The following is a 144,179-nucleotide window of genomic DNA, read 5'->3' as shown; positions in this document are numbered from 1 at the left end:
ACAACTACAACTCTATTACTACTACACTACTACTACACTACTACTACAACTACAACTCTACTACTACAACTACAACTCTACTACTACACCTCCTCTCCTACAACTCTACTACTACTACACTACTACTACAACTCTACTACTACTACTACAACTACAACTCTACTACTACTACTACTACTACAACTACAACTCCTCTACAATTACAATTCTACTACTACAACAACTCCTCTACTACTACAACTTTACTACACTTACAACTCTACTACAACTCTACTACTACTACAACTCGTCTACTACAACTACAACTCCTCTACTACAACTTTACTACTACAACACTACTACTAAAACTTTACTACAACTCTACTACTGCTACAACAACTCTACTACTACTTTACTACTACAACTCTACTGAGCAGCAACACACAGGTCAATTTACACACACACCCAATTTAAGTTGGACTAAACAGTCTCTCTCTCTCTCTCTTTCACACACACACACTTCCACCCCTTCCCCCTTCTCAGCTGCTCCCTAAAAAGGTGTTGACCTTGAATGACCCGTGTTGTCCTGGAAACCACTGTCAAGGAGACTGACTGAGCCGATGCGCGTGATATATTAATAATAGAAGTGTGTATAATGATCATGGCACTGTTCATGCATTATAAATCAAAACTTTAATCACATCCGCACTCACACACACGCACACACACACACACACACACACACACACACACACACACACACACACACACACACACACACAAGTAGTGCACGTGTATGATGGAATATAGATGGAATGTTACGCTGTCTCTTTCTTTGGACCGCACCTGTTTCAGTGCAGAGGCCATAAAAGCAAATTGTTTTATGTGTGTGTGTGTGTGTGTGTGTGTATAGAGATGGAGAGACACATGTATCCAGGTGCACAGGAAGAATCATGACATAAATCAAATCAAATCAAATCATGACTTGCAAGCAGGTTTGGTAAATTGTGTGAAATGAGGCATGGTCCCGTCATACCGTAGACATGACAGACTGATGATTCGATGTGTTAGAGTGGGAGAGGGGTGGCGAGCAAGTTTGTTGTTTGTAAACAAAAAGAGATGTGCATGCAACTTGGATGCGAAAAGACCCGAGCAGTCTAGCAATCTGATACTACATGGTTATAATCTGACTGAAGAAACGATCAAGAATTTTACTTAGGATAATATATACATATTGTCTAAGTCTCACTTGTACCACCAAAACAGCTCTGACCCGTCGAGGCATGGACCTCTGAAGGTGTGATGTTAGCAGCAGGACGTTAGCAGCAGATCCTTTAAGTCCTGTAAGTTGAGGTGGAGCCCACATGGATCGAACTTGTTTGTCCAGTACATCCCACAGATGCTCGATCGGATTGAGATCTGGGGAATCTGGAGGCCGAGTCAACACCTTGAACACTTAGTCATGTTCCTCAAACCGTTCCTGAACAGCTTTCGCATTGTGTCAAGGCGAAAGCCTGAAAGAAACCACTGCCATTAGGGAATACCGTCGCCATGAAGGGGTGTACTCAACAGCTAAGTGATGCACACGCACATGAATGTGATTCATCAGACCAGGCCAGCATCTTCCATTGCTCCTTGGTCCAGTTCGGATGCTTACGTGCCCATTGTAGGTGCTTTCGGTGCATTGGCTTCGAGAACTGACTGTTCACTTGCTGCCTAATATGTCCCACGCCTTGACAGGTGCCATTGTAACGAGATAATCGATGTTGTTCACTTCACCTGTCAGTGGTTTTAATGAAGTCATTTAAGCTTCTTGATGTTTACAACTTTCTTGTTTGTGAGAACATTAAAGATGTAATGTTTTACGATTATAACGTCAAGGATGTCGTGGCTCTGAATCCAGATACCACAAACCTAATTGTTAGCTAAACATTTCCATTATAGGTAACTCTTCAGGAAGAAGATGGCCTAGACATCTAGAATTAGATAGCTAGTTTCTTAAAGGAGATTTCAGATGAGTTACATAGGTTTGTCAAAGCAATATAAATCAGGCATGTTAGCTAACTAGCAAGTGGTCCGTGGTGTAATTGTAGGGGGTCGTGAGAAAGTTTTAAAATTTTAAATTATATATATATATATACATTTTAAATATTATTTATTTATTTATTTATTTATTGCTAAATGTACAAAATATATTCAAATATATCATACGCCCATCAGATGTAAGAACAATTTAAGATTGTTTTACAATGAACCAATTTGGTTATTCGCGTGCATTCACAAATATCACGTTAGCTGACGATCGTTCCTCGATGGATTTTTTATTTATTTACAAATGAAATGATAATTTGCAAAACCCTATGAGTGGCAGACAAAGTTCAAGTCACACCAACAATAAAATAAAAAATTACAAAATAAAAACTTCTTTTTTTTTAATCTTCAAAAAATCGATTCAATTTTAAATGTGCAATGTTAATATTATTCCTGTTAAATATTAATCAAATAAAGTAACATACATAGACATGTTAAATATATAGCCTATAATTGTTGTGGAGTGAGGGGGGTCCTTGTGGATTGTTTGAAATATGCTAGGGGTCCAGAGCTCACAAAAGGTTGAGAACCACTGGACTAGAGGGTTGGTGCAAGTTTTAGGTTATACGTTAAGGATATGTTAAAACTGTCACTTTGTGCAACTGTTCAATTTTATTCAGTAAACTCGAATGAGGTGGCCACAGAACATCAATGCTGCAGGCCTGTTGGATTTGTCACGAAAACAAGTCTGTCTGAGATACTCAAGAACACCACACAGGTTAAGGCGAGGGTGTGATGATTCACTCTATGTACACAGCACCTCTGTTCTCCAATTAGGAGACCACTTAGCATCATATTTGGCTTTAACCAACATAAACTAAAACATTTTGTGTCACAGTAACCAAAAGTACTGAGAGAGCTGCATCCACAAGTAAATTTGATGGACAGGTAGTCACATGACTGTAGTGAACAACATTAATATTACACAACAAGTCTCACATTCTGTCTAATGTACTGGATACTACTGAGAGGAATATTATGTAGTACACCATATACCATATATACTGGGCCAGAACACACTATACAGAATACACTACATGTATGCAACAATGCTTTCCTTAGAGCATTTTCTGGCATTGGCTCAAGCAGCCACTGCCCACCCCGCTGAAACTGGGACAGAGGAAAGAACATGATCCCCGGCAGCTCGTCTAGCAGTGGCCAAACCCGAAATGCCTGGCTGAGAGATTGGAGTTGACTATAATAATGCACTTCTAACAGCCTCACTTCCTCTCTTATATCGCCACATCTTTCACCTCCCTCTTTTACACCCTACTATTACAGCTATTACATCTTATAAGACTTGATGTAGCACTAGACAGCTATTAATCACAGTCTAGTGCAATTACTTTCAATACGCTGGGCTTTCTGCATCCTGCACATACTGTAAATTAAGCTCGGGACATGACGTACTCTTGAATTTCCAGATCACGAGAATTGCCTACCTTTTATCCAAGCTGTACGATATTAAAAACGGACTACATGGCTCTATGAGGCATTTTATTGCTTGAATTATTTCCTCGCACCGATGGAAATGCCTGATCGTGTAGAAAGACGGAATCACGTCGTTGATCAGATAGGGGTATTAATACAGTCCTGTGGTGAACAGCCCCAAACTGGTAAATCACTTCTCCGAAAAAGTGCCTGTCACATAACCAAGAACTTCCACCATGTTTGGAAATACTATAATTTTTTAAAATAAATAAAGAAACTCCAACAATTTCTTCCCTAGCGACGGACTGTTGGAAAGACATGCCAACGTACAAACCTCGTAGAGCGAAACCCGGCTCCGGGAGTGAATTATTTCTTTCGAAATGATGACTAATGATGATATAATGGAAATTATATGATGATATAATTTAAACCAGACTATCTCCGAAACATTTTTGGAGTGTATTTTATTCTGCATCTTCTTTCATATTGGTGTCCATAACACTTCATTCTGAAAGACCAGCTTTGATTTCCACGTTAATGCTTACTAATCACGCAATACGTGCACTATTGTTTTTTTTTTTCCAATAATATAATGATAACTGGACCAAATATGCTGCCAGACCGCTGGCCATGGCTGAGACATCATCTGAATTTAAAGTCTCTCACAATGTTCTGATGATCGAACAAAGCCTCAGGCGGTTACGCCACTCTGTAGACCATTACCTTCTTTCATATTCTGAGCAACTGCCAAGTCAAATTCCTTGCAAGTGAGGCTTGTTGGCCAATAAAACTGATCGTTGTATTAAATCCATGCACCCACCATCCCACCCATCAATCATCTTTCTTCTTCTCGTTGGGACTTCTCTGCATACTGTCTGATGTTTAAGATCAGTTTACCTTAACAGTAAATAGAGAAGGATCCGCATGCACTTGATTCCTAGACTATGACGACTAACACACACACATACACAAACACTAGGGCTGGTATGGGTCTAAAAATATAACAGTTTCACAGTGTCACAGTATTAACCGATCATTTAAAAAAAATACACACCACAATGGTGGTGGTGAAAATCTTTGCACTTCCTTGTATATACACAACCAAAACCTTTTTTAGAAAGATATCGTTGAGAACAACGTTTCCATTAAATCTCTTACATTGTCAGGATTTATCACGCTGCTGTGAGAAAGCGATAGAGGCTGAGGGGAAAGGCTAGGGCCTGGGCCCAATGATTAAAGCTTAACTAGCGCAGCATTGTGCAGTGTTGTTTAGACAAAAATAGACAGTTGTTTCGTAGTTTGGACCAACAATGCCATGTTCTTCTGTGCGTTTGATAGCTGATCTTTATGATAAAATGTTGTGGTTACAACCACAAAGTTAACGCTGAGGTAATCATACAATCCTACAGGTCATCATACACCTTGAATAAACCATAACACCTGCATACACTGGTGCTTGAAAGAATTTTCAGTATATCTACATAAACACAACCTACAATTGGATCATTATTCTCAATAAATAAGTGACCAAGTATAATATTTTTGTCTCATCTGTTTAACCGGGTTCTCTTTTAGGACTTCAAGAAAAATCTGATGATGTTTTAGGTCATATTACTGCAGAAAAACAGAACGTTCTGAAGGGTTCACAAACTTTCAAGCACCACCGTACATCATCTTTCACTGTATAAGAAGGGGCTGGTAAGAATGACTCAGGATGACGTTTTATCGTCGCAACTGTCGTAATTTTATTATAGATATCATCCTACGTGATCAAAAAGTACTTCCTCCTCCGTGGAAGCAGCAATTCTACTAGCAGTTCGAACATTCAAGGCACTCTTATCTGGCGAACAGAATTAACAGATTGCCTTCTGTGAGACAGACACATCCGATATCGCCCAAATATAATGCGCTTTAGAAGTCAGCGGTCTTTACGCTGCCTTCTGACTATCCGAGGAGCGCAAATATTGTCCAAAAACGCTTCCTCCTGATGCACCCTCCTCTCCTCCGTCTCTCACTGTGTATAGCTGATTATCTGTGCACGCCTTTTCCTAATGCATGACTCTAATTACTAGGGGTTAAAAGTAATATCAAGAATATACATTATTATAATGTTATTTTCATTACACTGTCTATATTCTTATTTTATTACCTTTTAACCCCCAGGGAGGTAGCGACTGTACTATACCCGACACTCCAAATGAAGGGATACGCAAAAATCCCATTATGTTACGTCTGTGTATGATCATTCGGGCCGATACTTTTGTTGTCATTCCCAGTCTTGGGTCTCGCGTACGTTTCTGTGTTTTAGTTATCCCACCTCATTCAGTGTCACCTAATTAACCAGCTCCTCTAGTGTATTCGAGGAAATGAGGTCCTCTAGGAAAACTGCTTCATATTAACCATGGAAATGAAGATTATCTTCCTCTATTAGCTATTATTGCCCCATTAGGCTATGCTTGTGTCCATCATTTTGTATCACTACTTCATTTGTTTCTTGTTGGAGAATGCACAAAGAGCGGACAAGATTTTTATTATTTGAAGAATAATTGTTATTATTTGTTTCCGCAACAATTTTTTTTTAAAGAAATTTTTTAGGGCTATATATACTACTCAAGAAGCACTACTCAAGAGTTTTTCTCGTGATTTCAACGTGATATTGTATTGCATTGGTAATACATTATGCAGTCTTTATAGAAGTTTAAAGATAAGAATTATTGTTATTAATAACATCAATTATTTTACTTTATTTGCCACAACTCGAAATAACGGCAATAAAACTATAACTGCGTCTTCCACCCAAGGGCTGGCCACAAATTCTCTCAAACGATACTTTCGAATGTCCATGATGATACCACTTTTATTAAACGATTTGATGATGTTGTTGCTTTTTAAAATAATTACAAACTGACTCAAGATTAAGATTATCTATAAGCTAGCTATAATTTATAGTTTCTCCCTACCACTAGTACGGATCAACAATTTTGATGACATCATTCTGCACTTCAGCTTCTCATCAGATTTTCTGTCCAATCAAGTGCTCTCTAGAATCTTAAGTGTCCCGCCCCCAACATCATAAAAAAAATCACCTTGCCGAAGTCGCCGTTGTTGAGCGAGAGAAATCATATCCGCGAGCGTGGGTCGTAAATGTGGCTCTGGCTGTTCGAACGCGTGCGCTGTATTCCGTTTTCCAACTGCAAGTTGGTTAAGAAGGAAGTGGAGTTCATTCACTTTGAAGAAGGAGGTATCCGTGCCCGCTCATGGCTTTGTGACAGGAATTTTTCCAAGTACGGCACCACACTTTTCGTTCCGTTGACTTCCATTCATACGCATGCGAATGCTAGACACCGGAAACGCAAACTCACGCGAAGAAGATTCGCGTTTCTCTGAGTTCCAAAGATGAAGTGTGGTGAACTATAACCTGAGAATTCATTCGTGTGAAGACCAATACAAGATCGACACGTCACGGCGTGACCCCTTCAGAAAATCCAAAATGGAGGACGCACCGATTATAGCGGTGTCGCACCATCCTGTTTTATACAACGCAGCTCAAAAAACATATATAATCAGCATCAAAAGAGAAGCTGCCTGGAATGCGGTGTCTCTGCATACAGCAACACATAATATATTTTAACCTTGAAACAAACATTTGTAAAATTCTTTTTAAAAAAAACCCAATGCCTTGACATGTGGTGTCAGATCCAACTGCTGCCCACATTCACAGTGGTCTCTGAAGAAATTTTGCATTGTGAAAGTCTAGTGTGACCGCCCCGTAGCCTGGGCTGTAAGCTAAATTCTATTGGCTATTTAAAAAGGGGGAGGAGCCACTCGATATATCCCGCCCTGACATCCTGTTTCAGTGGAAATTACATCAATACATCAAATAACGGTGAGCGTCTCAACACGGGGACTATAAAATTGTACAATGTTGAATTTTTTACTGTAAACATTTTTTCTCCTATGAATTAAAAATGTATTTTTTTTTATAAATAAATTTTATATATATATATATATATATATATATATATATATATATATATATATATATATATATATATTGCTGGGAACTTTTTTTTAGCAAACCTATATATTGTGATACATAATGTGTATTGTAGCAATGTGTTTGAAAACTGTGACATGGTATTTTTGTCATATCTCCCACTTCTAGTCTACAGTATTTGGAAAACTGAATACTGTGTCAGGATTCTTCTGAGTTTGCAGTAACCGAGTGGATTTCACAGTGTTGCAGCATGGCTTTAATTCTGCCCAGGCGAGGAAATAACAGTTTTACAGCTTGCCCTCCTCTAAAGCCCTTTTCCAGTGCACCCTTATTTCTGCTGCTGCTTTTGGCTCTCACAGTCAAGCTCAAGTTCTCTCAACTGCTCCCCGGCCTCTTTTCCAGAAAGCTCTCTACCACTGTTGTGGTCTTTACTGACTACATGTAATAATTTCACTTGAGAAAACAAAAACAAACAAAAAAAAGTGTTTCGATAATATCTGTGCTCCTAAAAATGTGAAATCCTGCAGCTTGTTCCTCTAGGGGGATTTTTTTTGGACTCCTCACATGTGTAGGAATGCTTACACCTGGCAATAAAATAGATCCCTACAGCCAAACCTAATCGTGGGGATTTTTGTGTTATGGGGTCATTTGAGGATGCAATTAACTCGGTAGTGTAATAGCTCTGCAGTGTACAGTGTACAGACTGCACATCGCTGAGGGGAAAATAAATGTAATGACATGAAGTTTATTTTGTGCCAAAAGTATTAAGAGGTAGCCAGCTATAGCTTCAGATTGTCGTGTCATGTTATATGACGTGCCACGGTTCATGAAGTGGGCACGGCTACGTGTCAGGAGAGGTCTCCCTCAAGATTTCAGTGGAATTCGTCCACGTTGTGAAAGAACTATAAACGTTTGCCAACAACCAAATGTTAGAAAAAGACAGGAAAAAAAATAAATCGGCTCCGGATAAATGGGAAAATAAATGGGAAAGAAAGTGTTACGCAAATGTTTTTGTGGATAATTACAAAAACAGGCCATTTTAGAAAAAGAAAAAAAAACCGTTAACGTTCACATTAAACATTAGAACGGGGGAAAAATGTGATCTCAGTAACTTTGACCGTGGCGTGTTTTGACAATGCTAGACGGGCCAGTTTGAGTATTTCAGAAGCTGCTGATCTCCTCGGATTACACGCACTAGTCTTTACCTTTCACACAGTATGGTGCGAAAACAAGCAAACTAAAAAAAAAAATTTAAAAAACCATCCAGTGAGTGAGAGTTCTGTGTGTGGAAATGGTATGCTGATGAAAGAGATCAGAGGCGAACGGCCAGACTTTACAACTGTGGTGAGCAGAAAAGCATCTCAGAACGCACAACAATGTCGAACCTTGAGCCAGATGAGCTACGACACTGTGCTGAGCAGAAAAGGTTATACGCACAAAACAGTGAACCTAGACCACTTCCTGTTCCAGTCGTCTCAGCCAAGAACGGGAATCTGAGGCGACAGTGGGCACACGCTCTCTGGATAGTTTAATATATACATATGCGGTTATAGTTCTGACCTAATTTTAGCTAAATTCAGCTGTGTTCATGTTAAAAATTAGCACACCTTTTTCTAATCGCTAACAGAGTTGAAGACCAGGAGCTGGGATAGTAATTTATCAGTAAATAATTATAAACTAAAATTCAGATTTGGACACATATGTTCATGAAGTCAAAATGAAGTCAATCGCTTCATATAAAAAATCTGGCCTCAAGTCGAAAAGTGGGAATTACAGTCTTTTCCCCATTGTAACATGAATGCAGTATAATAACCACATGGTCATCCCAGTGTCAAACGCCGCTTTGGGCACTTTCTGCCAATTTCAAAACACACGTTCATGATCGTCATCTTTTGCACATTTGGAATATATTTGGAATTCAAAGAAGACTGAAATTCCAGCACCACTGAATGCTGAAAACGAAGCAGAGGACAGAAAGTGAAATGCGGCCAAGCGCTTTTTGGTTTGAGGGCTCCGACTGTTTCTGATTTCTTCCGAAAATTCTGAATAACGTGGCTTTCCAGGCAATATGTTCTCAAATCTCAAAAAGGTTTAGATCGCTCGTTGGTAGGGTATAACGGTACACGAAATTCTCATTTGATGTGATATCTATATCTATACTATACAGTGGTGTCTCAATATGATACGGTCAAAATCAAAAGAAGCAACCCCTGAATAGATTATGCGTCTTGAGTTTCCATTTTCAATTGTTTAAAACATTTCACATTATACAGCTGAAACTCGATAATGACGGTGGTTGTGTGATCCAGACGCTTCGCAGCATACATACTGAAACAAATTGAACATGGGTAATTAGATGAAACATTAGCTCTCTGGTCAAGCTTTCAACTGGTGTGCAGGGTTGCCAGGTCTAAGCGATATTTCCACCCACAAAAAGACTTGACACAATCCCAAAAAGAAGATACATATCTCTTCATTTTGTTGCGCCTGAAACGGACTTCACGTTTCCAACTGCAACATTCAGTACGTTTACATGGACAACGATAATCCGATATTAAACCGATTAAGACGATACTCTGATTAAGAAACTAGCATGTAAACAGCGATTATTGAGGACCTTAATCCGACTAAAGTCACACTCGAAGTAAACACAAATGGAATTAAGACGTGTGGAGTATTCCTGTTTTAGTCGCGTTATCGACGTGCGTTACAGACATGTACACACCTTAATCACACAATTAATGTCGTGTGGGAGTTTCCACTGCATTTTGCGACAGGACACGTGCACACGGCAGCGCTCAACCGTTTAACGACAAACAAGAGAGCACGGCTGCGTCCCAAACCGCGTACTTACCTGCTATATAGTAAGTGAAATACACGTATCTCGGCTTTTATACAGTAGGTAAGTACACGGTTTGGGATGCAGTCCACTGCTTCAAGCAGTCGTTTATTTGCGCGTATAGCACGACTAATAATTAACTGCACTTGAGGTTTTCGTAAAATTAAAAATGAAACACCAAAAACTGTATACGGTACCATAACGAAGACGAACGGTATGTCGATACGTGAAATTCTGGAGGGACGTCAGACGGCGTTGCGTGGGGACATAATTATGTGTGCCGTTAATCAGTCTACATCCTATAAAATGTAAAACGGGAACATGAAAGAAATATTCTAAAAGCGACTCGTGTAAACACCTTAATCACAACATTGCCTTATTCAAAATAAGGTAAATAATTAGATTATTGTTGTCCATGTAAACGTAGTCAGTGATTCAAACCTAACTCAATTCGGTGTGAAATATATCTCTACTTGGCAACCCTGATGTGAATTTTTAGTGCCAAAATAGAGTTTGTGATGGTGCAAAATGGTAGAAAATATTGCCGTTAAACACACACACACACACACACACACACACACACACACACACACACACACACCATCCTGGGGGAGCATTCCCAGTGGAACTAGGACTCTATATCCGGTCAGTGTGTGTGTGTGTGTGGGGACAGGCCTGATTTGTAGGCAGAGTTGACCGCTAATAAAGAGCAATCCTGTCTTCACAGGCTGCTATGATTAGATTTACTAGAAAAAAGCAGACAAATAGGAACCCTGAACCCCCACGGAAAGGGAGTGGAGGAAGAGAAAGAGACGAGGGAGAGAGAACGAGGGCGACGGATCGCTAGAAGGGACTGCTATCACTGTCAAACACACTGTCAAACACACACACACACACACACACACACACACACAGACAAGACCATTTTAGGATTAACGATCCATTTTAGGATTAGGAGATTACACACATACAATGCAAATATGCAACAAAGTGCACACAAATACCGAAATGCAAATATTCCCAAACACACACAGGCTCATAGATTCAAACCCCAGCAGGAACTGAACACGGCAGGAAAATGAAGCAGGGAAAGTAGGTCAGCCTCATGAAGAAACAGTCATTCAGCCTGAGATGAAGAAACAGCCAGCAAAGTGAAAGAACCTCAACCGCTCAAATGAGCCAGGGCCATGCTGACCTCTCTCTCTCTCTCTCTCTCTCTCTCTCTCTCTCTCACATGCAAACCTCTGGCAAGATCATGCTGTGATGTTGCCAGATATAGCTTAAAGGAAACTAAAAGCCATTTAAATGCCCATCATCTGCGGATCTGCAGTATAGCCAAAGGCAAAAGGAAGAGAGAGTAGTGGGGAGAGAAAGAAAGCGCGAGAGAGAGAAAGAGAGAGTGCGTGTGTTGTGGAGATAGATAGGGAACGATAGAGAGAGACAATGTAGTGAAAAGAGAGAGAAAACAAGTAGTACTAGAGAAAGAGAGAGCGAGAGAGAGAGAACAAGTACTGGAAGTGGTGAAGAGGGAGAGAGTGAAGACAAGTAGTACAAGTAGTGAAGAGAGAGGGAGAGAAAGGGAGAGCGAGAGTGTGTGTAATGGAGAGAGAACAAGTAGTGAAAAAAAGAGAGCAAGAAAAGAAAGACAGTAATAGATTTAGTAATAGAGTGTAACAGAATGTTTGCTTGCTCAATTCTCATATGTATAAAGGTGTGTGTGTGTGTGTGTGTGTGTGTAATATGTAGAATAATTATTTTATGTTCTTTTTCTCCCATCAACATCCCATCTTCACAATTATTGTTTTCTTCTGACTGAGTGCAAAGAGAGAATCCAAATGATGCAGACAAAAAAAGTAAGTGGTGTAGACAGATAGATAGATAGATAGATAGATAGATAGATAGATAGATAGACAGATAGATAGATAGATAGATAGACAGATAGATAGATAATGTGAGAGAGACAAAATGATGGGGAGCACAGAATAAAAAGAGAGAATAAAATAAAGAGGAAAAGTATTCCGAGTGCTGAAGTGATGGAAGGAGACGGAAAGACAGAGTAAGAGACGGAGATGGAGGACATGCCAAAAGGATCAGCTCTGCAGTCCAAATCCGGCAGTAAAATTACAGTGAGGTCAATATTTATGACTCATGCTCACCACGACCCAACAAAACATACGATTTCTGGATTTGTCAATGACACGCTTCTGCCGTGCTGGGTTTTTTTCTGTTTCCCAGTCACACAGTTAAAACTCCATCAGCAGGAACGAAGCTTTATTTCAGACTAATGTGATTATGGGGCGATCTAACAGATTTAGTGCAGTGGGCAGCAGTGTGTGTTACACACATCATAACACTGAGCGCTAGATTACACCGGGGTTGTTTTTACACCGTGTGGTAAAGTGTGAACTCCGTGTTCGAGCTCGGGAATGGTCTCTTGAAAAACGGTGGTCTGGGGATTGCTTCCATATCACGTGTGGCAGCTATCGGCTCTCAGCGCTGCATGCCGAGTAACGTGATTGGTTCAGCTTGTCACGTTAGTTCCTGCGTGAAATTTGGTGGTGCGAGAGAAAGGGCTCTTCTGATCAGCAGAAAGGATGGAAAACCTTATGGATATCAATCCATTTTCCATACTTATCGTACACAGGGTCACAGAGAGCCTGGAGACTAGGGAACTTGGGGTACAAGATGGGGTGCCAACCTATCGCAGGGCAAAATCGCGCACACATTCACACGCAATGGACAATTTGGAAATGCCAATCAGCCTTTGGACTGGAGGAGTACCTGGAGGAGACCCTTGGAGCACAGGGAGAACATGCAAACTCCACGCACACAGGGCGGAAGTGGGATTCGAACCATGCCTAAAAACTTTCTCCTTATATGACAATCCAAAAAGCACTGTTCCTCACTGCTTGAGCCGAAGTCTGGCAATCGATCCACGGTTCAGAAGGAATTCTTCTACATGAAAGCAAACCTATGACGAGAATCAGTCCTATGTGTGAACTCGAGTGTACGGACAACGCGTGAAAACTCCCTGAAGCTCAGATGAAGGACTCGATATGTTTCATTTCAAGACGAGAAGGTTAAAGTCTTCTCTGTTCAATATGGCGCCCAATCATGGCCTGGTCCTCCATCTGTCCATGCCATGTGTGTGTTGGGATGATAATCATGATGTTAATGACCACATAGTCCAGGCAGCTGCTGTGTGAGAGTCCTGAGGGAGGACGGCAGCCCCCCAAACACATACACACCATGAGCAGGATGCAGCCAGCTGGTATAAACCCCTTTCCTGTTAAGCCAAAACATTTTAGATCTGTTTCGACACTGATTTCCGTAATGTTCTATTCATACGATAAAAATAAAGATCTTTCTGACAGCCCAACCATCTCCTCCTCAGATACAGAGAAAGAAGCCGAACCCCCTTGTACTTTGTAGATATCAGCTCTATGTTAACCTCATTTGTATATTCCAGCAGTTTGGCTACTCTTGCACGTGGAAACTGTTTGACTTTAGACACCAGGGGTCTCATTTATCAGTGTGCGTAGAACAAGTTCTAATGCTGTGTGAATGAGTTTTAAATACTGAAAACATTAGCAGAGGATGTACTTTTTACTTACAGCCCTGATTTCTTCTGTTTTTGTGTAAATCTCACACTAAATAGCTTTAGATCTGCAAACGAAATAAAACAAACATAAAACAAAGGCAACCCGAGTAAACACACAATATAGTTTTTATTTTTTTTATTGAAGGAAAAAAAAAAGTGATCCAAAACCTATCACCCATGTGAAAAACTAAGTGCGCCCTAAAAACCAGCAAATCTGGTTGTGCCAGCATTAACTGCAACCAAACGCTTCCAATAACAGCCACAAGAGCATTAGTGAGGTCAGCAATAAGGTCTGGAGTGCAGTTGGCACTCCATCTCAAAGATGTTCTCAGTGGGGTTGAGGTCAGGGCTCTGTGCAGGCCACTTGAGCTCTTACACTCCAACCTTGGCAAACCATATCTTCATTGGCCTCACTTTGAGGACAGGGACATTGTCATGCTGGAACATCTTCGTACCCCTTACATCCAACACTGAAATCCAGTGTGTGTTTTCAGCTTTGTGGTAACAGGTTTGGGAAGGCCCACATATGAGTGTGACGGACAGATGTCCATAAACTTTTGTCCATCAATGAGGAAATCAGATTGGTTGCTCAGTTCCGTCACTCGCAAAAATAGTCTTAACTTAATTTAAGCAGAACTCAACAGCAGCAGTATCGACGGTGATGCCTCGACCACCGACAAGCCTAGTCTAGCCCTTCTTGTCACTAATTTGTGCTACAGAAATACCCTTAAAATATACTTCAATCACGAAGGAAGGTATTGGAGGAAAACTATTTCAGACATTTGACCTGGCTGTGACCTTGACAAGGTTTGGATTGATCCCGAAATCTAATCCGTTCTGCTGGTTACAATGACAATTTCATAGAAATTCATTCAACAGCTCGGTCTCCAGATATCGCGCTAACAAGAATGGACCGACGCACGGACGAGCGGAAAAATAATCGCTAAAAGATCCATCCTGAAACAACATTACATGATGTTTTCGCCCATTCACCCACCACTACCGTGCATCGTTATTTCCTCTGCGTTGCCCCTTTGAATTTGTATGGTATATTTCTGTTATCACTCTTATATTATAATATAATAGGTGTTAATTGTGATTATATTTCTGCACTGAATTAAATTAGCTGCGAATTTCTCACTACAGCGTCTTCAGTGATAATGCTGCAGCATAAAACGAGTACATCCCCCTTCTTCGCTCAAGTTGCCTTCAATGCCTTATCTTTCTCATTGAGTTATACACTGCACACATCTCATTCACATACATATTTCAGCAAGTGCAGGTTTTTATTTTTTATTATCTCCGTCCCACTCTTTAATTCATCCCACTTTTCTTATGCCGTATTCACCACCTTTTAGTTTTGCACAACAATGGCTAAAATGATGATTACCAGAGTTATTCTGGCTATTTAGGACCAAATCAACATTTGTTTGTTTTTTTTAAGAACGCTTATTACTTGTTACACTTATTAAGCTACTTATCAGTTTAAATCAGCAGAAAAAGCTCTTTCTATCAGGTGAGTCAGGGAGGAGCGTAATCACAAAACAAAAAGACTCAAAAGGGATTCATAATTTTGCTGCTCTCAGTGGAAAATATTCGGATGGACGCTTGGTGCTGGAAAATAGCTTTGGGTTGAGTAACACCTAAACAATAAACAGAAAGTGACGCTGTGATGTCGGTATGCTCGGACGGAGCGAAAGAAAAAGAAAAGAAAAGAAAAGAAAACACAATGCCTACCTTGTCTTTCTACCTAACCAAAAACAGGAGAATGTGTAATCATACAAAAAGAAAGACTCTCGCAACTACCGTTTCCAGGAGTAACAGTCATTGCAGTTATCAGGTATCTACAACGTATAAAACCTCTAAAACCCGGGGGTCTCATTTATCGACCGTCCCATTTTACCCCACCCCACTTACTGTCAATCATGTTGGCATAAATGACAGGGAAATTGCTGACAAGATGCAGAGGGGTGACAGATGAAATGTAAATTAAAGTCGTTTAAAAGGCACTAAAGATTGATGAAGATGACGCCTTGCTTGAAGATTTGCAATAAATGGAAAGGTGATTGACAGGAAGTGAGTATTTAAATACAGTTGAATGTTTAAACACATTGGTAAAGTTGGAGTTGGTTTAAAATACGCAATTGTTTTGGTTTTGCTGTTTCACTCTGCAGTCAGTGTACAGCTGAGGAATGGCAGTGTTCAACTAATATTTGCGTAACGAGGATCACATTGCGAAAATCTGCAGTAAAATACCCTTCTGTTATTTTACAGGACTGTACAAAATGAGAGCAATTAGAGCACTGTATCGGTTTACAGTACAACACCTGAAAACTAGGGGTGTGACGACGCATCGTGACGCGATGCGAAAACATCCAGGAAATCAGCATTCTATTAGTTATGCATCTAATTTTACAACTGCGCTGTCTGAACAGCAGCGGTCCCAAGCTACGCAACCCATCGTGTTGAAATGTATAGAAAGGACGCTGGTCACGTGATCGCATTCTTTCTTGGAGAGCCCGCGCCGTTATTGGAAATCTGCTCTCGTGACCTGACCGTTAGCCTGATAACGACCGACACGCATTATAGGTTGTAAGGGTACGCAACCACATTATAACCACTAAAAAGAACTCTTCGGTAGCATTCAAATGACACCGGCCCCACACCGCTGCAATCTACAGTGCCCAAGAAAGAGGCCGTGGAAGCATTTTAGGGTTAGGGTTTGGAGCTTTGGAGCTCTGTTAAAAAAAAACGACGACATTAAATGACGTCTCATTCGCTGCTACAGAGCTCATCACGTTTCAATCAAGCATTTCTCCCAGGTCCGAGAGACTGCGTCGTTGTTTATCCGATCGAACTTTTTGTACAACTGATACATTTATTTTTTTTATTTTTAAGATATAGTGAACCTGTAGTACACTTTGTTTACAATACTAAACCTATTTCGGAAAAAAATAAGGTCTTTTCAGTCATCATTTTTCTTCATTCAGATTTTTAAGCACAAATAATTTGAGATTTTAAAATACTTTGAGAATCGGCTCGAATCAAATCGTGACTGAAGTGTATCGTGACGAACCAACCGGCCTGTGTATATTCGCGTTAGAAGAAAAACATGGCTCAGTTTGCACTGTTAACTTGTTTAATTGAACATAGGCTGAGATTTGCATGATTTCCCTTTGCCATTTGTCCAACTGAACTCTGTTCCATCTTAAATTCAGTTTATAGTTTGCTCCTGAAAAGACAAATCTGGCTCCAGAGTAAACTTTCCGTGTGAGTGTAAATCCTCTCTCTAAACTCTCTATCCGCTGAGCACTTTTATATTTTACATGTATTCATCTGGCCAACACTTTTATCCAAACTGACTTACAACTGAGGCAGATTCTAACCCATGCATGTGGCTTCATGTAGCTGAAGTAGTTGGGTTAAGGGCTTGAGGGCCTGACATTCCCAGCTCTGAGGTTCTGTAAACTTGTTCAGGAATAGCTCAGGATAAAAATGAAACGTACACGATCCTCGTCTTACCCCAAATGTACTCAATCAACCAAGATATGCCTGCCTCTTTATTTGACTTGTTCGGCAGACGGGACTTGTACGAATAAACAGATTATATTAAGAAAAACATGTTTAACAAAGTAATACCCATCATTACTGATTTTTTTGAAGGGAAACAAACATTTAACATCTATGGAAGGAGACGGAGTTGGAAGTGCTTTCAAAAAGTCAAAGATATTCCTTATATAGATTAAACTTTTAGCTTCCAAGAACAATTCCCCCTTTATATTTTGGGAGGCAGGTCCAGAGGGACGATAACCACATAGCCTCCTGATTTATTGCACAGAATGATACTAGACTGCTCTAAGATAAAAAAGTGATGCTGGTTGTCCAAACTGTCTGTCGGTGTAATGGTAAAGTTTATATACCAGTCCCTGCAGGAGTTCGCGTATTTGCAATCGCAAAATCAAGCAAACTCCGCAATATTCGGAGAAGCTTGCAATTTTTCAAAATCACCGCATGTGATGTCATCACAACACGCATTCAGTCAAAGGTAAAAGGTCTCATATACCAACAAACATCGCTGCGAAAGACCGTGCAGCACACTTTCGAAAATTACATCACAAAGTTTCTTTTGTAAATCAAGCATTTTTGGCCACAAAGAAAAAAACAAATCCCCCCCCCCACGAAATCCTGCACGGACTGATATGCTGTAGATGGTAAAGTTCAAGTTTATATTACAGTGTGTCTGTGTGACACTGCTAAAAAAAACTAGACGCGAGAAAGTCTATCATTATCAGATAGCTATGTTACCCTCAGTGCTCCACCAAAACCAGACTACTTTTGGTTGAGGGAATTTTTTTTAGCTGTACCATTCCTTTACACCACTGATCAGCCATTTTCCAAACAAACTGTTAGTCGATTTAGCGAGCAGTGAAACAGCTCGGCAAAGCCACGCCAGGTGGAGTCCTGCTGAATAAATATGAGAAGTATGTTTGAGCATGTTACTGGAAAGTGAGATGCTGATGTGGAAACATAATTTGTTTCGGAAAAAAAAAAAAGTTCAACGACTGCATATATGAACTTGATCTACATCAGGACAGTGGAATGTAGAAACATGAAACATGTGTTCATTTAAAACATCTTGCCTTCATTTAAAAAAAAAAAAAATCAATCTTTCCAATATTGCTTCACATGAGTACCAGAAACGCAATTCACCAGGGATGGAATAATATAAAGTTTTATTACAATGATTTTCTAACATGTTATCATTTCATTGTTTAAAATAAACCACTCCTGCACGTTATCTGTTGTTGTTCGGCAACATTTAATAGGACCACAAAAATGTTTGGAAATGGCGACAGTAACAACATTGTGCATGCTGACAAGTACAAAATATTAGTCTGATTATTACAGAATCATTTAACAAAAAACGGCCATCAGAATTTTTTTAAATTCTCGAATCTGATTGGTCAGAAGGTTCATTAACAGCAGCACCGACAGGTTTATATTAAAGTGCACCTGTTATGGTTTTTCAAATATTACCTTTCATAGAGCTTTGAGAGTGTGTTATAGAGCTGTTTGTGAATGTAAAAAGTCTGCAAAGTTAAAAAAAAAATCAAAGAGCACGACAAACAGAGTTATTGACTCCGAAAAGAAGGAACCGATTCTGAACAGCTGAAAGGAGTCGTTAGTAATTCCAGACTTACTTCCTGTACCAACCTACATAGGTTTGGAACAAAAAACCCCGCCTCTGGTCTTCATCGGCTGCTCGCTGACAGCGGTAGACCAATCACAACAGACTGGGACATCTGACCAATCAGAGGAGAGTATGCTCTCTGAAAGGAGGAGTTTTAGAATGAATCTTTTAGAACGGATCATTGAACGAGTCGTTTTTGACACTGAGGAAAAAATGGTAATGCTGCAGTTTAAATTACGAGCATGTTAAAGTCTTTTTTGACCTTGGATGCATGTAGATCTCTTGTATGAGACCTTTAAAACAAAATTAAGCACGTTTCAAAACCACAATAGGTGCGCTTTAATAGTTATATTAATGTATTAATATAAAGTGCAGTAAATTTTCATGGTACAGTCAGTGCTGTTTATTTTGCAATAAAGTTTAGCAATATTTTACTCTGAGTGTTTTCATTTAGTATCAATTTTAAAAACTATTGGTTGATTAATCGGTTTTTGGCAGGTACTGCCCAACTTGGTTATCGGTATCAGTAAAATCCTATCGATCATGGCTGACCTTGCTGACCATGTTACTGACTAAACAGTAATCTTTGTTTGTCACTGGGGTGGTATCGTTATCTTTCGTAAATGGAAACATGGCTATATTGTGCCTTAAATATGATTTAAGGTACATAATTGGACAAGGAATTTTATTGTTCAGTACAGTTTTTCCCAAGAGTGTGTAAAATACGTTTAATAAGTTCAACATAATACAATACATGCCCTAAGGCAATATTCATTGCCTGCCGCTGATTATAAGCTCTACAGTAGCCATCAGAAAGAAAAGCAATTTCCTCCAGAGAAAAATAATAAAATTACCCTACTACAGCTACTTTATTTCCTTAACCATGTAACATTCAAGACCTGTCAGTAGGTCCCTGAGGTACCAACAAGAACTAAAAAGCTAATAAGAATATCGTAGCAGGGTGAGGAAAAAATAAATTTGACCTCAAATACCCTACTGTATGTCTGTGGATGGGATGGCTTGATGCTAATGGAATAAATGATTAAAGCAGTCTTGATGATGTGATTTTGTAGAGAATGTAACGTTAGCTGTGGTGCTTCTCGGAACAGTTTCTAGCGTTTGGACAGATTGGTGCGCAGACCCCCCCACCCCCCCCCCCCCCAAAAAAAAAAACAAAACCAAACAAAACAAAACAAAAACAAACAAAACATCCAGCGAGCAGCACCTTGTTGATTAAAGAGATCAGAGGAGATTACATATATACATATATACACACACACACACACACATATATACATACATATATATATATATATATATATATATATATATATATATATATATATATATATATATATATATATATATATATATACACACACACATATATATATGTGTGTGCGTGTGTGTACAACAATTATTGGCACCCCTATGAATTCGTTAAAAACCCCTATGAAATCAGCTGGAGAATTGCAAAAGTTAGTTGCATCGTGGGGTCAGAAAGTCTCCAAAACTACAATCTGAAGTCACCTATATCACCACAAGTTGTTTGGAAGGGTTTCAAGAAAAAAGCCTCTACTCTCATCCAAAACCACACTCAAGCATCTTCAGTTTGCCAGACACTACTGGAACTTCAAATGGGATCGGGGTCTATGGTCAGATGAAACCAAAATAGAGCTTTTTGGCAATAAACACCAGACGTGGTTTTGGTGCACACAGAGAGGTAGCCATATGGAAAAGTACCTCATGCCCACGGTTAAATATGGTGGTGGATCTTTAATGTTTTGAATGAATACAAATTTGGAATTTTAACATATTTGTTGTTTTGTTAGATACAGTATTGGAATTAATTAAACATTATGAGTGAAATTTTTGGGTCACAGACGATAGGGATCACATGGCTATGTAGGTAAATGCTGTACGAAACAAGTGAAATAGGAATTAAGAATAAACTAAGAACGAAATATCCGGCCTCAGCCTTATAGATGACAGTAGTAATAAAAAAACGTTGAATCCGATTTTTATAAAGTAAAACATTTCCCATCCTTAGGTGCACATTCGCAGTATCTTTCTCGGTTGATCTTTTCCTGCTGTAGCCTCGTTTCTCAGCAGGGATTAATACAGCTACGTTATTTAATCAAATCTTACTTGAACAGCATCCAAAATGAATTACAAATCGAGTCAGATCTCTGAAAGTAGCCTAATCTGACTAAGGGTCAAGACTGACAAATAGATGCGATCGGATCAAGTTGCACAATCAAACCTATCACATGATCAGATGATCCATCCATCCAGATGTATAACATTAAAACCAAGCTGAGGATCATTTCTCACTGGATTAATTTAAACAATTTCCCATCCTGTCGTACACAGCATGTGCCAAGCCCGGCTCATTCCTCACTCTTTCACCAACAGGGCTCTTTTTCTTCTCTGCTTTCCCGCAAAGACTCTGTGTGTGTCTGCATGACCTGAGTCACCCTTTCAGACCTCCTCAGAGCCTCAGGAAGAAAAAAAAAAAAAAAAAACCCAAAAGAAAAGAAAAAGGAGAAGAAGAAAAAAACACTTCAGACATTCAAATGTAAACCCCACTCCCATCCTCATACCAATATCCATATATAGCTAAAAATGTCCTCCATTTCCAACACGCATGTGTTTAGTGTTTGAAAGGTTTTCAGATTTATGATTCATCTAAACCTATAGAATGTAAACAATTAAAATCTCCCATTTAATCCGAAGAGCTTCCCAAACAATAAACCAGGCTGTGTGAATGGGAATAGTGTGGGAAAGGATTTAGGAAGGAATTTTGAATCCAAGCTTATTTAGATCATATGAATATTATATACTGTTACAGTGTGTACAGTCACATACAACTGTCTGAATTCGGAATAATAAGAAGGAAAAGCTTACCCGAAATCATCGTCCATTGACTTGAAGAAAAATTTATAGTTGGGTTTATTGAGGACTTGTTTAAAGTGGGCCAGAGTGACTTCTTCGGCCGGGACTGGTACTTTGACCAGGTACGGAGTCTCCTGGTCGTCCAGGTGGTAGATAATTTTCGTCTCCCCCATTGCGGCCCGCTGGGGTGGAGAAGGCCGGGAGCATCGGGACTCGCGTACCTCCCGTAGCCGCTCCTGGGCGCCGGGACGCCGGTGAAGGCTGGTGCGGTGAACCGCTGCGCTCTTATCGGTGGGATACCGCTTCTTTTTTTTAAGAGGATAATGCGGTTGAACGCTTCAATTTCCCCCGGAATATACTGCAGTCTTTACGGTACAATAAGGTGCTTTAATATTCCTCTCTTCTCGATATTGTCATCCGTTTTGTTGATAAATCCGCTTACTTTATATAACAATAAACCGCAAAGAAACTATAGACTATTCCTCTATTCCGAATACACTCTACAGCACACTTGTACTGCAATTCTTGTCCTATCTAATAGATATTAGACCATATATGTTTAATAATACTACGAACGAAACGAACATGCTAAATCATCTCTTAATTTATTAGTCTTTTGCACTGGTATTGTCCAGAGACGTAGCAGTATCGGACTGGTCCAGATTGGACTGTGCATGAATATCACTGCTTTCCCCTCTCTCCCTCTGGAACAGCTGTAGGGTTGCCAGATTGTACAGGTTCAACATTAAGGAAAAACCCCACAGGTAGAAATTATTTTTCAGATTTGTTTTTTTGATAAATTGCGTATGTAACATGACTTCTTTTACATTGTAGTTTAAAAAAATCTAAATTCAACAGAAATATGTTTATTTCACGTTTTTGTGCTACTGCTTTATCTGAAACTTAACACCACCGATTAATACTTTAGGCTCCGCCCACTTCATTTTGTTTGTCATTATGATACGTCAATTTACTTTTCTATTTTTAATCTCATAAACCCCACTAACTAGAGTGGAAATATTAAACAACGTTGTACTTTTTCAAAGATATTTTTAAATATTCTTGAAAAAAGTCAGCATATGCCTAATTAGAAGGATATAACTGATATACATTTTACACAAGAAAAAAAATACACAAAAATGTTTCTATTATAACTTTTCTTGATTGAACAAAAAATTCATTCTCTTGTAAATGTTTTCACAGTGAAATAAATATTAAAAGGCTAGATTGATTGATTAAATATGCAAATATATGCATACTTTATTAGATGAAGCCTCATTTCCATAAGTAAATGGATTTTTTTTTTTTTAGCAATTAACCGGCAGTTTGATTTATTTATTTATTTACTTGGTGTCTTGCCTGAGAAACAATTTTAAACATCAAATTAAATGACAGCATAACTGTGTTATTCATTAGTGCTAAAATCATGAAAGTGATTTTGAAGAATACAGTAGACTTATAAATGCTTTTTTTTAAAAATCTAAACAAAACAAATTCTATCCAAATCTTATCTACTGGCCTGCTTTTTCCAGACTAATGGATTTAAACATTGTGACCAATCTGGCAACCCTGACCAGCTGTGCATGGAAGTGACATTGCGCCTCCTGTAGGTTTTTCTGTGCGTTTCTTTCACATGGGCATTTAAATAAAAAAAATATTTAAAAGACTAACCTCAATAAACCTCCATTACACAGTATTTCACAGCTCTAGAAAAAGCACAGTGCTTTCTACCCAAAATGCGTCGCACTTTATTTTCAATAAGGCACGTGCTAAGACTACATCTTTAACTTTTCACTTATAATTTTTATTTTTCTATACCAACAAGAAAAGGACCGTGTACAAAATATAGCATCCACTGTATATGTCAACCGATTTATTGCACCTATTGATCAGAAGTAATGAAGCACATTGTGTTAATGTTTTTAGAATGTTAGTGTGAACATTGCAGTGTAACATTAGCGACTACCTTTGTGTTATACTCTGGATTTTGGCTTGTCCACGTCTTTGAACTGCACAACAATAAATTCTCTATTCAAATGATAGTTTAATAATTGGTTTTTCAAATGATAGTTTAATAATTGGCTCCCCGCCATCCAGCGGGGAGTACCCTGGACGGCGTGCCAACCCATTTCAGGGTACAATTACACACACTACAGATAATTTGGAAATACAATGCATGTCTTTAACACACGAGGAGAGCACACAAGGTCTGTGCACACAGGGCGGAGGCAGGATTCCAACCCCCAACCCAAGAGATGCAAGGCAAACCATGTGCTAACCACTAAGCCACCGTGCCCCTCCCCCCTATTAGTTCTTGTCCTTTTTAAATTAATAATAAATATTATTGCCGGTAAATTGCTATGGTACGAGAGGAATAAAACACTTCAGGATGTGCTTTTCGGTAACAGCATTACACCACCCCGTCACTGATTATTTTTCTAGAACAGCACACCCTCATCATGTTTTATTTGTCACTTAATACTAGAAAATTATGAGATTTATGGCAATTGAATACGCTCTTATAACAAACACACCTGATGCTCATTTTCATGACATTTTTCTTTTATTTTCTGTAAAACAGAAACCAAACCAGTATTCACTTGGCTTATTAAGGCCACTGATGTTTGATGTTGATCCACACACACACACCAAGTCAGCTCGCGCCAATCCAATTTCCTTTGCTAAATCTAACTCCACCCACCTCTTTTGCATTTACAGTGTTGCATTTATTCTGTATTTCCCTCCTCTTCTAATATTAAAGGCATTCAAGCTCTCTAACAAAAAAAAAAAAATACAAAATGGGGTCAAGGAAGAAAAAAAAAAAAAAAAAAAAGTGTTGACATGAAAATCTGCTGGACATTAAAAACCTAAAAGGGGCAAACCAATAACCAGATCTCATTTAAAAGTTTTAATGAACACACTTTTCCTATTCCTAACACCAAAAAAAATATTAGAAGAAGAATGATAACGTGTATTAAAAGTGTGCATGATATACAGGAAACCTGCAGGAGATTCGTCTCCAACACTGACATCACAATGTACCATATATGGCTTCAATAATATGGGCAGCCATGTTTGAGCGTTGAAACGTTCGTTCAAAGGCACCGACGTGTCTCCGTCACTTCAGCATTGACGCACCTGAGAGTCGAATCGAGGTAAGATGAAGGGTTCCAGGTTTGGATACTCAAACAAACCGTTCAAGAAAGACGAGAGAGAGTTTTTATGCAATATGTATCGAAGTCGTCGTCCTCCTGAGGAAGCCAGACTCGTACGGGCCTCCTCTGGATCGTGACGGAACGGACGTACTTTCACGTGACTCTTCAGTTTAAAAGGGATGGTTTGGCCAAAAATGAATTCGACACCATTTCATCTTATCAGCTCGTGTTGCTTTTTTTTTTTTCCCTTAGTTTTTGCACTGAAATTTTTAAATGACTCGCTTCATCACAAATCAGATTTTCTTAGTAAAACCTTTTGTACACACTTTGCTAAAATACCAGAATAATTCATAGCAGCCTTTATTTAAATAAATAAATATGCAATACATATCGGAGCTACAAGATCATCCAGATCCCTTCTCGCAGACAATTCACAATCGGGTCAGAGCCTTTAAATGGTAAATGGCGTACTTATATAGCGCTTTTATCCAAAGCGCTTTACACTGTCTCATTCACCCATTCACTCACTCACACACACACACACCAATGGTAGCAGAGCTGCCATGCAAGGCGCTAACTTGCCATCGGGAGCAACTTGGGGTTCAGTGTCTTGCCCAAGGACACTTCGGTATGTAGAGTCACGTGGGCCGAGAATCGAACCACCAACCCTACGATTAGTACACAACCCGCTCTACCACCTGAGCCACAGCCGCCCTTTTACTAGAGTTGATGTTTGTGCGGAGTGACACCGAATTATGTGCAGAGGAAGAAAGTATTTCTGGCTTTACAGTGGTCTAGTAAGGTCTATTAAATCCACCCTGAACGACTTGCATATTAATCTTTATAATTAGCATGTGATGTTCAGTTGCAGCCAAGATTTATTTAAGAATGAAATTCTGAGTTGACTCTTTTTTTCTTTGATTGGCATGCTGGAATTACCCACAAAATTCATTCCTATTTGATGCAGCAGTGCTCTCATTTCCTCATCTGTGCACTCTAATCAAACAGATCAGGTTCGAACTCTTCAACGTTCATGCTAAAACCACCAACAACGCCATCGTGTTTGTCATCTCGTAGATGGCTGACTAGCTGAGCTGTGGTAACTCACTGCATTCTGGAACTCTGGAGTCCAACTTTTGCACCAATGTCTCCACTGATTCACTCATTTCTCATTAATATGAAGCTGAACGTTACCTGACTGTTATTCCTTTGTACCTTTGTAAGCAGCCAACCACTAACTTCTCATACAGCACCAACCAACAAATTAACACAAAAATCACTAATATTTCAGTACAAATATATGTAACGTGTGTTCCAGGGTTGAGAATTCCGTTAACCACTTGCTGCGCTGTGACGCTGGTGTGTGATTTAGGAATGTAGCTTGTATAATGCTGAACTGGAGGCTAGAAGAAGAACAAGAAGAACAAGAACTTCCTTGGCTGATCTTCTACATCTGCATTAAAAAGAAAATTGTGTACTTTTCATTTTTGGCCAAAGTACATCTTTAATCAATGAGCAGCTTTCACGTGTCGTTAGCTTGGCTTTTAATTCCAGTCACTGATACGAAGTCCATTACTGGTCAAATTCGTCTTATCTGAGGTCAGTGGCATACGTGAGTTTTCAAGGGTGCGAAACACTTTCGAACATAGGCAGAGTGCAAAACACACACTCATTAACATGTTTTGAAAGATGCCAATCTGTACCTGACACATCCATATGCACCCTTATGCACAGTCTTACACACACACACACAAATATTATATATATATAAACCATTTTTAAACACAGTAAATGATGTGTGTCCCCCACTTCACTCCACAGAACCTGAGCAGCTTGAATGTGAATATTGAAGGTGCATGTAAAAAAAATCCCAGTCTTGGAGATTCCACACACACACACACACACACACACACACACACACACACACACACACACACACACACACACACACACACACACACACACACACACACACACACACACACACACACACACACACACACACACACAGCAGAGAGGCCGGCCTCCTGAGATGGGCTTCTCCATTCAGTTCTCAGTTCACTTACTCAGTGTCCCCTGCAGCTCTCTAAAGTGTCACGCGGACACGTTGACATCGAGCAGTGGCATTGTCCCATTAGTGGGTGGGTCTGGGGGTGGCGATGGAGTGGACTGAGCTGGGCCGACCAGGGCCGGGGTGTTAGAGGTGCTTGCCGCACCAGTTTGGAATAGAATCTGCTGCAACGCCTTGCGTAGGTTGGGGTGTAAGCGGTCCTGCGTTTGGTAAAACACCTCGACAGCGAAACACTTCAGAACTCCTCCACACAGGTCCTCATACAGAGGCACGGTGTACATGCGCGAGGTCTGCGGAGATGCACAGAAACGGAAAGAAGGAAGGAGGTTATGGTATAAAAGATGCGAGCATTGCTGACGTGAGACATAGAGACTGTTCTAATTACATAGGAGGAGTGTATCGTTATAGATTTGGTTTAAATGACAAATTGCAGGAAACCCTAAAACCACTGCTGGTCAATGTACAGCAACGTGACAGGAAACCCAATACAAAGCAGCTGCAGCTTACTAGCATGTCATGTCTGTCTAACTGAAGGCACATGAAACTAAAGGAATGCAGAGGAATCAGGAGGTCAAAACTGAACAAACAAACATGTTGAGCAGGAAAAGAGGAAGCGGAACAGTGGGAAGCGGTGGAGATAATGAAGGATAAATGAAAGATGACACCTCTAAGCTTAAAAGTAATGTAACATTTGTAATGTAACAGCTTTATTGTTTGACGGAGCTATGTAGTCCTGATCAAGCAAGCTGAGAGAATATAACAACTTTTTTTTATATATACACCGATCAACCATAACATTAACACCACCTGCCTAATATCGTGTAGGTTCCCCCTGTGTCGCCAAACCAGCTCTGACCTGTTGAGGCATGGACTCCACAAGACCTCTGAAGGTGTGCTGTGGTATCTAGCACCAGGATGTTAGCATCAGATCTTTTAAGCCCTTTAAGTTTCGCAACTTACAGAACTTAAAGGATCTGATGAGAACATCCTGGTGGGGCCTCCACGGATTGGACTTGTTTGTCCAGCACATCCCACAGATGCTCGAACAGATTGAGATCTGGGGAATTTGGAGGTCAAGTCAACACCTCTTTGTCCTGTTCCTCAAACCGTTCCTGAACCGTTTTTGCAGGGTGGAAGGGCACATCAAAGAGCCTTGGGCGTCCATGACCTTGTCGTCGGTTCACCGGTTGTCCTTCCTTGGACCTTCGGTATGTACTAACCACTGGGAACACCCCATACGTCCTGCCGTTTTGGAGATGCTCCGACGCAGTCGTCAAGCCATCACAATTTGGCTCTAGTCAAAGTCGCTCAGATCCTTACGCTTGCCCATTTTTCCTGCTTCCAACATATCAACTTTGAGAACTGACTGTTCACTGTTCCTCAAACCGTTCCTGAACCGTTTTTGCAGGGTGGAAGGGCACATCAAAGAGCCTTGGGCGTCCATGACCTTGTCGTCGGTTCACCGGTTGTCCTTCCTTGGACCTTCGGTATGTACTAACCACTGGGAACACCCCACACGTCCTGCCGTTTTGGAGATGCTCCGACGCAGTCGTCAAGCCATCACAATTTGGCTCTTGTCAAAGTCGCTCAGATCCTTACGCTTGCCCATTTTTCCTGCTTCCAACATATCAACTTTGAGAACTGACTGTTCACTTGCTGCCTAATATATCCCACTCCTTGAAAAGTGCCATTGTAATGAGATATTCAATGTTATTCACTTCACCAGTCAGTGGTTTTAATGTTATGGCTCAATGTATTGTTTTACACATAGCCAGGAGGCGTACAGTATGGATTAAGGTAATTATGTTTGATTTGTAAAAAAAAAAAAAATCCTTGGTCTAGAACAGACTAGAAATGAATTGAATTAAATAAAATTTTCTGTAACGGCAACTCCTGTGACCTCCTCGGCTGGAAGAACTAAACCCAACAGCTGGAAAACAGCTGCCAAACCGGAGAAACGGTGAGGACCGAGTAATGGATCAACAAGCGTCAGAAAAAAAAAAAATGGATACAGTCACAACCGTGCAAGTTCAACATCTACTCGAGAGCTATGTGACATCACCAAGAACCAGCATATGATTATCTTTTTTTGTTTTTTTTAGCCAGCCGTGTTTACCCAGAAGCGCTAATAATGTAGCCTTGTATCCAAGCTATGGAAGATGGCTGCAAAATCTCCATCACTGAGATAACACAGAGCTGGAATCTACATCAGTGCTATTTATTCCAAGACATCCAAGACAGAACCAGAGAGAGAAGGCTTTGTGTGATATATACTCACATGTTTGTGCAGGAAACTGCGAATACGATGCAGGTCAGGATAGAAGCTGTTTCTCACTACGACCTGCAGCCAGCGTATCTGCACCTCGGCATTCATGCCGTCCAGCATAACCGAATAGCAGCTCGATAGGAGACTCATCACTTCTGCAGAGCCAGAAGAAGAGAGAGTGGGTATATATTAAAACCCTGACCACAGCAACTCGGTGTTCTCCAAAAAAACCAAAAACCTAACAAACAGTACATGTCCACATGTGACAAGGAAGTGTTCACCTTGTGGCAGAGGTGAGCGGTCCAGTAATCGGTCCAGGAAGAGAACGGTCTGGAAGGTGCTCCATGTGGAGAGGTCAAAGTTAGCAATTGCTCCGCGATCAGGTGACTCCATGCCCCAGAGTTCACAAAGGTGCTGGACCGGCCCAGTCAACATACCGCCAGCGGAAAGATCCGGCTCGCACAGAGGAGGGCCGCACTCTTTCAGCCAGCGCTCAAACTCCAGTCCTGAGACAAAGAAAAGAGAAAAAATGACCATTTCATTCACTTTTCATCTCTTGCACTTTTCATCTCTTGCACTGCACATCCATGCTGGATGTTATAAATGGTAATATCCAATCGGATGATTCTGAGAACTCCACTGCAGAGAGAGTCATACTTAAGTAAGTATGAAAAACAATATAATATTCATTAGTCAGTTAACTAGGAATGTTGGCAAACTCCACGTAAAAAGCGAGCGATTAGGAGTAAATAAAGATTACGTACATGGCGTACTGAAAGTGATCATTTACGAAGAAGCTGAAGTTTATTTACATTTAAAATATGCACAGATGGGAACAGCTACAGGGAAAAAGCTGAAAAACATTTTCAGATGTGTGTGTGTGTGTGTGTGTGTGTGTGTGTGTGAGCCTTACCCTCTCGCTGCGCTACACAGCTCTCCTTCAACTCAGGAAAGAAGCCCAAGAAGAAATCTAGCAAGTCCTGAGCAACCACACTGCTGAACCTGAACTGCTCGATGTAGGCCTACACGAAGGAGAGAATTACTGACGTGTGTTGATGTGTGCGAGTGTGTGTGTGCGTGTATGCGTGCGAGAGTGCGCGTGTTTTCCACAGCTGTCAAAATTTTTGAGCCATTTCAGTGTTAAAACAAAATCAAGGTCCTGTCATGGCCATCCCAGTCCCCTGACTTGAAACCCAGAGAAAACCTGTGGGGTGAACTGAAGAGGAGAGTCCACCAGCGTGGACCTCGAAATTTGAAGGATCTGCAGAGATTCTGTATGGAGGAATGATCTCAGATCCCTTGCCATGTATTCTCCAAGCTCATCAGGAATTACAGGAGAATACTCAGAGCTGCACAAAGTATTACCTAAAAGGGTGCCAATAATTGTTGCACACCTATATTTAACAAAGAATTTTTTGTTTGTTTGTTTGATATGCATGAGAGCAAAGTATTTCTGTGAATATTTCAACAAAAGAACCAAAGGTTTAACAATAAAGTCAATTTTTTACAGCCTTCTTTGCTCATATTTACCAAGGCTTTTTAAACCTCGTTTAAATATGTTGATGACTGGCAACCACTGGCGAGCACCTTTCTGTCATTCCTATACACTTTTCTAGAATTAGTGCTCTTTAAACATTGTTTACATTGCTGAGGAGATGCCGGTGCTGTTGAAACTGGATTAAACATTGCTTCTATCCAGATGTGGCGTTCTCATGACACATACCTTGAGGAAAGTGTCAAATCTTTTGATGTCACCACACAGCTGCGAGAGGTACGAGACAAAACAAAAGCCTTTCTCATAGGTGAACAGGTTCATCAGACTGCTGGGGTTAACCCCTGAGGTAAAGAGGAAAGGAAAGAGAGAGAGAGAGAACACATTGAATTATTTACAGTGAAATAAGTGGCGATATTTGCTTTTAAGCAAAACAGTGAGAAATTAAAACAAACGAGTGATGTCATGTCTCAGGTGAGTTACCTGGTTCAAACTTGGCTTGTAGCTTGCTCACTGGATTGTTGTCTCCAAGAAGACGCATTTGTCTGTGCAGCGCGTCCAAACGGAAGACGGTCTCCAGACAGGTCAGGGCTTCGCCTGCAAGAATTAAAATCCCACATTACTGAAAAAAAGGACACACCCTTTTTACGGTGTGGAAAATGTAGCTGCTATACTGAAACAGCTGTAAAAACTACATGCTCTCAATTTTCATTGGTTGTTCTTTTGGTTGTACGCAACGTAGGATGTGAGTAACACTTTAACGTTCTGGATACATTGAATAGTCCCGTGCATACATATACACACAATGTATGCAACCTACAGTCCTTTTGACAAATGGTCCTCAGTCGGAGAGCATTATAGAGTGATTTTTTTTCAATATATTGCGGTGTATGTGGATATACAGTCCCCTCAGAAAGTACCGGAACAGCAAGGCCATTTCTATTGTTTTCGCTAGACATTTGGGATTGAGCTCAAAAGATGAATATGAGACTTTTATTTCCTCATATTTACATGTAGATGTGTTAATAATCTGCTCATGAACCCAAACATAGAAGCTCATCTGTGAAACATGGTGGAGGTAGTGTCATGGATTGGGCTTGCATGGCTACTTTCGGAACAGGCTCACTAATCTTTACTGATGATGTAACTCATGATGGTAGCTGCAGAATTAAATCAGAAGTTTACGGAAACAATCCGTCTTCCAATTTACAGAGAAATGTATCCAATTTAATTGGGAGGAACTTCATCATGCAGGAAGGCAATGACCCGAAACACACTGCCGACGCAACAAAGGACTTCATCGGGTGGAAAAAGTGGAAGGATTTAGACTGGGCGAGTCAGTCATCAGACCTCAACGCAGACCGAAGGGAGAAAAAAATCTTCGGGGCAAAACGTGATTTATTTGAAAAACACATTTTACTTAATATTGCTTTCTTAACTATAAATTTGTAACGCAAGTAATAATTCTATAGACGTGAGTAACTGTAATCAAATGGCAAATTTAAAATGTAATGCGTTTCATTACTGCCTCATCTGAAAAAAGTTATTTGATTACAGTAACGCGTTACTTTGTAACCCAACTCTGGTTATAATTTACGAGTGATTGGCATTTATCAACATACAGTTGATACACACAGAATTTTTTGTGTTGTCTGTCCTATGAAAACATGTCCATGCAACTTTACTAAAAGGTTGTTCAATGAGGCCCGTTACCAGACTTTGTAGTGGTGTTCTGTTTCTGTACACTGGAGAGATCTGTGCTGCGTGTTTGTATGTGTGTGTACCATAAACCTCTGTAGTGATGCGTCTCTGTGCGTACGTGGCTAGTCCCTCACTCAGCCACATCTCCTCCCAGGTGGCGTTGGTGACGGCGTTTCCGAACCAGCCGTGAGCGATCTCATGAATGACGTCAATCAGCAGGAACTCCTGACTCTCCAGAATGGAGGAGATGATGAAGGTGAGACACGGGTTCTCCATCGCCACGATAGGGAATGACGGGGGGAGGAATACAATGTCGTACCTGTGGAGGGAAGACATTCAGGGACAGGTCCTTCAAGGCTGCTGAAATAAGTTGTAATACAAACATTTATGGTACGTACCTAACATAATCCTAAATCCTAACACTAAAACCTAGTCAAAATGATTTCATTAAGGGCTACAACAACTGAATCAACAAAAACAATACAAAATTGTGTTCATCATAAAAATAGCTAGGTAACAAATCTGATTATTGATTATTTATAACCATTCATTTAATGAAAAGTGAGAAACAAGCGAAGCTCCATGTCCTTATTTGGTCTTTCTGCTTTATTGCTCATTTGGCCCAAAACTTGGTCATTCGTAGGGCAACTTGATGACTGAACATGGTCTCAAATGAATGACTAGTCTACAAGATGAACGTTATTTCACTTCAAATTCCAACTCATTTAGTAGCAAAACCATTTGAATCGAGTAGCTTGTTTAAAACTATTCTTTTGACTCAGGAGTATTGAAACCACTACATGGTGCCATACACTATTCTTAGCATACACTAGATTTACTTCCTGTGTCAAGTCATCATGTCTCCATCCTGCTTTCAGTTCACATCGAAGTCGATCCTAAAGAGTCGATTCACCGATTCCAGGCATTGAGAACTAGTCAATCCCAAAAACTTTGGCGTCGACTGAAAATGATTCGCCTCGCACAGCAAGCAGAATCGATTTCAGCCATCGTAGCTTTTCGCTTAGAGAGAAAGCCAGTGGATAATGTCATTATTAATAACTTTGGCTTGTTGGAATTGAACAAATCAGGGCTTGAAATGCAGACACTATTGTAATGGAAAAGTGTGCAGGACCAGTTTCAAAATAAAAATAAATAAACAACAACAAAAAAAAAAGTCATCTTGTGTTTGTTTGTCTCATTTTATTTAATCTCATTAATATAATGTTGTAAAGCACAAAATAAATGATGAAATAAATACGTTTGGTATTTAATATATTTTAAAGATAATCCAACAAAGATCCAAAACGGAAAAAAAACAACAAACATTTTGATTAATATATTATGATATTAATTTAAAAAATAATGAATAATTGATGATTGCTCAACCTGAATAGTTTTTTTTCTAACTACATTACACAAACAAGGCTGTGTCACTCTCTACTGACATGTAAATGATGTCTTTTTGTAGTCTGTGGTCACCCCTTGCTCTATGCAGCAGAAGCAGATGGAGGCTGCTGTGGTTTGACATTTTCGACGCAACGAGAAAGAACACCACTTCACCGCAGATACAAATGATCAGCATACGGTGTATAGTGAATATTTTGGATCTTGAATTCAGCACTTATGCTAGTGCAGTCCAATAACACCCTGCACATTAGTATAATGCCAAGATCCAGGTTCTTGACAGGGACATATTTTTAGTGTGCAGTTTGAGACAGATAAAATGATATTTGATAAGTCCACCATTTGCCTTAATGATTCAGTATCTTTGTGGTGTCGCAAATAACCCTGTGCTATATTTAGATAGATTTTGACGCCATATGAGGATTCCTTTTACATGCGATTTGTGTCAGCTTCGAACCTAGTAAAATGTAACAATTTCAAATAAGACGATCTTGGCAGTGGCCTCGGACTTTTGCAGTTAACAGTACAAAATTTCGAAGGGTCCTGGCACACCAGTGGACAAAATGCTGCAGTGCATTGTGTCGTAGCTAATAATATCCTCTTGTTCCTAACCAACGTATGAAAGGATTAATACGCATACACACACACACACACACACACACACACAACAGTTGAGTTTAAATGGACAGACACTCACCTGCCCCACACATAAGGGCCAAAGAGCTGCTCGGCCACGTCGAGGCAGCGCTCCACGCTGCCTCCCAGCTTACTAACAGCAGAGGTCAGGAGACAGGGCTCAGCCCACACACGGCTCCTACGCACACACACATACACACTCGCATGATTTCAAATGTTTGTATTCATATTTAAAATTGATACGATGTACTCGAAGACACTGTAATGATTATAGTGATTGAAAAAAGGTGACATTTTTATCATTTAGACCAAATACAATATATACAAAATGTTTTAATAAATATTTCAGGCTCATAAAAAATTTATCTGAAAATAATCAAAATAAATGAAAGTATCGAAAATGAATCCATTGAATGACTTTATATATACACACTACAGAGAACATAACAAAATGTTCTAGTCTAGTGCAAAAGTTTGTATACCCTTGGAGCGGGGGTGGGGGATTTATTTTATATCAAAAGACATTTATAGACCATGTGATATGTTGCTTCATTATATCAAGGGGGGGGGGGGGGGGGTCCAAAGTGAATGTTAGAATATCATTACTGAACCAAAAAAAAATTCATCTCTGTTAAAAAAAAAAAATGGCTTTCGCTTTCTGAGTGTGATTTTTATTTTTTTTTAATTCTCCAGTAAGTTGTATGTAAGGATTAAAAACACAGCAGGGCATGCTGTTATAGGAAAATGATCCATGACCTCAATATAAATGCACCTGTTCCTGGAAGGCTGCAGCGTTTGTCACACAACACCATCATGAAGACCAAGGAGCTATTAAATCAAGGCTGTGACAAACTTATATAAAACAATAGCCCAAACTTTGAATATCCCATGGAGCACCTTTAAATTTATTGTCAAGAGATTAAAAGAATAGGGTCCATCTGCGACTGCCTAGATAAGGCCATCCGTCCACCAAAATGCAGTAACCGGGTGAGGAGGGCATTCGATAAAGAAACAGCCAAAAGGTCAAGGATAGCTCATAAGGAGCTGGAGAGATCCACAGCACAGATGTTCACAGGAGAACCTTAGTCTGTACAATTCACAAAGCTGGGCTTTATGGAAAAGTGACGAGCCATATGAAATCCCAATAAGAGTTCCCAAAAGACATTTTGGAGATTCAGCAAATGTGTGTGGGAAAAGGTTCTCTCTTCTGATAAGATGAACTGTTTGACCCTGGCACGAAACTTTACACTTGACAGAAACCCAACAGTGCTCAGGACACTGAGAACACTATCCCCACAGTAAAGCATGGTGGTGGTAGCATCATGCTGGGCATTGTCCTTGGCCCTTTGGTTGCCATGGATGGGTTTTTTGTTGATAATTTTAAAATATACTTTGAAACACCCCTCAACGCACACACAACATATTTACATTACATTTACATTGTATAATATACAATCCAAATTAAGTCTATTTCAGTTCCACCAAAATGTAGAAAGGTTCAAGCAGGATTGAATACTTATGCAAACCCCGTACTCATCTAAATCTCCTAATTTAAGTTTAATAACAGCGTGATATTAGCTCGTCTACCAATAAATGTACATACCCATTTTTGTACTTTAACCTCTCAATTACTTTTATTTATTTACATGAACACAATATGATGTTTGCCTAGATATGATCATGTGAAAACAACAGTACCAGGCCAACACTGGGTGAACTATTAAAATTAGATTCGAACACTCATCACTGATCCTCACAACTGGACCGTTTGCAATTTTGTTGACAACTTCTGGATCCGTTTGTTCTCACCCTGTATCTCTGAGCTGTATGCCGTGGCACGAAAGGCATCCGGCTGATAAACAATGCTGTAAGATGTTGTAAAAGCCTGTTGTAAAAGCTCTAATTGCTAGTGTCGTTTTGTATAGAGCCATAAAGAAGAGCTTTGAAGACAACATTTTTTAATAATGGTGTTAATGCAAAGCATGAACAGCATAGTCTCATTGGCAGTGTTGAAAAACCCTGTATATGGGTCAACATATAGGTGTGTCATATAGTCTGTTTATACTAGACTATAGGTATAATGAAGTCCAAATTCAATACCATATTGTCATACTTAAAGCGTTTTACACAATACATGATGTGTACCATGATCTTTAATTCCAGTGATTTTAATGTTCATATCACCCACCTGGACATCTAATATGTTCGGAGCCACAAAGCAAGTAAAATTCTATACAGAGCAGCCTGTGAGCAATATTATAATGAAATGAATTTTGTTTGTTTTAGTTCATGTTAAATCTCTTCACACGCACCTGGGCCCGATGTCAGCGTGCTGTAGATCTCCAGCCACCAGGGCTACCAAGTAGGCAGGAACAGGGTACTCCATAGAGAACTGGAACAGCCGGTCCTGCTTAGAGTATACACTCCTGGAGGCACTCATTAGCACCGTCACTCCATCGGGAACCTGCCAGGCGATACACCACACACACAGAAGAGCTGAGAGGAAAAGATTGAGAAACTGAAAGTGAGAAAAGCTAGGTGGGTGAGAACCGGCGTTGGATCGAACAGCTCTGGAAAAGGTTGTAAAGGACGAGAGGTCAAAAAGAACACATGCTGCATTAAGGACGTGAAACTCATGGTGTGGTTTCATGGCCAAATAAGAGCTGGAATATTAATGCGGGTGTGGTAGAAGAGGAATAAAATAACTTCCTGTTATCGCTTAGGTTATAGCAGCTATAAACAGTCATTCATTTTTCGTCACAATCATTGTGCAAAAAATGCTTGATTTTGCGGTGAGATTTTTCGAAATTTGCAGTTTAAGTTGCATTTGAAGTTTTTTGTGCTTTTTTGGAGGAAAACTACTTGTACTGGCGAAATTCCAATTGCATGAAATTGTTTTACACTATCTTTCGCAGTGATGTTTGTTGGTAAATGAGACCTTTTAGCTGTACTCATGTTCGACGCACGTGAATCGAAGAGGGCTTTGACCGAATGAGCGTTGTGATGACGTCACGTGACATGTCTTGGCCCAGATCTGCGGTCATTTTGAAAAATTGCAAACTCCTCCGAATATTGTGGAGTTTGCTTTATTTTGCGTTCGTTTCTGCGATCGTGAAATCCTGGAGGGACTGTCTGCTGCTCTCTTTCTATTTATTGATAGAGTTGAGATTGGCAGACAAACTGTATATCTATACAGACAGTTAACCTGATAAATGTGATAATGGGTGTAGATATATGGTAGATGGAATAATGTAATAACCTGACAGCTCGGAGTATGTTGATCAGACTGACTGGGATATTAAATGTGAACCACACTCACCCTGATGGTAGCAGAGTAGGTGCTTTTGACAGCTGGAGTGTCAAAGCAGGGGAAAAAGGAACGATTGCACACAGAGTGACCCTGAGTGAAGACCAACGGCTGCGTCTGACCACACGTAAGCTGTGTGTCCAACCACCAGATCTGAGAGAGATCAGGAAAACATCACCACAGAAGAAAAAAATCAGACATTTCAAAACAGATTTTCAGAATTTTTCACTTTAATTGAATTGTAATTAAAGCTAAAACGTGCTTGGTGTGTTTTATTTCTCTTCAACGCTATGACTTAAAGGAAGCTACCAGTTTAGCACTTTGCTCAGTAATACTATTTGTACATAAACAGCTTCATAAAACAGCCGACATTCGATTTAGAAATTGTATTGGAACAACGTTATTTTATGGTTTGATTATAGTGTTACTACACTGGTCGCTATAACCTTCCTGTAGCTCCTGCGTAAAACTAAAGACCTTCAGACACCAAACATGCCTTGGCTGTTCGACTACGTTTGGGTTCGGCGGGAAATTGTGCCAAAGTTTCACTTTTGCCACATTCATGTGTGCTAGAAGAAAGAGAAAGTGAACCCACAGCTTTAGGATTGGTGATCCTTGTGCTTTTACGCTTTATTATATTTTCCTAGCTTGGCCAAATCTCATCCAGCCTAGCTCCGAGACTGACCCTGAGGCAAACCTAACTCAGCTCCCTAGGAGTGCACTCATGTCGTCAAAATGCCAGATTCTGACAAAATCACTCAAAGGAACATGACGATCCGTGCAACTCATCGATATCAAAAGCCTTGTGTTAAATCTAACCCCCATTATCTATACATATGAGAACCAAAAACGAAGTGGAATATTAGATAACAGTGAGAGTCACTCTTCTGGTTAAGAGCTATATTTAGTGCAGGGATGAAATTCTGCCTTCACTGATATGCCCTGTAAACAATAGTCATGTGCCACACAGTTACTGCAAGCCTTTATGCCACTTTGTCAAGCAAACAGCTGCTTCTGCTTTGACCAGTGGTGTCTAACTATACAGGTAGTTCGGTCCAGCACAACTGAATCCTTTTAACATTCACACCATGTTCCATTCGAATCATTATGTAAGGGCTGCTTCATATGGATCACTGTGAGAGAGGACATTTCTAATCATCAACAAGGCCGCTCTAACTTCATGCGCCATGTACAAATGCAGTCTCCTTGGGCCCAGTGCCCAAATCTTTAGTTCTCTTGACAGTCCTCTCCAAACAGACGCCCTGGATAATCAGATCCACCATCATCCCAATATAATATCCACAAGCATAATTACTGTATAATAACATCTAGAATATCCACAAGCATAATTACTGTATGAAACTAAAACAGGAATTATGATTAACCTAATGAAATTAATTATGGACCGTTTGACCTTTTTCCATGGTTAAGTTGATTTGCATCGCATGGAATTGCTGACATACAGAGCTACAGGCATGGCATACCATTTCCCTTACATCAGTGTATCCAGATAATCCACTTGATTATCCAGATCAACATAGGGTTGGAACTGCAATGCTACGGAGAGGTGGAGCTCCAGGAACAGGAACAATCTAATTAAGCAATATCACACGTGCAATAGTGTTGTTGGACTGAATATAACACGGCTGTAGGTAATCACAGCCACGCTGATGTCCAACACAACAGCACGACTGTGAGTGTGATATTTATTTCTGTACAACAGCTCTTCAAACAAGAAATGAATATCGTGTAAATGACATTTCAGACACAATATGGCTAAATATTTGGGGTTTTTTTTTTTCTCTTTCAAGGAAAACAGTTCCCAAAGAAGTCATGTGCGATGAAACACACATAATGACTGACAACCCAGTAACTACTTACTTACTAGTAAGTGTAGTAATGGTTTCAATGTAACAAACTACTGCTAGAAATGGACATTTATTTCATGAACACAGACAAGTGGATTGATACAAACAGCGAAATGTACTAACTAAATATCAGCACTCCTAGAACATCACTTGTCCAATCAGATTAGCGGACCGTAGTATAATATGTAATAACACAGTGATTCTCAGGTCCAGTCTTGTGGACCCCAGTACCCTGAACACCTAGTCCAACTTATAGGTATCCAATTATTGATTGTAGCCTATGTCTTGCTTTGTAAAATGTGTCCTATACCCTGTCCTTCGGTGGAAAATGACCAGCACTATGACTGCCCAGACTATTCTCAGCATAGCAGTAGCAAGGACATGGTAGTAACGTGTCAGACGCAGCAACGTTAAGTTGTTAAGGATTTTACACACCTCAATGACACTGCTAGGCTGGCATAGGTGTGTGCACTAACATGATGCTTGAAAACCCCAGCAACACTACTGCACCTGATAGCATCTCAAAGCAACACCAGACACTACCATGTCAGTGTCAGTGCTGTGTTCAGAATGGTCCACCACCCAAATAATATCTGCTCAGCTGTGGTCGTATCGTCTTCTTGTCCCTTTCCATTGATGGAAGAAGTAAATCGCAGGCTGACAAACAGCAGAGTATATCTATCCATCTATTTTCCATACCGCTTATCCTAAACAGGTTCACATGGGAGCCTGGAGCCTATCCAGAGAGCTCGGGGCACGAGGCGTGGGACACCCTGGACGGGGTGCCAACCCATCGCAGGGCACAATCACACACAAAATGCCAATCAGCCTACAGTGCATGTCTTTGGACTGTCGGAGGAAGCCGGAGTAACTGAAGGAAACCCCCTGAAGCACAGGGAGAACATGCAAACTCGGCGTACACAAGGCAGAGGTGGCATTCGAAGCCCCAACCCAGGAAGATATACCTTTATTGATCCCCCTCACATCCCTGACCCTGGAGTACCCTCCGTCCTTCACATTTGAGTGTTTTTCTTACCACCTGATTCAAATCATCAGCTAATGAACAGTTAAATTGGGTGTGTTAGAGAAGGGAAAACACGTGTGTGTCAAATGTGCAGGACAGGGGATTCTCCTCCAGGACCTGGGTTGGGAACCTGATGAACTAGCCTACCAAGATAGGTGACAGCTGTACTCCAGGACACTAAATAAAAACTCCCGTGGAGATATTCAGAGCTGTTAGGACACTTGAAATGTGCTCTAAATGAGCCGGAACGTGTTGGATCATTACCGCAGGTCCGTCTGTGGTGGTGTAGCGGAGGGTGACCCGGAAGGGACGGTGTGGCCGGATCGCAGAGGCGGGGAGCGTGATGCGGAGCGAGGACCCGTAGTCGGTGAACGGCTCGAGTTTGTAAGAGAGCGAGAAGATGATATCGGGAGATCCGGACGTGCCTGGGACCTTGCAGTCCACAGAGTGGATGAGTAAAGACGGGTGCACGTCCAGAACCAGCGCCTGTACACCGGGCTGCAGCGTCGCGAGCTCCAGCACCTGCCAGCCGGTGATCCTCTTCAGGCCGAAGTTCACCCGCAGGTCCAGGTGGAAGTGTCGCAGCGAGAAGCTGTGGAAGTTTGACGCCGAGGCGACGTCAACCAGCCGGCATCGACCGAGTGACCGAGCACCTTCCCGAGCTTTACCGGGGACCGGCAGCGCCTTCCGGCAACAGCAGCACAGCGCCGCGTTCAGCTCGGCCATGGCAACGCTCAGCACCGGAGGGATATTAAAGAAAAAAAAAAAAAAAAAACAGTACAAGAAAAAAAAAGTTCGCACAAACAAAACAAGGCGACGCTGCAAACACGCGACGCAACTTCCTCTACAGCTGTGACATGGCTGGTTTTTATTTTTAACAAACAAAGGCTGGAAAGTTTTAAACTGGATTCAGAATTACTCCAGCAAAGAGAAGAGCAAGGACCATTCTGCCCAACAAAAACATCTAGGTAAAATCCATCAGGGCTGCGGATAGCAGACAGTTCATCAATCCATCCGCCATTAAAAAGATCAGTATTAGAGCTTTCAGTAAACCGGCTGGGTGTGAAACTAATGAAAAAGACAGCACGGGAAAGCTGAAATGAACGAATCTATGTTGAGTGACTCCCTTTACAAAACAGGAAGTGAAAACAAGTAGGAGGAGGAAATCGCACGGAGACCAGAAAGTTTTGGAAGAGCCAGAGGGCGCTCAGGAGTCGGTGAGTCGGTTCCGAGAGTCGGTTCCGAGTGTCGAATCTGATTCTGAGAGTCGTGTTGGTTCGTTTCACAGTTGCTCAATAACAAAGTCAACGTTTTGAGCGTCACGTATTCACTACTTTATATAATAAGTATATTTTTATCGAGCTGAGTCTCTGTATGGGAAAAAATTGGGGCAGTGGTGGCTCAATGCTTAAGGCTCTGGGTTACCCATCAGACGGTTTCGGGTTCAAGCCCCAGCATTGCCAAACTACTGCTGTTGGGCCCTTGAGCAAGGCCCTTAACCCTCTCTGCTCCAGGGGTATCATGTTGTATCATGACTTACCCTGTGCTCTGACCCCAGCTTCCTAACAGGCTGGCATATGCAAAGAAAAGAATCTCACTGTGCTGTAATGTATAGTACATGTGACAAAATAAAGGCTGCTGCTTCTACATAAATGCTTATATCACAATGCCGTTGAATTCTCAAATCTGTTCTGCTGCTTTAAAAAGTGTCATAAAATGTACAGCAGCAACAAGTTTGATGCGCTGCAGAGATGTTCAGCAAACACAAATGTGTTATATTTTTAGATAGTTAGTTTCCCTGTTGCTCCGGCAACTGTCCCTGCCTGTTTATAGTACAGCCCTTATTTATCAAATTTGCATCCATCAGGTGTGTGTTGACAAATTCCCCCGACAATTTCCTTTATAACAATGTTCCTCAGTTTTATCTTTGGCGCATCTGTATGATCAAACGTGATTGTGTGGTTGGAGTGCATGTAAAAATGACTGTAACACTTCAAAAGACTGGGGGAAAAAATACAGTCAAAATACTTAAAATCAACATTAACATAACTAATAATTACAGCACGTACAGTGTAATATAAGTCATTTTAAAAAAGACATCACATCTTACAAAAATATATCATGTCAACGTCCATCCATCTATTTTCTGTACTGATTAATGTGCACAGAGCCGGGGGGTGGGGGGCTTATCCCAGGGAACTTGGGGCACAAGGCAGGGGATACCCTGGTCGGCACAATCGCACAGACTTTCACACACTATGGACAATTTGGAAATGCCAATCAATCTACAGAGTATGTCTTTGGGCTGGGGAGGAAAGCTGAGTACCCAAGGAAAACCCTGAAGCACAGGGGGAACATGCAGACTCCACACACAGGGCAGAAGCAGGATTCAAACCCCCAACCCTAGAGGTATGAGGCAAACGTGCTAACCACTAAGCCATAGTGCCCCCCGCCCGTAATGCCAACATATGATTTGTAAAGGTGAATCAGCAGTCCAGACATAACCCTTTATTAACTCATTTGTCCTGTACAGTGCCTTGCATAATCACCCCTTGAACCTTTCCACATTTTGTCGTGTTACATCCTGGAACTGAAACGAAATGAATTGAGATTTTGACTTTTTGAAATCTAATATTTGAAAATACAAAATATTTTGCTTGGGACACGAAAAATGAATTAAACAAACAAGCAAAAAAAAAAACTACACGTGTTGGTTGCAAAAGTATTTTGGAAGCTTATATTTTGTCCTTCTTTGTTTTGAACAACTTGAGTGTAGTTTTGGCAGTGCGCCTAGAGTCGCCGTCTTGTCGGAAAGTGAACCTCCGCCCCAGTCTTAAGTCTCCTACATTCTGGAACAGGTTTTTCTTTTCTCTAGCGTTGCTCTACATTTGGCTAAATTCATCACTGGCGTTCTTGCTAATCTGTTTCCCAGTCCATGCTGATGAAAACCATCCCCACTGATATGTCAATCTGTGCTAAACTCCCAGAGTACAGCACGGCCTACGAACATGGCCACTGAGGACCACAATTCACAGCCATTATGGACACTCTCTCTGTATATGACGTCGGAGAATGATTCAGTTGTTTACCTGATTTTTGACCTTAAAAAAAAAAAACACACACACCATAGAATACTTCTATAAATGTCTATGTACAGCTACATGATAGCATTCATTTCAATAACAGCAAAGGATTGCAAACGACAAACCCATTGGATCGTTCTGTCTGTTGAAACGGTTAGTTTGTTTGTACCTACTATACGGTGTTTGAGGATAGAACATCTTTATTTGAAGTAACTGCAAACACAATGTCTTTTTCGTCCTCTACTTTTACTTCTTTCTCCAGATTATGGATGCCTTCTCAGTGCTTTCCTTCTACTGGCTCACTATCACGACACCTGCATAAATCAGTGTGTGTTTCATGTAAATTGGATGTACCGTGCCTCCAGAAAGTATTCACCCCCTAGTGATTATTTCTCATTATTTCTCAATTTGCAACATCAAATTATTGTTTTTTTCCCCCCCTGCTCCCTTTGAAATGACTCTGTACAGAAATAAAATGAAATAAAAGTATCTAGATGTCCTCAGAATAATAATTCTCAGATATGCTTTGCACATTTGACAAATTTTCTCCAGCTCTTCCAAATCCGATTAGATTTTTGTTTTGTTTTTTTTTTAATTCCCAGGACATCTAAATCATTTTTGTTTATTACTGTAGGGAGTCGTTCCAAAAGCAGTGGGGAAAAAAAAAATCCCATTCTATTTTACTTCAATGTTTTTGTAATACAGCAGGAAGAGAAATAATCACTAGGGGGTGAAAACTTTCTAGAGGCACTGCACAGGTATATGAACATAAATTGAGACGTGTCCCAATTCAGTTCTGTGACTTTACACATTACATTTAAAACAGTGCTTCCTCTGATCATTAACAGTTTTAACATGTCTTAAAACAGCAAACTTACTGGGAAAAGTTTGTTATTGTAATGAATAACGAGCAAGATTTTAATTAATAATACAGTATATTCTGTATGACGAGTTAAGGAACTATCTTTTACACTTCATTTGTTATATTCAGTAGTTTATTATTACAATAATAACCTATCATGTAGATTCAAGTGACCGACATCGTTAAAATATTAATAATATTTGATCACTGATTCAATAATATACAGTATGTGGTGATCTGGACTTGACAGCTTTCCCCGTAAGTTTGGAATCATCTATAAGTCAATTTATTAGTCTGTTTATCTTAAAATCGTATAGCTATATATCCACAGCAAAAACTGCTTTATAATCTATTCATTATTCCCAACTACTGTGCTGGCATGATGCCATTTCTCTTAAGACCAATCCTCCATCCTCTTTCAAAAAAAAAAAAAAAAAAAAAAAAAAAAACCCAAATAAATCCACACACAGACGCAGCAGGCGTACACCTAAAATAATTTTATTGACAAGGCAGAGAGTTCATTCTCCTTGTTCAACATCTCAGGCCCTTTACAAGGCAATTAAGAAATCATACCAAGGCTGTGGAAAGTAAAGAATGTAACTGATGACTGGACGTTGTGCGGGTCCTACCGAGGAGGCAGGTATACAAAAAACAAAACAAAACAAAACAAAAAATCAGATTCACCTTCACCAAGGCCAAAGATGATGTTCCCCTGATCCAATTTTCTTATACAGAGTTTTGCTCTGCTAGACCACTCTGCTCTGCGCAAAAACAAGCCATTTAAATATGCACAGGTCGTGCTTAATAAGCATGAAACAGGAAACATTACAGTACCAACAGTGCTGAGTTGGTGAGCTCTTCTGACTGTGTGAATGTGCAAGGACAAGCAAAAAAAAAAAACCCAAAAAACAAAAACACAAAAATAGATACATCAGCAGAATAAAATGAAACGTTGACGCGACACAAAATGGTGGAAACATGTACAAGGCCTCTTAGCACAAATGCGACTGTCCTTGTTGTGTGGAGCAAGTATTCTGAGAAGCAGCACTGTTTCTATAAAAGTCTGTCTAGCTCAGTGCCATCAAAACGTCCTGTCAACAAAATCACCAGCATCAGGAGTTCAAAGGTACGAGACATCACACAGTCACACAAGTTGACAAAATAATCAAGTTATTAGACTCAATGTTATGGTACAGTGATTTGTGCATGTGACATACGTGAGCAGAGCTAACGCACAAAAGCTCTGGATGCGCACACACCCTTTCCCCAGTGTAAATAATATCATCTTATAATAGATATAGATAAACACTCTATGAAACACACCAGTTTGCATGGATGGAACTACATGAAAACCGATGTCTGCTTGTATAATGCAAAATATTGTTACAGTATCAGTATTTGGTGACCTGACCATTGCAGCTAACATAAAGTACATCTGAACAGGCATGTTCATGATTCTGTCTCCATAGAGACGCAAGAGTCCCGCGCTCCAGACACGGCAAAGCCCCAGACGCCTGCAGTAGCAGGTGACGCTTAAGCACCAGTGACTGATTTTATTCAGTCAAGGATGTTTGTATATCCTCTAACCTAATGAGTGCATGCTTGTTTTCTTTTCTTTTTTTATTTTTTTATCCTCTAACGGAAATCTTGTTCTCCACCGCAGCCAGCATGGCGCAAAATCGAGAGTTCTCATTGGCCAGAAGTCTGGACGGCTCGTCGAATTCCACCACCTGGGTTGAAAAAGTAAAAAAAAAAAAAAAAAAAAAAAAAAAAGTTAAAATTCAACTCAGAAATTGGGTTTATTGGGATTTCTGCAAAAATGCTTCCTACAAGGTGAAAGTGAATGAAGGTTACCTGGCCCTGGTTGAGCACCATGACGCGGTCGCAGTTAAGCACAGTGTGCAGTCTATGTGCGATGGTTAATGTTGTGCAGTCTTGGAATGAGTTACGAATGGTTTCCTGGATTAGAGAATCTGTCTCTGTGTCCATAGCAGCAGTGGCCTCATCCAAGATCAGGATCTATACAGAAGTGGAAGAGGGAAAGAAAAAATAAATCACACTGTGGCTCTGAGCAGTGAGCAGAACCTACACAGGCTGTGTTTCAATGTTGTTGTTTTTAAATGCCATTTCATCATTTCTCCTCAGAGAATCCTCATCATTAAGCAAAGGTGAAACCTCATAGACTCAGTTGAAGATAATTAGATTTGTTAAATGCTTTTGGAAGAAGAAAAAAAAAAACAAACAAAAAAAACCCACCAATCAGTAGACTTTATGAGCACAAATTTCTGATGCATTTATTTTTCAATATTTAAGATTAGGTTTCTTTAATTGTTAAGATTTGTTTTATTTTGTACATACAGCCGACATACTGGCGTTATTCTGAAGACTAGTGAATGAGTTAGCTAGGCTAGATGACAATCAAGCAAATTAGTCTGAATATTAAGTAAGCGACACACATGATGTACAAGAAAACACGATTCATCAGACCAGGCCACCTTCTTCCATTGCTCTCTATCACAGCCAGCCTTAACTTTTTTCAGCAATCTGTGCTAATGTAGGTCTTCTGTGGGATCGGACCAGATAGGCTAGCCTTGTCGCCGATTCACGGGTTGTCCTTGCTTGGACCACTTTTGATAGGTACTAACCACTGCATACAGGGAACACCCCACAAGACCTGCAGTTTTGGAGATGCTCTGACCCAGTCGCCTAGCCATCTCAATCTGTCCCTTGTCAAAGTCACTCAGATCCTTGCTCTTACCCATTTTTCCTGCTTCCGACACATCAACCTCAAGAACTGACTGTTCACTGACTATCCCACTTGATGGATGCCCTTGTAACAAGATAATCAATGGTATTCACTTCACCTGTCAGTGGTTTTAATGGTATGGCTGATCGGTGTAAACGTTGCTTTGTGCACAGGGGTATCGTCCAGAAGATACGACCATTAACTTATAAAGCACTAAACGGTCTCGCGCCACGGTATCCAAGCGACCTTTTGGTTTTCTATGATCCGCCACGCCTACTTAGATCAAAAGATGCAGGGTATTTGACGGTACCTCGAATAGCGAAGGCTACAGCAGGGGGAAGAGCTTTCTCTTATAAAGCTCCACAGTTATGGAACAGTCTTCCAATTAGTGTTCGGGACTCAGACACAGTCTCAGTGTTTTAGTCTAGGCTTAAAACGTATTTGTTTACTCAAGCCTACCCTGACTAGACTTTCTGTTACGCTAAGCACAGTCTTAATAATCTTTTCTATCCCTTTCTCCTTCTGTCGAGCCACACACAATTTTATGGAGATACTAGAGATCCTGATCCTTTCTGCTCTCCGGACCTGCCTGATCCGTTTCGAAAGCCCTACCTCTGGACGGAGCTCTCATCTACTCCAATTCCAGATTGCTGGGACTACGGCTGCTTCTAAAGCCAAACAGACTTCATATAAAACCATAATGAACTTTTTCACACCATATGTTGTTACTCAGATGAGGACGGGTTCCCTTCTGAGTCTGGTTCCTCTCAAGGTTTCTTCCTCTTAACATCATAGGGAGCTTTTCCTTGCCACCAGCTTGCTCAATTAGGATAAATTCGCACTTTTAAAATCTGTATACTGTGTTTATGTTTTTGTAAAGCTGCTTTGAGACAATGTCTATTGTAAAAAACGTTTTACAAATAAAACTGAATTGAATCGAATCGTCATGCTGGAACAAGTTTGGGCCCTTTTGTTCCAGTGAAGCGAAACTGTAATGCTACCGCATACAAAGACATCATATACAGTTGTGTGCTTCTAACTTCATGGCAACAGTTTGAGGAAGGGCCACGTATATGGCTGTGATGGTCAGGTCATACTTTAGGCCACATAGCCACGTAGCTTAGGGGTTTCTGGCAGAAGAACAAAAAAATGTAATAAGGAAAATGTACCATGTCATGTTATAGTGATGTAATACATTAGTCAAAGTCCCATGACTAAGAAGCGTGATCTCAATCGAGCTATTCTCAAGAATCAAGAATCATGCAGCCCTACTATATAGTTCTTGCTGTTATGGTAAGTGCATTCCAAATGAAAAAGACCCTCCTTCTTCTAACCCCTGCTCCTTGAGCTCGAGTGGAGAGTGTGATGCAAACGTGCACCTTATGAGCGGGGAAGTAAATCTGAGCAATACTGAAATGCAGGAATGGTCCTGAGTCAATTTACGGTGGCCACAAAGATGGAGGTCAAGGTTGCCAGACCCTTATTTAAGCAGGAGGACATTTGGAAAAGCTTACCTTGCACTGTCTCAGCAGTGTTCTAGCCACACACAGCAGCTGCCTCTCGCCCACTGAAAAGTTCTCCCCGTTCTCCACGACCTCAGACTCCAGCTTCAAGGGCAACTGAGACACCTGTGCACAGAGAGGCAGGACAGCAGTAATGTAGGTGTAATCTAGGAGAGGTGAAAAGGCCGAGAGAAACTAAATGACTGATTGTGGGCGGTCTGCTTTCAGCCTGGTGACTTACACACTCCTTCATGTGCGTCCTCTCCAAAGCGTCCCAGATCTGCGCCTCTGAATACTGGTTGAATGGATCGAGGTTTGATCTGTTCGGAGGAAATTTTGAAATATTTAAGTGAGAAATAACATGCTTGGGGGCATACTGTTATAAGAAAATAATTAACCATGGGGTCGTGTGGTGTATGACCGGCCAAACGTGAAATATTTCCATATAACAGCGCATCCCAATGTGCCACCCTTATGCCATAGCAATTTGCCAGCGATTACGATTACTAGATTGACAGGTCATACTATTTATAGTTACTTTTAAGGTTGCGTAACATCCACAAGACAAGTAAGTTCCTGTTATCACTTGCGTTATAGTAGCTTTTCTTGCACCAGCCCTTTTCTTATGGCTTGTCATATTAACGAGAAATACAAGAAGGTACATTCCGCAGTCTTTGAAAGTCCTCGGCCATTAAAAGGTACGGGCTGTTAAACTGCTGAAAGCGGAGACTCCTTCCATGAATGTTAAATATGTTAAGTAAATGGCTCCTTTACCAACATAAAGCTTCTTCATATCGATAATTTGGTCTGAATTTATTTTTATTGGCTAAATAACACATTTTTCAAATCTGTTTATCAAGCTCTGATTATGTGGCAGGTCCATCATACAGTACAAGTCCCTGTGAATGACAGGTTACTACAGAAACAATATTAGAAGGAGCGCATTAATATGAACAAAAAGATAAAAATTTACACCTTCTGACCGATCAGATTCCAGAATTCAACAGCGCTGTGGTATAATTAGAAAATGAAGGATTTGAAATTGTTCAAAGACTTGAAATAGATCCCTGGCAGAAGAGAAAAGTGAGCACAGACCTGACAGTCCCACCGAAAAGCACGGGTTCCTGCGGAATGATGGAGAGCTTGCTGCGTAAATCAGCAAGGCCGATGTCGCAGATATTAATACCATCGATCTTAATGCTTCCACCGCACGGCTCCACCAGCCGGAAGAGAACCACGCCTAAGGAGGACTTCCCTGAGACAGAGAAAGAATAAGAGCTCACGTGAGTGTGGGGTTTGTGTTTGTCAAGATTTTGCCGTGATTACATAGTAAACTTTGTACTCCATTAAGAGGTTTGAAGCCGTTGTTGAAATTTCTTTTGCTCGGGTCAAAATGACTTCAACTTTTATATGTACGAGTATGATATCAAAACGGATCAAATCATGACAATACAATTTGAAATAAGACTGGAGAGGATTTAAAGGCTAAGCACTTACATGTAAATCTCAGTATGTCGTGGATCTGTGGTCTGATAACGAGCACTAACCTGAACCTGTTCGGCCCACGATGCCAACCTTCTCCTTAGGCCGGATTGTGCAGGACAGTTTCTTCAATACTACAGGAAGGTCCTCTCTGTATTTCATTTCAACGTTGTCGAACACGATCTCTCCCTCCTGTGGCCAGTCTGAAGGAGGGGCTTTGTTCTTCACTCGCGCAGGAGCCTCCAGTGACAAAGACTGGAGAAGCAAGGGACGAGAAATGATTATCGGGTTTGAACAAGACTTGTGGATTTGTAGTTTTAAGATGGTATGTACAGTATGTAAACGGAATGATGAAGTTGTAATGGAATGAGATGATTCACCAGGAATTTCTATCATTAAAATTATTAGTAAAAAAAAAAAAACAACAACATGGTATTGACCCTTCATTGTAGGCCTATTTAATCGTTGGTTCATTTAGGTAAAAAAAAAAAAAAAAAAAGGTCAACACTATTGGCCTATTTGAAAACTAAAACGTAGCTGAAACGTGATGTCGGCTGAAATTAGACAAGTATATGTAGTTACCTGATGTCATATAGAACTCTAGACACGATAACAAGTGCATTAATATAAACCTGTGATTCGATTTACTGATTTGAGAACAGCTCTCTGGTATGATTCGTATTAATGATCTTGACAGATGTGACCGTGAACGTGTCGCGTCGTTGTCTGTTTCAAGTGTGAAAACGGAGTTGAGACGAGAGCACCGGCCGGACATTACTAATGCGAGATGGGGTAAGGGGGCGGGGTTTCCATGGGGTCAGTTAATATCAGAGTTTAACACACCCCATCAAAACTGTTTGAAAGACCAGATTCATCGGTCAATTTTTATTGGATGGAAAAAAAAAAAGGACTGCTCTTTTGGCATATGTTTGAGTGATAACGCGCACCGGTGTACCACAACGTTAAAATGCAGAGTTCCTACACAAAATGCATGAAGGTTAGCAGGTCTGAAGAGAACATGGAGTCATGGCAGGGAACAAATACTGATTACAGATTAGTGAACATGGAAATACTGTACTAGTCATGAATGAGGAGTGTGTTATAACTAAGCAAAACTCTGTTTAATACCTTAATGTAGTGGTGGATTCTCTCTACTGAGGTGAAGCGAGCTTCTGTCTCGGAGGCAAGGCGGACGGTGAACTGGAACAGACCGGTCAGCTAAGGGAGACAGACACAATAATTATGCATGTGCTGCTCTTTGGGACTAATGATGGGTTAATTTTTTTATTTTTAGATTGCCTGAACCAAATGAAACCCATGGCAGTCTACTGTACTATAAAAGTGCTATAATACTACAGAATAAAGAAACAAAATAAGCACTCTAACCAAACCCATCCGATCTAGAACACGTTTATCCAAATCCATAAACGTCTATAGACTTAATCACATTCCTTGCTTTTCGCACTCACCTGAACAGCGTAAGATATTGCCAGGCCTGCGTATGCAGGGGGGATCTGCCCATGCATGAGGACAATCATCAGTGCTGTGATGCTGATAAGTGCGACACTGATCACATCCAGACGCACAGCGAGCCAGCGCATTGCACAGCTGAACAGGTAAAACGGAGCTTGGTTCTGATCCAGCAGCTCCCGATACCTGAGGAAAAGCAACGGAGAAGAAATGGAATCAATCAGTGTGGATAAGGTTCTGCACTAGTGATCAGATATTTAATCATTCATATTCAGTAATCGGACAATGGGTTCAGAACCTATCCTTAGAACACTTGACTTGTAGCACGAATACAACATGGACTGGGCACCAGTCCACGACAGGGAGCCACACACACACACACACATTCACACCTAGGGACAATTTAGAGTAGTCGATCCACCTAACTAGCATGTTTTTGGACAGGGGAGGAAACTGGAGAACCTTAGAGGAAATAATGAAACGCCACACAGCTCAGACTCAAACTGAGGACCTTTGAGCTGTGAGGTGGCTGTTACCCCTGATCAAACAGGCATTATTTTAAATCCCAAGCAACTGTTGATCCTTTTGTCAGCCCCTTAACCTTCACCTGATCATCTACAGTAGAGAGACAAAAGCTTGTGTACATTTGACCATCACACTCATACAGTATATGGTTCTTCCCCAAACTGATGCCACAATGTTGGAGGTGCACAATTGTATAGGATGTTCTTGTATGCGGTAGAATTACAATTTCGCTTCACTGGAATGAACATCCCTGTGCACAAAGCGATTTCTATCTCCGTCAGATTGGCTGGCCAATTCCTCTGCACAGCCCTCTTCTGGTCACCCCACAGATTTTTGATTGGATCCAGGTCTGGACTCTGGCTGGGCCATTCCAAAACCTTGAACTTGTTTTGGTAAAGCCATTAGCAGAAGCCTTACGGTTTTGTGCCTGGCATTTGGAGCTATTCATTATTCCCTCCACACCGATTAAAGCCCCAGTTCCAGCTGAAGAAAAACAGCCCAAGAGTATGATACTGCCGCCTCCTCCATGCCTCACCGTGTTGATGGTGTTATGGTTCAACTTTGGTCTCATCAGACCATAACACAATATTCCACATGGTCGTGGGAGATTGGATTGATTTATCATGGGCATCATGTATGCAGAAGAGGGCAGATAGCGAGTTCTTCTGAGTGTGTTTTGCTGCCCTGTGCTGCCTTGAGCAACATTTCACAAGAACACATCATGTGTCTCAAGGAAAGCATGTGTTTGCTCTACCCTTCCAGTGTTCTAAAAATACTATAACTGGCAGGATTGTAAATGAGGTATCGCTCTAAATATTGCTCCCAGTATTTAGATGTTTTCTTTTTAGACACTAGGTATTAACATCAAATCAAATCAACCTTGATTATTCTTGAGTCTTATAAAGAATATGTTGAAGAGAACAACTCTATGTCATATGAACCAGTAAACCTCAAGCCTATTAACTGTATATAAGAACAGAGTGATAATATCTCAGAGGTTTCAGACTGAGCCTTACCTGCTGAGGAACTCATCTCCCTTGCCGTAGGCCTGCACTGTGCTCAGGCCCTGGATGCTGGAGACGATGTGGGAGAGGAAAGGCGACTGCGTGACGTTGTCTAGCCGTTTGAGCTCACGTATGAAGACCCGAGAGACAGCGTGCAACAAAATGAAGAGGAGCACCAGTGGGCCCACAGCTACCAGGAACCATGGGAAGATACTGCTGATCACACCCAGGCAGAACACCACCAGGATCACGTTCTGGATGAACATCTCTGTCTGGAACGGCAGACGTGTGTCCACTGAGATGAGAAAAAGACAGAAAGCATTAAATGACAAGAGTGCAAGAGTTTGCTAAAGATTTTCAGTCCATAAACCTAGTTCAGCTGAAGCATTTGCATTAAAAAAATTCCATTGCAACAAACAAGTTGTGGATGGAACCTTTGTTTTTATCTCCATTCTGGGGACAACCCATCCATTTTCCAAATCACTTTTCCTACACAGGGTAGCGGGGGACACGGGAGCCTATCCCAGGGAACTCAGGGCACACGGCAGGGGACACCCTGGATGGGGTGCCAACCCATCGGAGGGCGCAATCAAACCCACATTCACACACTATAGACAATCTGGAAATGACAGATCGGCCTACAATGCATGTCTTTGGACTGGGGGTCGGAAACCGGAGTACACAGGGAGAACAGACAAACTCTGCTCACACAGGGCGGACGCGGGATTCAAACCCCCAACTGTGGGGACTACCACCCAGTTCATAATTTTTCTGTTACTCTAGTCACATTACCCCTTAACCAAGTCTGTTTTGCATGACATTTATTCATTGCCAGACTCTTATATAAAACATGACTTCCAATCCAAACACAGAGCTGACTAGTAGACTTTAGGGTCTGGCTCAAGGACCCAACATTGGCTTTCCAGCAGGCCTGGGAATAAAATTTACTCTGAACAAATTGACGAAAGAAGAAAAAGGGCAGTTCTCTTGCATTTGTAACTGAATCAGGCCGTACCTTCATCCATGTCTTTGGAGAATCGGTTGAGGATCCGTGCCGTGGGTGTGGTGTCAAAGAACTTCATAGGGCTGCGAAGAATCTTCTGGAAGAGATCATCATGAAGCCGAGAGGAGGCACGCAGCGTTACCTGGCAAAAATATTGAATACAGGTCATCAGAGAAGGCAGGACAAAGACACGCTATGCAAAACATTCTATATATACGTATATATATATATATTTTCTACGTTTAACCTAACACAAGCTCACCTTGACAAAGATGATTCCTCTGAGGAGTTTAAGTAAGAGCATAATGCCCATGGACATGGTGTATATAGCAGCATAGTACCGCATCAGAGGGTTGTCCCGCATGCTGTCACTCACCATCGAGCTGTTCCCCACAATCACAGTGGTGTTCTGCACATGTAAAAGGAGTAGCAAGACAAGACTGAGTCACATGTAGGCTCTGCACTGTGCCTAATTATGCCCACTGGTAATTACATTATGTAATATTGATGTCATGCTTTAACACGCACACGGCCAGATCGCATGTCCTGTAAAAACCAATGACGTTATCACTTATCCAGTGGAAGAGAACTCCCTCAGTCTGAAACCCTGACAATGTTTCTTCTGCATGTCCTCTTGTATAGCCAATGAAGTATTTACATGCCCAGCTCCCATTCTACCTGCTTTTGTATCTGGGCAGCATTACTTCAAGGCAAGGCAAGGCACTTTTATTTGTAAAGCACATTTAAAAACATCACTGCTGACCAAAGTGCTGTACAATCTAACAAAATTAGACAATAAAATACACAAACTGACAAGAAAAACACACAAATGAATAAGATTACATTGATCCAAACCGTCACATGGTGATGCAAACACACTGCTCACAATAGCTGTACCAACAAGTAGGCAAAGATCTACACTGTTTTAACTAAATATATAAAGTTACAGTGCATAGTAGTTTTTGGGAAAAAATAGGGGGGGGGGGGGGGGGGGGTCATACAATTATATACCAATCAACCAATCATGTGGCAGCAGCACATTGCATAAATTCATGCAGATACAAGAGCTTCAGTTAATGTTCACATCAAACATCAGAATGGGGAAAAATGTGATCTCATTGACTTTGACCGTGTCATGGTTGTTGGTGCCAACAGACCGATTTGAATATTTCAGAAATTGCTGATCTCCTGGGATTTTCACACATAACAGTTTCCAGAGTTTACACAAAACAGTGCTAAAAACCAAAAATACAATTAGTGAGTGGCAGTTCTGAGGGTGAAAATGCATTGTTGATGAGGCAGGTCAGAGGAGAATGGCCAGACTGGGTCGAATGGACAGGAAGGCTAACTTAAATAACCACTCTTTATAACCGTTGTGAGCAGAAAAGTATCTCAAAACACGCAACACATCAACTACAGAAGACCACGTCATCAGGTTCCACTCCTGTCAGCCAAGAACAGCAATCAGAAGCTACAGTGGGCAAAGACTCACTGAAACTGGACAGAGAATTGTCACCTTGACATATGAATCCAGATGTTTGCTGTAACATGCAGACGACAGGGCCAGAATTTTTTCATCAGCGCCATTAATCCTCGGACCTAACCTGCTTTGTGTCAATAGTTTAGGCTGCTTCTGGTGGTGTAATGGTGTGGGGAATGTACCAGGATCTCAAAGGAATGTTTACAACACCTTGTGGAATCCATGCCGCAAAGAATTGGGTCTGTTCTGACAGCAAAGTGGGGTCCTATCCAGGATCAATCTGGTGTTCCTAAGAAAGTGGCTGGTGACTCTGAGTCACCCCTGACATTTTGTAATAGCGAAACTGACTCAGATTTGTATGCTGTATATAGGGTGTTGGGTTGGAACTGGCTGGAAATTTGTGCACACACAAACACACACACCAACTCAGATTGATCAAACATCATGACACCCTGACTGCAGACATGAAAGAAGGTTAGGTACACAGTGACTGGCAAGAGCCACAGCCAATCGGGAGAAAGCGTGAGAGTGAAAAGTGAAAGAAAACGTTTCATACTACACTATAAGAGGAAAACTGGTTCAGGAATTATGGAGTATTAGCTTTTAGGAAAATGACATCAAAATTCACAATCATTCAGGGACTAGACACAAACAGCTCCCTCCCACAATGCCACCAGGTGATGTTCTCTTACCCCACTGCCCTGCTTGATCCAGTAGCTGAGCCACCAGTTACTGAAAGCAGTGCTGCCCATGTTGAGGATGAAGAGGGCCAGGATAAAAAGGAAGACAGGCACGCCACCTAGAGCCTGAATATACACTCTGTACACGGCACAGGGGACTGAACCTTTACCATGCTCTTCGGCTTGCATCAGCGGACCTGCAGGAAGAAGAAGATTGTGAGATATTTGTCTACGACACGTCTCCATGTTAAACAAACCGTGTTACGTGTGAATTAGGGGTGTAAGGTAATGCCACTATCTGTATCTCCATCAATGTAGTGCTCAAAATTATTAGTGGCTTAGTGGTTAGAACGTTCGCCTCGCACGTCCATGGTTGAGGGTTCGATTCCCGCCTCCACCCTGTGTGCGCGGAGCACACCTGTTCTCCAGGTGCACGTTTCCGTGCCCGGGTACTCCGCGTTCCTCCCCAAGTCCAAAGCTGACTGGCGTTTCCAAATTAGTGAGTGAACGGGTGTGTGAATATGTGTATGCTATTGTGCCCTGCGATGGTTTGGCACAAAGTCCAGGGTGTCACCCGCCTTGTGCCACGAGGATGGGCTCCAGGCTCCCTGCGACCCTGTGTAAGATATGCAGTCCAGATGGATGGATGGATTGATTGATGATGCCCACAATGCCCTCCAAAATACTGGAAAACCAGTAGAAAAGCCAGCACAATCATTGATATTAATTCTGGCTCTGACAAGTCTTTCTCACCTTTCTGGCTAGTGTTAAAAAAAAACATCATCACGATTGTGTTTCTCCTATTCTTGTCTGTATTTGTACATGTTCAGAACACAGTATCTGTACAGTACAAATAATGTAATCATATGTAGTTACATCCAAAGTGAATGCACCTAGCATGCTTGGAAAGTTGACGAAATGTACTGTATTCAGAAAATTAAATATAATCAAGAGTCTATTTTTTTTCCTCCCAAGAATGCTGCGAGCTACAATCTCAAACAGCTTGGCCAGTAAGTCACAGGAAATGATCAGTGATGTACTCCGTGTTATCTCCCAGGATTATAATGTTAATAGTTAAAACCACAACAACCAAAAATCTGAGATACAGATGTATTTCCCCAAATTTAGAAAGTGTTCTTGGTGATCTAAATTCAAAAGCATCCTGGCAGCAAAATGGCTTCAGGCTTCAGGAAATATGGAGCTGAAATATTCCTGGTACGGATACTGTTTGTGTGCCGTGTTTTAGTGACTCACACCTTCAGAGCTGCACCTACCATTGTCCTTGCTGGGAGGTTTCTCCTTCTTCACAGATCCTGCTTTGGCATTTTCACCTCGTTTCTTCAGAGAACTTCCAGCATTCTTGTTTGGCAACTATGAAAAAAAATCATAAGATTATCATATATTGTGCGTTTTTACAGGCATTCCAGTCATCCGTTTCTAAATAGTTCTCAGAGATGACATGAACTCGCTTTGTAATGTCAAAAACCAAGTTTGAATTATCAGAGGATCACACCATACCTGCCATAACTACCTAAATGACACGGGTAATGGTAGTTATTAACAACAAAGTTTCGGATTGTTATGGTAAGTTAGACAGGTTTGGCTACTGTTAAACCTGCTGAAATGTCAGAGGACATGGGAGGTGTTTCTGATCGTCATATTCATGCACTGTCAAGGGTCTTGGAATTTTTTTTTTTAATGAGGTTAAATTTGAAGAGATTTTCTTGGGTAAATTTTGTACTAAATTGTTTTTAAATAAAACGTATTAATCTAGGTAGATTACCTTTAATATCTTAAATATTCAGTGGTTTATTTACTTGTTGTTCTTTTAATGCCATGTCAGCGTCAATGGTTATTTTCATGGCAAGATCAAGGTAGGTAAAACAGGACGTTCCAGAAATTCTTACAGTATTACAACAATGACACCTTACAACGTTTCAACCGTGTCAAAGGTTCAGTGGTATAGATTAAGCGTAACGTCAGAGCAAGCACCGAACCTACAGTACATACGGTATGTTAGTACACATGCTGCCAATGTTCTGTGTAGTTAGCCATTAAATTCAATGACAGACAGACGTATCCAACAGAAAATTCACTGAAATGGAAACAGAGTAAATAACCTTGCTTTACTGTATGACGCACACAATATAAATACCATGAGGGGAAGATATGTTCCCCGCTGCTGTCTTTTCCATGTTCTTCCATCTGGGTTATGATCATTCTTGCAATCACAGATTTGCCTCTCAGGCATGTCAACAAGGTCGGCAGGTCTTACCTCAATAAAATGAGTGTCTCCCAGCTGCAGGTTGTTAAACATGGCTGCGTAATCTCCATTCAGATTCATCAGGTCTTCATGGCTACCCTGTTCTGTGATGCTCCCCTCTCGCATAAAGATCACTTCATCGCAGTCCGCCAAGTACTTTTGCAAAAGAACATAACCGTGTATGATTAAAACACAACATCTTTATTAAATTGTGTCAAACTGAGAAAAAAAAAAAAAGTTAGTTCGTTTACACAAACTAGTGCAGTATACCTCAATGGAAATTTGTTTTGACTACGTAGATCATGACAGCCTGGATCAAACCAAGCAACAAGCCTAGGAGCCGACAGTCTCCTGTTCAAGTCAAAAGTCTGAATAAAGTCCTTACCTGCAGCTGGTGAGTGATAAAGATGATGGTCTTGCCGCGCAGCTGCTTCTTAATTACGTTGTTAAAGATGTGGTTGCTCACATGGGCATCTAGAGCACTGAGGGGGTCGTCCAGAATGTAGATGTCCCTGTCACTGTAAAGCGCCCGAGCCAGACTGATCCTCTGCCGCTGACCACCGCTTAAATTCGCCCCTCGTTCACCAATCTAGTGATAGAGAAAAAGAAAAGCTTTGCTCTTCATAACATACTCATCAGTCATAAAAAAAATACTATTATACCACAGAGCTGTTGAATTCTTGGATCTGATTGGTCAGAAGGAGTTGATTAATTTATTATTATTTTTTTAAATAACAGAAGCTCTTTAATACATTTAAAATTGAAAGTTTAGATGATTCGTTTATTTGTCTTAACGGCTTACCTCGGTCAGGTCAGAGTTAGGAAGTAAGGTCAAGTCCAGTCTCAGAGAGCAGGCACTTAGAACTGCCTGGTACCTAAGGCAACCAAAAACAGAGGACTTATTATGGGATGGAGAGGTGCTGACCTAGAAAATGACATCTCTGCTACAGCTTACAGATCGAGTCTCGAGTCTTAATTACTCTCCACAGTTAACATATAGATGATGGTGCAGCAATTAAGCAACTTATAACACGAAACTACAAGAATACAGATGTCATGGTTTCTAGAAGCAGTCTGTCCAGCATCACGGCAGTCCAGTCGGATTTCTAATATTTTTTCAGCTACGTTAAAAGTATTTTAAAAAAAAAAGTAAAAGTATTTTTTAAAAAAAAGTATAGTATTTTAAAAAAAAAAAGTAAAAGTATTTAAAAAAATTTTCAGAGAAGCCTTTCTTCTTTGGTACTAAAACTCACCTTTCTTCCTCATAATCCTTCCCGAACAGGATATTGTCACGCAGTGTCGCATTAAATATCCAGGCTTGCTGGGCCACATATGCAAAGTTTCCGTCAACCGCCACCGTTCCCTCTAGAAGAGTCATCTAATCGATAGACAGAACAGTGTCTTACCCGTGTCCTGGGACTGTCTTATTGTTATCTTAATATCAAGCCTGTACGAAATCATCGGTTATGACTGGGTAAAAAGAGACAATAGCGGTTACCTGGCCAAGGATGGCAGAGATGAGCGAAGTCTTTCCACTGCCAACACTTCCACAGATACCCACGAGCTTTCCCTGCAGATGACACGATGAAAATAAAGACACGTTTAGGACAGACACACACACACACACACACACACACACACACACACACACACACACACACATACACCAGAGAGGAGCTCCAGGATGCCTTGCCTTAAACCATAAATGACGCTACACTTTAACTGTCCCTCTGAGGGACGCATAAAGGTTCTATTATGTCAAACCGTAGAACATAGTGTTTCACTATCTGAACGAGTTCCAAACTGAATCCTTTTAGGAAGCCAAGAACCTTTAATTATCCCATAAAAAGACCTTCAAAGAACTCTTTTTTCGAAGAGTCTACAACTACTGTGTTAAGAGTAAGGACTGAGTGAGGACTTCTTCAGTGTTGTATTGAATGTATGCATGTATGTATAAGATTTGCAACAATTAAGAAATGAATCAATATCCTGCTTCATAAAGTGCATCTACTAGGAATTTGGTCTTAGTAAGATATCATTTGAACCTTCTGTATGGAGAGGTCGATACAATGCAAGGTCCGTTGCAGCCGCTGGCTAACGGTGGGTACAGGCAGAGTGTGGTCTTCTGCTCCCAAGGGTATATCTGTCAACAGCTGTCCATGGTGTTCCTCGTCCACCATCCCACAATGGCCGGAGTCCTCTTTCCGGTATCGTTTCTTGCGTGCCACTCTCTGACTAAGTCCAACGTAGGGAGTGCCGCGTGGTGTAGGCTGGGCGCTGTGCCCGCCCGTCTCCCAGGCCAAACTCGCCCCGCACAGTTCCACAGATATGTGCGCGCTCTGTGGTTGCTCACGGATTGTCCTAACCTCAGCCATCAAAAGAACACTCTGGAACATCACACAGATGTAGACATTTGCAAATCGTTTCATAAATACATGTAAATCTATATGTGTATGTGTACATGTATGGGTATTTCTACTCATCAAATCCAAAACCAAACTGAAACTGAGCCAGAAAGTAAAGATAAAAGAGCAAGTGATAAGAAGTGATAGAAATGACGGCTAGGCGAAGAGAAAAGAGGAAGGACAATGCTCACCTTGAACCGCTCCATCGCAACAGATGCTTCAGAAAGAGACTTGACTGAGAAGGGGGTGACTTTCAGAGCAAAGGTCATGGCATTGAAGATGGTCACAACAGTAAATGCCTGGAGGAGGACAGATGTTCAGCATTCCTGCAGATAAAATGCTCAGGACAAGTGCAGTGTCTTTGTATTTACGATAGTGGGTTAATAGAACCTACCTGAGCAGCAGTGAGATCATAACCTAGCAGCATATGGGTGGAGAAAGTTGCCACACTAGCAATGACCACGACGATGGGAGCCACGCCAACAGTTATACTCTGGAAATACCCTGTTCGCTCCAGGATTTGGCGTTCTTCAGCTCTTATTCCTGCAAGATTACATTCAGCGTGTTATGCAACTGCAATTCCAACAACAGATAGAAAGGCACTACAACCCCCCCCCAAAAAAAAAAACAACGACCCTTACTTCGCAGAACTTGGGAAAAAGCCTTCACCCAGGCGTACATCTTTATGAACTTGATGTAGTTCAGGATCTCGTTCATTTTTTGAACACGCCGGTCAGTCACAGCGACTCCCTTCCTCCTAAAGTAGGCAGTGAGTCTGGAACTGAACATCTATAAAAATGGGATGAACAGAATCATTATAATAAAAAAACTCCTCATGAAACGGTGTTCAGGAAACGACTGTATGCAGAGCTACTCACCATCATAGGGTAGAAGAGGATGAATACCGCAGAGCCTAGTAGAGATGTGGGTCCAAGCACTGAGAGGTTGTAGGCCATCCCTAACACGGCCACCAGGGGGCCTCCCGCCAGCAAGCTGCCCATGGCTGCCGCCTCAAACATGCGTTGGCCGTCGCTCGAGCACATGTTGATCAGCTGGAAACATTAGTGCATGCATATGTATATTGTAGAACATTTTACTATTCCTGCCATGTTGGCTTCTGCACAGATGTCTGGATTTTCAAATGGGTGGCAACCTGACTGACCATCTACAACTACAGACGGGTGACCAAATAAAGGAGAAAACAAATCTAAACTGTTTTGGTAATGTGTCAGGCCATCACAAGCAACCGGAACAACATCAATACGCCTTGGCAGTTGATTCTACAAGGCTCTGGAACTGGATCCCATTCCTCCAAATCATATTCCTTCAGTTGGTGTTTTTGATGGTGGTGGTGGTGTAGTAGAGTGTGGTCTAACATGTCACTCCAATGTCTCCCACAAGTGCTCAACTGGATTAAGATTTAGTGATTTAAAGGCTTAAAGTGACTTAAAGGCCATAGCATATGATTTACATACAAACAATCCATCCAGTGGAAGAGACCACCACTTCTATCAGGATAGAAATCCTCTCTCAAACCATGCCAAAAAAAGGCCCATTACATAACAGAACCGCTAGTTTTCCTTTAATTTGTCACCCGTCTGCAATTGAGATTCTTCTTTGTGTAACAGATGCTGCAGTGATGCTGGGAATTTCACTGGTCATGTGATCACCTGTTGAAATGATCAGCTGGGGGTGTAGGTGTACATAATAAACTAGCAATTTTGTGCAATATATATATACACACACACACACACACACACACACACCTGCTTCCCAGATGATATGATCGCCTGCAAATGAAGGACGCTCTTCACGACTCACCTCTCCGACAGACTTCTCACGCAGGCTGCGGAGGTGCAGGATCTTGTGGAAGGCCATGGTGAGGATGGCGCCGCGCAGGCGCGTGCCCGTGCGGTAGTTGAGTGCCCAGGTGAGGGCAAGTGACCAGGAGCGCAGAAGCTCGGTGCCCAGCATACCGAGCACCAGCAGCAGGCCGTAGGGCAGATCGGGCTCACTCTTCTGAGTGTACTCCAACAACCGCCTTACCACAAAGGCCTATAGAGAAAGGGAGGACGAGCAAGGGGGCGACAGGACACAGCACGCGTGATTGAGGGCACACACGCACATGCCTCCTTTCATCAACAGTCCTACCGTCATCCTAACTTCGCATTCCTTATTCTTTCTATTTATCGTATCCAAAGTGCACTAGATATCTTATCGAAGTGCACTAGATGCATGGTTGAAAAAAAAAAAAAAAAAATGAACTGAATGGTGTTCTAAATCGTTTAAAGAAGTCAGTGAAGGTATAGCAACTTCTACTGAGAAGAAATGGCAGCCATTTTGAGATTGTGTTCTAATCGTTTACCTTAGATGGCCCTTTTCTCTACCCTTTGAAAAGAACAAGAGAGACAATGAAACAGCACCAATAGCGCTAGGTGTTTGGACAAACAAAAGACAGTGCACTGCTAACAACATGTTATTACAGACATCCCTTTTTTTTGGCGGATTCAAAGGCATTTTACCTACAGTCACATCAGGCTGGGATACAGGACGGAGACGCACTTTTGTTTTAATACCTGAAAATCAATATCAGTTAAATCAAAAATTAGGAGCAAAAAAAGCATATAGGTATAGGAGACAAGAACAAGAACAGCCACTTCAGCATTGCACAAACACCACATACACATCACTCAATTTCACACACTTTGGCATTCAGGAGAGCTCATCATACATACTGAGAACATTCGCCACCATTCGCTTATGGTTCATCACAACAGCAAGATTTTATTTAAAAAAAAAAAAAATTAAAAAAAAATAAAATAAAAAAAAAAAAAAGAAGTGAAGTTTCAAAGTGAATATGACATCCATGATGCACATTCGTGGAACAATAAAAACATGTACCAGGAAAACAAAATATACAAGATGCAGAGAAAATAAACTTAAAAACGCAAAAGATTTAACGAAACAAAACGAGTTTAGGTCAAAGGTCTTCCAATCTCTCATCGGAGCAAGAGTCATTTGTAATTTGACATGATTTGTCACAATACTTGTCTTCTTGTCTACTTGTATTCAGCTCAGTGGAACAGCTTTAAAAAAAAAAAAAAAAAAAAAGGAATTCCCCACAAACGTTTTTTTTTTTTTTTAAAAAAGAAAGAAAAAAAAGACCACTGAGGTCATTGAAGGAGTCCATAGATGATGTGTTCAAAGAATTCATCAACATACAAAGAAAAATGAAATGAGGATCAAAATGCACCGGGGCATCTCTCCAGTATAAGAGCTTATCAGTCCAATTAAGACTTTCGACAGGAGAACACAAGTCCAGTTTCTTTCCTGTTTCATCAGGATTTTCAGTTGATTTAAGCTTTGCTTAATCAACAGTCCATTCGTGCATAGCTAAATGACGGACATGGTGTCCACTTCAATTACAAATGACACATTAGACAGCTTATAGCGTAATTCATTTCCAAACCAGTGACATTTCTGCTGGATCAAAATCAAGAAACAATTTTTGGATGTGAGAGCAAAACAAAGATATGAGAGTATGGAGAGAGAGAGAGAGACTGATTATCAGAAAGGGAAGACAGAGAGAGAGAGAGGGGGACAGATGGGGAAGGGGGGGAAAAAAGGAGCATAAACTCTTGATCCAGCCCTGCATAAGGAAACGTGCCCTTACCTCGCGGGCGTCATCACGTGTTCTGTCTGCCAGTGTTCACTCCGCTGGTAAAACCGACACCCTGTGGAATCTAAAGAATAGCCTCTGTCACATGTCTCTCACATGGGGCCACAGCCACCTCTTTCCCCCGAGCAAACCCCCAACCCAACCCACATCCTCCCTCCATTAGCCATCTTCCCAAAAATGTTGCCTAACTCAAAAAGAAAAAAGGGAAGAAAGGCATCCTTTAGCTAGATATTCTGCTTTACAGCGAGTTAGGACTCTATGTCGAGGACATCTTCCTGAATAACTCTATCTAGAATGATCAGACGTAATGGAGACTAGTTGCTGCAGAGTATATAATATAGGTAAATCTGGGATTTTGGGTCAAATCTGCAGTCCTCCAGAGGGTGAGGGAGGCAGAGACTTGCCGTGTCACCATGGAGGGACAGTGACAGAAGCTCTCCTTGTAAAGCCAGTTAGCCTATCCTCCTGACGCCCCTGGCGTACACTAGTGCTTTTGCATCAACGCCATACAATCCGAATTTGTGACACAAAGCAGTAGTGGATAATGATGTAGCTTTCTTAAAATTCAAAAAAGGATGTCTATGCTCTCTGGTTAGTCTGACTTCAAGGAAGAATTCAGTTGTTTCACTTCTGGGCACTTCATAACACTTACCCGGTAGTTTGGAGATATCTTAAGTTACTTTCGCAGTCCAATCTCATATTATTCTTATTATTATTCTATTTTTGTAAAGTCACAATTTCAGTGTGGAATCCAACAATCAATATGTGTTGTACAAAGAGCAAAAAGGATCGTCCACATTATGAACGTGGGCTGAAATTTAATTTTATGCCCTGTAGACACTATCAAAAATCAAAAAAGAACATTCCCCTTACCCAAATGTAGTAATCTTTATTTCTGCAATGGGGCCAAGCGGGTTACGCATTTACGGAAGATATAAAATTGCACCAATGTAGGAATATTTATGGAAATATTTATGGAAATATGGAAGAACCTAACCCTGGACATCAATCGTGTTTTAGGTGACTGACTGCATTGTGGTAAGGGGAAAACTCTACGTTATTTGTTTGGCCGGAAAATTCCTTGCTCTTAAGAAACGTGCTCTTAATGACACTAAAATCAACATAGTTCTGAATAGGTCTTAGGTCATCTCAGCAAATGAGCAGTTCTGAGATATACGAATGGTTGACCTAAACATTAGACTGTTTACTCACCAATGCCCCAGCAAGTGCTGTGAAGAACCCAGAAGTAAAATAAAATGGAATTTGCCCTTGAAGTGAGTAAGCCCTCCTTAACAACATGAAACATATCTAGAGGGAAAGAAAAGTGGAAACCTTTCCAGGAATGCAATATAAATTCATAATATAGATAAATAGATATATATAGATATATATAGATATATATACTGTATATACGAACCAACAAGTACATGAAACTCTTTTGGCCATGGGGAACAATGTAAATGTGATTTCGTTTATAAAATCCTATAAAGAAAGAAACCTGTGATGGAACTAAGAAACTTCAGAATCAGACATGTAGAAAACATTTACTGGCCATCTTGGAAAGGAAAAAAAAAACAAAACAAAAAAAAAAACCCCGGATAGAAATAAAGTAAATAAGCAAAACAAAATAAAAAGCCGCAAAGATTTTTTTTTAGCTAGTTAATTTGTAAACTAATCCCAAACGTATATCATATAACAATCCCACATGATGATTTTGATACGTCACTTTTAAAGCACTAAATAAATAGCACTACATGTAAATGACCCATTATCGTAATTGTATTTTGGCAACCACATTTAAACACAATAATGGTAACAGCTCTGGTAAATCTTATGACACATTCCTATTCATCCTATTCACCTTCCATGCCCCATATAAACACTCACCTTCGTGTTTGACCTGAAGGGGCAGGCTTCGGTCAACCCCAGAGCTAATGATATATAGAAAGAGAGAGTGATAGACAGCAAAAAGATAGAGTGGAAGGAGAGAAAAGGAGAGGCAGGAGCTGAGATGGTGTTACTTACTGGGCCACTGAAGCCCGCGAGCTGAGTGACCATGAGGCACAGGATGGACAGCAGCAATCTGGTACGACAGAACAGCCAGACAACGCGGTGGAGAGAGGCCTGGTCCCCTCGCTCGTTCAGCTCCTTCTCCCAAAGTCCTGCCAGCCTGCGAACACACAAAGACACACAGTCGGCATAAACAACCAACCTTCTTCCATCTATTTCCCATATTCAATCAAATGCAAATGATCCAAGACTTGGTTGTGGCCATTCTTAAACCAACTGTGGTCACCATAAAACCTTCAATCATTTTCAAGATTCTCAAATTTCCAAGGGTATCTGGTATAAATCAATCCGTACAGGATTTTGGAACTGTTTTTTTGTGATTGTCGCGGCCAAAATTATTTAAAGATTTGAGATCCAACTTTTTTTTTTTTTTTTTTTTTGCAGAAAACTACTCGAATTGGCGAAACTGCAATTGCGCAAAATTGTTTTGAGTTTTGCGGTGATGTTTGTTGGTAAAGGAGACCTTATAGCTGTACTATTTCGATTTAAAAGGGTCACTGTGTAAACGTAAGCAAACCTGTGATATCGTCCATGTTAACGGCTTTGTACGAAAAGGTCAGCTTTTCCTCGTGCCCATCATCTTCTATTGAAACGTGTTCGGACGACGCTCCGACCGATTTGATCTAAAATGGATCTAAGCTTTGCACAAACTTGTGGAGACCGTGCCAGCTCGAGTGCACACGGTCATTAAAGCAAAAAACCGGGACGTACAGAATACTAAGAAACTCATGTACATATCCATGTAGATATTTCAAAAGATTCTACTTTTCACTCAAACTGTCAGTAGTATATTTTGTAAACGGTAACGGTTGAGTTCAATTAGTAAAGAATGAAAAATTGAAGAATTTTCAGTAGTGCTCTCAGACGTTTGGACCCCCACTGTATATCATGCGCAAGTGTGAGATCTTGGCCATGAAGACTTCTTTTAAGAAAAAGAGACACATTAAAGGAAAACCAGCACCACTCCATCACCGCAACCACTGTACGGCAGCCAAATAGCTAAACCCTAGACAACCTCTATGGGCACAGTATATCAGGAGATTCAATGTTATAGTTACTTGTAGGCCTGGCTCCAAGAATGCCAAGGCTGACACTCTCTCCTTCATTCACAAGGTCAATCCTTGCACACAGTAAGATGAGATAATTCTGCTTCCATCATGCAGAGTTGCCCCAGTCAGACGGGAAATTATGGAGGAAATTATGGAGGTAATCCAAAGTCCTGCCCAAAGTCCATGATATGTTCCTCACACCATGAGAAATCAGGTTATTGGGTTTACTCCTCACCCAGTTCTTCAAAAAACCGCCCTTGCCTGTTCCTCATTGACCGTGATCACACATTAGTTTCAACTTTCCAACCGACATCACTAACTCTAATAGATTCACCACCATTGTGGTATTTTATCAATAGATTTTTCCAAAGCCTGTCAACTTATCCCAGTACCCAAGCTTCCCACAGCTATAGACACAGCAGAACTGATATTCCACAATGGTATCCCAGAGGATATAGTATAGACAGGGGAACCCAGTTAAACAGAGATGTATGCAGAGCTGTCTGCACACAATAATATCAACATGAGCCTCACAGCCTCAAGACTAAGAGTTAGATAACTGTATATGGAGTGAAGATCCACAGGGTTTTATACTGACCGTTTGCTGTTGGTCTCACAGCTCTCCCACTGCGATATAGCCCAAATGTCCTCCAGTAGAAGCTGGCCTTTCTTGTGGGCCGTTTTGGCCAGTGGCGTGAGCCAGCTGATGGTCATGAAGGAGAAGAGGCCGGCGTTGTCCACCGGGTGCTCATGTCTGAGACAGGCAAAGACAAATAAGCAAAAAAAATGACTTTCATTCCCTTAGAAAAGCTTCCTTAAGACATCTCATTTTTAAGACATTTAATGCCCATGAAGCAAGTGACTTGAATTATAACAGCTATAAACTCTTGTTACCTCTCTAATAAGACAAATAAGTTAACCAAAAAAAGCACAAAGCCCTCCATCCTGAAGACTTTCCGGAAGACTGTATGGGAAAATTTAAAGAAAGCCCCGACACTGGAGACTCCTTAAATGAATGCTAAATAAACGTCTGCTCACAATATGACGGACTGAACATTTTAAACGCATTTATGCGAAATCTGCTGTGTAAGCGGTTACTATAGAAACGATAACATATTAGAACAAGTGCATTAATATAAACCTGTGATTTGCCTTACAGCCAGAACTACTGATAATTAACCAAAACCTTCGAACCAATCAGAAGTGAGAATTCAATAGTGCTGTGGTGCAATGCAACAAAACAAACAAACAAACAAAAAACATTCATGTACAGAGCAGCAAAATGAGGAAACATGTTTTTGTAACATATTGGGTATTGAGATACCTTCCTAATATTTACACTCTAAAAAGCTTACTTGCTGGTGGAGCGGAAGGGCTTAAGGACACCGACGCTGTGGTGGTACTTGCTTCGGCCTCCTTCCTCATCCAGCTCTTTAGCGTGAGCGCCGCCGCATGCATCCAGCGGGAAGCCGCCTTCGGCCCGGCCTGCTGTCTCCAGAGCATCCTGACCCACACACACACACACACACACACACACACACACACACACACACACACACACACACACACACACACACACACACACAGATATGAGTCAGCGAATTTTTTTGCTTCTGCGGTAGATAGCGTATCATTGCAACAACTTAACAGAGCAAAAATGGAAAAAGGAAGTGAGCAAGTGTGTGTAAGGAAGTGATGGGTCACATGTTACAGTTTAAAAGAAAGAGCATGACTCGGTTCTTTAAGCAAAATGGCAAAAACTGTTTGTTTGGTCACAAGCACTTTTCAGATAAAGGCTCGTGATTTTTCATCACACACACGCACGCACGCACACACACACACTTCCTATGCAAGTCTGGTTCAATAAGCCATCAACGAACACTTATACCACGACGTAATCTGTCGTTCAGTTTTGAAGCGATCGTTTTGCCAAAAATTTAATTTACACAATTTTCCAATTACCTCAAATGTAATCTATCAACATGTTTGCTTTCCAACGTTTGTTCTTCTTTACCTGTCTGCTACCGCAATAACTACTATGTCCATATATGGTATAAGCTTACCTGCTGAAGACTATGTCATAGTATGTTATGTTTACATTCACAGCACTTTTATTATAATGTTATTCTCCTGCACTATCTGTTATGTCTAACACTTCCACACTAGAACTGAGAACTGCTCGGCGCTACACTGTCTCTTACTGTGCCTATTGTCCTGTTTTAGTAGTTACTGTATGGTCTTGCGTTGTTAGCACACGTGTGCACTTTATGTAGAAAAGTGTAGGTTTTATTTAGTTCTGTGTTGCCTCGTGTGGTTAGTGTGTTGTTTCCTGTAGCACCATGGTCCTGGAGGGACGTTGTTTAGTTTCACCCTGTACTGTACCAGCTGTATATAGTTGAAATGACAATAAAAGCCACTTGACTCTTGACTTGACACAGCTACCAAATGCAAATTCAACACTTGGAATCAACTCCAGACCTGTCATCTCCTTCATGGCATGAAATAACAAGGGAACACACCGCACCTGGTCATGAGACTGCTCATCAGTCAATTGTCCAATTACTTTTGAGCCAGACTAAAAAAAAAATGGCTGTAATTCCTGAACGGTTAATGAAATATTTTTGTTAAACCCTGTTAAATTGTTAAATTTTGTCAAATTAAAGCTAAAAGTCTACACTTTAATCCCCTCTTGATTGCTTCATTTCAAATCCACTGTGGTGTACAGACGCAAAATTACAACCATTGTGTCGCTGTCCAAATACTTATGAACCTGATTGTACTTATGAAGTCAAAAGTAAACCGTTTTCTGTATTACTTGGATTGTCTCGGACTTAGTGGTAAAAAGACTCTTGGTCTTAGGCATTGGTCGTGCTAAATATACTCTTGGTCCTGACGGAAATCTGTTGCCTTTTCTTTGCTCATGCACAACTTTTGACGAGAAGCAATACCTTCTTCACAAGTGAAGCCACCTAGTTGAAGTAAAGGCTTTGTCTCGAAACAAGGGTCTTTCGGTCTGAATCGTAACTCAGTTCTGCTTTTATTTGGACTCGATCTTGGTTTCTCTCTGTGGTCGCTGGAACTAGGTCGCGATGGCCTTGGGACTGCAATTACCACGTACAATTTTGCACCCAGGTCTCCTTTACTGAACAGTGGACTATTTCAAAAAAACAGACTTCATATAAAAACCATAATCAACTTTCTTTTACTTTTACACTATCCGTTATTACCGAGATGAGGACGGGTTCCTTTTTGAGTCTGTTTCCTCTCAAGGTTTCTTCCTCATATCATCTTAGGCGGTTTTTCCTCGCCACCGTCACCTCTGGCTTGCTCAATAGGGATAAATTTGTACATTTAAAATCTGCATCCTGTGTTTATATGTTTCTGTAAAGATGCTTTGAGACAATGTCCATTGTTAAAAGCGCTATACAAATAAAAACGATTTGAATTTAATTATCACAATAATAATTACAAAAATAATTCTAACAATGATAACAATAAAGACCCGAGAACTATGACCAGGCCAGGCTAAACAAGTACCTGCCTAATTCAGTTCAGTTAAGTGTTTGGGGCCGTATAAGAAAATCAGGAAGTACAAAAAAAAAAAAACCTTGTTCATCTCTTTTTTAATATTTTATTTTGTGGGTCAAAGGTAAGAAATGTTTTCCAAGCATTAGAAATGCTTTCATCTTAACCATATGTCAAACAGATCATTTTCTTTTATTTGGACTTGATCTTGGTTTGGCCTTGAGACTCGGTCTTGTCTAGTCATAACTACATGCTTTGGACTGCTTTGTAAATCTGTATCAGCCTGGGAAAACCCTTCACATGGTGAAATTTGGACATTTATGTTTCTGTAAAGCTGCTTTGAGACGATGTCCATTGTTAAGAGCTCTACACAGATAAAACTGAATTGAATTGGTTTGGCCTTGAGACTCAGTCTTTACTAGTCCTGGAGATGGCGGACTCGACTACAGCCCCATTCCTGACAACGTCTGTACTGTTACAAATGGATTAGTGAGGCAAACATATATCCATTTTAGCTTCGGCTGGTGCGAGTGTATCTTTTCTATCAGTTAGAACAGGACATTGTGTCTTACATGCTTCACAGTTTAAGGGTAACTACGACTGCATGCTTTAGAAATGCGCATTGGCCTGGGAAGACCCTTCACCCTACAATATACAGTTCTTTCCTGAACTGAAATGTGTTTCTCTTTTGCATGCGGCTCAATCCGGTCGCAGTAATTATAACAATTCTGCTGCATTCATCTACTTACACAAAGACACAGATGGACACGTTTCTCGGTCACAACGACCCTTCAGGAAGCTAATGTTCCACACAGCCAGTGGAAAGAAAAGTCTCACACTGCATCTCTCACACACTGCTCATGCTATGACTAACCACTCTGACCAGAGGACACATTATGTGTGTATGTGTGTGTGTATGCAGAAGTGAGGAAAAGGTGATGCTTGGTCTCCGTGCCATCGAGACGTTTGCTTTCTAACGTTTGTTCTTCTTCCAGCGTAGCATTGTGCAAGCTGCATGTTTAAATCACCACGGACTGTGTAGAACGTGTGGTGGCTCAGTGTTTAAGGGCTCTGAGTTACTGATCGGAAGGTCGGGAGTTCAAGCCCCAGCATTGTCAAGCTACCACTGTTGGGCCCTTATAAATGAGATAAACGTAAGTCGCTCTGGATAAGTTCGTCTGCCAAATGCCGTAAAAAAAAAATTTCATTTATTTTGTCATACAGACAGATTCTCCTGTTTTCTGGTCATGTGCAAATGGTTTCTACATAGTGCTAAAATGACAGCTACTAGCTTTCCTGATTTGTTAGCTACATTAGCTTGTATTGTTCTCTACTTGTATTGTTCTCTGCTTGATGTATCGCTTTGCTTGTATTTTTCTCATTTGTAAGTCGCTTTGGATAAAGGCGTCCGCTAAGTGAATGAATGTAAATGTATTAGCTTCGCAGCTGCAGTACAAATGTAAAACGGGAAAACTTTAGTTGCCAAATGTTTTAATATTTGTTGAAAGGGAAAAAATCGTTTACATTTCATTTTTCATCAAACTTTTCCCTCGATGTGGCTCATCTCTGTTCTTTCTATTTATAAAATTTTAATCTGCTCTTTTTACTCTTGAAGTTAATGCAATCTTGCAAAGAGCAGATGGAGACACTGCAGTTGTAAAAAATATTTTTTCCTCTCAGTTGTTCCTCTCATGTTTTCATCTTCTACCTCACTCTGTCTGCATAGCTGGCCTGGTTAAAGCCTGACTAACCAGTTTGCCAGTAGTTAAAAAGTTGTTGTTGTTGTTGTTGTTTTTTAATGGCTCTCGGTTTTTCTTTCAGCATTGTTACTATTAGAAATTGTTATGAAAGTGCAGGCCTGGTAATTACACAGTAGGAGCAAAGGCCCAGTCTCATGCTACACACACACATCTCTGTCGTATGTGCACAATCAGAAGCAGAGCACACATTATCCTGTGGATGTTCCAGTAATAGCATAAACAAGCTCCAGTTAATCCAGAATGCAGCTGCAAGGGTCCTTAATAGAACCAGAAGAGATGTCTAGATCATCACTAGTTTATCCTCACTGCATTGGCTCCCAGTACAATTTTGCATTGATTATAAAATACTACTATTGACCTATAAAGCACTGAATGGTCTTGTGATGCAGTACCTGAGCGATCTTTTGGTCTTTCATGATCCTCCATGCCTACTTTGATCAAAAGGTGCAGGCTATTTGTTGTTACCTTGAATAGCGAAGGCTTCAGCAGGGGGAAGAGTTTTCTCTAACAAAGCCCCACAGTTATGGAACAGTCTCAGACACAGACTCAGACACAGTCTCAGTGTTTAAATCCAGGCTGAAAACGTCTTTGTTTAGTCAAGCTTTTTGTGAAGTTTTTTTCTTAAGTAAGGGAGTAGGTCTAGATGGCTCACAGGCATAGAGTGTTGTGGTGAACTGGGATGTTTGGATGCTGTCACCCCCTACTCTCACACATTCACCCGGGTTTGTTGATGGTGGAGTGGAGGATGACCCAGGGCGCCCTCATGTCTGTGTTATCTTCTGGCTCTCCCTTTTAGTTACGCTGTCATAGCTAGTCTTGCCAGAGTCCCTGCTTGCACTAATGCAAAGTACATCGTCCTTAACCATTACAGGACACTAAGTACCTAATAATCTCTCCTTCTCTCTCTCTCTCTCTCTCTTTCTGTCGAGCTACACATGTTACCAGTGATCCTGACCCCTTCTGTTCTCCGAACCTGCCCAATCCATCCTGATACCGTACTTCTGGTTGGCGTTCTCATCAATTAGAAGTCACTTGCAGCTGCTGAGGATAGCCCCACATGGTGCAGCCTAAAGATCATTGAGATTGCTGAGGATGGTACCACTTAAAGATGGCTTTGGACCTCAATTCATATGAACACTTATGCTTTGATAGTTTTAGGACTGCATTGACACAAACAGTTTTGCACTCAAGTCCCCATCAGTGAACAGTGGATAAGTTCAACAAAACAGACTTCATGCAAAAACTGTAATGAATTATCCTGATTACACAACTGCACTACTTGACCATGTAGTATTAACACATTTATAGAAGGGATTTATTTATAATTATATTATCCGTTGTCACCTAGATGAGGACAGGTTCCCTTTTGAGTCTGGTTTCTCTCGAGGTTTCTTCCTCATACCGTCTCAGGGAGTATTTCCTTGCCACCGTCGCCTCTGGCTTGCTCGTTAGGGATAAATTTGTACATTTAAAATCTATATTGTGAATTTATATGTTTCTGTAAAGCTGCTCTGGGACAATGTCCATTGTTAAAAGCGCTATACAAATAAAACCGAATTGAATTATCAGAGTAATAATTACAAAAATAATTCTAATAATGATAACAATAAAGACCCGAGAACTATGACCAGGCCAGGCTAAACAAGTACCTGCCTAATTCAGTTCAGTTAAGTGTTTGGGTCCGTATAAGAAAATCAGGAAGTACAAAAAACCTTGTTCATCCTTTTTTTTATTTATTTTGCAGGTCAAAGTTAAGAAATGTTTTCCAAGCAATCGAAATGCATTCATCTTAACCATATGTCAAACAGATCATATTCTTTTATTTGGACTTGATCTTGGTTTGGCCTTGAGACTCGGACTTGACTAGTCCTGGTAACTACGACTGCATGGTTTGGACTGCTTTGGAAATGTGCATCAGCCTGGGAAAACACTTCACATGGTGAAAGTTGGACATTTTCTACAAGTTTTTCCCCCATCTTTTGGCTGCTCCCGTTTGGGATCGCCACAGCAGATCACCCGTCCTCGTATTTTGAATCTGGCGCAAGTTTTACGCCGGATGCCTTTCCTGAAGCAACCGTCCTCATTTTCCGGGCTTGGGACCGGCACTGAGAATGCACGGACTCGTGCCACCCTCCAGTGTCTGGGGTTGGTTCCGGGACCAGAAAGCAAACAGTTTTTTTTCATCTATTGAGCTTACATTATATGGAGCATCTCTTATACAAGCCACGTTATTACTATACAAATGTAATGTAATGTAGTCGTAATGTATTAGGAGGAGCGCATTAATATAAACCTCTGAATAGCCAGCGTTACTGTCAGAGATGCTGTTATAGAAAATTAATCGACCGTTCCTGACCAACTGGATTCGGGAATTCAATAGCACCGTGGGATGAAACATTTAACAGCCCTCAAAGGCAGGAAAAGCAAGCAGGATTGTCCAGGAACACAAGGTTCTTTGAAGTGTTTCACGATCAGATTAAGAGCAAAACGGACTACATTCGGCTCACAAGCTCATTCTCTTTAAATCAAAACTCGACTGGTGACACTCTGTACTTTTGCCTCTTCCATTCAAATCAGAGAGCGCTATGATTCACACACGCATCCATGAGTCACAATTTTATTAACCTGAACTGCTGAGAAATGTCATTAAACCCGACAGGCCACTTTGCGTAAAAAAACAACGAGGCTAATTGATCCAACTGAGAAACTCCTTGTACAATGACAATGCATCAACTGTGCTGCAGAGTTCACTGACGCGAGACTGCAGACTGTCTAGAATTTGTCATGCGCCACATAAAGCCACACTTATGTTCCCCCTCAGCAGAGAGATACTCAACGTGGCAAGAGATGTCGTAAGCCACATGCAACCTTCTACTGCTTTCCAGAAACTTCAGTCACTCCAATAATTGGAGAACAACTGCACAATGACAGGACGTCCGCATCAACTAAAGGCCCAGAGTGACGTATCAATTTCCCTCAGCAGAATATTCTAAAGCAATGAATGAAAAGATCTGCCAAGACAGAGATATGTCGTGAGCTGGTGTGATCAGTAGTCTTTTAGTAATTCTGCCACGAGCAGCATGTGCTGATAATAATGATGATTATGATATTATCACCCATTCTCATTAGGCAGCAAAAGAACCACAAATGAGTCTCATTCAGAGTGTGAGGCATAAATGCAATGCTGCCTTAAAAATACTAAGTCTCTCTCTCCCTCTCTTAAATGGGACAGCCATCTCAGAAGTGCAATTACTGGCAAAATCAAAAGCTGTCTACTGCCAAATAAAACACAAACAGGGATGATATTAAAATAGATAGAATAAAACATCAGTCCAGCCAGGATTTATCGATTTCCGATCGCAGAATTGAATGCAAAATCAAGCCAACACTGCAATATTCGGAGGAGCTAGCAATTTTTCTAATTCAAAGGAGCTAGCAGATTTTCCACAGATTTGGGCCAAGACGTGTCGTGTGACGTCATCACAACGCACATTGTCGAACATGAGTTAAGCTCGTTGGTTAAGATGTTGTCGTACATATTGCAAATGCACAAATGCTGTGCAGCAAAAAAAGAAAGAACGGGGGGAAAAAAAATATGGAACGTTCTGTTCTGCATCCCTGGCTTTTCTGAATGAAAACGCTTTTCAAAAAATGCATTCTGCAGTGCAAAGACAGTCCCCTCCCTTCATCGTCCCTCAATCCCTCCTCACTCTTTCCTCCTGTTCTCATTCCTCCTTTCTCAAATGTGGTCACGTTGCACAACCACCTCAGGCAAGACAGATGGGAGGGGGGGGGATCGACCTATCGGTTGCTAAGGCTGCTCAATGCATCACTGCAACTCTGCGATGCCATTGGCGGTCAGCGCCAGAAAGGACGGGCTCGGGTTATGTAAACAACTGAGCACAGCAGAAAGAAAGCAGCCAATCAGACCCTGGCCGGGCAGCCCCACAGGAATACTGAACAGTGGGGAGAGAGAAAGAGAGAGAGGTAGAGAGAGATAGGCTCGACAGTGCAACACAAAGAGAAAAAGGGCAACAGAAGACCCTCGCCTAACATGCTGACAAATCGCTGATTGGTGAAAGCGGACAACAATACGAGGGAGGGATACGGTGTCCGAACACAAAACAACAGCTGTAGGTTCTTTAGCACTAACTGCGTATGGCCGCGTCAGCATCATCTCACATGCCCAAATCTGACACTTATGCTGAGAACACGATCAGGCCCAGAGACAAACATGGAAACATTTCAGGAGCCCTTTAATAGATGTTGAACACTTCACACTGACCTGGACGTTGGTGAGCTGATAGTGGTCCACTTCGTTTGATGGTAAAACCTCTCTGGAGGGAACGGCCCTGTACGCAGGACCTGCTGCCAGGCAGTCCTTTCCCAAATCATGTTCTTTCATCTTCTATTAGCAACCATAGGAGCGCTTTAAGGGCCTCCACTCTGAGCTTTTATCTACCCGAGTCATCAGAGACGGAAGAAGAAAAACAAAGTGTCGCGTAAAGGGCGAGGAAATCTGTCCGTAACTAGCTTATGCACAGCAAAACATTTTTGGTTATTCAGATACGTCATATATAGTACAAGTATGACTCCAAGTTTTAAAATATACTGACATGACAACAAGATAATAAAATGTCAAAGGTATTTTTAAGGGAATTATAATAATATCAATATAACACAATATACAATATTCATTGCATGGTCATCATGATGGCGCAAATATATCATCACTACCCCTGCAATCCGTTCGGAAAGTGATTGGCAGCATTTTTGTTGTTGTTGTTTGGTTTTTTTTCCTGGTGTAAAGACTCCCAAGTTTTGTTGCCAGAATTTTCCAGAACTCTGGCTCAAAAGAAGAAAAAAAAAAAAAGAGGATCTATTTATGTCTTAAAAAAAACAAAACAACCCGCAAGTCCCATTTGGACGGCAGCAAAAGCACAGCCGACTTCTAAGATAACATCTATCTTTCTAGGTCCAAATAATAAATGAGGTACAGGAAAACAGCTTTTTTTATTATTATTATTATTTTATTAGCACAATATTGATGCTGCAAATCAGAAACTAAAGGCTCTGTCACATAGACACCTGTCTACGACTACTACTAATATCTGAACACGGATTAATTGAGAATTTCTGGCAGAAAGCATGCTCTTTATCTAGTTCATATTCATGTCTAGCTGGTTAGCCTGAAAAAAACGTTCAGCAAATTTCATTTAACTCATTAATTAATATCCAGCATCAGTACTGTTTAGAGCAGGAGACAAAACAATATTTATTCACCAACTGTACCCATGTCTGAGAATACATGAACACCCGAGGCCACAAATATGTCCCGTTTTCTTTTTCCCTTCAATATTTAATATTGAATATTAAATATTATGATATTTAATGACGTCCTCTGAGGCCCAACAGGACAAGTGTACAAACATGTCTAAAGGGAAGTTCCTACAGAGCATGGACGAGAAACCTACACTTCCTCATTCACTTTTGCCATCACATAAAGCACTGCACTGTTTAATATCTGATGGAAACACCTGTAATCTGACGTTAACTAGAAATAAGCTTGAACTTTGACTGTTTTCCTCATTTACTGATAGGTAAATAACATGATCATGAGCATGGACACAATAAGTTGGTTTTCTCTTGCACCAGATAAAATGCAAGCTTTATAGAAAGAAAAAATACATTATATCAGGCATCATCAGGGAAAATGGTTGTTCTGGCTACATCACTAGACAATCAGACAAACCTCAAATGCCTAAAATAAAAATATTTATATATGTACCTACAGAGGGATATAATAATCTACTGTACCATACAGCTGCTTATTTAATTCCGGTTATATTATTCGTTTGTTATGTGGTCCTTTTAAGTTTACATCTAAAACCATTTATTTCATTATCGGTAAAACATCTATAGCAAGGAATCACTATCGTTAAACGCTTATTTATACTGTTTCCGAATAAGAAAGACAGGATTCAGGGTAAGTTTACCTGTAAAATTCCTCCCGACGATCTGCAGATTTTCGAAGAGCAAAAAAAAACCCCCCAAAAAACAACTCGCTTATAAAGCATCCTACTTGCGCTGTTAGGACCGGAAGCATGATGGGAAATGTAGTTTTTATGACTACATGCGCAGATAAAAAGTGCGCGTTAAAAGACTACAGTACCCATGAGGCACTACATGTAGGCATTAACGCGACAAAACAAACGACGGTAAATAGGATGAGCTTGAATTACACAAAGCTTCTTCCTATTACCTTCGGTGTTTTCATGCCATTTATCTTTTCTAATCGGTCATGATGTTATTTTCCACGTTAGACACGGCAAGCATGGATAAAGAAAAGGAGATAGACTTACTTCCGCTTAGTGACGGTGTTTACACAGTATATGATGTAAAACAGATTCCTACAGCTTCCGTTCCTCTGGATTAACACTAACTCACCACCAAACCCTTTTTTTGACCATAAAAACTGGTCAAATCATTGTCTGTACGTGTATGAACAAAGAAACTCAAATGGAAAGCACACAAGAATGCACTTGGCACTAAAGATGATTGGCTAGGCCTACTTTATTTACATTTGATTAACTAAGAGGCAAAATTTTACTTTAAATATTAAGTGTTCATAGCTCTGGGGAAGCTGATATTTTTTTCGCATTTAAAGCAGATGCAAACAATCCATGTTGAATAACCATGCACTTTGGTTACTTAAAACAAACCCACGCCTTGGGATAAAGTAAACACAGTTATATAATTAAAGTGTCTCAAAACTATCAGTGATAACCTTCATAACGCAAGTGTTAAGTGCTTTAAAAGTCCAAATATGATATCCAAACCCATGCGAACACCAAAACGTGAGCTGAGTCCATTGCGCATGCGCAGACCACTGTTTGACATAAGCAAGGCATGGACGGCTGCAAAAACTTTACATCTGACCTTTCTGGGTTTTATGCAGGTATGACCAAGCAGGGGACAAGCTCAGACATCTGTTTTGTTGCTGGAATTGTTCACATATTGTGATTTTTATTCATTCATGACACGTGGATTCACTTAAAATGTAATAATTAAAAAAAGAAGAAAAAAAAAAGATTTATGGGTCATTTCAAGGCACAGGTCCATCTTAGAGGTCACTTCCAAACCAGGCAGAAGAATGAAATTAAGCACGCATATTGTGAACAATGCAAGTATCGGAGTTCGGTTTCCATTGGAAAGTTTTTAACACAAACAAAAAACAAGTGACTATCAAATTTCTAACTCTTTCATAAGCCTATAAATGGTCTGCACTTATATTGCGCTTTTTTATTATTATTTTTTAACCTTAGCAGTTCTACAAAAAGTTCTACACTGGTTCTCATTCACACACCAATGGTAGCAGAGCTGCCATGCAAGGTGCTAGCTTGCAATCAGGAGCAACTTGGGGTTCAGTGTCCTGCCCAAGAACACTTCAGCATGTGGAATCCTGTGGGCCGGGAGTCGAACCACCAGCCCTATGATTAGTGGACAACTCACTCTACCACATGAGTCACAGCTGCCCAGCAATACTGTTACCATATACATGTGTGCAAACAATTTCTTTAAAGACCTACAATACCATTCTCCACCACAGTTTACTGCTCCGCATCTGTCCTCCGTTATGTGGATTTCAATATCAAAAACGACACCAGACTTACCACTCTTGCAAAATTATTATGTACCTAAAATTGACTGAAACGGTGCAGGAGTTTGACACCCTTTTGTTTTCCTCCAACAGTCCACTGTCAATCTTTTATTAATCCTAATTCAATGTACATCATTATTGCATGTTATTTTGATTCGTAAACCTGGCAGTGTAATTTCAGTTATTTTTTATTTATACAATATTATTCTGGTTATTGTTATAATACTGCTGTTATTATTCAGCTTACAAACATTAAAATCCAATATACTGGTTTTTCTCCTCTTTACATTAAGACAGTGGTCAGCTGTCATTCAGCCTTACATTACCCTACAGCCCCGATTTCTTTACAAGTAAACTAGAATGCTAACTATGGTTTGTCGATGGTATCTAGCATGCAATTCAAACAAATACATTTTCATATTTAATCTCAGTATATGTGGCTGCAGCCTTATTTCACCTTAAACAGTGTAGCCATTGGTCCAAAGCGCTTGCACACCACTGATCTAAGCACATGCTTAATAGAACTGAACAGAAAACAGGCAGACAATAATTACTAATTATAATTATATTTAATTAGCATTAAGTATAATTATAATTAATGTACTTCCAAAAATATTCATTAGACACGGGAGGGGTACAGCATCTGAAACACAAAAAAGGACAATTTAGTGTTCCATTCTAGAGCAATAGCAAATAATTGCAAGACACAAAATAGAAAGATAAATCTAAATTACATATACACAGTACTATAATTATACACATCTACACCATTACAGCTTCTAGGATAGTTGTTGTATACAGGAGCAGTGTAACTACACCCTTTTCCTTTATTCAGGTGCAACAGCATTTTGTTAAAAAAAAATAAAATAAAAAATCCTGATCCAAGTGTTTAATTTTGCAGAGCAAAAATAGCCTACGCCTTTTAAGCAAGACCAGACAAGTGTAAGTAGATAGAAAGCCCTCACATAAAACATGTATGATGAGGTCAGTCTGCATACGAGTGTGGCCCAAGTAGGCTTTGGAAGACTGACAACGTGACAGACTATCATGCTGGTGATCAAGTTGGAGGAAAATGTCGTGTCTGTAGCTTTAAGGCCGACAAAAATAAACCGTGCCCTATCTTATTACGAGTTTCCTTTCGCCCATTTCCTTCTCTGACACAGCCCTTCCTCAACCGATCAATGATTATCCAAAAATTTCCAGAGCTCCTTTGCCTTCATGTGCTGCAAACTACACTGACTGCCTGCTTTGACATTTATTTACCTTAAAACTAAAAATGCAATGGTACAGTAACGTCAGGGCAAAAATAAGCAGAAAAACTACCCAACATTAGACTACCTGGCTAACTGACGCCAATTTTGCCACTGCAAAAATGAGATATTTTACTGAGCCTGCACTTTGCATCCCACTGACAGTCATGAGTGAAGAAAAAAAAAGCTCACTAGTGAACTGTCTCTCAACTGTGTGAGGGATCAAATGACCTATACCCCAAAAACCGTCTGTTATTTAGGGACTGATACATTGGAAACCTAACCATAAAACGAATGTATCCAGAAGGCTGAATGGAATAAAGCTGGCACATAGAAGGCATCTCTATAAAGATCTTATGTATGTATATAGTGGTATTTATAGGTTGACCGATTAATCGGCACAGATAACAGATTGCTGGAACTATCGATTATCGACAGAAATCCATACGGCTAGTTTTTCCCGGTTGAGTCCGTGAAGGGTCCGCTGTCATTATACAGTACGAGAGCAGACTCTAGTGGTGAAAACTTTCACTGACAAATTTTGTTGTTGTTTAAAGTGTTTTTTGATAAATTTCTGGATGTATCTATTTTTGTTTGTTATTTGCAGTGTTTCTTTTTGGTTCAACTTGAACGTATCTCTCATCAACTTTAATATTTATTCAGTTAATATTTATTTCATTTTTAAAAAGTCAGTGCTGTTAATTTTTGTAATAAAGTTCAGCAGTATTTTACTTTGAGTGTTACGTTTTCATTTATTAACAGTTTTAAAAACCGTTGATCGGTTGATTAATCAGTTATCGGCAGGTCCGCCCAACTTAGTAATCGGTATGGATAAAATCCACTATCGGCAAATAAATATATGTTATAGTCTAGATCATCCATTAACCCAAAACCAAGCTATATTTTTCTTTCTTTCATGTGCTGAACAATCAAAACTCATTTGGTCTGCATGATGAGATAAAAAAAAAAAGTCACTATACTAGTGGCATTACTTTTTATTCAGGATTTCTACACAGCTGGCAAAACAGTGGTTTTGTTTGACCAAGGGTGTAAAATTGCCCATCCTCTCTCTTCCCCTGTCCTTTACAGTGACACCAGCCAGCACTGTAAATAACTTAAACCCCTCTGATGATCCCTTCACACTCGTCAGAACTAAGCAGCTTAACATACAGAATCGAATCATGACCCTTGAGCCATTACATAGGCCGTTTAGAGCAGCTCAGGGGTTTGGTTTAACTCCATGAACTTGGTTTTGGAGGGAACGAGAAGCATAGACAACCCACCAAGTGCTGCTATGAGAAGACCTTTCCTAACAATTTCATTAAATACCATGGGTAAGATCAGCTACTCGGCAACATGTGGCATTCTATGCAGGTCTACTTACCACGCGTATTCTGTGCCCGATGGCTTTGGGTGGCAGGTTGCTTGTGAACTTGGCACGCACCATACCACTGTTACCGTGAGCACGTGTGACTTTACCCCAGATAACACGGGTCTTATTGGGTTTCCCACCTGGGGTCACTGTAGTTCTAAGGACAAAGCACAAACAGCAATGCATATTAGAACAAACATTGGCGTATGATTTTAAATTTCATGCAACCAGTGAAGCCAAGATTATCCAATCATTTGCCAGCAATACATAAAAAAACAGTTCAAAAGCTTCTGTAAATATTTAAATCAAACATCAGAATGAGGAAGGAAAGGTTATCACAGTGGTCTTGACTAGCGCATGGATGATGGTGCCAGTCTGAATATTTCAGAAACTGCTGATCTCATTGGATTGTCACACACAACAACAGCCTCTAAAGTTTACACCAGATGGCACGAAACATGACTTCAACCACTGCAAAAACAATAAGCAAAAAATAAAACCCTGGACCTGGTGACTATGCTTCATGGGAACAGCAAGCATGATTAAATTGTTTTCTTTCCCAAAACAAAATATGGACCAATACAGTTCCCACGACAAGCGGTGATAAACTGGAGACAAACTACAAATATATATTTTTTAATTTAACAAAGGTTGCAAGATCATTTCTTTTGCACAATGTACTTTAAAAGCTCAGATCCAAGAGATTGTGCACTTAAGGCTTTTCCAAGTACGCTTTCTGCGAATCTGACCATGTGCATGCAGCTTCAAACCTCGTTCTCTGTGAACTATGCTCATCCATTAACACCTTCTCAACATGCAGATGCAGATATGTTTACTTGCACGTCCAACTGGCCCTAAAGCAGCAGTACACTTTAGAACAAAAGCTCTCTGGGGTCAGAGATTTCGTTATTGCTGGAAATCACAATTTATTATATTAAATGGGTTTAATCCAAACCTCAATAAAAAGATGGATTATGTTTGGAGGGGGAGAGGGGCATTTATTTTACAGTTAAGGGGGTCTCTGAGTGCAGTTTTGGATGACGGAAGAACTATCTGAAATGGATCCAGTACACTCAAATTAGACACTTCGACTAGACTGTGAGCCGCACCAACATCATGCAACATCCGATTCAAATCAATGTCTCTCCTGCTCGAAAAGATGCGTTTTTACATCAAAATGTCTTGACAGTGGCAGACTTCACATCAGCAAGATGTGAGATAAGTGCACACTTACTTCTTTGCCTTGTAGACATAGGCACAGCGTTTCCCCAGGTAGAAGTCCACTTCATTACGGCTGTAGACTCCCTCTACCTTTAGCAGTGCTGTATGCTCACGTTGGTTCCTCAAGCCACGCTTATATCCAGCAAAGATTGCCTTGCACCACAACCTAGGCCATGAAAAAACAGCAAGATGTGCCAATAAATAAAAAAAACACACACAAACAAACTATGTCAGCATTGTGTGGCATTCTGGGAAAACCTATCTGACCTGCCAAAAATTACAAAAATTTGTGCCTTGACCAAAATGTAGTTTCTCTGCCAATAATGTACTTTGAAGTCTCAATTTTATAAAAATATTTTCACCAAACTGACATGGAAACGTTTTCATTTAGGCCGCTTTCTAAACTTGACATCTGCCTTCATGTGGAAGGACCAAGTTTAACAGACGCAGCAGTAAAGTGGCGATCTGTCTAAAGATGTCTAAGGGCATTTTCACACCTGGCTCATTTGGAGCATTCGTTATGGAACCTGGTGCGCACAAACATGGCAACCATGCTCGGTTCCACACCAAAACAAGCGGTCAGGTGGTCTTGGCCCGACTGCAAGCGAACTCTTGAGCGGTTCTCTTGTAGTGAGAAAGCAATGTGACCTGACGAACCAACCTGTATCGCAATGCATGATGGGAACTGTTACGTAAACAGCACGTTTGTTTTTCTAATGGCTCGCAACATAAAAATCGCGGTTTAACTTGGGCCGAAAGATGAAGTAAAACAAACAAACAAAAAACTCCTCGCTGAAATTTGGTCTGATGAACATGTTTCTGAACAGCTTTCAAACCCACTGAGGTTTACAAGGTGTTCAGTGAGCATCTCAAGGAGACAGGCTTTGATAGATCTCTAGAACATATCAATTAGACAAATTATTATAATTACAGCTAAAAAAAGAAAGCCACAATAAGCTCGTGGAGCTGCTGTCTATCCACCTTGACAGATTATCACTATGAGCTGAACCCCAGAACATAAACAGGTGCACTCTGACCAACGTAAGGACGGTTTACTCACATATGACCGGCATAAACACGTTTTGGTACGCTTTGAAAGGTCACTGTGTGAGAGTGCATAGGTGCATGCCATAGCAAAACGGCCATAATCCTAATCCGTTCAGATTGTAATCGGATAGCGGCTGATCAGAACAAAGACGAGCGACGTCAAAGTGACACGGGACAAAATTTGAACACCAAGATCAGTGTAGTGAAGGGACGACAACAAGGCTCAGGTGAGACAGGTGAGACAGACAGATGTGGATGATGCTAATAAAGCAATGACTTTTGTTAGTTTCTTATTGTAAAATTATAATTCTTTACATTTTGGAAGTTTTTATACCCTTAAATTCACTAGGTTATAAATGTAGAGGTCGACACAGAGAAATCATTTAAACTTTCTTCCGTTTCACTTTCGGAGTAGACTTGAAAATTCTATAACTTTACTTGATGAAATACACGTTAATGAGAAATATCAGTACAGTTCAATACACTGGCTTTTTTGGGGGGGGATGTCTACATTTGACCATGTGAAAGCTTTTCCAAAGTCACCACACACACACACACACACACACAGATGCAAAAGCAAATCACCTTCCAGGCATTGTTAAGTCTTTTAATCTGGTTACCAGCCCAATGGATATCTGAAAGGAAAAAAAAGAAAAAAACAAAACACAAAGGTCATACAGTTTGATAGTTTATTGAGAACCGGTTGTCATCATCAGGCTCACTGAACTCCCATTTCACACACTGCTCAATACTGACGCGTTAACTAGCCAGCTTTCTAATTTATTCTAAATATGGAGCATTAGTAAAGAGCAACTCCACCCAAATAACAACACCTCTCCTTCTGTAAAAGCAGCACTGTATTTAACTATAATCTGAATCGTTCAGAAATCCGCCTGCAGGGAGCAGACACAGTAAACTCTCAATCAAGACGAAATCTTCACCATCTTATCTTTATACCAAACAAAACCCACCAACCTATGAAAAGTAGACGTTTAGCTAAAGTTTTATATAAATATCGCTCTTAATATCACTTCATAACATGTACAAAAATTATATTTTAAAGGCAACGGGAAATTTTTACCTGCTGGATACAGCAATAAAGATGGCGGAAAAGGGCGGCCGAATGGAATTCTGGGTAACAAATTTGGTCTCGAGGGTGGCTAAAAATGCGCCTGACTAAATTATTTTTTGGTTGATGAATAGCAACATTTTTAAAATATATATTTACAATATCATAAAACACACAAGTTAAAATGATGAATAAAAGATTAACACAAGAACATAATTAGAGCTGGAATTTATATCAATAAGTGCCGAAACACACAATGCGTGTATTATAGAAACTGTAATTGAGTATTAAATGGAACATTTTCAATAGCAACCAAATGTTAAATAAACCAAGTCATACAAGTAAGCAAAAGAAGCACATAATAACAAAACTACAACCGTGTAACGATAAAAACTCGGGGATATTTCTATCTATTTCACACTTAAATTCACTCTGATGTTCATTTAGATGTTCCATTTCTTTATATGAGCGTTTAGAGGGAAATATTATTATAATTATTTTAAATCATATACGGAATTGCTACAAACAGCAAAAAGTTACCCAAAACAGACACAAATGCAACTATACAAAATCATGAAATACTGAGGAAATATAAAATGATAGTTATTTTAAATAAAATAAATGAGGAAAAACTGAAATGTGGAGATCTTTAAAATTATTAAATTCGTAAAACTTTTGTGAAGATTTCCCCCCCTTTTTTCAGTGATTCAAAGTAATTTAAGAAATTAATAAATTGTTCCCCCATACGCGTTCGCGCATATAAGCCATATTCCTGTGTTTGATTGGTTGATTTAACGCGCCACGTGCTTACAAACAGGTTTCTGATTGGACAGTTGAGAACGGGTTCGTGTCAATGAACTTGCACAATTGAAATATAAACTCTTTTTAAATACTACTACTACTACTAATAATAATAATATACAGACTTGTTTAATGATCTGATATTGGATATATATCTTGAATTAAGGGGCGGAATTTACATGGCTATAGGTGGCAAAACCAGTGGGCAAAACAGCCAGCGCTTCTAGTGCACTTCCGGTGTCACCGGAAGTAGCCGAGCTAAACTCGCCATTTTATGATATGCATAAAGAAACAGACAGGCCATGCTGAAATAGAGTCCTGTTTTATGGTCTAAATGTGTTTATAAGTGCATTTGGAGGTTTAGTAAAAAATAGTTGCGTCTTTGTAATTCGATAATGTCTGCAGAAGTCGCTCCAGATCAGGTAATAAAAAGCGTTTTTTTTAAGTTTGTTTTTCCTAACCACTTTTGTAATTCATTAATGTTTTGCGGCCTTGTTTGGATATGAGTTAGAATTACAGTTACGATAAATCAGTGAGTGATGTTAGTTAACGCTTAGTGCAGTTTAAGACCAGGTGCTATGTCGGATAAAACCGCCGTGTTATTGTTGGTTGTTTTTTTGTTTTAAATTAGACGTGTAAAAGCCTAGTGAAATGACTCGGTTATATTAATATAAGAGGGCTTCAGGAGGGCGGATTGGCTGCTGTGATGCGAAACTGTTCTTTATTCGTAATGCCAGTAACTCAACGCGTAAATGCGGTGCTATAAGTGGCTAAAGATTACAAAGAATAAATAAATACTGAACTCGGTTACAAAAACAATTGCTCCTGCCATTGTTACGTTTTTATCTGCTAAACTAGCTAGCAAGCTAATGTGCTAACATGCCTAAAAAGCCCAGTCGATGGATACATATAGGAGGTAAATAAGTTAAAGCCAGGAATGTTGGCTTTAAGGTTCCTTTTCATACAGAATAGCCTTTTATATTGAAGTTATTTGTGAATGAGTGTAGAAGTTGTGATTTGTATAAGTACCCCCCTCCCAAAGTAAACCTTATACATTAGTGTTTACCTTAATGAACCTTAGTTCATCAACCAGTATTATTACTGTTTTAGCTCAGCTGATACAAAGGAACTACACAATGTTGTTGAGACAGACAGCTATTACTATTAAACTCAGCTTTGCTCTGTTTTTCCTTGTGGTGTTCAGCACTTCTTGCAGTGTTTCCCAAATCTGTCCTCTAACCTCACATTAACACTAGCAAGCGACAGGTTCTTTTAATTTTCTACTTGTGTGTGTGATTTCATCAGCCATCGAATTGTGGTTTTCTCAGTTCTGTGCAAAAAAAATAAGACAAGATATGACCTGTGAAGCAACACATGATCGCCTCGAACGAGTCCTTAGACCAATCCGACGTGGTCTGATGTTTCTTCAGTTCCCTACCCATGACTACCTCTGATTAGTTCCCATTTACTAAAAAAACAAACAAAAATTAAGCCTTTATGTTAGATGGAAATCAAACTTGAATACATTTAAAAAAAAAAAAAAAAAAAAAAAAAAAAGTGGTGTAAATATGTTTTATTGTGAGCTCAGAGTTATACATTTTGGTTAATACACAGTGTCCCAGAAGTCTCCATACATAAGGGGAATTGTAATAAATAAAACAGGATTTATTTACACACCATCCTCCTTTTTTTGCTTGTCTGCCACTCATGATGAACGTGTGTTAACATGTTTGGTGTTACGCATGTAATTGCATGTTCATCGCAACCTTGTGACAGTTTCCTGATCCATGAGAATGATTTCAATATATTCTTCTTTTGTCAACAGTGTTCTTAAAGGCTATCTGTTGCGGGAGGGGAAAATACATATATATAAAATTACACTACGCATGGAAAATTGTGGAGGACATTTTGCCAAAAAGTGTTAATTTCCCTTATGTATGGAGACTTTTGGGCCATTCTGTACTGTTTCTTCATTGACAATGAAATAAATAAATAAATAAATAATTAAACCATCAACAAGTCACTTGTTGCTAGCTAGTGTGATCATAGGGAAAGACTCTAGTTTTTTTTTTTTTCTTTTCTTTTTTTTCCCCCCTGCTCAAAACTATGCCGCAGGAGACAATAAATACCCAGTGCAGGTGTTTTAGGAGGATCGTTTTGGGAAATGCTGTCTTAAAGCACTATGCCTTTTAGCCATAGTCTTGTACACAGGTTCCTAATCCTCATCCTGGAGAACCCTCTGTCAGTTCCTTTAAGAATTTTGCGATAGCAGAAATTAATGCAAAAACCAAGCAAACTCCACAGTATTCTGAGGAGCTCACTATTTTTGAAAATTACCATGGATATTCTGCAGATTCAGGCCAAGACGCGTTGTTTGACGTCATAACGACGCACATCCGACCAAAGCCCTCTTAGATTTACATGCGTCAAACAAATGTCCTGTTAACCAACGAACATCACAGTGAAAGACCGTGCAAAAAAAGGAAAACACTACAATTGCAGTTTCGCCAATTCAAATAGTTTTCCACAAGAAAAGGCTAAAAAGTTGCAGCAAAATTCTGTATGGACTGCTCTGCCCTGCACCCTTTAGTTTTTCTCTGGAATTGCTTCAGGTAGGACTTGGTTCTCCAGGATGAGGGTCGGGAATGTCTGGCCTGGCAATATTTCACTTGTTTCCTCCATTATTATACAATTCCTGTATGAACTGGTGCAGCGTGTTTGCTTTATCTAAAGAGAAAGCCGAGCTGTGCAATTGTGCAGCTGTCTCAGTCTGGGAATACCACACTTCGGCATACGGAACACTTGCGTCAGATTTTGTAGTTTGGTCCGTTTCCGTAGAGTTCACTAACGGGGTTCCGAGACCACGCTGTTGCTAGGTTCCCATCTCCAAGGTGTTATGTTTGAAACGTGTTTCTTGCATGAGGCACACACGGCTTGTGTTTCTGTAAATCTGTTCGTCTGTTGATTTCATTTGTGATTTGTTTCCACGGCAGGCTCCGGAGTATATTCCAGAAAAGGTGAAGAAGGCAGAGAAGAAGTTGGAAGAAAACCCATATGACCTGGACGCATGGAGCATACTGATTCGAGAAGCACAGGTTTAGTGACACAGGGTTGCATTCCTTTTTACCCGGGGTGACTTAATCGGGGGAGTTGAAATTGGGATGGTGGGGGAGGGTTTTTGCCTATCTGACCCTGCCCTTAAATAAACTGATGATTGTTCTTTCATGTATGTAAATGCATTTTACTTCTTCTAGAACCAACCTATAGATAAAGCAAGGAAGACGTATGAGCGACTTATCACCCAGTTCCCCAGTTCGGGCAGATTCTGGAAGCTATTCATTGAAGCTGAGGTTAAATTCGATTTCTTATTCCTATTTATGTGTGCAAGCAATCTTATTTCGTATTCGGATCAACAATGTGACTTTCACACACACCTCAAACAGCAGTACTGGGTCGGGGAGGTTGGGGTGGTGGGGTTTGTAACCATTATTTTTCTTTACTTTTCAATTATTTTGAGGTTAAGTTCATATTGTTGCATGTTTTATCTGCAACAGCATTAAACTCTTTTAATAGTATCAGAGTGCTTTAGCCTTTTATTCACTTGTTGTGTCAATTTCTTGCCTCCTGTGTCATTTCTTTGAGGTCATTGTGGATTATCTGTGTGAACACTGCAAGATAGATCTGTGCATATTAACACATTTTGTTCTTTGTCCAAACAAAATGTTACGGCCAGTTTGCAGCATAACTTTATACTCATTTTAAGCAAGAGTTACATCTCATCTCAGTTTTCCCCAATATTAAAAAAAATTTATAAATTAATTAAATTGTTCCACACATTTGAGGCACATGACCTTCAAGTTTAGGAATAGTTTTAAACAAACAAAAAAAAGTACACGATTATATTTGTCAATCAAGATATGTTTGGATTTGACCTGAAACTACAAGGTTACAGAAAACCTATAGCTACCAGTTTAGCACTGTGCAAACTGCATGCCCAAGGGTGCTTTCACACATGCAGTGTTTAGTCTGAGTGGAGCCCTGGTGTGTTCTCCCACTCCGTGCAGTGCTTGAGGCAGGTGAAGAACACCACAATCGCACTCGCGATCCAAATCAACAGAAGTGCAGGATGTGAATCCAACATGCCATGTGTTTTGGACTTTTTTTTTTTTCCCCCTGCAGTTTTTTTTTTATGTAAATTTTTATTTTTTGGTGTTAAATGCTATTTGCCATACCGAGCCAATACATAGACCTGTAGCATTGTGAAATGAGTTCTGGAGGTATGGACCACCAAACAAGAAACCAGAATATACGTTGGATGAGATTCACAGTGTACTAAATTGATTATTTATTTAATAATCTAATTTATTTAGCACATACTCTTTGTTCGTTGTCCTTGGGTCGTTTAAATATATATATTTATATATATATAATGCGTGTGCATTTTGTGAATGTTTGTTTACTTTTTTCCATCCCCGTATTTTTTAACAATGATTGAAAGAGTTGCAAAAATGTTTTCAGCCTTAAATGCCACTTTCCCAACGAATTATTTCTTTAATTTTACTTTTTGGTTTGATTAAAGTCCCCTCCGATGAATATGAGAAGAGTTCAGAATTTCAGCTTTAGTTTCTTGGTATTTGTGTAGATGTGTTAAATGATGTAGAACTTAGCACGTTTTCTATCGAACCACCCAATTTTAGGTGAGCAAAAATATTGGAACATGGGACTGATCGATGTTTCATGATAACCTGTTCTTGATTGTTTAAACAATAAAAAGCTCTGAGCGACTGCTATTGGTTTTAGACTTTCAACTGTTGAACTGTTTCATCTGTGAAGACTGCATTTGTTGTTTAAAAGGATAAGCCAACATGAAGATCAGTGACCTGTCTATTGGAGAAAAGCAAGCCTATTTGAAGCTGAGAACAAGAGGGGAAATCAATCGGAGGCATTTCACAAATATTTGGCATAGCCAATACAACAATTTGGAATGTCCTGGAAAAAGAAAGAAACCACCCGTGCACTGAGCAACAGACACCGAATGGGTCGTCCGAGGAATCAACAGCTGATGACAAACATTGTGAGAGCTGCTGAAGGAAACCCCCCAAAACAACAGTTAGTGACATCACCACCAACTTTCACAGGGCAAGGGTGAAAGTAACACAATCCACTGTTTGAAGAAGTGTTTGAGAGCAGAAATATTGAGGCCATGCGTAGAATCAGAAGGTCGAGATTGGAGTTCGCAAAGAAATACAGAGAGGGGCCACAGCATTTCTGGAACCAAGATTAACCTCTAACAAAGTGATGGAAAGGCCAAAGTGTGGAGAAAGAAAGGATCTGCTCATGATCCAAAACATACAAGCTCATCCGTGAAACATGGTGGAGGTAGTGTCATGGCTTGGGCTTGCATAGCTTCAACTGGAAAAGGATCATTAATCTTTATTGATGTAACTCATGATGGTAGCTGCAGAATAAATCCAGAAGTTTACAGGAACATCTTGTCTACCAATTTACAAAGAAATTCATCAAAATTAATCAGGAAGAACTTTATCATGCAGCAAGACAATGATCCAAAACACACTGCCTACTCAACAAAGGACTTTATAGGGGGGAAAGTGGAAGGTTTTATACCAGCCAGGTCAATCACCACACCTTAACCCAATTTGAGCATGCATTTCACCTCCTGAAGAGGAGACTGATGAGAAATGCGCCGAAGCAAAGAGGCTGCAATAAAAGCCTGGAAAATCATCTCACTAAACTGTTGGTTTCTTTTTTGTTTGGGATCAATGATTTACAGGCTTGATGCAGTTATTTCAAGTAAGGGATTTCCAGCCAAATATTAAGTGTTATTAATTTTGGTTTACTTCAAGACTTATCTGTTCCTATACTCTTGCTTGCCTAACAGTTGGGCGGTCTGATACAAAAGGTCCTGTGTTTTATGTTGTGTAGTATGTCTAGATGTAAATACCAGGAAATAAAAGCTGAAATCCTAAACTCTCGTCTCATACCCGTCTATTGTTCTCAAACCCAAACAGATGAACCGGCCTTGCTGTTCCAATAGTTTTTGAACCGAAACCAAATAGCGAATGACAGGTGTCACTTTCGCCCTGATTCGGACTGATAGGAAGGCAATTCACATTCGAATTAATTAATTAATTTAATAATTAATGTTCACACTTATTTTATTTATGACTGAGCTGAACACTTTGTTTTGAGGCGAGTGTGTGCTTTTAATTTTGCACTTGCATGATGCTAACTGGTAGCTGTAACCTTGTTTGACTTCCTTTTACATCACAATCAGAACAATAATGAAGTTTAAAGTATGATAGTAATTGTCCATGGACTACAAGTTAATAAAGTGGATAACATCTGCACTAACATGGTAAACAGCTCCCGAGTGACACAACCAGGAGATCGCAAGTTTGAATCCAGATGATGTCACGGTCATCCGTGGCCGGGAGCCAAAGGAGCAAAATTGTCCGAGCTCTCTGGGTGCTCCTCGTCAATCACAGTGACACTAACAAGTCGCGGGCGTCTGTGAGCTCATGTATGCGGAAGAGGGCAGATAGCGCTTTCCTTTGAGTGTGTTACTCTGCCTTGTGATGCAGGATGAGCAGCAGTTTTAAAAAACGTGGTAGCTAGCTTCACGTGTTTTGGAGAAAGCACGTGTCAGCCTTTACCTCCATGTTTGGTAGTTGTTTTATGATAGGGGAGTGCTGCTTGGGTCTTGGGTGGGAATTGGCATGTGACCAAATTGGGAAGAAAATACATGAGGGGGGAGCATGGTAAGTATTTCACAACTAACAAACGTGCATGGTTTGTACGTTTGCCCTCAGTTTCTTACAAGATGAAGTTTAATACTTTGCTGATTCTTTTCCCTTTTTTTCTTTTCTTTTCTTTAAATTGGCTTATACACTAGACTGCCAAAAGTTTGTGGACAACTGACCATCTCACCCATACGTGCTTTTTGAAGATCAAGTTCCAGATTTAGCCTCCCTTTCCTGTTTTAATCTCCACTCTTCTGGTAAGGATTTCCACTAGTTCAGACATGTCCAATCTTATCTGGAAACGGCCGATGTGGGTGTGCAGGTTTTCGTTCCAATCAAGCAGGAACCACTCCTGAGTCTGTCGAAACCCAAGCTCAAGTGGTCAAACAGGTGGAATCGGGCGTGGCTCCTGCTGGATTGGGACGAAAACCTGCGCCCACACCGGCCCTTTCCGGATAACATTGGACATCTCTGGAGTAGATTTTGGAGTATGGCTGTGAGGATTTCCCCATTAAGCCACAAGAGCATTAGTGAGGTCAGAGGTCTCCAAGGTGTTCAATCAGGTTGAGGTCAGAGTGCAGGCCACTCAAGTTCTTCCACTCCGACCGTGGCATACCGTGTCTTCATGTGCACAGGATGGACTCCTGGTTCCAGGGAAGGGAAATTGTAATGCATGATATTAATGTGTGCTTACAACTTTGTGGCCACAATTTAGGGAAGGCCCACCTATGGGTGTGATGATCAGATTTCCACAAACTTTTGCCCATATAGTGTATTTTGTACAGTTTTCACACACACACACACACACACACACTGCTTTTATGGAATAGCTGAGATTCAATAGTTTAAGCCAGTGGTTTTCAACTCCAGACCCAGGAACCTGCTGCCCTGCACACTTTGAACTGAACCAGGAAGTGATCCAGCACATGGGCAGCATGGGTTTACACTCATTCCTTTCCAGGCTTTAAGTTAGATTGAGTGGGTTGAAATTTGAATTAGTTCTGATCTGCAGCTCTTGATCTAATTGAGTTAGTCTCATTAATTAAAAAAAAAAACCCCAACAGCTAAATTTGAGAAAGCATTATCAAATGGTGTATTTCGATCATCTAATGTCTTACTATCTGTAGTCCATTCAGGTGTTGAATAGCACTAACTCTGACTGATGAAAGTGTAAAGTAATATCGTCTTCTATCTGGCTGCCCAATGAAACAGACTTGTATTTGGACGTTTCAGAAACACTGGCTTATACCACAAAAAGAGAGCCTGCTACATATTTAATGTTTACATAGGCCATTCAAAGGTCCCCTAATGGGTAACACTTAAACCACTTAAATCATAATGCAGCAATGTGTTAAATGTTTCATATGTAAATAGAATTATAAAGGCAAAACAGTCTTCATGCACTCGGTGCTATTACACACGTAGAATTCCTGTGTCTGATAATAACAAACTATTAATTATCACCTGGGCTGGTTTTGTAGATTGTTTAAAGTTAAAAGTAGCCAAATTGATTTAAAAAAAAATTATTTTCATTAGAATTTTTTTAATTGAGCGCTTGCATATAGCAATGTCTGTCCTAATGTCTTTCTTTTATATGCCGGTCATACCTGTGGTGGTGGTCATACATCACTCAGCCGTCCACAACCAGTAAACAGACATCACTTTAAACAGAGTCGAGTTCATTTGTTCACATTGTTTTCTTTTCCTTTATGCATACGTAGTGTAATTCATGACCCATTTCCTCTTTTACAATTCCTGTGCTGGCTTCACTGAAGTATTATACAGTTAAACATTATTACTTTTCATTATGATATGGCTAATATGTGCCATGATAACCTGCATAATATAACCAAAGGCTTGTGGAAAACAGGAAGTGATCTTTTTTTTTATTTATTTTTTTAGAAGCATATTATGAATCTTTTAGCCTGTCTGCTTTACTCTCTCTATTAGGGTTCTGCATGTTTGGCTTACAAAGTTTAAACTTTTTTTTTTTCTTCTTCTTCTCTGTAATAAAACTGATTGATAAACAAGAAATTTGTTGAATTATTGGGCTGTAATTTTGTGTCTGTGACAGACTGGCTTTGCGTGTGTCTCTGTGTGTGTCTCTGTGTGTGTGGAAGAGAAGTTTGGATTTCACATCAGTTCTCAAAATCCCCCCCTCCCTTTTTTTTTTATTGAAATTTAAACAGCAGCTTTAAAGAATTTTTTTTAGTAGCTGTAAAATGTCTATAGAGTTGTGTATTTAATCATAGACTTTGTATTAAACATTTCTTAAGTGCTAGAGTAGCTCATTTGTATCTGCAGTGCCTGAGCATATAAACACTAACTGTTGCCTGTATTTGTATAGTTATGATACTATTATTGATAATCCAGTATTTTTATATGAATAAACCACTTTTTGATTGGATGTTCTGCTAATAATTTTGTGTGTGCAACTTTAAATAATAGACCGTTCTTGCATTAGGTAGATTTTCAATTGCGTGCATTTGCATTTCAGTGTTTTCTGCCCTAACGTCCTATGTTGGACATGATCGTGTGCCATGAGCTCCTTGCTAATCTGGTACAAACCATATTACGTTTCAGTGCTGTTACAGTAAATCATTTTGAAATCGCTTCTTTGAGATTGTACTGTCAGAAATGCAAGATGAACACTTGCCTTTTGAAAGTTTCGGCCGTTACAGACCTTTTGAGATTCTGCTGAACTTTTAATCACAAGTCCTCTTGGAGGTTTTTAGCTGCTTGTTTACAGATTGGTCAGATTTTCCTTGTTTCAATGTTTGTGTCACACTAAGGAAATGTCAAAGTAAAATAAAATGACTTGTATACTGGCAAAATTGCATCCTGAGTATTTTATAATGCTCATTCAATCTTCTTGTTTTTGTCTCACGTTCTTTCTTACACACTGCTTCGTACGGTGTGTATTTAAGGAGGCATTGTACTCTGACATCAGGTGGCATTCTCGACCCAATTCCCACTTTATTACTGTTGCACGTTGTGGCGGGATGACAAACAGAAATGGGTTACATATTTATATTGTTTGTACCCCCATTTCATTCACATAACAGAAAGCAAGATGACTTCTGTGACCCATATAAATGATCCAGTGCTCTTGGCAGTGTGTTGTATTTAGATCCGAATTAATTCACAACAAGGCCTCTGAGCATTACATTTTATCATCTTAAAAGATGTGCAAAATATCCATACTGTTAGTTGAGAGGTTTTTCGCTCATTCCAAAGCACCCCTCCATTTGTGTTATACTAATTCTATTTTTATTTTAAAGCACCGCATGACCAAAAACCAAACGTCCCATTGTGAATGCTTATACTGGAAACATAATCTGGGGGGGGGTAATGGCAAAACCGATGCATCCATGTACAGGCTTTGTACTGTGTGGTAATGGTGTTTTGTATGAATTTCACATTGTTGATCTTAAAGGGAGAATGTGTGTGAGTGTGAGAGAGAGTGTGTGTGTGAGAGGTGATGATGATGATGATGATGATGAAAATTATTCTCATACTTTTCCCTCGAGCAGAATCGTGCTTTAATAACGACGGTTTTGAAATCTGTCCACAGGTCAAGGCTAAAAACTATGACAAGGTGGAAAAGGTAAGCGTTCGTTCCTCTCGAGACTCAAAGCTGCTACTGTGAGCTTAGGATTCGTATGAATGAACTAATAATCGGTCCCGTCAAGGTGCCTGGGCTAAACCTGAAGATATTTGGCTGCTCATCTGTGGGTCGTCATCAGTCCTATAGTAATCATGAAACTGATGGAGCACCAGAGATGAGCGCCAAAACCCACTTGACCAAATGATCCCACACACACGGTCACGTTTATATACCACCTAGGATCTGGAAAGCTTAAACCGTGTCATCGACACTGTCCCTTACATAATGTCACTAAGTCTTTAATGGGTTTCCTGCTCTAACATCCATATCAGCTAAGATAAGGCATGTTCACTGTTTGATCCCAGTGTGCTAGGGAGTGGAAAATTCACTGAAGGGGTTCACCAGGAACCTTTGCCTTATTTTGGTCATCACAGATACTGCATTTCTCATTGAAGAGGCAAAAACATAGCATTATTGTTTTAAAATAAACAAAAAAAAATATCCAAGATCTGTTTGTTAATATGACTCAAATACTTTGGGACTGGGAGATGTCATCTGGATGTCTCCAAAATGGCACACACGATTTAATGCCTTTTAGTAAGCAGTGTCAGTCTAGAGTAGCCTAATCTGTCTTGCATTTCAATTCATAAACAAAATAAGTAAGGAATTCAACACGTTGAGATGTGCTTTATAAGAAAATAATCCACAACTGGGTGGTGTGAAGGCGGTTACAGTTGAGGTGAAAAGTTTACATACACCTTGCAGAAGCTACAGAATGTTAATAATAATTTTTTTTTTTTTAAAGGAATCATAAAAACTGCATTTAGTTTTTTGTTTTTTTTTTTTATTTAGTCCTGCCCTGAATAAGCTATTTCACATAAACAGATGTTTACATATTGTCCACAAGACACAATAATGAATAACTGAATTTACACAAATGAACCAGTTCAAAAGTTTACATACGCTTGATTCTTAATACTGTGTGTCGTTACCTGGATGATCAACGACTGTGTTTATGTTTTGTGATACTTGTTCATGAGTCTCTTGTTTGTCCTGAGCAGCTAAACTGCCCACTGTTCTTCAGAAAAATCCTCCAGGTCCTGCACATTCTTTGCTTTTCCAGCATCTTATACATATTTGACCCCTTTCCAACAGTGGCTATATGATTTTGAGATCCTTCTTTTCACACTGAGGACAACTGAGGGACTCGTACATGACTATTACAAGAGGTGCAAACATTCACTGATGCTCAAGAAGGCAACATGGTATATTAAGAGCCAGGGGGTGTAAACTTTTGAACAGGATGATCTGTGTAAATTGCTATTATTTGGTCTTCTGGGGAAACATGTAAATATTTAATGTAGCTTCTGAAGAGCAGAACTAAATGGAAAAACAAATTAAATAAATTTTAAAAAACACCGCAACTTTTAAAAATCCCTCTTTTTTTAACGATTAAAATTTTGCAGATTCTGCAAGGGGTATGTAAATTTCTGACCTCGAGCCCAGAAATGTATTATTTCTCTTCGTTTTATTCGTCTTATACCACAACCGTCCGGCAATGATTAAAATCTTTTATTTATTAACGAACGACACATCGTACATATGAACAGTTTACAAGGCCATTTCATTTTATGGAACATCCGCAAGATAAGTTAGTTCCAGTTATCACTTGTGTTATAGCAGCTAGAAACATTCGCTCGCCCCCTCACCAGTCTCTCTTTTCCTGCTCTTTTTGTGAAGTTCATAAGACAAAACACGTTACAGAGAAAGTGCTAAATCTCGCAAAGACTCTTCCATGGCGGAAAACTTACTGTTATACAGTGCTGACACCTGAGACTACACGTCTCCTTGCTGAAAACTTTACATCAATATTATACTTTTTCTTAGCTAAATATCAATTTAATCCATTTATTGTTTATCTGACTATTATGACAGAAGTTGTCATAAGTCTCTATGAATGAGCAGTTCTTATAGGTTTTAGAATGAACACAGTTGAATTACAGTTGTAAAGTTACAGTACAGTTAATCAACACTTTCTGACCAATCAGATTTGAGAACTCAACAGTGCTGTGGTGTCATGTCAGTTAATGTCATATTAACGCTTATAACATGTTTCTAGTGAAATCATTTAAGGGGTATTAACACAAACTAATCGAATTACAGACACAGCAGCACCTCTAACATTGTATTGGTAACACCTCTAACATTGTATCCGGGTTCCCCAGTTTCCTTCCCCAATCCAAAGTTATGCGCTCTAGCCTGATTGGCATTTCCAAATTGTCTGTAGTGTGGGTGTGTGTGTGTGATTGTACCCAACGATAAGTTGGCACCCCATCCAGGGTGCCCCCTGCCTTGTGACCCTGTGTAGGATAAGCAGTATGGAAGACGGATGATCAAAAATGATGTTCCAATATGCAAATTTGTTAAATTTATTCACTTGTATGAGAGAAAGGGGTGAGAAAGTTTGGATCCGTGTCAAAAGTGCATATTTCTAGAATCTGGATTCCTTGGTGAGGGTGAAAGCGAAGGTTTATTGTTGCTTAATGCCATCTTCAAAGAACCCACTCATTGAAAAATGATCAAATATGGAACAAATGTAATAGTTTGAGGTTTCGTGTACTTGAAATAAATTGCCTACTTAGTGCAGTAACAACTTCCTTTTTTTGCTCAGCTGTTTCAGAGATGCCTCATGAAGGTTCTGCACATTGACCTGTGGAAATGCTACCTTTCATACGTGCGAGAAACAAAAGGAAAGCTGCCCAGCTACAAGTATGTGCCATACTATGTGTGGATATGCTGAAACAAAAATGTTCATATACTCAGACTGGCAAGGACACAGGATGTGTTCTTACTTGACAGTCTGTAGCAAACGGAAGAGGTAATAAGTGTCAACAATGTATGGATCCTAATCACTGTCTGCATTGTCAGGGAAAAGATGGCACAGGCATACGATTTTGCCCTGGACAAAATCGGAATGGAGATCATGTCATACCAGGTGAGCGTCTCTTAACGTGCAGCGCGTTCCATTGGTTCCTGTAGCGCTAATGTCATACTAAATAGGTTTTGTTCTCTCGTCAGATTTGGGTGGATTATATCAACTTCCTCAAAGGAGTGTAAGTAGGCTATACTTCAGGGAAGATAGTTTTGGCATTTTTTGACACGCTATCATGAGTACAGGTTTTAAATCTCTTGCTCTGTTCTATAGTGAGGCGGTGGGCTCGTATGCAGAGAACCAGCGGATCACGGCCGTGCGGCGGGTATATCAGAGAGGCTGCGTCAATCCCATGATCAACATCGAACAGCTGTGGAGAGATTACAGCAAATATGAGGAGGTGAGAAGGTGTTCGTGGAGTAGAGTGTATGGTGATGCAAATTTTGGACTGCAGTCCATTGGCGTGTGTGAGAACGTGAGTTTGCCCCACATCATCGGTTGATCCGAATTTGTGCTGATACACGTTGTTCAACCCTAATAGTTTCATTGTTGAGCTATTGATAGCTATTAGATATTATTCCTTCCAACTAATATCATGACCAGCCATTACTGCTAGTGATATGTGAGTTTCTATGCATATGCAAATACAATTGCATCAGAAGGCCAACAAAGAAGGAGGTTTTCTGTAATGTTTGTGTGACTGTTTGCTCATATGTATTACTGTACTGTATGTTTACACAATAAATCTCTTTTCCATTTTAAAGGGCATTAATATTCACTTGGCCAAAAAGATGATTGAAGACAGGAGCAGAGACTACATGAATGCTCGGAGGGTCGCCAAGGTAGGTGCTTCAGCTTTAATCCCAATTTTACTGCTTCATTTGACATTTCCTACATCGAGCTAAACTGTAAGTACGTGTGTATAACGTCCAGACAGTAGCTCTCGAATGACTTTGTTTTAATGAAGTGTCTTTATGACCGATACGGCTGCTTGATCGTTCTTATAGGAGTATGAAACGGTGATGAAGGGTTTGGACCGAAACGCACCGTCTGTGCCCCCGCAAAACTCTCCTCAGGAAGCCCAGCAGGTGGAGATGTGGAAGAAGTACATCCAATGGGAGAAGAGCAACCCGCTACGAACAGAAGACCAAACACTTATCACTAAACGAGGTGACTAACATGGCCTTTTCAGCTGGGAGTGTCAGCAGAAAAAATGCTGAGATGTGCAGTACATGTGGAATGAAGCAGGACTGGAAAACGCTGATGTAGTTTAACCCAACCCGAATGTCCCCAAGACAGAGAAACTGCAGGTCCTCCTCTGAGCTATGACTAGTGCCTTCATTGGCATCTGTGAGCTCAAGTACAGGTGCATCTCAAAAAATGTGACTATTGTGGAGAAGTTCATTTTTTCCTGTAATTTATTTCAAAAAGTGGAAAACAGTCCACAGTGCTGAAACTACTAGTAACTGGTTTGTGACCATGGTATTACTGTGCTTGATTGGCCAGTTGACTCGCCTGACCTGAACCCCATAGAGAATCTATGAGAGACACCAGACCCAACAATACAGACGAGCTGAAGGCCGCTATCAAAGCAACCTGGGCTTCCAGAACACCTCAGCAGTGCCTCAGACTGCTTGCCTCCATGCCACGCCGCATTGATGCAGTAATTCGTGCAAAAGGATTAAAGCGAGTGCATAAATTAACATACGTTTCAGAAGGTCGACATTTCTGTATTATAAATTCTTTATTCCAATATTTTGAGATACTGGATTTTTGATTTCCATGAGCTGTAAGCCGTAATCATCGAGATTAAAACAAAAAAAGGCTTGAAATATTTCATTTCATGTGTAAATGAATCTAGAATATATGAAAGTTCCACGTTTTAAATTAAATAGAATTTTAAAAATGAACTTTTTCACGATATTCAAATTTTTTGAGATGCACTTGTATGTGGAAGAGGGCAGAAATCGCTTTCCTCCATGCATGTTACACTGTCCTGTGATGCAGAATGTGCAGCAGTTTCAGAAGGTGCACTTGGCTGGCTTCATGTGCCTTGTAGTCAGCACATGTTAACTTTCATCCTTCTCCTGGGTTGGAATTGGAAGGTGACCAAATTGGGGGGGTGGGGGTGAGGGTGGGGTGTAACCAGGCTCTTGTAGTATTCTGAAGCAGTTTTAGTAAAACACTGGAAGGAACCCATGCCTTAATCATGCTGTATATCGTGAGGTCTCTTACCCAACGTTAATTTGCCATATTTGTCCTGCAATAAATCCAGCAAGTTTCTCAAAGTAAAGAGAAAAGTCAGTGGAATTGTTGGGAAAATAATAACCTGAAATGTTTTAGTGGTAACATCCAGGTTTCGACAGATATATTGTTCCTTAACCAGCATATCTTCAAAAAAAACTTTTTGACAAAAGACATTTGTCAAATGGTGGAGCTTTTCGGATACTGTTCAAAACCACAATGCATGTATTTGTAATCAAATGTAATTTTTGCATACAGCTCCTCTAAGCTGTGTTGCCAATGTTATTGTTAATATCATCATAAATAAAGATAAAGGTCTCCGGCAGCCAAGGTGTGATATCTGACTAAATAAACGGTGTCTGTGATTTTTCCTGCAGTGATGTTCGCCTACGAGCAGTGCCTTTTAGTGCTCGGCCATCATCCCGACATCTGGTACGAAGCCGCCCAGTATCTGGAACAGTCCAGCAAGCTGCTGGCAGAAAAAGGGGTTTGTGTCTTTTCTTTCATTGACACACTTTTCCTTAGTTTCATATTGATGTTTGTGTGTTTTTAGAGATGATGTGCTCACATGATCAGATCTGTTTACTGCTCTATAAAGGCAAGCAGCAATTAGACCAAAATTGGAACTGAGAAAAAAAGACTCCAGTGTGTCCAGCCAAATATATTTTAGGTAGTTTTTATGCAATATTTTCACGTATTACACGATAAGTAAGGAATAAAATATGATCCGGCATGCTGTTATAGGAAGATAGTCAATGACAGGGTATTGGGAGGTTTGATTATTTTCCAATAAGAGCATGCCCCAAAATGTTTTATTTGTCTCATACCACAGCAATTTGGCAATAATTATTATCATTATTAATATGTTTTTAATACAATTAACAAATGTCAAGTAGTACTTCTAAGTGTTTTGTTAAAGTTAATGTTGTGGAGCGTTTGCAAGACAAGTTCCTTTTACCACGTACATTATAACAGCTGTAAACAGTCACCGATCTTTTTTTTCCCTCTTTCTTGAAGTTAATAAGAGAAAAAGAACCACAGCTTGTCATGTTACAGAGAAACTGCAAAATGTAAAGCCCTCTGTCTCCTCTGGTGGAAAAGTCACTGACTGTTACAAAGCTTAAAATGTCCTTACAGAAAACTTCGCCATATCAATGATTATACATTTTTCTTTGTTAGAAAACAAAAAAAATCTTTAAAAAAAAAATCTATTTATTATGAGGCTTCGATGACATCGAGCATCCACCATACAAGTCCCTGTAAATGAGCTGTTACTATAGAGACAATAACATAACAGACCAAGTGCATCAATATATATTTGTGATTGGAATTACAGCCCGCGCTATTTGTCAGAGCAGCCGTTATAGAAGATTAATTAACACATTCTGACCAATCAGATTTGAGAATTCAGCAGCGCTGTGTTGTAAAACAGGTAGTTTTTCAGTCACGCCCGACACATTTTAGCTTCGACTAAAATGGCAGTTTGTTTATGGCTGCTTCATTTTTAGCATCTTTAACACCGTCACTTTAACACTTTTAGGACATGAACAACGCCAAGCTTTTCAGTGACGAGGCTGCTAACATTTACGAGCGTGCCATTTCAACTCTACTGAAGAAAAACATGCTGCTGTATTTCTCTTTCGCTGATTACGAGGAGGTGAGACCTTCCGCACCGTTAAACCAGTGTGATTCTCTTGTGCTTCTTGAATTTAAAGCTCTAACCCTAACGCTAACCCTGTGACGTGTGTCCCGCAGAGTCGTATGAAATATGAAAAAGTGCACAGCATATACAACCGCCTCCTGGCCATAGAGGACATCGACCCCACCTTGGTGCGTTTCATTTCATGAAATATGAGCTTTAATCGTGTTAACTACAGAGAGTTGTCTTTATATGACTGAAATGCTCGTTTTGCGCCACTGCTCAGGTTTACATCCAGTACATGAAGTTCGCCAGAAGAGCAGAGGGAATCAAGTCCGGTCGCTCCATCTTTAAGAAAGCCAGAGAGGACGTCAGGACGCGACATCATGTTTACGTTACGGCCGCTCTCATGGAGTACTACTGCAGCAAGGTGATGCCTTCTGGGGTTTTCTTATTAATAGAACGTCAGCTAATACTGCACTGTGAATAAGAAGATTTATACCACAGTGCTGCTGAATCCTTGAACCTGATTGGCCAGAAGGTGTTGATTTGATTATCTAAACAAGTAGTGCTGGCTGTAATTCAACTGATCGGTTTGTAGTGATGCATTTCTTCTAATAATGTATTGTTTCTATAATATCAACACCTACTTCATGGGGATTTGTATGGTGGGTGCCAATATATCTAATACATGATTTAATCCAGGGGTTCCCAAACTTTTCCAGGGCAAGGCCCCCCAAATGGCATTAACATTTGACCGAGGCCCCTCTTTTACAAGATGTCTTTAAAACACATTAAAAATACAGACTTCTGAATATATCCCCCCTTTTTTTAAATTAATAATTACATCTTTACATTACATTAGATTATTAATTGATTGTGTGTGTGTGTGTGGTTGTCTGAGAGTGAGAAAGAGAATATCATGTATTTATTTATTTTTCACACCAAATTGTTCATGCCCCCTGGCGGCCCCCACTTTGAAAACCACTGATCTAATCTAAGTTAAAAGTCTGCAGGACAGAGGACTTTGCCCTTAGCAGGTTCTCAGTAGCATTGCAGACTGCATCTTTTCTAAAAGTGCAGCAACGATTGCTCATAACTGCTGTCCTGTAAATGGTAATTGGAACTTTACAACATTATATGTAACTATAAATGGTTCAAATCTACAATGTCGTTTATATAATAAATAAAAAATTGTAGTTGTTGTTAGGCTACTGGAATAAAACACTTTGTGACGTGCGCTTATAGGAGCATAATCTTGGTAAGTGTAACTCCACATCGTGATACGCCATATCGCACCACCCTGCCGTTGATTATTTTTCTATAACGGCACACCCCCCAAGTTTTAATCTCTTACATAATGCATGGATATATTTTGCAAAGTAATACAGTTTGTCTCTGATTCAAAATTTTCCCCTGTCTTCCTTATGGTCATGTAAGACAACGTTGATTCATTAAGAAACATCTCCTCATCACTGTGGAGATTGGATTGATACTGAACACTAGAGGGCGTAGTTAATCGTACACATCAAGTTGCTGCTCAGGATGGAGCAAGCCAGGCTGTTTATTTGGGAAGAAAATTCAATGACTTTTAGGTTTACGCTTGAGTCTATTTGACATGCAGATATTCAACTCTCTTTTATTTACATATGTGTATAGTACTGTGCAAAAGTTTTATGCACCCTTTTTTTTTTTTTTTGTGCACACTTCTACATTATCGAGTCAATACAAAAACATTTTAGATTCCCAAACATTAGTTTTCCAGCACAAAATGAAATATCACAGGAAAATGTTTGTCAGTAAAGAAAGCAACATATCAGAGAGACCACTTTTCAGACAAAAACACAATGAAGGCTGATGGGATTTGCTGCAAAAATAATAAGCAAGTGCGACCGTCAAAGTCTCCTGAAGAACCGTGGCTAGTTCTGCAGATGCTAAATAAAACTCACGGCTCATTTCCTTATAAAACTGCACTAATTGTTCCGGCGACCACTGTTTTATTTTTTATGTCACACCAGATATTGACTTTCTTTCATTTATTACTGTTTACTGCTCTTTACAGTTTTGAAAAAATGTGGAAACATTTCGTTTCATTATTTTGAAGGCATCTTTGCACTACAGCATTTCTTTGCATGTGCCTAAAACTTTATATATACTATATGTAAAAATGTTAACCTTGTACATTTATTCATTTGACCTTTAGTCACCTTTAGCTGGAGAGAAATACACCCCCAATATGTATGACAGTCAGAGGCAGTTTTAATAGTAATGGTTACTCAAGAAATAGGTCACCGTTTCATGTTCAAATTTAAGAATGAGAAGAGAAAAAAAAAAGGGATGTATGAAATCATATTAAACTATTTAAATATGGAATAAGGCATGATGGATGGGGCATTCAGGAAAATAGTAAACGACCCTCCTACAGCAGTTCACCATTACAACCACAAAAGTGTTTTATTCCTCTTAAACTACAGCGGTTTGCCAACAATTACAATTTTTTATTCATTAATGATCAACATTTCATGCTTTTTAACCATGTAGAGTTGTGTCTAATGTTACAGAATGTCCACAAAACAAGTTCATTCCTGTTATAATGTTATAGCAGCAGTAAGGAGTTGTTCACTATCAGCCTTTAGAAGTTAATAAGAAAAATAAAATGCAGCTTTTCATGATACGTAGAAACCCTAAGCACAAACTCGTCTCCCTCCTGAAGACTCTCCCATGGTGGAAAACTTCCTGACCGTTACAAGGTGCTGAGTCTGGGGGCCCTGTCTATAAATATACACCTTTCAGACATATAGTTATTATTAGACTTGTATTATGTAGATCATGCACCATACAAGTCCCTGTGAATGTGTTGCTACTGTAGAAATAATAACGTATTCGGACATTCATTTAAACCTGTGATTAGAATTACAGCTGGAACAATAATAATATTAATGTTTAAAAACACTGACTAGACATTCATCTCAGTTGCAGATCTATTCCCAGGTTATGTGATGGTTCCCTTTTGCAGGTGTGACTGACTGTTTCTTTTCTCTCTTCATCAGGACAAATCAGTGGCTTTTAAGATCTTTGAGCTTGGTCTAAAGAAATATGGCGACATCCCCGAGTATATACTGGCGTACATCGATTACCTCTCTCACCTCAATGGTAAGATCTGTGTATTTTTCCACCTCTTGAGTGGTAGCTCATTGGTTAAGACATAGGACTACTGAGCAAAAGGTTCTGAGTTCAAATCCCAACACTTCCAACCTGCTACTACTGGGCCCTTGAGCAAAGCTCTTAACCCTCAACTGCTCAGTTGGGTATAAGAGATAAATATAAGTCACTCTGGATAAGGACCTCTGCCAAATACTGTAGATATAATATAATATAATGTCCATTTTTCTTTATATAAACAATCTTTCTTCCTCAGTATTTCCTCTGATCAAACATCAACGCGTATTTGTTGTTACCAATCCTGTCACCAGTTATATATCCTTAATTGGGTGTAATAAATGTTGGCCTATTCCAGTATCCCAAAGTTCCTCTTTTGTCCTTTTAGGACTGTAAATCATAGCAGGACAAACCCGTAAAGATTTGACGGTCATGTTCTCTCCATGGTGTTTACCAGGAGATGCCTCATGATGTCCTCTTCATGTTTCTTCATTCCAATTAGGCACTTAGCAGTTTCTAGTTCTGCCCTTGCGATGACCCTGCTACTATCTCATAGCATGTTTACTCGTCGAGGATGAAGAGTTTTATCAGACGGTCTCTTGTCAAATCAAACGGATAGTATAACTGTCCACCAGAGCGGATCGTGCATGGATTGTGTTTGCATTTCCATAAATAAACCTGTGGTTATCTTGTCGCTAGGCTATTAAGTGTGTTTCTGCTTTGTCCTGAAAAATGTTTGAAAGCGAGTACGAAGGCCAGCAGGACTTACTGGTGCTGCTTTTCTATTGAAAGTGTCTCTGATTTATGTTCTTTATATTCTTTTTCTTCACAGAGGACAACAACACAAGAGTGCTGTTTGAGAGGGTTCTCACTTCTGGAAGTCTTTCTTCTGAAAAATCAGGGTTAGGGAGCTACTTTTTGTTGTTTGTGTGTTGTAGTGAATAACGTAAAAGGAGTTAAACACTTAAAACGTGTAAATACGCTAATTGTTATTGAAGAGTATTGAGTAAAATCTGTGCTTAATTTATCTACCCAATCAGATAAAGTTACCCACTTCCGAATGACCAGGGTACCATAACTTAATAGCAAGTACATGCCAAATTAGGGTGTACATTTTGTCTATCCTTAGCATGTTTGTGATCGACAGGGAGATCTGGGCGCGCTTTCTGGCATTTGAGAGTAACATTGGAGACCTGGCCAGTATACTGAAGGTGGAGCGCAGGCGCTTCCTGGCTTTTAAGGAGGAATACGAGGGCAAGGAGACGGCTCTGTTGGTGGACAGGTACAAGTTCATGGATCTGTACCCCTGCTCCACCAGCGAGCTCAAAGCTCTCGGGTATAAGGTGCGATTTAGAGCTGCTTTCCTTTCACCGTGTTTCAGCTGTCACACTTTACACTGAACAACTATTTCACAATTTCTACTAATATTTTGCAGCATGGAGAAAAAAAAAAGGTTTTCAATCATTCACTTAAAATCCACCATCCAGCTGATATTATTTTGCCTTCCTGTACTTTCCTTAAACCTGAAACGGTTGACTCATTTTTTTTTTTTTTAGGCTATCGAATCTGGACAATTAAATTGTTTATTGTTTTTTTTTGTTTTGTTCTTTTGTTAATGGAAATTTGTGAGTAGAGAAAAATCAGTAATGCACAAATGTGACAATATATTACAACAACAATATATAAGACAATAAGTCTCTGTACACATAACTACATAAAGTATAAGACAGATGTGGTGTACAAAATTACATTCCCAATTCCAAAAAAAAAAAGTGTAAATATGTATGTAAATAAAAACATCTCATAAACCCGTGTGTTATTCACAATAGAACACACAAAACATATCTTCTGTTTAAACTGAGGAAATGTACCATTTTAAGAAAAACAAAGAGGTAATTTGGAATTTAATGGCTGCAACACGTCTCAAAAAAGTTGAGACGGGGACAATAAACGGCTGTAAAGTAAGTGTTACTAAAAAGAAACAGCTGCAGGTTAATTGGCAACAGGTCAGTAACATGATTGGGTATAAAAAGAGTTTCTTAGAGAGGCAGAGTCTCTCAGAAGTAAAGATGGGCAGAGGTTTGAGATTTGCAAATCATTACATTCAGCTTTTATTTACATTTTACACAGCGTCCCAATTTTTTGTGGAATTGGGGTTGTACAATATCAGTAGACTGACAAGTGCAGCAGAGCATAATAAATACGTAGTGCAGAATCAAAGTCAAATTGACGAATTGACCTCTTTTGTTTATTAGGACGTGTCCCGGGCCAAATACGCCTCCCTGATCCAAGAGGCTGTTGTGACCCCTTCTACCCCAACGCAGAAGGATGATGGAGACCGTAAGCCGGAGTATCCCAAGCCAGACACCAACCAGATGATCCCCTTCCAGCCTCGACACCTTGCCCGTAAGGAACAGCATGAAATGTTTACCTTCCTCACTAATATCACTACAAAGGCAAAGCTTTACTTATTTTACCTGCTGTAGGCTCAGACGCATAGTGCTGGTTTCTTGTTGTCATCTTTATCCTGTGCTCTTATATGGAAATGTGTGTGTGTGTGGGACAGCCCCTGGCCTGCACCCTGTTCCAGGAGGAGTGTTTCCTGTGCCCCCTGCTGCTGTGATCCTTATGAAGCTGCTGCCTCCTCCAAATTGTTTCATGGTGAGTACTACCACCCACTGTGCCACAGTCAAAGTGTTACGAACGGCATTAGCCTTTGTGTCAAAACGAGTGCCGTTTCATGGCCTAGAGGCAGATTCCTTCATAAATCCAAACAAGTGGTGATTTGAGCACAGTTGATAAAATCAGCTTCATCTGCATGGAAACAAGCTCCCTGGTCTCTTGTTTATATGCCATACACACACAGCACACGCCAATGTCTCTCATACATCATACATCTAATTTACATGAAACGCACGCAGATTTATCCGTCCCTCCAGGATTTTGCGATCGCAGCAATGAACGCAAAAATCAAGCAAACTCTGCATTATTCCGAGGAGCTCGCAACTGTTCACAATTACAGCAAATTTGTGTCATGTGACGTGTCATGTGACATCATCACAACGCGCATTCAGCCAGCGCCGCCTTCGTTTCACGTGCGTCGAACATGAGTACAGCTAAAAGGTCTCATTTACCAAACGTGACTGCTGAAGACAATTTCGTGCAATTGTAATTTCGCCAATTCAAGAGGTTTTGTGCAAGAAAAAGCACAAAAACTGCTAATTGCATGGCAAATTTTGACGAAGAAAAAAAAGCCACAGCAAAATGAAGCATTTTTTACTGCAACAATCACAAAAAAAAACATACGCAAAATCCTGTACTGGCTGATTTATGCAGGTGTTGCCGAAGTGAGTCCCAAAAAAACCAAACCCAGACACACTTTCAGAAGGGTACAGGCTACGTCTTTCCTCCAAGACCTGTGAAAAGAAGTAAACGGAGAGGGGAAAAATTCTTAAAATATTCTGTTAAAATATGAAATAAAGCCTTAATATTGGTATAAAACGGGGTGCTATATAAAAAAAATATAACTGAAAGGGAAGAATGAAAGGAAAGGACAGTCCAGCAGGTTTGTCTTTCGCAATCCTTTTGTTTCTACAAAGTTTTTCCTTTTCTTGTTTCTTTTTCTTCTTTATAACTACTTCTTCATTCATTTTAGAACGTGAATAGATCAGGTTTTATTACAGCTTCTTTTTATAAATACGTGAGCCAAGTTTCCAAACACACATCACTTTCACACGAACGAAACTGAGTTGAATGAATCAGACCGGATGAGTAAAATGAGGTGCGTCATGTTCAAGGTTGTTATGAAATTGTTTACGTTCCCTGAAAAATGATACAGTCATATCCCAAGTGACTTTGAACAAACTGTCTGCCTAATAAAACTCTTTTTGGTGCCTGCTGTACTCAAAAAAACAAAAAAACACATAAAAACGTACTGCTTAATCAATTACAGGACCAGCGAGCTGAAAAAGATCCACATCTGTGTATTCACAGATTACATGTTGACAGAAAACCCCCCTGTGTGCACTTTATTTTACTATTTTACAGTTATACACTTCTCTACTAGCTATACTTGCTGTATAAGCTGATATTTATTTTATTTATTTACCTGCAATCATAGGATTTTTAGGAGGTTTAAATGTTACTCTCAGGTTCACATGACCAGACATGGGTTTTATCACACCGATTTGCCAAAGATGAAATTGACGAATGTCAATTCAGCACAGTACAGGTGTATTGTACACACCTTTTGATGAATAAGGACCATTGTGTTTTGTTAAATCCTTTAGTAGTGATGTTAGTTTGAATCAGTTCTGATAGTAATTGTTAAGAAGTCCTGGTTATGAACTTTCTATATGATGTTTACCATACGTTGTACTTCCTCAAGTGCAGCAGATTGAGCTAATCAGCTAATTATCAAGCCATCTATAAACTGAAATGTTATACACACTCATTCTTTATTTTTATTTTTATTTTCCACATTTTAGAATAATAATAAAGTCATCAAAACTCTGGAGTAACATAAATGGAGCTATGGGAATTATGTTGTGATAAAAAAAAAAAAAAAATCCAAAATAATTTAGTATTTCAGCATCTTTAAAATAGCTTAGAATTTCTCGAAATGTATTCTTGGAATTTTCTCAACTGATTTTTTTTGAGGAATCTCCCTGAGATGCTTTTTAAACAGTATTAGAGGAGTTCCCACATACACTGGACACGGATTGGCTGCTATTCGGAATATTTCGCTCCGAGTCATCCGTTTAAAAAAAAAAAAAAAAAAAAAAAAGTTAGTTTTCTAATGAAAGAAATGAATACGTCGCCACGATTTATATTTTTGTCTACAACACCGATTTCAAACATTTAACCATACACCTTCAGATCAAAAGGGTTTTAAGATCGTGAGAAACATTTCAGTTTCCGGTAGTGTGCATGTCAAATCTGTAAGAGTCATCGTTCTACGTGTGTCATCTAATGTTCAGTTCCCCAAGAATGGTTTCACTGAGAACATTTCTTCCCTCACAGGGTCCTTTTGTCCAGGTGGATGAGCTGATGGAGACGTTCAGAAGATCCACGCTGCCAGAGAGTATGTATACCAAACAGGCCATAAGTTCCTACTGATAAAATGTTTTCCATGAAACAAAACCAGGTGTTGCTGGTGTACTTGGGTGTGAGTACGACGTTTTCTAGAATGTTCAGTGCTTGGTTCATTTATGGAACATTATGAAGCTATGTTAAAGTTTTGGTGTTTGATGGTAAATGAAGGCGTTTCATGATAAATGTACAGTAGCTGTTTGGTTAATGTTTGTTTGATTTTTTTGAAAATGTGGCGAATGATGTTTGTAGTTGGTGAATTTTGGTTGTTGCACGTTTGTGTTTGTTGTGGGTAGTGAATTCTTGGTGTTCTATGATGCCTAATGATTGTTGAATAAGTTTTGGTGTTCGATACTGAATGTTGTTTGACCGTGTTTGACGGCAGTTGTTGGTGTTTGTCGTTAGATAATAATGGTGGTCGTGAGTCATTCATAGCTAATGTTGATGGTGTTGGCTGGTGAATTTAAATATTTGATATTTGTCAGTGAATATTAGAGGAATGCTGGTGTTTGGTGAATTTAGCTGTTAGTGAATGTTGTTTATTGGTGATTGTTAGACGAATGCTGGGGGTGTAGGTGGTGACGGGGGCGTTTCTAGAGTATGATCACTACTGGGGCACAGGCCTCGCAGTAATTTTGCAAAAGTACTTCAAAATTTCTATTTTCATTTGAGCTGGTGTTACAATCAGCCTTCATGCAATCATTTAAATGATAGCATTCACTGAATAGGAAAGCCTATTTTCAGATGTATCCACTGTAATCCACCTCATCAGACAGTGCCTTTCAGGAAAATTTTACTGGACACTTGGGATCATGCCCCAGTAAAAAGGGTCTATCGACACCCCTAGATAGTGCATGTTGGTTGTTGAAGAATGTTGGTAATTGATGTGGGTGATGAATTTTGATGTTGATGCTGAATGTGTTAGAGGTTTGGTGCTCATGGTTGAAGGATGGTGTTTGCTGTAGAATGATGATGTTTAATGGTAAATGGACAGTGGATGTTTGGTGAATGTTGGCTTTTTTCTTTATGGAAAATTGTGTTTATTATTGGTGTATTTTAGTGTTTGATCGTGAGTGTTTAATCGAGGTTTGTTGGCGAATATTAGAAGATTGCTGTTTGTGGTTGGTGAAGGTGTTTGTTTAGTATAGTGAATTTCGTGTTCAATAATGAACGTTCTTGATGCTGAATGATTGTTGGAAAGTTTTGGGGTTTGACAGTGAATGGTATCTGATCCCGTTTGATGCCATTTATTGGTGTTTGTCATTAGTTGTAGAATATTAGGTAGGTGGTGAATATTGGTTGTTAAAGAACGTTGGTGTTTGCTGAGAGTAGTGAATATGTATTCAGTGATGAATGTTGGTGCTGATGCTGAATGTGTTAGAGGTTTGGTGTTCAATGGCGTTTGATGTAGAATGATGACATTTAATTGCAAATATGTTGATGTTTAGTTAATGTTGGTGTGTTTGTTTGTAGTGTAATTTGGTGTTTGATAGCAAATGGTAGCTGTGTTAGATGATGAATGTTGACGTTTGATGGTAAATGTTAGAAGAATGCTGTTTGTAGTTGGTGAGCTGTAGTGTTTGATGGTGAATTTTAGTTGTGGAAGAATATTTGTTTGTTTGTTTGTAGTGTAATTTGGTGTTTGATAGCAAATGGTAGCTGTGTTAGATGATGAATGTTGACGTTTGATGGTAAATGTTAGAAGAATGCTGTTTGTAGTTGGTGAGCTGTAGTGTTTGATGGTGAATTTTAGTTGTGGAAGAATATTTGTGTTTGTTTGTAATTAATTTTGGGGCTCAATATTGAATGTTGGTGTTGATGCTGATTATTTTATCAAGTTTGATGCCAGTTATTGGTGTGTGTCATTAGTGCAGGGGTGTTCAGTCTTATCCGGAAAGGGCCGGTGTGGGTGCAGGTTTTCATTCCAACCAAGTAGAAGCCACACCTGATTCCACCTGTTTAATCAGTCGATCTTGGCTTTCAATAGACTCAGGTGTGGCTTCTGCTTGGTTGGAATGAAAACCTGCACCCACACCGGCCCTTTGTGGATAAGATTGGACACCCCTGCATTAGTGAATGTTGGTGGTGAATTTTGATGAGTTATAGCAGATGTTAGTGTTGATGGCATATTGTTATTGGAAAGGTTTGGTAGTGGCTGTAGATTGAAGTGTGGTGGAGAATGTCAGTGTTTGATAGGCTATTGGCTATTCATACCTGCATATTATCAGTATAATCAGTCTTTACACTGTTCCTTGCATGGTTTTTAAAAAAAAAAATTTTTTATTGAAATCTCCATTGTATTGTTTGAAATTCGAAATATCTTGTTAGAGTAATCTTGCTATAATTAATCCTGTGCTGTAGAGTTTTCACATCTCTCTTCTGTGTGCTGTGTGTGTAGCTGTAGAAGCTGCAGTGGAGTTAATCACAGGCAGCCGTGGCGATGTTCCCGGAGAGGGAAACGGGTCCATCGAGAACCACGCGTTAACTAACAAATCACTGAAGAGGCCCAACGCTGACTCGGACGAGGAGGAGGAAAAGGGAGCCATCGCTCCACCGGTCAACGACATCTACCGCGCAAGGCAGCAGAAGCGCATCCGATGAGTCCCAAACAAACACTGATGCTCGTTATGGACACTTATAACTGTTCCCTATGCCTCCAGTGATGGCTTCTTGGCTTCCCCCTCCATGGATGGTTTTTACTGTGAGGGTGTGTGAACACAAACACACACACGGTCCTGTGTGTCGCGAACTGGAAGGTGTCATCTACAGCTGACCTCTTTTTCCAAAAAAGAGGTTTTTGACTCGTTGTGATTGACTCAACCCTTCAGATCATTTGAGTCTCATTTTCACTGTTTTTTTTTTTGTTTTTTTTCTTCTGTTTTTGAAGCTTTTTTTTTCCCTCCATTTTTTTAAAAACAGTTTTATTTTTAAAACTGAGTGGCTTATATTGTACAAAGTTTTATTCTGGATGTTGACTGATACATAGTTCAGAGCTTGCCATGTGTAGTTCAGTGAAAACACCACAAACATCGTTTTGTAGTCGAATGGAAATTTCATTTCACTTCCAATAAAACAAAGCAAAGAAATTTGTCCACTGTCAACATTATTTTTAATCTATTAAGATCATACCAATCCAAGTGCATTGACATAAATAGGCTTACATTAAGTAAAACATCTGTAATAAATGGCAAAAAGGGTTTAATTGGTTTGCTTTAGTAATCCCTCTCTCTCTTTTCATTTCGGCTTTTCCCTAGTTCAGGGGTTGCCACAGCGAACCAATTTTCTCCAAGTTTTGCTCATTTTGGATTTTGTCTAGCCTAGTGTGGCCTAACGAAAATCTGAGCATTCGCATCTCTGCTACTTCCAGAGTAGCAGTAAGTCTTGTTGTGGTAGCCACTGTTTCCAGACCATGCAGCATGGCTGGTCGCACCACTTTGTTGTAGATGGTTCCTTTCATTTTAGCCGGCAATCTTTTTTCGCACATGACTCCAGTAGTTCTTCTCCAGCTGGCCCAACCTGCTTGGATCCTGTGGTTGACCTCTTGTCGGGTCATTCCATGTTTCTCCACAATGGATCCAAGGTAGCAGAAGTTATCTGCTTGTTCAATTTCTTCTCCATCATTGAACTTCAATGAGTCATGGTTTTCAGGATCACCAATGCACATGTATTTGGTCTTCTTGGGCTGTTAATTTTCTACCATGTCGGCCAATTCTCTCCCCTTGTCCGTCATTGTGCCAACGTTGAGGGACCCGACCTTCAGTTCCACGTAGTGGGTCCCATAGCGTTTGCGCTTCAGCTTGATGCATTTCCTTCCTCAGTCGCTGCGTTTGCGCGTTGTCTGTGAAGCTTCTTTCTTCTTTCTTCGTCCAGCAGTAGCACGTTTTCCGTCGGCACCCTGTTGGGCAACAGTGCCGATGTCGGTCGTTGTTATCCCGGGCCTCGACCGATCCGGTATGGAGTTTTTATGGTTGATTCGCATGTTGTTTTGGCTAGGGTTTTTTTAATGCCGGACGCCCTTACTGACGCAACCCTCCCCATTTATCCGGGCTTGGGACCGGCACTGGTCCTGAGAGTCACTGTTGGTCTCTTGAGCTAGACCCTTTATCCTCAGCTGTAAACTTGGATTGGAATATATCTTGCTTGTAAATAGAAATTTACTTGGATAAATTAATTTGTTTATTAATTCATCTTCAGTAACTGCTTTATCCTGGTCAGGTTCACAGTAGAGCAACATTGGCCATTTTTGTGACGTTGGAGGAAACTAGAGAACCTGGAGGAAACCCAAGCAAACATGGGAAGAACATGTGTAACTACACATAGAGAGTAACCTCACATAAAGTGGGACCCTGGAGCTGTGAAGCGGGAATGCTACCCGCTCTCCTCCATGCCGTACTTCTAAATAAACATATACATATATTAGCAAACTTAATGTTTATCTTCTAATTTGGTGCAGGAACCAGTGCAGTCCTCTGTACATCCTTGTTGTTACTTAACTGTGTAAGCCACCAAATATTCTTGATACAGATGTTTTTACCAAAAGCTTCTTCACTGCAAAGCAACAGCCTTATAACTTCATATTTCACATTGAACCCATGCGTAATTTTTAAATATGACCACAAGGCAGCTTCTTCGAGCCTAATGTTCACATTCCGAACCTCATCCCAGTTACATAACGACAAAGAATACATTCTTCCACAGCAGGATATGCAGAACTCAGACGAGACTGACACTGAGCTTTTCTTAACTCTCTACAGATGGCTTATTGTCATGTTAGAACGCCAAGTGCATTTGGAGTTTTTCACACTTCTGTTCTAGGTCTAGACCTATTTGGTGGCGTTTCTATAGGGATGATCTGTGAGGTAACGTCTGGGGGATCTACAACGCTCTCATGTTGTCATGGGTCAGGAATTGATTTGCTAATGTCATACACTGGATTGTGAACGTTAAAGGTACATCTCAAACATCAAACATTTTGTTAAATAGTTTTGTTGATATGTTCAAGATTGAATCATAAGTCTACTCACCTTGACTTACTGCTGTTATAGATTCCAGTGTCAGAAGAATGAAAATCTTCATAGACAGGTTCTGCCATGGTGCTCTCTATAGGTTACCTGATTAAACATTGGGTTATAAGGTGTCCGGTATAATCTGGATTCCATGCTATAAGTCCGTACAGAGCAAAAAAAAAGAAGAAACAGTGGCTAGAAGCATTCGTGTTGGAGGAAACATGCTAGCTTTCATCCCATAAGGATGCTAGCTGTCATGCATTAGGGAAAACCTAGCTAACTGGACAATATTGATGCTTGACAGTCACCACGACAAATGGGGTTAAACGGGTAGAAAAAACATATGTTTAGCTGATCTAAAATCATGTTGGCATATGGCCAGTGGTAGTTCATTGGTTAAAGTGATACTTCATCCACAAATGAAAATTCTGTCATCAACTACTCACTCTCATGTCGTTCCAAATCCATTAGACCTTCAGTCATTTTCGGAACACAAATGAAGACATTTTTAATGAAACCTGGGAGATTTCTGTCCCTCCATTTACAGTCCAGTAACCCAGCACTTCCTGGTCCCATTGTATCACAAGAACGTCTGCTCTCAACATACACGGTAGAACGGGACCCGGAAGCACTGCACTGTTTACAGCACAGGAAGAGTGACGCTGTACACAAAAAACTTTTTGGAGCTTGAAAGTTTTGGTTACTGAACTGTAAATGGAGGGACAGAAATCGCCCAGGTTGCATTAAAAATGTCTTCATTTGCATTCCAAAGATGAACGAGAGTCTTATGGGTTTGGAACAACATGAGGGTGAGTATTTGATGACAGAATTTTCATTTTGAGTGAACTATCTCTTTAATATGTTGGACTATTGATTGGAAGGTCTTGAGTTCAAATCCCAGCACTGCCACTGACGGCCCTTAACCCTCCACTGCTCAGTTATTGAGATAAATGTAAGTCGCTCTGGATAAGGGCGTCTGCCAAACGTCATAAATGTTAATGTAGGTGAGAGTCCATATGAAATGCTGCTATGCTTTTTTATTTGTTTTATTAGTAGCTCCAACCTTATTTACAGTTGCTTACCATTTGGGAAAGAGCCGTAAAATGGCTAATATTTTGTAATGAACACTCAAGACAGAGCTGAAAATGGCTGTGGCACTAGCAAAATCCTAAATAGGTTATGTTGTTTGGGCCGGCGCCTTAAAATAATTGATGGTCAAGGAAGAACCCTTGACACAAATTTAGTGCTTTTGGCCAGCATTTACATTCAAGTGGGAACACAAGATAGTGTAGTGATGAATTCTACCATTAAGGTTGGAGCCACAAAATGGCTAATGGTCTAACAGGAATTATACATAGCCATGGATTCTAGTGTTTGGAACATAACCTTAAAATGGTTGCTGTTTAAGAATATTCATTATTCATTAATGATGGTGCTTTGGACAGTCTTAAAATGACTGACAGTCTAGAAAGAGCAACAGCTAGACTTACAGTGGTTAATGTCCCAGTAAGATCTCTAACTCATCAGTTCTACTGTTTGTGATAGTGTCTTAAAATGACTGACATTAACTAGACAATATTTTTGATGAAGCCACAATGTCATGAAAGAACCCTAGTAATGAATTTTTGACACAAAAAAATGAATTTTTGGACACAACCAAATGGCTAGCAATCTACTAAATACACTAATCAGGAATTCTACTGTTTGGGACAAAGCCTTAAAAGTGGCAATTTCACTAATAAGAACTCTAGTCATGAATTCTAGTATTTCTTAAATTAACTTTCTAATGAGATTCAAAGGAACATGAACTAGACACGAATTGAGCATTTTTGGATGAGTACAAACCCAGACATGAGGAGGATCTTCTAGTAAGTACAAGCACTGGCACTAACCTTCCAGGTGGTAGTGGATGAGAAAAGAGCTGGGGTCATAGGTCAGTGTAAATTTTAAAAGAGCTCTATTTCAGTGAAAATGTTTAGGAATCAACAAAAAACATTTACAAAGGGTCACGCAATTTGACAACAGTCACAACAGAACAAAACCATTTATGTTACAGGTCTGAAAATAGCCTGATAAATATAATTCATATTTATAATACGGGCATTAAAACGTGCATGATGTCATACTTTGACCTTTTGTTAACCCATGCGTCCATGCATAAAAAGTAAATAAATATTTACATTTTGTTTTTACAACATTTACAAGACATTTTACAGAATCTACATATCATTTTGTACATCTTGTGCAACAGCGTTTCAGTAAAGCAATGTGTTACAGGTAAGCACTGGATATCTGGTTGCCAAAATACTGCACGAATATCTCAGGATGTCCTCTGTAGAACTGTCCGAGCAGTCGCCGCTTTTCTTTTACAGAAAGCTTGGGGTTCTCATGAATAGTTCGGAGTAAAGTCACAAGCTCCTCTTTAGTGGTTTTCTCTACTGTCTGCATGTAAGTGGTCCTCGTAAGACGTCTACAGTAAGACGGACCTGAAGGAAGAAACAAATCTGCTGTTACTTTTCTCCTCAATAGTCATCTCAGTGTTCGTTACTTAGACACGTGCAATACGCATTCCACTTCAGTACATGTGAGGCAAAAAGAAAAGGAAGGAAGTAATACATCACAACACATACATGCCTGAAAAAGGCCATTTGGCTGGAACTATGCATGTGTTAATGTTCATATTTTAAAGTAAAGAATAAAGCTAATAATCAATAACAAGGTAGTGTGATGTGGTGTTACATAAAGACGTGTTTTATTCCTCATAAACAACTACAATTTATCAAACCTAACTATTTTTTCTTTATTGAGGAACAACACTGCACATTTTATCCACTTATAGTTACGGTTAATGTTGTGGAACATCTGCAAAACAAGTTAGTTTATGTTAAGACTTATGTTATAGCAGCTATAACAGTTGTTCCCTCATATACAACAGTATAAACAGTTGTTCCCTCACCAAGCTCGATTTTTCTCTTTCTTGAAGTTAAGAAAACAAACAAAACTTGTCATGTTACCGAGTAACCGCAAAGTACCAAGCTCTGTCTAATGCAGGAAAATGAACCCTGGTGATCCATTCCGTCAGACTTATTGGACATTTTCAATCAGTGTAAACAAATGAATCATTTTAACTGTTGGGTTTCTGTGTGTAGAGTATCAAGACTCTGTGTTGTGTTTGGCTGCTGGTGAGCAGGGTGATGGGGAAGGGGAGGGGTGTGAGTCCCCTGCTGGGCAAATAATTCACACCTCTCCACAATGACATAAAACACAACTAAAGCTTTTTTTTTATTATTGTAAAATACTGTATACAACTACCATAATAAAATGATCATATTTAAACCTAGTAGGCTAGATAAAAAAAAGAAGAAATTCTTATGAAAAACTGCCAATTCTTAAAGCCATGAGTGTGTACATTCTATTAACCACTACTGTGGCGTGTGATATCACAAATAAATTCAGTGCTGAATTGAACACAGGCACCCCCAAAACAATTTTTTGGCCACTGGTAAAAACTAACTAAAAAATAAAATAAAAATTTTAAATAAAAGCCCAAAACAATTACAGATATTTTGTCCTTTTCAACTGGTATGATAATCTTTTTTTTTTTTTTTTTTGGGGGGGGGGGGGGGGGGGGGGGTTGCTTGTATTTGCTTGAATGGGTAATGTAATCTTTGAAATTTCATTTGTTGAATGTTAAAAACAACAACAACAACAACAAAAGATTAATATAGATAAATAGGTGTTACTTTAATGTGATTTTTAAGTGACATTATGTAGAAAGCAGTCCTACTTCTGAGACAATACAAATTAGACTTTGCCTCACGGTTCAAGCTGCAAAGATGCTGACTCGTGTTTTTCCTCTCACTTTACATAATTGACACATTTGAACAATGTCCCAAAGGATAACCCATGAAAACTATTAACAAGACCAAAGAGAAGTGAACACACAGATCTGGCATTATATACAGTGCATCCGGAAAGTATTCACAGAGCTTCACTTTTCCCACATTTTGTTATGTTACAGCCTTATTCCAAAATGGATTAAATTCATTATTATCCTCAAAATTCTACAAACAATACCCAATAATGACAACTTGAAAGAAGTTTGTTTGAAATCTTGGCAAATTTATTAAAAATAAAAAACAAAAAAAGAACATGTACATAAGTATTCACAGCCTTTGCCATGACACTCAAAATTGAGCTCAGGTGCATCCTTTTTCCACTGATCATCCTTGAGATGTTTCTACAACTTGAGTGGAGTTCACCTGTGGTATATTGAGTGGATTGGACATGATTTGGAAAGGCAGACACCTGTCTATATAAGGCCCCACAGTTAACAATGCATGTCAGAGCACAAACCAAGCCATGAAGTCCAAGGAATTGTCTGTAGACCTCTGAGACAGGATTGTATCGAGGCACAGGTCTGGGGAAAGGTACAGAAACATTTCTGCAGCATTGAAGGTCCCAATGAGCACAGTGGCCTCCATCATCCATAAATGGAAGAAGTCTGGAACCAGCAGGACTCTTCCTAGAGCTGGCCGCCTGGCCAAACTGAGCGATCGGTGAGAAGGGCCTTAGTCAGGGAGGTGACCAAAAACCCGTGGTCACTCTGACAGAGCTCCAGCGCGTCTCTGTGGAGAGAGGAGAACCTTCCAGAAGAACAACTATCTCTGCAGAACTCCATCAAACAGGCCTGTATGGTAGAGTGGCCACATGGAAGCCACTCCTCAGTAAAAGGCACATGACAGCCCGCCTGGAGTTTGCCAAAAGGCACCTGAAGGACTCTCAGACCATGAGAAACAAAGATTGAACTCTTTGTCCTGAATGGCAAGTGTAATGTCTGGAGGAAACCAGGCACCAGTCATCACCTGGCCAATACCATCCCTACAGTGGAGCATGGTGGTGGCAGCATCATGCTGTGAGGATGTTTTTCAGCGGCAGGAACTGGGAGACTAGTCAGGATCGAGGGAAAGATGAATGCAGCAATGTACAGAGACATCCTTGATGAAAACCTACTCCAGAGCGCTCTGGACCTCAGACTGGGGCAAAGGTTCATCTTCCAACAGGACAACGACCCTAAGCACACAGCCAAGATAACAAAGGAGTGGCTACAGGACAACTCTGTGAATGTCTTTGAGTGGCCCAGACTTGAACCCGATTGAACATCTCTGGAGAGATCTGAAAATGGCTGTGCACCGACGCTCCCCATCCAACCTGATAGTGCTTGAGAGGTCCTGCAAAGAAGAATGGGAGAAACCGCCCAAAAAATAGGTGTGCCAAGCTTGTAGCATCATACTCAAAAAGACTTGAGGCTGTAATTGGTGCCAAAGGTGCTTCAACAAAGTATTGCGCAAAGGCTGTGAATACTTATGTACTTGTGCTTTTTTTGTTTCTTATTTTTAATGAATTTGCAAAGATTTCAAACAAACTTCTTTCGTGTTGTCATTATGGGGTATTGTTTGTAGAATTTTGAGGAAATTCATGAATTTAATCCATTTTGGAATAAGGCTGTAACATAACAAAATGTGGGAAAAGTGAAGCTCTGTGAATACTTTCCGGATGCACTGTATGCATAACTGTAATAGCAATTTACTAATTTATCTTTAAAGCCCTCCAATTGAATATCATGACCTGCCATCACTGCTTACACCTAAGAGTAGATGCAGGATGGTTTGAAATTTAACACTTACTTTAAACACAAATGATCATTTATAGCATTATAATAATCTCTTCACCACAAGGGTGTGATTAGAGGTTGATTTTCCAGTGTTGCACTCGAATCATTGATCATTAGTGTGACACTGCAACAGATACCTAGAAAAGTATTATTAGTTATCATGCACTTACCTGTAACGGCATCAGGATCTTTGCCCCTGATGATGCTGGCTAGTTTATCACTAACAAGCTTGTGTAACGATACAGGAATCTGGGGAAACATTCAGAGCGATATGCCGTCGGTCTTCTTATATTAATTTATGAAAATCCAAAAGCTTGAAGTAATGTTAAGGACGAGCCAACTTCCAGAAATTTCCAAAGAAACTGAACAGGAATATGCGTAGCTCTAAAGCTAGGTCAAAACTCAATTTCTGCCATATTGGTATTTTTGTGCACCATCACAATGAACTGCACGGCTAAATTCTTCCTTTTATGTATTATCGATAATGAATCAATTAAATCAATAAAGCAATCCCTTAAACTCACAATAGACATCATAGTTAGCTTCCTCACGCTCATAACCGCGTACCTTTCCCATTGGTTTCGGTGTAATTATGAATTACAGGACTAAGCATAGCATGTAACATCAATAATCTCAGCTCTTAATGCAGAATGTTGGATATATGTTGTAACAATAGAGTTAACAGACAATTCAACTATATGCACTCTTATTTATTATACTGATCAATGCATTAAAAAAATTCTAATAAATATATAAAACAGTCACACTTCTGCATTTTCATGCTGCAGATGTGAACTGTGTTCAGCTACCTTTTTTTAAAATTCTCTCCCTTCATGTTTCTGGTCATGGGTCAGATAATCGTATTTACACTTGGGTTGTAAATGTGACATGAATTGTTTAATCTAACTGCAATATGTTCTTTACAAAAAAAGCCTTATCTCTGTAAGAGCACATACTCAGGCTTCTACCACTCCTGTAACTTCATCAACATTTCGTTTTTTCTTGACATGTAAATAGCTATACTGGTGACAAACCCTAGGTCTATTATATATTATACTATATTAATCATTATAGCAAACCACCGTCGCTTTCATTTGAACTTGCTGAGTAGTCCATACTGCCCATTGAAAATATTAAATACATTATAAGTATATTATTTCCCATATATTTTTGTGTGCTAAATGAAATGACTTGGTCAATCTTGGGTTTAAAGCTAAAGGTAAACTTTGAAGTCCGAGATGTTTTCAAATGCGCCTCACCTTGAAAAGATCCAAGTGATTGTCTATCATGAAAAGCACCAGAAGATCCACCTTTCCCTTGGCGAGTCTGGCGCTGTACACGATAGCACTGGAAAAGGCTCTCTTCACCGCCATTCTGTTCTCTATCTGAGGAACAAACAACACCCATGGCATATGGTCAGAATTTATACCTTCATTAACATTATCATGGCCACTTTAGTGTATTTATATAGCGGGCGCATAAAATCGTGCATGTTCTATCACTTTGTCATAATGTGGGACACTTCCTATTGTGTGTTGTGGGAATGCGCTAAGTAAACTCTTTAAAATGCCGAGTCATTGTGATTGGCTTCGGATCCCAACCCTCTGAACGAGGAGGTGGTTGGACTGAGAATGGTTTTCAATAGTGCCAAGGAAAGTTACAGTGCCTTGCACAAGTATCCATTATCAACCATATCAACCATTTAATCTATTATTGGAAAAGAGAAAGAATGTGGCAGGACTGCAATTTTGCATAGAAGAGACTGTCCACCAAAAGTCAGTTACCAGTTAAGGAGAGCATTAGTCAGAGAAGAATTCAAGAGGTAAAGGGTAACACTGAAGGAGCTCAGATGAGATTTGGACACTCCAAAAAAAGGGATTCATGGAAAAGTGGTGAGAAGAAAGTTATTTGGTGACTCAGCAAACACTGAAATGATTCTCTGGTCTGTTGAAAACAAAGTGCTACTTTTGGTGCAAACCCAAAACTGCTCATCACCTTGAGAACACCACTGCCACAGTGAAGCATGGTGACCTGGGAAGGCTTCTCATCTGCACGGACAGGATAATTGATTAGGGTTGAGGGACCCAAAGCGTTCAGCCAAAGCTAGACTTTAGTAGTTCTAAGAACTTGAATGTGTTAAAAGCTTGAAAACCAATAGTCTAGATCAAATGTGACAGAGCTTGTACAATTTTGCCAAGAAGAATGGGAAAAATATCAGGATCCAGATGTGCAAAGCTGATACAGACATATCCCAGAAGACATGCAGTTGTAATTGCAGCCAAAGGTGGTTCTTCAAGTACTGACCCAGTGGGGTGACTGCTTATGCAACCAACATATATCTGTTTGTCTGCCACAGTTAAAACAAATATTTTACACCTTCAAATGTTTGGCATATTGTGTAAATTAAATGGTACAAATCGAAATGAAGTACATTTCAATTCCAGGTTGTAACACACATTTGTTTATGTAAATACATACTTGTAGAAAAGTTCAAGGGGCTGAATACTTATGCAAGGCACGGTAGGGGACGTCATTCCTGATGACTGCTATCAGTCTGTCCAAGCTGATATTGCTATTGTGAGTCTGGACTTTGACAATATCAATAGCAATGTTTTTGCGGCTAATGAGCAGCAAATGGCCTTTTAATGAAGAGGTTTTCAGTTCTAGGCCTCAGGCACTTCTATGGCATAGGTTCAAGATTTTTCTGCTTTCGCACACCTGATTCAAATCATTGTTTAATTATCAAAACCTTCATCAGCTGAATCAAATGTGTTACAGCAGGAAAAACCTGAAACCATGTAGTGCAGAGGGACTGACGGACTGGACTGAAACTCCTGATTTATTGTGTAATACATGACACATTATTATCTCTTGTTCTGCTGCCTTTCAGGATCAATGATGTACTCTATCTATCTCCTATCTAAAGTGTCATTCGGTTGCTGTATATTCATTTCCATGCCTGCTTACAATACTCCTATTGTAGATATTGTCTAGCAGCTTACATCCTGGTTTAAAACTAGTTTTCCTATTTTTGGGCAATAGAGGCCATTATTTCCAGCCTAAAGAAAGAAAGAGAGCTGAATCAGAATATGAATGATGAGGACATTTTTTCCATTTGAGAGACCAGTTGCTTAGCAGTGGGTGTAAAAAGTCAGTCTCAGTCCCAGAATGCAATAAATGTAATAAAACACGGGTTGTGACGGGATATCCCGTTAAAGGAAAATAATCAACTTTGGTGACAGTAACTCCGCTTCATCACACAAGCCATCATTTCCATATTTTCCTACAACAACACGATATGGAGTGTTTTATTCCAAAATGAAATATCATCATTGCCTGAAATGTTAAGTGTCACCATTTCTCTCCAGTATGGTGTATGAAATACAAATGTTACTGCACTGAAACAGGAAATCTTTATGACCTTTCTCCTACTTAACTGATATCATATCCTGCCACCTAATATAATCATGAGTAATTTTTTAGAAACTTGGCAAACATTGAAAGGGCTTTTTGGTCTGATTAGAACAAAGCACTATGTTTGGTGGAAGAACACCTAAGAACACCATCACCACAGTGAAGCATGGTAGTAGTAGCATCATGACGTGGGAAAGCTTTTCATCAGGAGGGACCGGGTAATTGATCAGGGTTGAAGGCCCAAAACATACACTGGTGTTGTTCAAAACCAAGAACCTGAATGTGTTAGAAAGGCCCAGTCAAAGCCCAGACCTCAATCTGATTGAGAAAGCTTGAAAACCAATAGTCTCTCATTTTTAAATGACTAACTGTTTGACAAGTGTGTCTCAGATCTATTGTTATATAAATACACCTGATTGTATAATAATGGTCCACAGCACACTGTTCCATTATATTAGTATACGTTCAAACACTAAGAAGCGCTCTGTTTCACCTCTTTGTGCAGTTTGAGGTCATTTGGCTGTGCGGCGAAAGCCATGAAACGGAGGAGTCTGCGGAGCTCCTCTCTGCTTCGGGAGTCCTGGAGCTTTAGACAGAGCTGCAGGGCCTCCAGAGCCTGCTCCTGCTTCCCATTAACTACAAACACACACACACACACACACACACACACACACACACACACACACACAAAGGCTCAGGAAAGCATACAATGTGGCTATAGACAACACAAACCGACTGGCTAAATGGGTCATATAAGTCACTCAGGTCATTAAATAACCTCACTTACACCGCACAAGCATTTTGGCAAATAAACACAAGAGAAGAGCTTTGCTGAAGAGGATCAAGAAAAACCTGGCCATTACATAATTAGCTGAAGCAGATGTTCTAGACTGGACTCTGGACATATGTGCCTAGTTGGACATCAGTGTAAAATGGGGGGGGGGGGGGGGGGGGGGTAGTAGGTAAGGGGGAAAAAATTGTTTATTACTATATACAATGTTTAGCCTTAGACTAGACTACTGTTAAATAAATATAGTTAGAGACTGAAATACATAATTACGGTAGTGTGACACATGGGTATAAAAACACTAGTTACCACTTGGGACCCGAAATCAGAACTTCAGCAACACTACAATAATTCAATGAAAATGTCATTTAATTTTAGATAATAGAACACACACCCATATATATAAATAAATAAATATATAACCAGAACTACTGCATGGGTGCATACTTCTCCTTCAGGGATGATATAAGGCAGATCTTTATCATGCTGACCCAAGCTTTCTCTCCTAACTTATTAACTCAACAAAGGGTCACTTCACTGGTCATGACGTCTGGGGTCTTGGAATAAGTACTCAGTGGTTTTAGGAAGTCTGTCTCTTTCTTTTCCTTTCCTTTCCTGACCTCCATTGCTATGTCTTTCCTAGGTAAGGAAAATTCTCTCTCTCTCTCTCTCTCTCTCTCTTAAATTTACTTACTCACTCTCATTCACGTTCACTGATCACTTTAACTATCCCAGGATCACTGGGCGTGAATCAGGAACACACCCTGGGTAGAACGCTAGTCCATTGCAGAGCCCCATGCACACACATATTTACACCTAGGGGCAATTTATCTTATCTTAGCCAATGTTTTTGTTTTCCACGCAAAGGTGGGAGGAAAGGAAACCAGAGGTGTCGAAGCTACCTGCTTCCCCTGTACTCCCGTACCTACTACACTACATTTACATTTACTACATTCTGTAAGAAAATAATAACACATATCGCAGGTCAGAGTTGTAGTCGGTGCATCACAGACAATCATGAAGAAGGAGAAAGAGAGAGTGAGAGAGTGAGAGAAAGAAATGCACAGCGCCGAGGGAAATAAAATACAGTGAAACAGCTGCATATGTGGTACCAATAAATAGATATCCGCGTATCATGTCTGTTGCCTTCACTTCCCACCCTCAATTGCTCAATGCACATTTTTCCCCCAAATCGGTGCAGGCATATTGAGAAATATCGAGAATGAGGCTCCTACCAAAAGACCCCCTCTTCCTGTCTTACCTAATAGCTCAGAGACGCCGCTGTGTATGTCGAAGATGTGGTTGCTAAACAGTGGAGGGTAGTCCGTCTGGCCATAATGTTGGATCAGAATGCTATAGAGGAGACGTTTATATTGAGTTGTCTCCTCTGGACACTTGGCGAGCCCTCGGCTCACCTCGACTACCAACTCGTCAGGAAGAAACTCCAGACAGTCGACAGCTGCTGAGAGCCAGGCATCGGCACTACAGAATGGAAAAAGTACAACAATGGTTAATGAAGAAGACAAAAAAACCTACATGGACACAAGCAGAGGAGCAGAAAGAGCGAAACAAAGAGATTCGCTTGTACTCTTGACCTTCAGACTGTCAGCCATGTGGCAGACGAAATCGCACAGCCTGAGGGCCGAGGCTTTCAAACAGAGCTCTTTATATAATGACCAGCCTCCATTTGTCTGGACACAATATCTCAGCAGTACGCACGCGACGAGTGGTGTGTTTTGTATTCTGCATTTGCTTGCGAGCCCAGATATCCCCAATTCATCACGGAAGAAACATTCACACCACACCTCAAGAGTTAAGTACATCTGGTTTGTTACGCGTAAAGAAAGTGGTGGAAAATTTAAGGTTGGACCTTATGAAGAATATGACTTCATGAGAAATAATAAAAGAGTAATAATATATTTATATCAGTAAGATGACAATTTGTTGTGTGAAGAATAAACCATGACAAGAAGAGCTGTCATAGCAAAATAATCAACGATTTCTCATTTCCTATAACAATACATCCTGAAGTATTTCATTCCTTGTATACAGTACCACCAATTTGCCAACACTCAAAACTCTTTTACTTACTATTAAAGGACATAGTACTTTTCATCCTTTTATTGTTACAGTTAATATTAGGGAACGTCTGTGAAATAGTATCTGTTATCCTATCCTCTCTTTTTTCTCTCTCTTAAAGTTAAGAAGTCAAATAAAAAGAAATTGCAGCTTGCTACAGAGAAACTGGAAAGTCCTCTGTCCTAAAGACTATTTCATGGCAGAACACTTAAAGGAACAGCTTTACCTCTGACTGTTACAAAGCACTGCCACAGGAGACTCTTTCCAAAAATGCAAAATAAACATCTCTTCACAGAAAACTTCACCACATCAAGAATTACTCATTTTTTAATACGTTTATGTGGATCGTACGTCATACAAGAAACAATACTGTATGAGAAACAAGCACGTTAATCTAATCCTCTGATTTGAATTATAGTCTGTACTACTGTCTGAGCTGCTGTTATTGAAAATTTCAACTGATCAGATTTGGGAATTCAACGGTACTGTGGTGCAAATTAATTATTTATTAGTAATATTATATCATAACTATTACTAATAGTAGTAGTTCAATAGTAATAACATGTCACTTCTGAAATAACATTTAGTAATCTTGTGATGTATTCGGTCTTCACGATAATTTTTTATTCATTATTTATTATTCCCTTAAAGGTCTCATTTTTTAAAGCTACTTTTATGTTCTGAGCATAAGAACAGAAGCGCAATATGAGGAAGGAGATGAGGGAACAGAGAAGGAATGATGAAGATGATAACGATGAGGAAAATAATAGATTACAAGATGAAGAAGGACACATACTGAGCTTCACTGAAGGCTTTGAGGATTTCTCGGTCCACATAGTTGCTGGTGTAGAGAAGATCTGGGTCGCTGTCCATACCGTGCAGAGGGGGACGGGGACTCTCTTTTCCTTCTAGAAGACTCTCCAGTAAAGGCAACTCGATCAGCTGCAGTAATCTCAGTGTTGCCTGTTGCTGCCAAACCTCATCCACCACTGTAAAAGGAGAGGACATGGGTTATAAAACTCTTACATATCCTTTCAGGGTTTTTTGTTTTATTTGCTGGGAAACAATAACCATTACACTGAAGATAAATGTGTAGTTTGTTTTGATGTGACTTACACTCCTGTGACAGACCCAGATTTATCAGCTGGGGTGTGATGGTTGTGTTTGAGTTCAGGTTCCCTAAAACGTCCTCCAGAGATTTATCTGTTTTGACTGGCGAGGTGTTTGAATACTCCTGTTCCTCTTCACTGTGCGGAAAAGTTTGATTAGATTAGAATCTGGTCTGGTTGCATATGAGGAACTGAATCGGGTTCAATACACGCTGATGCTAGCTACATAAAGTGACACGCTCTACATACCAACATCATTTTTGTTCTTCATCATAAAGCTGTGTGTGATCAGTATTCATCAGTGTGATCACCAAATTTCCCCTTGAGGATCAATAAAGTACTCTCTAGCTCTATTTTGGGCCATAGTAGCTTAGTGTATAAGGTTCAAAGCTAGTGGAAGCTGCCAAGTTCATATCCCAGAAAATCCCAAAAAGCGTATATCTATATAGGATATATACAATTTTAAGAAGATATCTAATTCAATATCTTTATTCTTTCATTTATCTTCAGTAACCGCGTCATCCTGGTCAGTGGTTACACTGGACCCCGAGTATTTCCTGGCAACACTGGGAATAAGGTGGGAATACACCCTGAATGGGATGCCAGTCCCATAACAGGACACCATGCGTACACACATTCACACCTAGGGGCAATTTATCATAGCCAATCTTCTTACTGGACTGTTTTGGAAGGTGGGAGAAAAAGCATAGAACCTGAAGGTAAAAACCACACAGATAGGCGGAGAACAACCACACATTTTTATAATCCAATCATCCATCCATCCATTTTCTGTACCGCTTATCCTACACAGGGTCACGGGAGGCCTGGAGCCTGTCCTGGGGACGTGGGGCACAAGGCGGAGGACACCCTGGGCAGGGTGAAAACCCATCGCAGAGCACAATCACACACACACTACGGACAATTTAGAGATGCCAATCAGCCTACAATGCATGTCTTTAGACTGGGGGAGGAAACCGGAGTATCTGGAGGAAACCTCCGAAGCACGGGGAGAACATGCAAACTGCGCGCACTCAGGTCGGAGACGGGAATAATAATAATAATAATAATAATAATAATAATGTGCTGAAATATATTATTAAGAAATATTATTCCTCATTTGACACTGAAATCTAGCTGAATATCATGTTCTCATTTCTTTTGCCCAATCGTTGCAATGTCATATATTTACTTCATACCGTAACAAAGTGTGTTAATTGTTGTCTCTGAACGGATCTACTCATACTGATTCAGTCAGCATGCTCCTCTATGAATTATATATAACCATTTCTATTGCTATTTCCTTTTTTAGTTAGTCAGTAATTCATTTTTTTCTACCAACGTTCATGAAGATGATGGAATCATATAATTAAAACAATATTAAAGTAAATTTGTTCCCTTAGAAGCAAGCTAGTTAGCTAGTATTAGTCATGTTTACACACTATTGGCTTGTTTTGAAAAAGAAAAAAAACAACAACAAGAAGAAATTAAACTGTTTAAGATATATTCTGGTCATTACTTGATATGATTGTTCCTTTGAAGTGTCCTCTAAGAGAAATCCAAATACCTTTTTGGTGGCGCAGTCCTGTTGATGGAGGTCGATTCATACGTGTGTTCAATTGTATCCTTGCTAGCACTCGCATTCAGGAACCTGTATAAACTGCAGCTGCTGTCCTCAAACTTGGCGTGCCTCTTCTCTTTCCCGAACACCTTGGTGTCCACTGCTTCGAACACCCGCGAGTCCATGAGCGCCTGACAGAGACGCACTGCTTTGAAACGTGGCACCTCATCATCGCGGCAGAACTTGTTCTGGATGATGTGAGCCAACACCACATCGACAGCCTCGGAGCCCAGAAAGCAGTTGGGGTAGGACTTCAAGTTGTGGCGTCGTCTCTTGACCTCCACCTGCGCCTGCAGGTTGTTAATGATGCTGCTCCAGATAAAGGTGGCGCGGAACGGCTTCCCGGCCATCTGGTGTGCAAGGAAAAGTAAGCGCAATAAAACAAATGATTCCTTTGAATAACTAAATGAATTCTTTCTTATTAAAATGTTTGATCATATTTAGAGCTAATTTGAAAACTAGTCAAGAAATAGGAATACTAGTAGTAGTAATAATGACTCAACGTCAGCTAACATTAGCTAAGACCGAACCTAGCTAGCTGGCTTTCTGTAATACTGATTACCAAGCTAGAGTTAATCACTTCAGCATAACTTTAATATTCAACAAAAGAACATCAAATCTATTGTATTGTCTGATATGGTCATTTAAATGCGTTTTAAATATATGTTTTAATATAATCTAGCATTAGCTAACAACCGACATGATCCACGTACTAGCACTATTTTTCCTTTTTTCTGTTGCTCAAATAATTCAAGTTCTCTAATATGTTTCTGGTTTTGTAGAGGTTTCCTTAGAGAAATGGAAATGAGCCAGCAACGTTTTTTTTCCAATGTCTAAGCCTAATTTGTCACAAATTGACTGTAACAGATGAAGCAGGAGACGTTTTCCCATGATTTATACCCAATAGTGCAGCCCTTGAATACAGACAGCTTTATAAGAATTTAGGTTCCAATATAAAGAACATTCGTAGCCAAAGTCAATATTGAGAAAGTCACACAAATCATAGCAGACCAGCTAATCATTTCTCACAAGCTACATTTCCTCTCTGGACTCGAACACAGAGCCCTGAAGGTGTGTACAGTTCCTCAGAGATCTCCCGCCCTCATCTTTAAGAGGAGAAGCCAGAGTCCCACAATCTCTTTACACATGCAGATTGAATTCCCTCTCAGCGCCCCCCTCCCATCTAACACCCACTCATTAATGGAAGCTTCTGACAAAACTGGGCTGCGAAGACAAAGGAGGTTCTCCAGATCAGTACCACATGTGGGAAAAAGCAAAACTGTGTCTGAGAGGTTGCTGAAGCACAGAGAAATAAATGACTTATATGAAGAAGCTGGTTTATTTGATTTATTTTAATCTGATGACTGATTATGAAATGAACTACGATGTCAAATCCTGTGATGTTTAGAAAACAGAGGTCACAGATGGATAAAAATCAAGTTGTCCAGCACTGGGCTAAGCAGAGAGCAGTAGTTGGGAGATTAGTTTCTTTCCTTCCTTCTAAATTCCTTCCTTCCTGCTATGTAATGTCGCACGCTGAGACAGTTTGCATATCACTGAACATTTACTTGCACAACAGTGATGCGATTTAAAAGCAGAAATATCAGAGCAGCAGAGTAAACCTGCGGACGTGTAAAGCTCAGGCCTCCACACAATACAATACTTTTCAATTTATAAGACACAAATGTGATATTTGACAATACCACCGTATCTGTTAAGATACCATACATTATGATATCCGATTGATATGTGATCAACTTTGTTCAGAATTTGGGGAAGGCCTATTGTTAATTTGCGAATCATAAAAATGCAGAGAAGTATCAGAGTGGGCAAATCACCTTTCATTCATGTTTAAAAATATGAATTATTTTCAACCCATTAGTTATTTTTCCTTTTCCAATTATAATCAATTTATGATTGTTGAATGAATGAATTTCAATTGTTGCTTTTAAAATCTGTGTAGCGACCCAAATCGGCTGATGATTACATCTTTATAAAACTGTATAGCAATTGATGAGAGTATTAGGAGACTTCTAAATTTCCTCTTAGAGTTCAGCCTTTGATAGATAGATAGATAGATAGACAGATAAGATTTTCACTTCCATTTACTCATTTGCTACGCCTTTATCCAGTCTTTGTAGACTTTTATCCGACTTACAGCTGAACGGATGAGTTTAAAGAGCTTGCTCAAGGACCCAACAGTGGCAGCTTGGAAATGCTGGGATTAAAACCTACTGTTTTAGGATATTATTGTATCGCATTCTCTCATATATAAAACTTGGCATAAATACAAACATTCAGAGTGAGTTCTGCAGCCCTCTGGGGGAAAAAAAAACCCCTTAAAAAAAATCATCGACAGTCTCCCAACTAGAGATGGCTCGATACAGCTTTTTCTTATCAACGTATCAACCGACATCGAGATCCATTCGATTTTTTCTGTGAGAACTAATATGTTTTAAAATGATTTTTTAAATGAAGCACTTAAACAATACAGGAAGACGTACATAGCAGGAGGCACCTTCGACAGGATGCCAACCCATCGCAGAGCACAATCACACACAATAAACACTTTGGAGATGCCAATCAGCCTACAGCACATGCTTTTGGACTGGGGAGGAAACCAGAGTACCCAGAGGAGACCCCCAAAGCACAGGGAGAACATGCACGCTCCGCACACACAGGACGGATGCGGGATTCAAACCCCCAACCCCGTAGGTGTGAGGCAAACCACTAAACCACCATGCCCCCTAAACTTCAAATATAATAAAATCAATCCTAACAAAAACATACAATCAAGTCTTGTTACATTGTAACATATATGTAACAGTTACAAAAAAATTTTTCAAACCCAGTTCCGATCCTTCCATTTGTTACAGGGTCAGATCTAATTTTTTTTTGTTTTGCCAATACCCGATCCACCATTTTTGCCTGTATCAGTCCGATACCAGTTGGATTGATGCCATCTTTACTAACATCACCTTATTTAAAGTGTTCGGAGCATTACTCCCGGGTCATCCTCAGGTGGGAATGCCACTCCTCAGTCACAGGCAACACACACTGCTGTGTTTGGCCAACAAGACAGTAAATAATCACTGAGGGGTTCGTTCCCATGATGACCCTGCCAAGACAGTGCGACTGGAAAACAATGCCTTTCCACAACAAACCCCTAACAGTAACACACAGGCAGTGGTGACCAGGAGGGAGATGGAGCCAAGATGAAATACAGAATATCTGGTCTGGCGTCATTTCAAGCACAGACAGGTCTGACTGATATATCCTTAGGGGGACGCTGAAGAAGAGTTACTTAAACTTGTTTGAATTCCCACTTCACACACACAAACACACACAATACTTGTGAGGACCTTCCACTGAAATAATCATCAATTAATAATTATTGCTATGTCTCCTCCTAAATCTAACCCTAACTTTAACCTCAGTGAACAAAATATAAACATTTCAGATCTTTTAGCTGAAAAAATTAAAGCTGCATTTTTTTGTTAAACAATTTAAAAAATAAAATAAGCAGGTTCCTCATGAGGACCAGCCAAATGTTCCCACAAGGTCTGTGGGAATATTTCTATCCTTGGGAAGACATTTAGTCCCCACCAAGATATAAAAATATGCTCACTCACACACACACACACACACACACACACACACACACACACACACACACAAGCTTAAGTACATGCTGTAAATCTTAAAAACCTGTCACAAGTTATAGCAACCAATTTCAAACCACAAACCACAACACTGTACTAATAAACAGTTAAGTTAAACAGCTAAGATTACAGATTGACTTAAATACAGAGTACATCTATACACAGATTATTCTGCAATTATTTTGTAACATATCTACATACAGATGTTCACACACACACACACACACACACACACACACACACACACACACACTTACTTTCTACACTTACTTCATCCAACACTATAATTCTTATTTATCCTATGAAATATAGAATATTTAGAAAAAGGTAGCATGATATCTTATGTGTATATGTGTATATCTATATGTTCATACTCTCTCTCTCTCCATTTCTCTCTCTCTCTCACACACACACACACATACACATACACTCGTACACACCTGCAAAGCATCAAGTAAAAATGACTAAAACAACACAATAAACTGCAGTAAACTCTAAACAGTACCTTAGTCTTTAAAAGCAGCACATTATGCTTGAAGTTATATTACCTGGAGGTGCATAACACACACACGCCTGTAACTCCGAACTGATCCCCTAACAGAAAACACTGCGCGTCGCTCACACACTCGGACTCCTCCCACTCGCACATTAGACACGCCCACACGCCACGATTGGTCGGTTAATTTGCATGATAATAGAACAGCACACTACAGAGCCTTCGAAACTTTTTCTTTAATATTATCAAACAAAAGGTTTCACTTGATTTCAATGACTTGGCCAAAAAAGTTTCAGTCACGTTTAAACAACAAAAAAAGTGTATTCTGCATGACAAAAGTACCTACATTTTACAGTTTAACTTAAAGAAAAGAATTTCACCAAGATTATGAGCTACAATTAACAGAAAAATATCAAACAGAGCCGAAAAGAAATAAAGCAATAAAGTCTTGTTGTGGTCAGTCCTCCATTTGTACCAGATCAGATCATGCCGGGAACAGGATCCCACACCTCTCAGATTACAGAGATGTCCGAGTACTGGAATTTCTGTGCATCAAGCACCATTGAAGCATTTTATTTGCTTTAAAAAAATAAATAAAGTAATAACAAAATAATTTTAATGAATGATCATTCTTTATATGTCACCCCCTTTCCAAAAATACACTATATGCCATAACATTAAAAACACTGACAGGTGAAGTGAAAAACATTGATTATCTCATTACACTGGCACCTGTCGAGGGGTGGGATATATTAAGCAGCAAGTGAACAGTCTGTTCTCGAAGTTGATGTGTTGGAAGCAGGAAAAATGGGCAACTGTAAGGAGTGACTGAGCGACTTTGACAAGGGGAAGCCAAATTGGCATGGCTGGACGACTGGGTCAGAGCATCTCCAAAACACCAGGTCTTGTGGGGTGTTCCCGGTATGCAGTGGTTAGTACCTATCAAAAGTGGTCCAAGGAAGGACAACCGATAAATTGCTGACAGGGTCGTGGGCACCCAAGGATCATTGATGCGCAGGGGGGGTGAAGGCTAGCCCGTCTGGTCCGATCCCACAGAAGAGCTACTGTAGCATAAATTGCTGAAAAAGTTAATGCTGGCTCTGATAGAAAGGTGTCAGAACACACGGTGCATCACAGCTTGCTGTGTATGGGGCTGGGTAGCCGCAGACCGGTCAGAGTGTCCATGCTGATCCCTGTCCACCACTGAAAGAGCCTGCAATGGGCACCTGTGCATTAGATTTGGACCCTGGAGCAATGTAAGGTGCCCTGGTCTGATGTATCACATGTTCTTTTACATCATGAGGACAGCCGAGGTGCATGTGCATCGCTTACCTGGGGAACAGATGGCACCAGGATGCACTATGGGAAGAAGGCAACCCAGCAGAGGCAGATGCTCTGGGCAATGTTCTGCTGGGAAACCTTGGGTCCTGACATTCATGTGGGTGTTACATTGACACGTACCACCTACCTAAACACTGTTGCAGACCGAGTACACACCTTCATGGCAATGGTATTCACTAATGACACAGGCTTCTTTCAGCAGGATAATAAATGTCTGAGGTTGAGCGCATATTATGAAGCTTGTCACATAGGAAATATGCAGCGAACTCCTCTAGTTCTCCCATGGAATCAGTGAAATGATATGGTTCAATCCCTTGTTGTAGCAATCCAGTTGTTCAATCCCTTATCATAGTAAGGCTATTGGCTGTAGGTCTGTGATAGCATTCAACAGTTTTACATGAAGCACTCGGAGGATTATTGTGTCTTTGTGAACCCCCCCCCCCCCCCCCCCCCCCCCCCTTCCCTTTGTGTTGCAGTACCTCATGTTTTACAAATTAAGCACTGGCCATGGCAGTCTCCAACCTTGATTTGAAGAAGGCACTGTGTGACATTTGGAGTTATAACAGAAATGTCATTGCCTGAATATTACAAATCAGAAGATTCTGAATCAGTTCAGATGATACAAAAGACTTTGTAGACATGCAAAGCTATTTTAAATCACACTCATAAAACAAGATGCAAACTTTTCAACTCATAGCATTTTTTATTTTCTTCACTGTTATTAGCTTGACATACACTACTTGATTATTTTTATGGCTTGTAATAATGAAGTAACATCTGTGACTAATTTGATTTATTTAGTTAGTTTTAACACCGTGTCAGCAACCAGGCTATTCACATGGCAAACAAAGGTTCATCAATAAATATTTCAAACATTAAATAAGACACTTAAAATGTAAAGAATATAAAAACTGTCAAATCTGTTTAGATGGTACTTTAAAAAAAAAATCTATGAAACAAGTCTCTGAATAAAAGTGTTGTCTGATAGTACTGAAAGTTCAGTAAAATGTGCTTGATGGTCATAGATGTTTGACAAGGTATGTATATGCGAGGCTCTTCACCAGTCAGTAAAAACGCATGTATTAGTCTTGAATAGTCCAGTCGGCATCTGGTAAAAATTATTTGGTCATGCCTATATTTAAAATTTTGAAAGTAATTTCTTTGGATCCTGGGGTTTATTCTGCAATTTACTGCTGTGATGTACAGTGGTACAAATAAGTATTGCACACATCAATATTTTTTCAGTTAACATATTTCCAATGAGGCCATTTACATGAAATTTTCACCAGACATCAGCATTAACTCACAACATTAAAGTCCATAAATAAAGTTATGTGTAATAAAGTTATGTGTACTTAGTGGAGAAGCCTTTGTTTGTAATGACAGCTTCAAGAAGCTTCCTGAATGAAGAAATTAATCGGCTGCAGTATTCAGGTGTGATTTTGGCCCATTGTTCTAAACATATCATCTTTAAATCTTGTTCTATTGGATTCAAGTCAGGTGATCCACCTATTTAGTCCTACTTGTTTTTATCATTAGGTTGTAGGATTCCCACAGATCTATGATCCATCTCACAGGACAACAGTGTCATCTGCATACTTCAGATTGTGTATATTGATATGCGGGTTTCTACAGGCATTTATGTAAATTATAAATAGAAGTGGGGATAATACACAACATTGTGACTATAGACAATAATAGAAATGTATTTGCTCCTTTATAGCTAGGTTTCTCCAGCCCTAATCTTTTATTTCCTTTATACTGAATGTTTCTGTGTGTTACTTTTGAACTCCCACGATTGGATCCGTCAGCTCTTTAAAAACTCATCCTTTCATTAAAATGGGTGTTGAAGCAGGAAAATATTCAAATGAGCCCTGAAAGTGCATACACCAGAATGGAGGTGTATTTTACTATGATGTAGAGGTGTGACTAATTTACTTGGGACTGTATTGCACTGGTTTACGGTAGTTGTGTTCACACCGGTGTGTCGGTCAGAACACAGGAGACAGGAAATCAAAGTTAATAGTCTTTAATTAAAGGTTCAGCGCAATAAACAGCACAAATAAACAACACAGCCAAACCATAGGGCATTGATTCAAGTGATATGTTGTCATTGATACACAACTCAACATATATACACTTTAATGGTGCAGTAGGTAAGTTCAGTCCATGCGCTAGGAAGACTCAGTGCTCTTGACTCAAGGGAAACTGAAAGTAACTGACGTCATCCGGTAACCAACACTCAGATTGGTTGTGCCTTCCCAACTAGAGGACCTTATCTTAATATAATTTTTGTTAAAAATCCCTTTATACTGGTCCACATTCACTTTCAGCCATGTCTACTCAACCACATGGTAGCAGTACCAAACGTGTTGCACTATATACTCTACTTCTACAGGAAGTTGTTGGTGTTTCACGAGGTCATTTACACCTCTAGAGTGCATTAAACAACAAACACAAGTCAGAGCAAATATCTCTGTGAACAATGCTAACGAGCCTCTAAGCACCATCTCAACATCACTCCCACAGTTTCCTTTGAAAATACTCAGGTTGTGTATTAAAGCAGTTTTAGCACATTCCTTTCATCACATTGCATCTGATGGCTAAAAGAATGGTCCCACACACACGATTTTGCCTTTAACCCAAAATGTATCTGTTTAGCCATATTTTATTTCCAATACAAGTCTAATTTACCTCAAAACTTTTCTTTTTTTTTATTGTCATTCCTCTGTATAACTTGTACATGCTGGAACGGAATGTCTTTCTTCAGGACCATGGTGGACACGGTTCACAGAACTACATAACATGTAAATGAAGGACAATGTCGAGTGCGAAACAAATGCACTGGATGGTTTAAGCTAACTAGGGTGAACAACAGAACAGTATGAAATGGAAGAAACCGGTGAAAACAACTATCTATAAACTGTAGACTCTACACTGTAATGCAATTTGAGTAAAGAAAAGCAGATCAAAAAAGTATAGCAGCAAGCCTTGCAAAACGTTTCCCAGAACACACAATAGCATTGTCTCATGAGATATTGCTGTAATTTTAAAGTGTAAACCTTCATATACCTGTTTAAAACGTTTAAATAGACAGCTTTCTCAAATAGCAGGAAAATCATATAGCATATTTACAAATTTTAGTTAACTATAGCTTCCAGCTATTGATATGCTGACACTGCTTGTCCTCCTTGACTACTTATTAAAATCTCTGAAACTACAAGAGACTCTTCATGCTTACCACGACTAAAACATTTACAACAACTCTACATTATAGTACTTTAGGAAGTGGGACATAGGGGATGGATTGACACCTGAAAGGCAAAATTCGGGTTCTTCAAGATGGCCGCTCCATAAGATAAGATTACAACATGCAGAAAATATTGATGATGAATTTTTTGTTCCTCCATATTCAGTTCAGTCTGAGGATGTTCTTCCTTTTAGTCAACAGAAAGGCTGTGCCTACGTAACAGAGTGATAACATACAGCAGGACTTTTTCATGTTTGACTAAGAAGCATGTGATCATGAACGACAACAGACTCGCATTAAGAAACCACTGCACTGAAAAGCACAAAAGCATTTTCCTATTTACAGTATGCTCCCTGAAGATAACGCACACAAGGCCTATGAAGACAGAAGTGTCAAACAAGATCACATACAGCACTGTAAACAGTGTGAAAGCGAATGTGTTCTGGATAGTAAAGCAAAGTTGTGGGGAAACAAGTTGGACGGGGGAGGGACGGGATCATTTTTCACTTCTTTCTTCTAAACAAGGCGCTTTGTCGAGGATTTTAAAGGAAAGAAGACAGCGTAAATTTGCCTTTCAATACAGTGGTGCTGTTTCTCGTGGATGGGGGGTCCATTTATCAGCACAGTGCTGAGCTTAAAGTTTTACCCTCCATCCACCATGGACAAAGCTGTAACATTTCACTATACACCACTGCACACCACAGTTTTACAGAAGTGAACATTCAAACATTTTACAGTCCTTGAATTACGTGTGTTAAAAAAAAGTTTGCGTGGCCTACAGTACTCTTATGCATGTACTATATACAGTATACAGAACATGTTAATCTGTTAAGCCTATAGATAAAAGTCTTACAGAGAGTGTAGTCTAGTACTAACTGTTCAATAGAATTATACGGTGTGGTTAATAAGTACCTAATTGAAATGATAAATATTTTGGCCTTTTCAGATTAGATGATTCTAAATTATTTCAATAAAATTGGCATTTCTTGTCATTGTTCCTTAAATGGTTAGATTTTCACGTTTTGAAATGAGTTCAGTTGAACAAAAATTATAAATATATTGAGTTAAAAACCGAAAGTATATAAATAGAATCAACACTTTAATATATGATTCATTACTTCTCAGTGATTCCCTAGACAAGTTGTTCACAAGCTGAATCAGGAAGAGTTAGAAAGACAGGTTTGCCTAGTATATCTAACATTAGAATGCCACAGTGCTCTACAGGTGTTATTTTTATATTATTTAGACTTACCTTTAGGTCCAGATTAAATCAACATTTGGTTGGTGAGTAGAGGATTAATCCTTCCTCAAATGTGATGTATTTTACAGAAAAACAAAAAACAAGTGCTGAATATGTCCACCCTGGACTGGACAACCTGCCCACGTGACTAAAAACAGGTTCTACAGCTCTCCTTCTTTTCTCTGAAGGAATGAGTGCAATGGCATTGTTATGCAAAGCAGCGTCATGTGTTTAGTGAATTTACTCAAGTTATCATATCACTCATCAGTGCAACTTATCACAGTTTCAGCTGAATCGTCATCAAAACACCCGTCAGTTTGATCACTGCAGACCTGGTAACAGCATCATAACTGGCTTTGCTTTGCAACCCTTATCAGAAATGCTATCACACTTACGTCCTTTAAACTCTATGCTCTCCTCCCACAGAGTTTATCAGCTCAGCACTAGTCTGATTTAGTAGGTCTATGTGAGCTGTGATATGCCATCAAAAAGAGTTTTCTTAGTCATTACAGTACAATTAACCTCATTTAATTTGGATACTGATCAAATTGAAACACCATATAAAATGTATAAAATCTGCCATGTTGAGCATCCCCTGATGATTTCAGCACAATATTTTCAACAAGAAAACTGTCATATTGTAAAAAAAAAAAAAAAAAAAAAAAAAAAAAACCTTTCACTATTTTGCTCCAAAAACATTGTGGGCTTTATAGACAATTGGAGTAGTTTTAAGGGCAAGGCTGGTCTTTAAGGGATGGATGGTATCCATCCCACTTGGGAATGTGCTGCTCTCATTTCTTGTAGCATAGCTCATAGTTTCTGAACAGGCCTAGTTAAGTGGTAACAATCCAAAGCTAGGGAGCTAACAAGCAGGCTAAACCGACCATCAGCTACTGGATCTGCCTTGAATCGTCACCATATTGAAACTGTGTCTGTTCCCCGAGCCGAACAAAAATGTAGAAATATACGAAAAGTTTTTTTTTAGCAACCTAATTAACATAAAATTAGAGCATACTGAATGCACAGCTAGGACTTTTGATATGAAGCTAGGACTACTACGTAAATATTAGATCTCTTAGATCTAATTCGCTTTAATGTACTTTGTTTTACAGAA

The 144,179-nt window shown here is 39.9% G+C and overlaps 6 protein-coding genes across 8 annotated transcripts in view; 1 reads left to right on the top strand and 5 right to left on the bottom strand.

Annotated features, from left to right (window-relative positions):
- The window catches only part of LOC108264349 (segment polarity protein dishevelled homolog DVL-3), a 46,470-nt gene extending 23,739 nt beyond the window's left edge, over window positions 1-22,731 (bottom strand). Inside the window, exon 1 of the mRNA XM_047152726.2 lies at window positions 22,037-22,731. Within this exon, the coding sequence (XP_047008682.1) occupies window positions 22,037-22,197 (161 nt within the window). The 5' untranslated portion in view covers window positions 22,198-22,731. The remainder of the gene's footprint in view (window positions 1-22,036) is intronic.
- A 3,401-nt stretch (window positions 22,732-26,132) lies between these two features.
- On the bottom strand, window positions 26,133-42,453 carry rnpepl1 (arginyl aminopeptidase like 1). The gene is made up of 11 exons (XM_017465781.3): window positions 41,213-42,453; window positions 38,069-38,209; window positions 37,062-37,213; window positions 34,811-34,927; window positions 32,793-33,028; window positions 31,492-31,605; window positions 31,240-31,352; window positions 30,430-30,538; window positions 29,798-30,022; window positions 29,529-29,671; window positions 26,133-27,540 (listed from the first exon to the last, which is right to left on the bottom strand). Exons 1-11 carry the CDS (start codon window positions 41,672-41,674, stop codon window positions 27,274-27,276), a joined length of 2,079 nt encoding a protein of 692 aa, XP_017321270.1. The 5' UTR covers window positions 41,675-42,453; the 3' UTR covers window positions 26,133-27,273.
- A 2,922-nt stretch (window positions 42,454-45,375) lies between these two features.
- abcc5 (ATP-binding cassette, sub-family C (CFTR/MRP), member 5) lies at window positions 45,376-79,645 on the bottom strand. Its single transcript, XM_017465785.3, has 29 exons — window positions 79,533-79,645; window positions 77,822-77,994; window positions 69,607-69,755; window positions 68,850-69,005; window positions 67,158-67,302; window positions 63,275-63,508; window positions 62,332-62,505; window positions 62,095-62,242; window positions 61,848-61,996; window positions 61,645-61,752; window positions 61,094-61,435; window positions 60,547-60,618; window positions 60,302-60,426; window positions 59,851-59,923; window positions 59,434-59,637; window positions 59,061-59,204; window positions 58,060-58,156; window positions 56,798-56,982; window positions 54,888-55,034; window positions 54,638-54,767; window positions 53,635-53,917; window positions 52,093-52,279; window positions 51,752-51,841; window positions 50,689-50,878; window positions 50,237-50,396; window positions 49,383-49,461; window positions 49,154-49,267; window positions 46,748-46,912; window positions 45,376-46,623 (listed from the first exon to the last, which is right to left on the bottom strand). The coding sequence occupies exons 2-29, from the start codon at window positions 77,939-77,941 to the stop codon at window positions 46,522-46,524; spliced, it is 4,272 nt and encodes a 1,423-aa protein (XP_017321274.3). The 5' UTR covers window positions 77,942-77,994; window positions 79,533-79,645; the 3' UTR covers window positions 45,376-46,521.
- A 2,103-nt stretch (window positions 79,646-81,748) lies between these two features.
- rpl35a (ribosomal protein L35a) lies at window positions 81,749-87,188 on the bottom strand. The gene is given in 5 exon segments (NM_001200287.1): window positions 81,749-81,839; window positions 83,831-83,975; window positions 85,053-85,205; window positions 86,672-86,721; window positions 87,168-87,188. Coding segments are annotated over 4 exon segments (333 nt in total). The 5' UTR covers window positions 86,683-86,721; window positions 87,168-87,188; the 3' UTR covers window positions 81,749-81,815.
- A 1,015-nt stretch (window positions 87,189-88,203) lies between these two features.
- Window positions 88,204-116,479, top strand: cstf3 (cleavage stimulation factor, 3' pre-RNA, subunit 3). Its single transcript, XM_017466523.3, has 21 exons — window positions 88,204-88,378; window positions 90,950-91,051; window positions 91,211-91,306; window positions 98,292-98,324; window positions 100,996-101,093; window positions 101,253-101,319; window positions 101,403-101,437; window positions 101,530-101,656; window positions 102,021-102,098; window positions 102,264-102,426; window positions 103,878-103,987; window positions 105,041-105,157; window positions 105,256-105,330; window positions 105,426-105,569; window positions 108,190-108,292; window positions 109,131-109,200; window positions 109,446-109,641; window positions 110,554-110,704; window positions 110,865-110,959; window positions 113,321-113,381; window positions 115,788-116,479. Exons 1-21 carry the CDS (start codon window positions 88,352-88,354, stop codon window positions 115,988-115,990), a joined length of 2,151 nt encoding a protein of 716 aa, XP_017322012.1. The 5' UTR covers window positions 88,204-88,351; the 3' UTR covers window positions 115,991-116,479.
- Window positions 116,480-120,335: 3,856 nt separating this feature from the next.
- Window positions 120,336-143,218, bottom strand: depdc7a (DEP domain containing 7, paralog a). 3 transcript variants are annotated; one of them, XM_017466788.3, is made up of 9 exons: window positions 143,078-143,218; window positions 133,023-133,426; window positions 131,466-131,596; window positions 131,146-131,338; window positions 129,532-129,752; window positions 127,977-128,119; window positions 125,329-125,454; window positions 124,240-124,318; window positions 120,336-120,881 (listed from the first exon to the last, which is right to left on the bottom strand). In XM_017466788.3, exons 2-9 carry the CDS (start codon window positions 133,424-133,426, stop codon window positions 120,667-120,669), a joined length of 1,512 nt encoding a protein of 503 aa, XP_017322277.1. In that variant the 5' UTR covers window positions 143,078-143,218; the 3' UTR covers window positions 120,336-120,666. The 3 variants fall into 3 exon arrangements, with proteins under 3 accessions (XP_017322277.1, XP_017322276.1, XP_017322278.1); XM_017466787.3 differs by lacking the exon at window positions 143,078-143,218 and adding an exon at window positions 137,287-137,391; XM_017466789.3 differs by lacking the exon at window positions 143,078-143,218 and adding an exon at window positions 137,244-137,323.
- Window positions 143,219-144,179: the final 961 nt, after the last annotated feature.

This window comes from Ictalurus punctatus, chromosome 4 (genome assembly GCF_001660625.3).
Source record: "Ictalurus punctatus breed USDA103 chromosome 4, Coco_2.0, whole genome shotgun sequence".
In the NCBI taxonomy this organism is placed as follows: domain Eukaryota; kingdom Metazoa; phylum Chordata; class Actinopteri; order Siluriformes; family Ictaluridae; genus Ictalurus; species Ictalurus punctatus.
This window is presented reverse-complemented; position numbering and strand designations above follow the sequence as displayed.

Bases quoted from the DNA above. Each gene is read 5' to 3' on its own strand.
- rnpepl1 (XM_017465781.3), bottom strand. From the start codon at position 41,674: ATGGCCGAGCTGAACGCGGCGCTGTGCTGCTGTTGCCGGAAGGCGCTG. The intron at 31,606-32,792 runs GTACACACACAT...TAATTCTTGCAG, and splicing joins CATCACTACAGAGGTTTATG to GCGAAGCCCTGACCTGTCTG. The intron at 30,023-30,429 runs GTAAGGCTCACA...TCTTTGTCTCAG, and splicing joins CTGTGTAGCGCAGCGAGAGG to GACTGGAGTTTGAGCGCTGG.
- abcc5 (XM_017465785.3), bottom strand. From the start codon at position 77,941: ATGAAAGAACATGATTTGGGAAAGGACTGCCTGGCAGCAGGTCCTGCG. The intron at 59,638-59,850 runs GTAAGCCGTTAA...CTCTATCACTAG, and splicing joins CTAACTCTGACCTGACCGAG to ATTGGTGAACGAGGGGCGAA. The intron at 49,268-49,382 runs GTAAGTCACCAG...CTCTGTGCACAG, and splicing joins GGACGCACATGAAGGAGTGT to GTGTCTCAGTTGCCCTTGAA.
- cstf3 (XM_017466523.3), top strand. From the start codon at position 88,352: ATGTCTGCAGAAGTCGCTCCAGATCAG. The intron at 91,307-98,291 runs GTTAAATTCGAT...ATCTGTCCACAG, and splicing joins AGCTATTCATTGAAGCTGAG to GTCAAGGCTAAAAACTATGA. The intron at 110,705-110,864 runs GTAAGGAACAGC...TGTGTGGGACAG, and splicing joins CCAGCCTCGACACCTTGCCC to CCCCTGGCCTGCACCCTGTT.
- depdc7a (XM_017466787.3), bottom strand. The intron at 129,753-131,145 runs GTATGTGTCCTT...TCCATTCTGTAG, and splicing joins AAAGCCTTCAGTGAAGCTCA to TGCCGATGCCTGGCTCTCAG. The intron at 120,882-124,239 runs GTAAGTGCATGA...TTCTTCCTTCAG, and splicing joins AGATCCTGATGCCGTTACAG to GTCCGTCTTACTGTAGACGT.